This window comes from Pelodiscus sinensis, chromosome 3, assembly GCF_049634645.1.
Source record: "Pelodiscus sinensis isolate JC-2024 chromosome 3, ASM4963464v1, whole genome shotgun sequence".
In the NCBI taxonomy this organism is placed as follows: domain Eukaryota; kingdom Metazoa; phylum Chordata; order Testudines; family Trionychidae; genus Pelodiscus; species Pelodiscus sinensis.
This window is the reverse complement of record NC_134713.1, coordinates 192964959-193081278: the sequence shown is the minus strand read 5'-3', so window position 1 is coordinate 193081278 and position 116320 is coordinate 192964959. Positions and strand designations below refer to the sequence as shown.

General features: G+C 45.4%; 1 protein-coding gene and 1 long non-coding RNA gene across 6 annotated transcripts; one reads left to right on the top strand and one right to left on the bottom strand.

Moving 5' to 3' along the window:
- The first annotated feature begins 226 nt into the window (after positions 1 to 226).
- Positions 227 to 3876, top strand: LOC112543549 (uncharacterized). Its single transcript, XR_012903048.1, has 2 exons — positions 227 to 2535; positions 3446 to 3876. It is a non-coding gene; the product is annotated as an uncharacterized LOC112543549 (long non-coding RNA).
- A 13169-nt stretch (positions 3877 to 17045) lies between these two features.
- On the bottom strand, positions 17046 to 77738 carry GPCPD1 (glycerophosphocholine phosphodiesterase 1). Of its 5 annotated transcripts, XM_075925727.1 has the most exons (21): positions 77479 to 77738; positions 70985 to 71068; positions 67225 to 67321; positions 64709 to 64793; positions 61739 to 61814; positions 59452 to 59493; positions 57568 to 57691; positions 51311 to 51554; positions 47315 to 47477; positions 45686 to 45818; positions 44947 to 45001; positions 36643 to 36735; positions 34463 to 34540; positions 32402 to 32441; positions 30689 to 30750; positions 27689 to 27754; positions 26695 to 26831; positions 24615 to 24750; positions 24066 to 24226; positions 23204 to 23254; positions 18672 to 18745 (listed from the first exon to the last, which is right to left on the bottom strand). In XM_075925727.1, exons 2-20 carry the CDS (start codon positions 71031 to 71033, stop codon positions 23248 to 23250), a joined length of 1848 nt encoding a protein of 615 aa, XP_075781842.1. In that variant the 5' UTR covers positions 71034 to 71068; positions 77479 to 77738; the 3' UTR covers positions 18672 to 18745; positions 23204 to 23247. The 5 variants fall into 5 exon arrangements, with proteins under 5 accessions (XP_075781838.1, XP_075781839.1, XP_006136061.2 ...); XM_075925723.1 differs by lacking the exon at positions 23204 to 23254 and having other exon boundaries at positions 17046 to 18745; positions 77479 to 77737; XM_075925724.1 differs by lacking the exon at positions 23204 to 23254 and having other exon boundaries at positions 17046 to 18745; positions 77490 to 77737.
- Between the last annotated feature and the right edge of the window lie 38582 nt (positions 77739 to 116320).

Below are 116320 nucleotides of genomic sequence, written 5' to 3'. Positions count from 1 at the left end.
AAACCGGCCGGTTGCCAGCGAGCCCCCTGCCTGTAGCCATCAGCCAGCGCGATTTCCGCCAACCACCACTTCACCTCAGCACACGCCTCTGGGCCCTGACAGGGGCTGGACCAGTGAGCTTGGCACAGGGGGAGCCTGTGTGTATCTCTGAGCAACGGGACTCTCGGCGAAGGACTGTTCTCCCAGCTCGCACAGGCAGGGGCGGTTGAGCGCCGCTCTGGTGGGCATGGTTGCCTCAAGGCCAGTTCCGACAGGCAGGGGCCCTCGATACACGCTCCGCTGGGCAGGGGGCCGGCCAGCCTAGCTCCATGTGACCAAAGGCCCCTGACAGATTGCTTCCTTCCCCTTCCAACAGCCACCAGTTTTCCTTGCCGATCAATTCCTTCCACCAATCAGTGAATGCGGCTCCCGCCCCAACACCGATTGTCACCTCACCCAGATTGACTGTCCATTTCTGCCTTTGGTTCTGTCAGGCTACTAATAAGTTCAGCTCCCACAAGCAGGCAACTGACGACTCCCACCCTTGCAGACAAGCCGGCAGGGAACTCAGAGCCCACAGGCGTCTAGACAGGAGGTGCAGGGCTGAACCAGGACGGGGCTACAAGGGCAGCTGCCCAGGGCATGAAGCTGTGGGGGAAGAAAAATGGACAGGTTTGTGGGGGAGTTCTATGGTTCCCATATTCCCCCTCCCCCAGCTTTATGCCTTCCACTTGGTACGGAGGGTTGCAAACCTTTGGAATACCGTCACCTCTTTGCAGGAGCTGACTCACCCATGCGAGCAGCTGGTGCTGCAGTCATATCCCCGGAGCAAACCCCTTCTTGCAGGGCTACTTCACTAACTCCCAGCATTCCTTGCAGCTTCCTTTTTATTACTTGCGTAGGGGCCTGATCCGAGGCCCGGGAGGCGAAAGAAGGAAGTTACAGAGCGGCTGGCAGTGAGTTTGACTCCCACAGGTAGGCGGATGCTGACTTGCAGTGTTACCGACAAGAACACCCCGTACCACAGGGACATGCACCACGGCCGACAGGGTAGGTACAAGCAATTGGTACCTACGGGTACGTGGAGAAGGACTCCCGCTCGCGCAGACAGGTGGCCGGGGAGCACAGCTCCTATGGCCAGGAGATCAGGTCTCCACGCGAATGGACAGGCTGCCAGTGAGCTCAGCTCCCTCGGGCAAGTGGACGATGAGCCCCGCTGTTACGGACAAGATGCCCAGGAACCTGCTAAAACCGGCCGGTTGCCAGCGAGCCCCCTGCCTGTAGCCATCAGCCAGCGCGATTTCCGCCAACCACCACTTCACCTCAGCACACGCCTCTGGGCCCTGACGGGCTGGACCAGTGTGCTTGACACAGGGGGAGCCTGTGTGTATCTCTGAGCAACGGGACTCTCGGCGAAGGACTGTTCTCCCAGCTCGCACAGGCAGGGGCGGTTGAGTGCCGCTCTGGTGGGCACGGTTGCCTCAAGGCCAGTTCCGACAGGCAGGGGCCCTCGATACACGCTCCGCTGGGCAGGGGGCCGGCTAGCCTAGCTCCATGTGAAAAAAGACCCTAGACAAATTGCTTCCTTCCCATTCCCACAACCACCTCTTTTCCTTGCCGATCAATTCCTCCCACCAGTCTGCCCCCTCCCACTCCGCTGCTCCCGCAGACCGTCAGTCCTCAGCTTAGGTTGTTCCCTTCATTTTTCCTATGCGGCTCCCTCCCTGAAATGCTGCTCCTCTCCCCAGAAGTATCTCTAGCCAGGCAGACAACATTCGTGATTCAGGACATGCGTGATCGAGCGATTAACGCAGTGGGCTGGGAGTCACTGCTAGAGGGTGGGTGGGTCACTTTCGGGAGTCTCTTCCCCGCCTCATGCTCCTGCCCCAGCCCAGACCCCACATTCTGCGCCAAAATCTTTCAGGGTTCACCCTCTCCCACACCTGAACTCCCTTCCGGCCCCCATGCTCACGCCCAGAACCTGCATCCCACACCCTCTTCTGCACCCAAACTCTGTTCCAGACGCATAGGCTGAGAGGTAGTTGGCAGCCACGGGGGCCTAAATTGCCATTGGCTCCAGTGACAGTCACCTCAGAAAGGTGTCATCCTTCTTCAGTTCTAATTTTTCAGTGATGTCACCTGGAGCCACAACAAGAGTTGGGCGAGGCCAGGAGGGAGCCACGAGAGTAGGGCTGACATGGATCCATGGGAGCTGATGCCCCTCCTAGGAGGATGAAAGAGGAAGAGATGGACATGGAAAGAGGTCCTCAGGCCTCAGCCACTGTGGAGCCCCCAGGATTGGAGTCAGCTACTTCTACTGTCACCACGGGGAGAATCTTTCCCCCTTGTCCCCAGACGGGTGTGGAACATCGGCTATTTACTCACACGTTTTACCCTGTCGGCACAGATTTCTTCCCCGGACCAGGACCAGGGAGGAGCCGAGCTTTGAGCTGTAGAGTCGCCGGGTCCGGGCGCAGCACGTGGCCTCGGGTGCAGCGAGAGGAGATCCGGTCGTAGGGGTAGCGTGAGAGGATCGCACACTGCAGAGCGTCCTCGGTAAGGAAACCAGCTCTGTCTGGGCCCTGCCGCTGTGAGGAGGAGAACGTCTGCCTGGTGCTTCCCTAGCTCCTGTTTGGGAGGGGGATAGACGCCACGGGTGCCTAGTGTGGCGTGAGAGTTCTTCTTGGTGCGGAGGAGCTTGGTTTTATTGTTTTTAGAGGCAAATAGGTGCTGTGACGTAGCGGGGGAGCTGTCTGCTCTGTAACCCAGCATTCCCCTGGGCCAAGTCACATCACAGCGCAGACACATAGGCCCAGCCTGGGCAGTTAGCAAAACTCTTCCCAGGGGGAGAGAGAAAGTGGGGGAGGGGGAGACGAACACCAGCTGTCAGGGGAAGAGGTCTGTTGCTCGCTGGGAAAAATGAAGGGAACAACCTAAGCTGAGGACTGACGGTCTGAGGGGGCGATAAATCCCCTAACCTCAGGGGTCTGAGGCATCCTGTCAAAAGCGAGGTCTCCCCCCCTTCATCTGCATCTCCTGCGGGATCCTTGAAGCTTGCAACCCAGATGCTCCATGCCTTACTACCGCCGTAGCGGTGGTCTGGGCTCCTGTTTCAGCAATCTCCACCTGCAGGGCTGCCGTCTGGCCCTCTTGAATGATTGATTGTAACCGGAGGTTGTGTGAGACCCCCGTCAAAGGAGTCTCCTCAGAGGGCGGGAGAGATTTCTCCGGCAGGATCACCATTAAGCGGAGCGCTCCATCCCCTCTATCCCCGGCTCTGAGAGCATTCTGTGGAATGCGGGCCTCTCCTAAGCACAAAGAGTGGCCGTCAGAGACCAGCATGGCCCCTCGACAAGTGTCACATTTTGGAGGCCGGGTGAGCCTAGTGTCCGCTGTCGAAATGGGGCAATAACCGGAGGGGTTCGCTTCAGGGAAAAACTCATTTTCACGTCTTTTTGGATTTTAGGATGAAGGAGTCAGCGCTGCCCGAAGGCTCCATCTGCTCTGAGGATGGTGAAGGACCTGAGGGAAGCTGCGTCACGCGAGTGCAAAATCAGGCGCCAACGGCACCACGAGACGGCTACTGCACATGGGCAGGGCGGCCAGGCACCGCGAGCAACATTCTGCGATCGTTGGGACGAGGAGCCACCGGCACGTTCGAGAGGAGCACCCACAGCGTGGAGCACCCACGGGGCACCGCTTGAAGGAGAAGCGAGGCACGTGGCCAGGGGCCTGAGGGAATCCGGCAACTCACACCAGCTTCCACTCCAGCAGCTCCTGGCTGGAGGTGACTGTTTTCAAGCTGCGAGACATTAGTAAAGAGGAGAAATACTGCAGCAGAACAATGAGAGAGCAAAAGAGAGAGAGAGATTTAGAATAAAAGTGTCAAAGGTGGAATCATTTTTGTTTGCTTGTTTTATAAAAAATAACAGCCTTAAAAAAAAAAATCAGCATTTTCAGTTACCCTTGTGGGTGGAATTCCTTAGAATTCTAAAGGAACCGAGAAAAACTCTTTCCAAAGCTATCAGCAGGGGTAATAGGATGGATTCTGGGGTACCACTGGGAGGATCCAATCAGGGTGAAGTGCATAGAAACAGGGCTCCTGACAAGCCAAAACTGGGGCCCCTCCGCTCTAAGGACCCCAAACCAGTCACAAAGGGCACTTCTCTTTGCCACACTGGCCAGCAAGAAGCCACACAAGCGTTCCCTTCAGACACGCCAGCCCTTCCTGGGACAGCCAGCCCCTGACACCGACGAGAGGTTAGGAAAATCCATCTCACCAACTGCACACAGGTTCTTCTGATCCCAAAGGACCAGCCACGTTCTCCAGTCAATGTATACCTCCGCTCTTACCCAAAAGAGCTCTCTGTGCCAGTCCTTTGGAATCTCAACTCTAAAGGCTTGTTAGTAAAAGAAGGGAGAGGCTGAGAGCAAAATGGTTAAAGCAACCACAGTACGTACACCGACCCCCAAGTTCCTGGTGCAGGCTTGGAGCAGAGATGGACTACATGGCAATTCTAGGATTCCTTCTCTGTAGAATCCGAGGGCTGGAAGAGACTCAGGAGGGCATCGAGTCCAACCCCCTGCCCAAACCAGGACCAGTCCCAACTCAATCATCCCAGCCAGGGCTTTGTCAAGCCGGGACTTAGAAAACTCTAGGGATGGAGATTCCACCAGCTCCCTAGGGAACCCATCCCAGTGCTTCACCACCCTCCTAGGGAAATCGTTTGTCCTAATATCCAACCTAGACCTCCCCCACTGTAACTTGAGCCCATTGCTCCTCGTTCTGCCATCTGGCACCACTGAGAACAGCCTCTCTCTAGCCTGTTTGGAACCCACCTTCAGGGGGAGGGGGTAAAGGCTGCGATCAAATCCCCCCCTCACTCTTCTCTTCTGCAGACTAAACAAACCCAGATCCCTCAGCCTCTCCTCATAGGTCATGTGCTATCAGAGCCCCCTCATCATTTTGGTCGCCCTCCGCTGGACCCTCTCCAATGCGTCCCCATCCTTTCTGTAGTGGGGGGCCCGGAACTGGACACAATACTCCAGATGTGGCCTCACCAGTGCTGACTAAAGGGGATTCGTGCCCCCTCCCTAATGTAGACAGCCCCACTCACTGTAGTCTTTTATAAGACAGCATCCCTAGTTCTTCTCATAGGCGGCTCAGAGATGGTCAATGACCTGAAATCGGGGGAGGAACACTGCACACGCTCCCCCACGGGAGGGAGGACAAGTGATTTACGGCATCCCATTATAAATCCTTTATTAACGTCTAACCCATTCCTTAACCGTCCCAATGTCTTGTCTGCCCTCCGCTTTACTGAGCGGCACAGAGATACCCCGACCTTCCCCTGAGTTGGCAGAGCTAGTTTGGGGCCCCGTAAGGTCTATGAACAGATCAAATGATTCCCTCCCATTTGAATTGCTTTGCATTTTGTGCCACCAGCTCTCATCCCTCCTCTTATCTGAGGTTCGCTTTGTACTTCAGATTGCCAGGGCCTCGCTTTCGTTTCTCTGCCCTTTGGCAGTTCTTCCCAAAGTAAAACCCTGGCATAACATTTCGCTCCCCAGGTACATTCAGAACTGAGTGTCGGGCAGCCAGCTGGAAACTGAAGTACCCTCTGTCACCACTTGCTGGCAGCATCACATTGGTTACTCTTAAGGAAGCCACTAGAAGTTTTGAACAGAGGGGAGGGGAAGGTTTAACCACATCCCCAGGCAAACCAGCCATGAACTGCTGTGGGGTTCCCCAGAAGGGCATTCCTGGATGTTTGGAGTCTCTGGGCATGGAAGGAAAGGGGAAGGGCTGGGAAGGGGCAGGGCTGTTCCCGCCGTGGCCCCTGCACTATGGTGAAAGTCACTGCGGAGTGACAGCAGCACCTTATGGAGTTTCCTCTCTGCTCTATGTAACCCCCATCCAAAGGGGCTCTGTCGTGGGGCGGGACTCACTGCTGCGGCGCCTCCTGCTGGTAGCTCCAGGGAATTAGTTTGGTCAGCCACAGGGCACCTCCTTCTGGCTAGCGTCTCCTCCAGCCACGCTCCACATTCGTGTTCCGGACCCACGCCGCTGCCAGACCACGGCGTCCTCTGCGGGACACGGCCCTCCAGCAGTGCTCCCTGCAGTGCTCCCTCGCGTCCCTTCTGGGGTTATCAGCCATCCTGGCTTTCCTCTGCACCCCAAAGCCTAGACCCTCTGCCTCAGGGGCAAGCCATAGTCTGTATGGGCCACAGTGCTTGGTGGCAAAGCGTGGGGTAAGAGGGAAGAGAGGGGGACCCAGGCCACTGGGTCCTGGCCCAACGACCCTCTGGAAGCAACTTTGTGCTGCTCTTTTTCACTCTCCTTTAACTTCCTCCTGCTCTCTGAGCCACTGCCCCTGTGCCCCTTGCACCCTCTTGGCTCTTACATCAAGGCTCACAGCCTGTCAGGTATCTGACTGGAGCACGAGCACGAGCACGAGCACGAGCACGAGCACGAGCACGAGCACGAGCACGAGCACGAGCACGAGCACGAGCACGAGCACGAGCACGAGCACACCCTGATCCTCCACCCTCCCTGGTGAGAACCCCACTGGCTCGTTCTGCTGGGCAGCTCCTTATATGCAGGGCTGCTCCAGCAAGCTGACCTCTGATAGGCTGCTTAAAAGCCTCTTTCTAATTGGCCAACGCTCTGCGCAAGCTCCCTCCAGCCTGCTTTGACCCCCTCCCGGCCAATGTGGGACAGGCTCCTGCCAGGGAGAGACACTGGCAACAGCGCTTCTGCAGGAGCCATGCTGTCGAGGGCCATAGGGAGCCAGGGAAGAGACCGGGGGCAGGGCAGGGGCAAAAGACCTCTCTGTTCAGAAAGGCCCTTTGCCTCCAGCAGACCCCCTTGGGAATCCAGGCATTAGGCAGTGAACATGCAGGTTCTCCCATGGAGCGGGTGGGGGGCTCACATTAAGGGCAGGCTGCTCCAGACCCTCTGAAGTGATGCCTCGTAAGACTCTGAAGGGCTTGTCTACCCCTAAAGTCGTATCCCCTTCAGGTGACACCCGCAGAGTTCAATTGGTACAACCCCCGAGTGTGGCTGCCATCAAACCAGTGCTTTAGAGAGTCATGTCCACACATGGGGAGGTGGGGGGAGGGGGGAGTCTAGTGGCCTAGCTCCAGTGCCGTAGCAACGTGGCATAACCCATAGTGTCAACCCAGCCTACACGGATGGAAAGGGGTCCCCACTAGGGAAGGCGCACTGCCTCCCTGAGGAACGGTAGCTAGGTGGACAGACGCATCCTTCCCGGTGTCCGAACCGGGTCTTGCACCGCAAAGTGCACGGCCCGCTCATGGAGGCGGCTGTAACTCAGGGTAGCCGCCTGGGTTGCTCATGTGGCCCTGGGGAAACCTGAAGACACTTTCCCTCTCCATGCTAACTCTGCTGCGGACACAGAATCTCAGCCCATTTCCCTCCTGGAAACCCAGGCCTGCCTGAGCAGCCATCACCCAGCAACCATAAGCAGGGGATACTCACGCTGTCCCCTCCCCCCCGCCTTTACTTTTCCGACTCAGAGCAGACAGCACTGCAAAGCGTGAAGGCTGCAGTCTGAGCCTTCCCGGCCATTTACATGTCTGCTCTCTGGGCTTCTCTCTCTCATTCACCCCTCTTCTGCCTTCCTACAGGCTGGCTTAGAACGACCTTTAAAACTAATAAAAGAACGTTCTTCTTCACACAGCGTGTAGTCAACCTGTGGAACTCCTTGCCAGAGGAGGCTGTGAAGGCTAGGACTATAACAGAGTTTAAAGAGAAGCTGGATAAATTCATGGAGGTTAGGTCCATAAAAGGCTATTAGCCAGGGGCTAAAATGGTGTCCTTGGCCTCTGTTTGTCAGAGGCTGGAGAGGGATGGCAAGAGACAAATTGCTTGATCATTGTCTTCGGTCCATCCTCTCTGGGGCACCTGGTGCTGGCCACTGTTGGCAGACAGGCTACTGGGCTAGATGGACCTTTGGTCTGACCCAGTACGGCCGTTCTTGTCACCTTCTTTCAACTGGCCAGAGCCGTAATCCCTTAAAGTGGATTTACTAATGGTGGAGGAAAAAAACCAAAAAAACCTTTGCTTAGAAATAGCTGCTGGGTTGTGGTGAAAGCCATCTCCAATCTGATGCTCACTGGAAACATTCTGTTCGGATTCACACACCAATGGGGCTGCTTTCCCACTCATTTGCAAGTACCATGTGAATTAGCAGAGGTTTGCACACACCGAAGGGCCGCATGGGGGAGAGCTGCAGAAAGATCCCCTCCCCCTTTAAGGTGAATTGAACACCATTCAGCCTGCGTGTGGTTGCAGAGGAGCCATGGGGCAGTGGGTGTCCTAGGGCGGAGATGGCAACTGCCTCATCAGAGTTCCCCTCACCCACTGTCCCAATGGATACCAGAGGCTCAGGCAGGCAAGTTGGGGGCTGCACCAGCTGTTTTCCTGGCACCAGGGTTGCTCTGGCTGTCTACTGCTCGGGCTGGTGGCTGGCTGCAGGGAGGGCCTTGCAGGTCAGGGGTGGGAGTGACACGGCACCAGCCCTGTGCCAGGCCTGCTGGCCAGCTCTCTGGAGCCGTGCCGCCCACCAGCTCTCTGGAGCGAGCTGGGGTTGTGCTGTCCATTGGCTCTCTGGAGCTGGGGGAAGACTGGGGGGTGCTATCGTGGGGCAGGGAGGGGGCAAGAGCCAGCAGGTCACAGAGAGTGTGTGTGTGTGTGTGTGTAAACATGGGCTCTGGTGGGCGGAGCTGGGGAGTGGGGCGGGGGGAGCTCGTCTCCCTAAGTCATGGTGTCACCTGCCGTGCATGGGGAAGCCATAATTGCTAAGCTGCAGTGGTTTGTTTTCATCAGCTCTCTTTGGCCAGAGGCAAACCCCCTTGAAGTCAATTGCAGCAAATTCCACCACAAGCTGCAGCAATGGCAGTAGCCCAGGACTTGGGTAAGACCCAACAGCTGAAGTGTGTGTGTTGAGTTTTCCAGGGGAAGGGGTACGTCCAGGAATCATTTGTGCACCCAGAATAACAATGTCAGCTCCTCATCTCCCCCCGGGGAAGTGACAGGTCGTGTGCCAGCCACGCCTGCGGAAGGAGCCCTTCCCCGGTAGAGGGCTACGGGAACAGGATACCGGCAAAGAGCTGCTTTCTATGGTAACCACTCCACCCTCCTACCGGCACTTTACCTGCCTGGCTCCATCTCCGCTAAAGTCCATTGCTGGCCCTGCTAGCGCCGTCGGGGATCGCACAGCTGTGCCGGCAGCAGTCTGAAGGGCAGAGTTTGCATTTTGCAATGCTCCAGGGATTGTGTAAGGCCACTTGCGTGCACACACACAAATACAAATCCACAACTGGCCTGGCCCTCCAACTCCACACGTTTCTGAACACCAGGCAGGGAATCAGGATGGATTCAAATTCCACACCCAACCCTGTGGATAGATGGACGCTGCACCCAAGTGCCTGCTCATTCCATCCTAGGGTTAACTGATCTGACTGTCGGCTGCTCGGGGAAAGTGCACGCTGTTCAGCGCTCCAGGAAAACTGGACTATTCCAACGGAGACAACCAGGGCCATTCTTCCTGAACTGGCACCTTCACATGCCTGGGATTGAAATAGCAACAGTGATTCTGGGGAGCCCCACCCACCTTGCTTAAGAAATGGGATGTGTGCATCTTTGATTCAACCATCAATTCCAGAAAAAGTAGCAGACGCATGGGGGGAGAGGAAACGTGAGAACACAACACTGTGCTATAACCACTTCGTTGCAGAGGGCAACACCCTAAAAAGAGTGACCCTCTGTACCCCATAAAGGACCCTTGTGTTGACCTCAGAATCAGCAAGTACTGAGCTAGGGCAGAAGTAACTTCCACTGACATTACTAGTCCATTCTCAGCCAGCCTTGATCCTACATTGCCTCTGTCATCTCTCCCAGCAGCCTGGAGGTTTATTCCTCTCTGTGACGAGAAGAATATTTTAATAATGCATCCCACACTGCAGGGGCTGTTTATGCCCTTGGGCTAACTTCTCACGGTGGCTGTTGGTAAGGCTCACGCACTAGCTCTTTGAAGAGTGATGAATCAAAACGAAGCTGGGAAATTAATTTGTTAATTTCAAGCCAGATGCTGCAGTCATAAAAAATGGCAGGGAGGCTGTGGAAACTCCATCATTAGAGATATTTAAGAGCAGGTTGCACAGACATCTGTCAGGGATGATCTAAATTCTAGACAGTGCTTGGTCCTGCCGTGAGGGCAGGGGACTGGACTCAATGACCTCTCAAGGTCCCTTCCAGTGGCTAAAAGACAGTACGAGAGGGGGGGATTACTGATTATTGTTGTCATGATCTTCAGCAAGGAGCCTCCACACTGAAGGTTGGCGCCGGTGCCACGTTTGCCTCGTTAGAACTTTCCCTTTTCTGCCCCATGTCAGAAGCTCCATTATTCATGCCGTGTGGACTGCACTTGCTCACATCACATCCTCTCTCCCTTCTCCTTGGCCCACAACCAGACTACTGCAGCTCAGTGCATAGGACATAGATATAGGACCCTCCCTGTACTGTGGGGCTCTGATTCTCCATTACACCAGCAGGCAAAACTTCAGGGTCGCAAGGACTCATATTGGCTCAGGGCCAAAGGCGTTGGGGAAGGAGTGCTGTCTACACTGGGGGAGCAGGGTCATCAATACAACTCAGTACGACCAAGAAATCACTAGCCAGGTTCCCAGAGGCGGCGCCTCATTTTAACCCCTGAATAGATGTAAGGAGACAGATCTACAGCTCCTCCTTTGGGCTCTGTGCTGCTGGAAGGATGAGAAGGGACCTTAACTCAACCTGAGCCATAGCTAGGGTCATGCTGCCTCCTGCCTTACGCTGACGGAGGGGGCATGCTGGGGAGGGAGCCGTCAGGGACAGGAAAGGGGACAGTGTGAGCTGCTGTCTGGATGACCGTTGGGGGCAATATAGACTCTATGGGACTATCCAGCCGGCACGACTTTGTCTAGACAAAGAGTCAGTGCACGGCCAACGGGAGCGTGAATCTCCCTCGTGCTAACGTTCCACGCCCTGTGCGTCGCTGCTTTTGGACCACGCTCACTCAAGCATGCTTGCACCACTCATGAACAGCACCGCTCACGGCCTGATACGCCAGTATCCAAGACTGAGGTCAGCAGTATCCAGCAGTATCCACTGCTGCAGTCAGCCAGTGACGGAGCAGAAGGAATGCCAGGGAATGAGTCAGCCAATCCCAATGAAGCAATGCAACTCCAGTGCCAAATTCTGAGCATGCAAACAATTCCTTGCGTTTTAATCAGCCCTCAGAGTAAGAGATCTGACACATGGGGGCCAGTAGAACACACATGAACACCCAAGGAAAGGCTGGAAAGCAGGCGAGGTGCTTTCACATCACGCAGGGTTGGCATGGTTCTAATTATCGGATACACCTTCTAGAGACTCCATTCGCATGGGGAGGGGCTTTCTACCTCTGACTTCTAGAAGCAGAGCACCATGGGCACAACCCCCTCCAGAGATGATCAGTGCCATGCTGAGAACTGGCCAGATGAGCAGCTAGATCATGGCCTCCGGCTGCAGCAGCATTACCCCTCCATAGCAGCAGGGCTGATCCAGAGCCAGAGATGGGCTCCCACCAGACCAACTCAGTATCAGTCCACTCAACACTCAGTGGAGAGGAAAAATCTCGATTAACCGCATTTGTGGCTTCACCTTGTTTATATACTCTCCCTTCAGAGAGATCCTCTGGATCCTAGATCCTCACATAGCGTAAAGGGTCGTGGCACCTTTGAACTCAGTTGAGTTATACAGATTTACTCCTGCCGCAGGTGCACTGAAAAACCCCCCACAACATTGCAGAACATGCAGCAAGGAAGAAAGTGATAAGAATGCAAAGTAGTCTCCCATTCCCAACGATGGGTTGGTTTGGCCACATCCCAACAGCTGAGCTGGTTTGAAAAACTCCCAGAGCTGCGAGTATGGGTCCTCAGAATAGATTCCTCTACACCACATTGCTACCAACCTGCAACACAAGTCGCAGCAGAAAGCCTTTCCTATGTACGGTTTGCTCAAGACCAGAGGCACGTTAATACAAGTCACTGGTCTCTAAAAGAAGCTGTTAATTTCCCTAGCTAGAATCACAAGAATATTCAACGCTTTTGTACACAGAGCAAGCAATACAATCTGAGCTGGCTTCCTCAAAGAACACCAGAACAAAGCAATGTTACAATAATACCTGGTTGGAAATAACTTTGCATTCTTAGCTAAATCGACAAGGGATGCTTCAATGTGTCAAAACTGTCAGGCTACAACACTGTACTCCACTAGCTACAGACTTTTAATGTAAACTCAATGGGGAAAAAAATGGCAATTAAAGTGAATTGGACAATGCTAGGCTAAACAGGTATCAACAGATGTGTTGTAAGCAAAACTTGTGAAGTCATTCTGCCGCTCTACTCTGCACTAGTTAGGCCTCAGCTGGAGTACTGTGTCCAGTTCTGGGCGCCACATTTCAAGAAAGATGTGGAGAAATTGGAAAGGGTACAGAGAAGAGCGACAAGAATGATTAAAGGTCTAGAGAACATGACCTATGAAGCCAGGCTTCATGAACTGGGCTTGTTTAGTTTGGAAAAAAGAAGATTAAGGGGGGACATGATAGCGGTTTTCAAATATCTAAAAGGGTGTCACAAGGAGGAAGGAGAAAATTTGTTCCTCTTGGTTTCTGAGGACAGGACAAGGAGTAATGGGCTTAAAGTGCAGCAGGGGAGGTTTAGATTGGACATTAGGAAAAAATTCCTAACTGTCAGGGTGGTCAAATATTGGAATAAATTGCCAAGGGAGGTGGTGGAATCTCCCTCTCTGGAGATATTTAAGAACAGGTTGGATAGACATCTGTCAGGGATGGTGTAGACGGCGCTTGGTCCTGCCTTGAGGGCGGGGGGCTGGACTCGATGACCTCTCGAGGTCCCTTCCAGTCCTATGATTCTATGATTATAAATGCCCATGGCCGATTATCTCTCTCTCTCTGATACATACGGTCATAGCCATTGTGCTCAAGAAGTACAAAAGAAAAATGCATTATTACATTTTCCCTTTCCATTGCAACAGCACTTACCTACTGCAACCAAAATGAGAGCCCCACGGTGCTTATGCCCTAATAATTCTGTTAGCCTCGAAGGCGCCTTGCTGTTTTGCAGAATGAAGGACTGTTTGCTTTGAACAAAGAACCCCTGAGAGCGAAGTTGCCAGGCCTCAGATTTAGGATGTGACACCTTCCTGAGTTCTGACGGGCACACCCACTGGACACAGCCCATGACACATGTACCTCTGCTTTGCACCACTGTCAGACCAGTGGGGGCAGTCAGTCCACAGGGAGCGAGGGCTGTTGCTAGACCTTTTCTCTGCAAGGACTGCTGCAGTGCCTACCCAGCCATGAGGCTAGGAGGAAGGGCGAGGGGGGAAGAGAGTCCAGTGGGTGAAGCGCTAGCCTCAGACCCGGGAATTATGTGTTCGTGTCCCTGACTTTACTTTGGGCAAGGCACTTGGTGTGTCCACGCTGCAGTTAGACACCCACGGCTGGCCTGTGCCAGCTGACCAGAGCTCTGGCTAAAAGGTTGCTGTGTGTAGGGTTGCCAGGTGTCTGGTTTTGAACCAGACAGTCCAGTATTTGAGCTTTCTGTTCGGTAAACAAATTAAAAAAATAGAAATGAGAAAATAGAAATGTCTGGAATTTTCTAAATAAGCTGGAATGTAGATTGTGATGTAACGTCAAGTGTGTTCGGTATTTTTGTGAAACCATCTGGCAACCCTAGCTGTGTTGCCCTGTAAATGCAGCCTGAGCGCTGGGACCCTCCTCCTTCACCCAGATGGTAGCCTGAGGCTGAATGCCAACACTGCAGATAAACTGAGCCTGAGCCCTACAAGCCCGCCAGCTGCAGGTGTCTAACGGCTGTACTGCTGGTGCCTGTGGGGTGCAGAGTGGGGCATGGGAGACACATAGGGCACCCCAGTTAGCAATTACAATTTTGGTGTGAGCATCAGGAGCAGTGCATTTCCCAAGTGCTGCCACGAGTCTCTTGAGTGGAGGCAATACCCTTAGTTTCTCTGCACTCTGATCATTTGCAAGTAGAAGCCGAGGCAGAGCGAAAGAGGATGAAGGGTTAGTACAGGAATAGGAGTCAAACAGCAGCAAGCAGGGAGAGAGGAACTGGCTGTGACCATTTACACCAGCCGAGGATCTGGCTCATCTGGGGGAAATGAAATCCTACTGCATGGAAGTTAATTCCTAGCCAGCTGCTAGGCCAAAGGACTCTCGGATTAATCAGGATTAATGAACCTCTTCACTGCTTTGCCAGGAGGGGCAGCATGCCCTAGCTAACTCTGCACAGATTCTCAGCTGGTGGAAATCAGCCCAGCACTAGCATTTTTCAAAAACACTATAATGGAGGCTCATTTTAAATGCATCTCCCCAATTACAAAGCACAGTAAGAGGACCAAGCAGATGCCACCATGGCTACACAATGAAGTAAAAGAAGAGATGTGGCAAAGCTCTGACCTGTCTGTGGGTCCCATGCTTCTGGTAGACAGCATCTGCCTGAGAGGCTCACTGTGACCCTCCACAAGGCTTCTTATTCTTTACTAGAGGCAGGGGTCACAGCTTACTGAGCCACCCTCATCATAGGCTAGTTCACAGAGTGGGGTAAACCCCCCTCTAGGCGTGGTCTGCCCTCTCAGGGAGTGACTCTGGTGGAGCGGGGATGGTTGGAGGGAAACTTGTGTCCACCCACTACTCGAGTTCTGGCCCAGGGATCCAGGTAGCTGCAAGTGATGGTTACTCCCACCCCACTACCCCCAATACAGCAACCTTTTCCCTGGGCCACTTTTCCAAACATTCCCCTAGTACCATCTCCCAGGTACCTGATCGTATCGATCCTGCTTCAGCACAAGTACGATTTCCTTTTTGCAGTTCTCCAGCAACGCACTCTCTCCTCACAAGCCTTCCCCCTTAAACCAGCCTTAATTGGCTGCAGGGGTCTGATTAGCCTTCTGATTCAGGCTTAACTAGCCTCCGGTGCCTGCCTTCTGTGATCATGTGGCCAGGGGGGGATGAGAGTGCTGCAGGGCCCAGGGCAGTGCCACAGGGCCCAGGCAGCACAATTTTGCAGGGCCCCCCCCTTTGACACAGCACAAGTGCTGTGGCACCACGGGGCATGCACAGGACCTTTGGAAGTGCAGGGCCCGGGGCAGCTGCCCTGCTCGCCCTGCTGTAAATCTGCAGCTGCATATGGCAGCAGTCTCTGGGGCTGCGTCTAGACTGGCATGATTTTGCGGAAATGCTTTTAATGGAAAAGTTTTTCCATTAAAAGTATTTCCGCAAAAGAGCATCTAGATTGGCACAGGTGCCTTTGCGTAAAAAGTGCTTTTGCGCAAAAGCATCCGTGGCCAGTCTAGACACGATTGTGCGCAAGAAAGCCCCACTCGCCATTTTCGCCATCGGGGCTTTTTTGCGCAAAACAGTTCTTCCCTGTCTCCACTGGCCCTCTTGCGCAAAAGCATTTGTGCAAGAGGGCTTTTTCCTGAGCGGGAGCATCACTGTATTTGCGCAAGAACACTGACAATCTTACATTAGATCATCAGTGTTCTTGCGCAAATTCAAGCGGCCAGTGTAGACAGCTGGCAAGTTTTTGTGCAAAATCTTGCCAGTCGAGACGCACCCCGGGAGTTTATTCAGGAAAAAGAAAACTATCAAGAGCCCTGGCTTTGCCTCCATCTTTGGGGGAAGATTCCTCATTACCAGGGCTGCACACCATTCTTATAATCTGTGAATGGTGGGCAGAGAGTAGGGTTGGAGCACTGCCTGATATCTTTAACCAGCAACCAGGAAACATTTTTCATTGAATTCCTTGTGAGCACAGATATGCCTCAGCTTCCTCCTGTAGCTCCCACCTACTTCCTGAGAGACTGTACCAGTAGGCTCTTCTCAGAGTAGATTATCATCCCCAGCCCAACTGTTCAGGAGAGGGAAATGCAGGCCGAAGGCCGCAAATCCACATCAGGCCCTAGACAGAGGCATCTGTTGTCAGGCTGTTTTTTGTCTGAACATTGGCTCAGTTCCTGGCTCCTCTGCCTGCACCTCATTGCCAATGCCAACATTGTATTTATGCATTGTCCTAAGTGTTGCTGTGTATTGTGAAGCTATTCCAATTCTAGCTGCAGAGTAATGAAATATCCTACATTCAACTGTATGGCACAGCACAAGCTCTCTAGCGTACCTTGCTGCTGCCTATACGTAAGCAGCAGCTTAATATGCTGCTCTCTTTATTGAGTGCACAGCTCAGCCTACACAAGCAATGAAACGTCCAACCCTCTAAAGCAGTCAGTACATCAGTTTGTAAACTGTGTTGTAATGTTAACACAGTTTTCAATGCAAACTATTTAAATTCTCAGGGGCTCCCTGGTCCTGTCTGCAGGCTGGGAGAATCATGCAATCTCTATCTTCATCAGTCAATGTCAATGTTCCCTCAAATCTTTGCCATCCATGTGCAGATTTTTTTCCATCCATGTGTGGAAAAATTTGTATGTGCACTGAGGCATGTGCAAATATGCACCAATAACAAACACAAAAACTAGGTGTGGGCGCTCTGCTAATCAGCTGGGTGGTATCTGGATTTCTCTTGAGCAACCACACAAGCGCACAGCTTACAGGGAACACTGGTAAGAGTGCAAAAGAGCCAGTCTGAAACAGATGGGTAAGAAGATGCTATGTCTCTCTCTGTATTGCTGTATTAGATTTCCTGAAAAGTTGCAACTTAACACTGCTTCATTTCTTAGAATCCAGAAGAGTATTTAGGTTTTATTTTTAACTGTGTATGCCAGGAACATAAAGTAACTGTCCATCTGTCAAGATAAACAATTGAAATTAAGCTTGATGAAATGTTATCAAATCTGCAGTCTAGCATTTATGAATTTGGGCCTCTAACTGCTGTATCAAGCAAGACAGCTATGATTAACCATTACACAGCTGGCTTCAGACCAGTGTTAAGCACCTCATGAAAAAACAAAAACTTACAGCTGTTCTTAAATTCAGATGTATTTTATTTTATTGAAGACAGACAATTCCCAAGTACTATATTGTGTGTGGAGGAAAAAAGAAATTTAAATACTAGATATGCAAGGCAAGCTGACAGAAACCCTTTGCCTCAAACTATTCAGTGGTCCAGGCCCAAACACATATTGCAATTGCTCTTGTAATCAGTTGAATGCAGCAATGACTGTAAAGCAAATTATACAATTTTCATTGTCAATTTACAACAAGAGGAAAAATAAATATTTGAGAGGTTTTATTATACATTAACACTTCAGTAAAAAGTGATAGCTGTTGTGTTGTCATGACAGGCTCTCTTATGAGGTACAAATTTAAGAACATGCCTACATATATAACAGCTTTTCTAAACTATAACTATGGAATACATTACAGAGGACAGACATCAGCCAATAGAGGATAAGGGTTATCTGAGAAGTCAATTTTGAAGGCAAGTATCACAAATGTACTTACTGTTGCTAAATACAAAAGAGTTAGTGGTCTGTAATATGCAATAAGGTTTTTGCCATCTACAATTCATCTTATTTGAATATAGCCACATATAGGCTCACGGTCTCAGGCAACAAAGATTAAGCATTTTAGTACATCCTTGCTACCTCACACTCAACTAGCACCTCAAGAATGCAAGGACCATTGCAAACACTTATACATTTCATGCTTACTACCTGAAGCATGCATCTTGTAGAATTTGTGCATTATATGCATTTGCTCCTTTAAGATTATTGTGCAATAAAATTCTTAATCAAAAACCTGCAATTTTTGTGTATAAAGTTACTTACAACATCGAGGTTTGGCAGGTTTGAGCACGATTAAATAAAAGCTGTACTTGTGGTTTGCTCTTAACTGCCATATACAGACTTTATGCCATTGATTTGGCTGGTAAAGAAAAAATGGCAACAATGTAAAGGTTCTAACAGTAAGAAAAAAAATCAGTTCATGTGCACTACTGTTTACTTAAAAATATATACTGTATATACACACATTTTAAGATGGCACAAAGGTTTTGTACAATTGGATGCATCAGTGCAAATACATGCATATGAGGTACTAATTTACTCAGGCCAGATGTAATTATGTATACAATCACTCTCCTAATCTGATGGCAGATTAGTACTGAATCAATGACAACATGGCTTATGAGCAGTTTCAGTATCAGAGTAACACTAAAATTTAATCTTTGAAATATCCATACCTCAGACTGCTCATTTTAGAAGACACATTTTGCACTGTTACAGCACTTGGTTTCTATTTTAAGATTTTGAACTTGTTGATTGTGAAGATTTAAAAACTGCATGTAAACTGGAATAATAATTATAACTGGCCTAACATTTTAACAGGATTTGAAACTCTAGCAAGAACGGTCATGGAATAGGAACATAGTTATTGCTCAAAAAAAATGAAGGCATAGATCGCACTGCTCCAATGGTAAAAAAATCAAATACACAAAGCAGCATCCTGCCTGGAGTCAACTTGTGCATACTTAAGTATTCGGTAAGTTATCTATGCCATTTGTTTCCACATGGCTATTACGGCATTTACACAGAGATGCAGTACTGAAGTGGCTAACAGTGGGACATATGCAGAATTTTAGTTCTGGTAACTCTTCCTTTAGGCTTTCCAGCTGCTCTACCTGGAATATATTCGGTTGTTCAGGCATCCAATCATATATCCTGAATAAAAGAGAAACAAGTCTGTAAGAAGTGGTTACAGAAATTATTCTACATAAAACTACTGTTTAATTTCTGGTTTGTCTGCCTAAGAGTGAAATTAGGTTGCTAGCACCTCTATATATTTGTACTTAACATCTGAAACTTGTCTCTCTAAATCAGGGGTCGGCAACCTTTTCAAATCAAAGAGCCAAACTACATCAACATTCGGAGCAAATGGTCAACAAAGCCGTATAAAATGTCCATTTGCAGGACTGAAAATATTCAGCTTAATATCAGTGCTGACATTAAATGATTAATAGCATAAATGAAACATTGTACTCAGACTTTATTTAATGGGACTTCTGCTGCTGCATCTTTTCATGCATATCTTTGAAGTTTACATCATAACTGGCCAAATCTAGCTTTATGCACCCATTCAGGGTGCGTCTACACTGCAACTTTTTCAAGAAAAACATACTTGTATCCACACTGCCATTGAGTTCTTTTGACAGAAAGTGGAAAGAACGGAGGGGTTTTTTGGACAGTGGTAAACCTCATTCTACAAGGAAGACGACTTTTTCCAAAAAAGCCATATGTGGACGCAGAAAAGGAAGTTTTCAAAAGAAGAGGCCTCTAGGAAATAACAGGTTCCCTGGTGGCCACTCTGTCCACACTAATCACAACTTAAATGCAAGATAAAAACCACATCGCTTTTTTGTTGCGCTTTTGCTGTGTGGACGCTCTTTCGAAATAAGCTTTTTGAGAAGATCTCTTCCAGAGATGATTCTTCCAAATGAAGCTTGCAGTCCAGATGTAGCCTCAGGCTGTCTTCTGTCAGTCTTCTGTCAGGGGGCTGGGATGTGGGGATGTAGGAGTATGAGGGGCTCATGGCAGAGGGTTCAGGTGTATGAGCTCAGGTTTGGGGTGTATGGGGGAGTGTTATGATGCTGTGGCCAGATGGGGCTGGGCCCCAATTGGGGACTCACTGGCCAGGCTTCATTTTTAAACAAAGTAAAATATTATGTCCAACAAAAAAATGTTTCAACATAGTCTTTATTTATGGCAGGGGTGGGGAAACTTTTTTGGGTCAGGGGCCATGGAGTTTGGGTGAAGGAGGCAGTTGTGACTCAAGGCATGGGATAGTGGTGCAGGAAATTGGATTGTGACCTAGGGCAGGAGAGGATTGTGTTCTGGGGCAGTGGATTGGGGTGAAGGTACTGGGAGGAGGTATGGAAGCAGAAGAGGGGCAGAGGGTTTGGGTTATGTGGAGTAGGGAGAGGGAGGGGCTGGGGTGCCAGAGGCAGGCTCTGGCCGAGAGATTTCCCAGTGAGACTCCACCCCGGCAGGTTTCTGAGGAGCCTGAGGGGAGGGCAGACTGAAAAACAGGCAGCATGCGAAGCACCAAACAGGCAACTTCCACTGACCAGAAACGGGCCAATGGGATTGTGCTGGGGGGTGGGAGCATCCGTGAAGCACCATTCCCTGCTCCCCTCCTGGCTCACAGTTTGTGGAACACAAACAGTCCAGCAGTTGCTCTTCTGAGCAGCTGACAGGGGTGGGGCAAGCAGGGGAGCCTGCCTGAAGCTCCCTGCTGTATTCATGGGCCAGATTGTTTTGCCCAGGCCTGCTATAGCACCAGCGCAGTTTCCCTGCTGTGGGGGGAGCAAGGTGGGGGCTGGAGCTTCAAGAGAGCCATATCTGGCTCCCTAGTGGGTCATCCTTGGCTCATGAGCCATAGGTTGCTGATCCCGGCCTTTAATCATATGCTGCAATATAAAGTAGTAGTCCTTTATCAGCATGGTTAAGTTTTTGCCGGCAAAGACACTCCAATCCAGTGGTGGCTGGGGGGCGGGAGTTGCGCCTCTAACTGGGCTAGAGTGGCCCTTTCCTCCTTCCCCCACTCCCTTTAATCGGTTAGCTGGTTAAACAATATGTTTAACTGGTTAACCAGTTAACAGGATTGTACATCCCTACCACTAACATTCACTTTTTCTGAGGAAAGGACTTTACAGGTGTACAGGCAGTCCCCGGGTTACGTACAAGATAGGGACTGTAGGTTTGTTCTTAAGTTGAATTTGTATGTAAGTCGGAACTGGTACATATTGTAGGGGAAACTCTAGCCAAACATTTCTCCAGAGCTCAGTTTTATTCTCCCACACCTCACTTCCCTCAGTCCTTTATTCTCAAGCTGAGGTGTCTGCTGAGAAAAGCCGCTCCGCGTCTCCCTGGTCTGCTGGAGGGGGGAGGGGGGGGTGCTAGCTTCGCGTCTCCCTGGTCTGCTGGAGGGAAGCAGCTAGTGTGGGGTTGCCTCACCCTGTTTTTAAGTAGGGATCCGATGTAAGTCAGATCCATGTAACCCAGGGACTGCCTGTATTAATTTAGATGGAACACATGAGCCAAAGCTATCAACATAATCCAGTCATTTCCAAAATTAAACAGTGTTAACAAGAAGCAATTGGCTTAAATTGCAGCAAGGGAGGTTTAGGTGGGACATTAGGAAAAACTTCCCAACTATCAAGGTGGTGAAACACTAGAATAAATTGCCTATGGAGGTTGTGGAATCTCCATCACTGGAGATATTTAAGAACAGGTTAGACAGACATCTATCAGGGATTATATAGCCTGTGCTAGGTCCTGCCATGAGGGCAGGGGACTGGACTTGATGATCTCTTGTGGTCCCTTCTAGTTCTAGTATTCGATGAATAAATTGTTTTAGATCATCATCATCATCATCATCTGCAGGTTCTTTTCTAGATTACAGACCTTGATGATTACACAGAACTTGAAAACTATACTTTGGAATATACAGACAAGGTGTGTGATGCTGAATAGAATATGAATGACCATTTATATCATTAATACCAATATTACAAAGTTGCAATGAATATTATATCAGCTCTGCCACGCAAGGTCTCAGTGGAAAGGACATGATTTCCTAAATATGATATGGTTGTTTATATGCCTATTTCATCTTTGTGTCATGTTATCAATGCGTGGTAAATTGATCTCAATCTTGTGCTGTGTATCTAGGTGACATTTCTCGACAGACTGGCAGCAGCACTACCCAGCCTGCTTGATGGCTATCAAAGGCAATCGGTTGTACAACGAACCCATTAAATACAAGGCGTAGCCCTGGCCTAAGTCAACAGAACATGCATAGGGACATGCCTATGGACAGAGGACTCCAAATACTTTTCCATGCCCATGTGCTGTGAGCTTGCATTTGGGACAAAGAATGTGTAAGCCACATGGATGAGAATATTTTAAAAACATCTCGCTTCTCACCTCTGGAGTAACTTCTCTACAAACTGCAGATTTGAACCAAGAACTGATAGATCCGCCCAAAGCTTTAGTACAATCTAAAAGGGATTTTACAAGCCAACAAACTCAAAAATTCTTCTAAGAACCTGATATATGACTCTGAAGTCATATGTATCTGATTGCTTTGACCATTTAACAACTCTTCTCATTCTTTTATTTTAAATCTGATTTAGATACTAAAGGATTAACCAGCAGAGTGGAATTTTGGGCAAGATCCAAACTAGTGTTAATATGGTAATGTGGCTGGCCCATTGAATCAGAAGAGCGTTTTGTATAGCAAATAGCATTTTAAGAAATGTCTCATCTTACTGGACCTATCTGCTGATTGGAAGCTAGAATTTAGAATACAATAAATGGAGCTGTGTAATTCCCTTACTCCCACCCTGCTTCTTGATAAATCGGTGTGGAGGATTAGGAACACAGTTTGTGACTGGTTGGAGACCAACTGCAGTGTCAGCCACCAGTTTTGGGAGAATCTGTTTTTTGCAGACTACCCTTCCCTTGGCATTTTCAGGGTGGGCTACCCTAGGCGCCTCAGGTCACAATATGGACCTGAGTATTGTTCTAGGGCAGATGGGGGCCACATCTGGCCTGCCAAACCCTTCTGTCTGGCCTCCTGCCTGGGGAAGGCTAGCTCCTGGCCCATCTCCTGCTGTCATCTCTCCCCCATAGCCTCAGTTCCCCCAGCACTCAAGTGGCATGCTTGCTGCAACGCCAGCCCCGGTGCTCCAGGTGGTATGACTATAACTCAGGCTAGGCATTACAGCTGTAGCACTGCCAGCCACTATAGCATGGTCAGGGGGCAGAAGTCAGTCAGAGGAAGAGAAGCGGGTGTGCGTGTTGAATAGGGGGTGGGAGGTCTTGGGGGGACAGGAAGCAGAGGGATTTGATGGGAGAGGCGGGGGTATTTGGTGGATAATGGAGGGCAGGGAGTTACATAGGGCACAGGAGTCAGGCTACACCTGGCTGTTTGGGGAGGCACACAGACTTCCCTAGCCTTCCGTATATGGCCTTCCATATAAATTTCTGAACCCCGATGTGGGCCCTGAGGCCAAAATGTTTGCCTACCCCTGTCTAAGATCTAGTTTAGTAATTCACTATCAGGCTGATTACATTGCCTTTGCAGTGCAATCAGTCTCTGAAGACTAGAAAGAGTACCTTATATTACTCCAGAGTCTTCTAAAATTCAGAAGTAGCCTTGTCTAGCTCCTTGATGGCAAGAACAGTAGTGAGTACACAAGAATCTACAGTTCTGAAAGTCGATTTTGTTAAATAGAACAATCTGAATGTATTACACTTACTGTCTTCAACAAATACAGAAAACAGAAGGTAAGCAAACTTTACCACATCTTGTATACAAAGTTTAAAAACCAATAATAAAAAAATGCCAGTTAAATGTTAAGATTTATAAACTAGTTATCTTTTAGGAATCAAATGCATGACTACTCAAACTGGCCATCCATGTACTTGGCACCATCCTTTTGCAGAAGGAAAAGTTACCTATGTTTCACATTCAAATGAGTTTTAGGATGGTCTTCTCTTGAATTTGAGTTTACAAATAGACAGTCTAGATCTACACTGCAATGTAAAATCGGAAAGAGAAACAATTTGCAGTAAGCAAATTGCATATCTTTTTCCATTTTACTTTCAAAAGAGGCTCTTGAAATTGATGCCATGTAGACGTGCTAATGTCAAAAGAAAGTGCTCTTTTGACACATCCCTTATTCCTCATAGAACGACGTTTACAGGAATGGCGAAAGAGCACGTCTGCTTTTTTGAATTTTTTTTTTTTTTTAAAGCGGATGCTTTCCTTCAACGCGGTGTTGCTTTTCTGCAATACCTCCGGTATCCCAAAAAAGCAATACAATCTAGACATAAACACACAAACCAAGGTGTTGTAATATCCATTCAATCAGGCCAAAAATCAAAGTACAATCTATTCAGGATCAAGAACAAAACACATTTCATATGGTCACTTTAGGTACTATAATTCTAAAGAAATATTTGAAGAAATAAATACCTGTCATATATTAGCCCATTAACACCATATTCTCTCAACTTCTTCCTGTTCTCTGGGTCATTTGTATCATCACCCCAGCAGAAAATAACTAAACCTTTAGATTTGGCTTCTTGAATATACGATGGGTTCCTAAGTATGTCTTCAGTGTGTACATTAATTCCCTGTAAAATTAAACATTTAAGAAAATGCAAATATAATTTAGACTAAATACTCTTACAGTTCAGCTTTTCAAGCTTTAGATCACTGAAGTGTTTTGCAATTTTTAAACTAAAAGAAAAAAAATCTTACAAACTCTGGGAATTAAATGCATTTTTAAAGACTTGCTTCTTTAACAACAGTTCAATATTCAAGAGGGCTGAAACACATTCTTAGTACTTGGAAAATTACATTACTTTAACATGTTTACTACTAAATGTTCATGTATTCTTTTAACAGTTTGCTTGTCACCATATCTTACTTTTGTATTTTAAAAGTCAGTTTATCAGCAATTATGGAGTGCAGCAGTAAGTTAATTTCATTTCAGAGAACAACAAGAATGCAACAACTTACCAACAAATTTTCAAACTGTGCAAAGCTCATGGCAATAGGTGTTGTACGAGACCTGAGATCCATAAGTTCTGGATACACATCAGATTTTCCTTGTGTCAGAAACAACACAGGATACTTATTTTGCTTTTGCCGAACCCTACAGAAGAGTATGAAAATACAATATATAATTGCATAGCAAAACTATTTGTTACATGGATGAGAATATAAAAGCACAGTCACCATTCCCAAACTGTACTGACATGTAATATGTCAAGTATTAATAGATGATTAGGCAGTTTTGTGGACAGACAAGTCTGTCTAGTCAGGTGGCTATGACTAAAGAAATAGCATGATTTTTCTCTCCCCTTTCTTCCTAAGCAAGGGGGATACGACTGCCCTGGATCTTAATTCCAGAAAGATAGTTTAGCATAGTGATATCTCCCTTTCCTGCATAGTACCATGCACAGTCTCATGTATGAACACATTCACTACTAATGACAAGAAGGGAATATTTTTACTTAATGGGCATTCAGTTAATCCTTTGTAGATGCAACATATAAATATTGCCATTCTTCCTCAATTTGTACAGCATACCATTATCCTTTTCACCACTTTAGAGATTTACATACTCTCACATTTCAACTGTTTAAGGTAAGTATATGTTTCCCTCCCCCAAGTTTTCTATATATAAATTCTACTAGTGGGTAGTCTTCCATTGTTTTTTCCTTTTCAACACACACAATAGCAATCATCAAACCTCATCAAACCACCTTGACCACTCTGCAGCTGGTTCACTAGCTTAACTATAAAATAGCAATAGGAGGAAGTAGTATTCTGAGTATGGTGACTTTTCAACTTTGACCCCACCTGTACTTTTCACTCTTCATAGCCCGCTCCTAACCAGCCCCTTTGTACCTTTCTTCCACTCTTTTTCCAAGGCTGTCCCTTATGTTTGGAAATTCATGGTCAAGTGACTGTCTTCTCTTTCAAGTATCTGCTTAAAACATTTCTTCTACACGGTATTTCATTAAGGAATTCTGCTATATCTACATATAAAGACTGATGTAGTGTGTTGATTGCTCTGTCCTAGACTAAGTTCCCTGCTCCAGTGTCTGTCTTGCTCAGCACCCAGCAAACCAACACACGATGTGCCACACAGAAAGCCAAATATCCAAGAACCGTATTCATGTAGTTTAAGCATTTTCATTTTTAAATCAGGTTTGTTGAAAATTTTCAATAGTTCTTTAATTATATGCATATTTAATTTGCATACACTAAGTAACTGCCAAATACAGATGTTGTCCCGTTCCAAGAAACCTAATGTGAAAAGGATTGGCTGTTACCGGACAAGTGTACGGTCTTGTAGCTGTCTGCATAGCAGCATATGGGCAGTGACATTACCCACAACTGTCCAGTAACTGAAGAGACGTTAGAGCTATTATCTGTCCCTAACTTTTCTTAGGTAGTAATGTGAACCACGGCATTTCAAACAAGTATTTTCTTGTTTTTATGTAAGCATGAGCACCAGGCAGCAATCCCTTAAATAATATTTTGCAAGTCTACCGCCCTGCTTTATATAGCAATTAAGAAACTGCAGTCAGTTTGGGTTTGCACAGGGCTAATGACCAACCCTCCTATCTACCTAACGGGTAAGAGCTATGTAATCAAGAGACACTAAATATTCTGTTCTCCAAATAAGAGGAAAGAACAATTCAACACATTGATGAAATGGCCAGGAAGCTGGTCCCAGGGGAAAGTGAAACCCCAGTATTTAAAAAAAAAAAAAAAAAAAAAAAAAAAAAAGGTCCTTTCCCTATTGTTTTAAGAAAATAAATATTTACTCAGATAACCACTGAGCCACTTAAACAATTAAGTCTCCCCCCAATGTCTTTTTTCTTAATATGTTGCTGGATTTGTTTTTTATTTTGGGTACGGGTCAGATGGATGAAAGATCTAATTGCCTGTTTATTAACTGAATGCCAACATGCTTAAGTATAAACTCTAGTTACAGGAATAGCTTTAGTGAGTTTTCATTTGTGTATTAATACCTAAAGTGAAATCTATTGTGTCAAAAACTGTTTAAAGTTGAGTAGTAACTTACATTGTGCAAATGTCTGCATCAAATGAAGAATATATAATTCTCCTTCTTCCAGCATTTACTAGAGTAGTTTTTAGAATGACATCTAAGAAGAGATTCATATCAAAATAGGTTGCCAGGTTGCCATCCCATTTCCCATCCTATAAAAACAAAGATAAGTAATTGAACTACATCAGTGACTACTATAATTATTTCAAATGACAGGAGTCTTCATTACTTGAGTGAAAAAAGAATCAAGCTCATCAATATGAATTAAAATACAGTACTCTTTTCCAATCTACCAAACCTTGTTTGCAACATTATAAGAGCCAGCTTTAAACAAAATTGTTCAGAAACATGCAGCTTTTAAATGAGTGTTATAAGTTATGTAACTTTAGAGACTTTTCAATATCACGTAACTCACGTGCTTACAGATAAGTAGTTGCCTATTCATTTGCAGATTCAGTGCCTTTGATTTTCTAGTTCTACAGCTAGTAAGGCACATGGTCAGTGAAACAAAAATTGCCCTTTAAGGTACGTCTAACACAGCAGTGTTATTCTGAAATTACAGACATTCTGAAATAACATAGTCCACATCTACACTACAAGCAGTGATTTCTACAATGTCAAAATAATGTCAAGCTGGAAGACTTCTTACTCCAACTCCTGTAACCCTCATTTTATGAGAAGTGAGGGAAGTCAGAGGAAGAGTGCTCTTCCTCAGACTTCCTGCTGCATAGACAGCGCCAAAAACCAAAATAAGCTATTTCGAATTAAGCTACGCAACTGACGTAGCTGAAGTTGCATAGCTTATTTCAGCTTTAGCCCTGCTGTGTAAACATACCCTTACTATTCAAAAGGGAAAAAAATGACTAGGTAAGTCTATTACATTTGATTAAATAAAAACAGTAAAATAGTAGTTTAGGTCTGTGTCGTATGCAAGCTGACATCAAGGTATGCATTGTAGTCTGCAAAGTAACACAATGTATCAAAATAAGGAACATTATAAATTGCTTACTCGTTGCTGGCAGATCCATTTTATTTCTATGTTATATCCAACATCTTCAGGGAGGGATTCCAGAACCTGGATGAATATTATAAAAAGGCATCAAATCACATGATGCCTATATATGCTAGTGGTAAGGACAATCACAGGACAAAAAATGCTGAACCCAGCAAGGGCCAACAACAAACATACAGCCAATTCTTTAACACTTAAAAGTACATTATCCTTTTTCTAGTGGGTCAATAGAATAATTAGCAAAACAGCATTATCTGCAACTAAATTCTTATGTACTAGCACAGGGGTGGGCAAGATGTGGCCAGCGGGCCAGATCTGGCCTGCCATGCCATTTCATGTGGCTTGCCCTGCCACACCCCCAGACCAATTGAAACCCAGGGGCAGGAGAGCATGCGAAGTCACCTTCCCCTGCAGGAGGGCACATGGCACCAGAGGAAACCACCAGTTGTTCAAAATGCCTGGCAGCTCCCTCTATACATCACATGCCCTAGGAGGGCCAACTGGGGCCGGGAGGTGGAGGAGCATGTGAAGTCTTCTCCCCCCGCTAGGGACATGCAGCATCAGAGGAAACAGCCAGCTGTTCAAAATGGCTGGCAGTTCCCTCTGTGTGCCGCGTGTCCCTGGCAAGGTTGTGGTGGTGGTGGGGGGAAACGGACTCGCATGCTCCCTTGCCCAATGCGGGAGCATGCAAAGCTTCCTCCCTCACCCGCCAACATGGTGCATAGAGGGAACAGCCCCTTTCAGCTGAGGCCCCACCCCTTCTAGGACTGGCTCACAACCACTATTAACATTGGTGAAGTAGCTCTCCTACAAAAATTATTGCCCACCCCTGTACTAGCACTTTGAGAAGTACAGTTACTTATAGTTTACTAATACTTAGAATTCATACGTTTTCTTTTTGGCTACTTATCACATATGTTTTTGTTATAAAACAAAAGAAATTGCCCTGATACGTGAAAAACAACAATTTCCCTGGTTAACAGGCAAAAGCTACCTGGCTCAGATAAGATTCCTTTGGGTAAGCCAGTTTATTATTCTCATGTGTTCATGTCTGTGTCTCAGACAAGATAAAGATCTAGTTACTTTCATTTGTATTTGCTGTAAAGGGCAAATAAAGCAATTTTTTTTCTTAAACTGCAGTTTAAGAATTATTACAGACAGAGTCAGAAACTATTTACCAGAAGAAAAAGCTAACAAACATAACTTTGACACAGGTAAGTTATTAATGGACTATATTGGAACTCTACTCGCTCAGTGCTATGCATGGCTATGCTAAGTAGCAGAAGGTAAGTGATAAATAAATTCAATTCTAAGGCTAAAGTTTGAGAAGTGGCCACCAGCTGTGAACGTCTCAAATTTTGGTGCTCAATTTGACACCCCAAGAGGTCTGATTTTCAGGAATGTTAAGCACCTGCAGGTACCAAAAACCTCTAGAATTGTGGGTGAACAGGATTTCTGAAAAGCAGGCCCTAGGTACCAAGTTGAGCACCTAACAGAGTCATCCACAATTAGTGGCCACTTTTGAAAGTTCTGGCCTATAGCCCTCTTTTACTGTGACTATACCCATTTCCTTGGCTCTGATGAGTGTAATGGCAGTGTTACAAGGAGAAGATAGAAAATTATTCTCCTTAACCTCTGACAATAGGACAAGAAGCAATTGGCTTAAATCATAGCAAGGGAAGTTTAGGTTGGACATTAGGAAAAACTTTGTCAGGGTGGTTAAGCACTGGCATAAGTTGCCTAGGGAGGTTGCGGAAACTCCATCACTGGAGATATTTAAAAGGCTAGACAGACATGTCAGGGATGATCTAGATGGGGGTGGGCAAGAGGCGGATAAGCACGCCAGATCCAGCCTAAGCCAAGCCACCAGATCTGGCTCTCAGCTGCCTTCCAGCACCCTTATTATACAGCAGCTGTAGCCGCTTTCAACAGCAGGCTGCTAAATGCTATGCAGTATAGGCATGGAGGAGAAAGCTCTGCAAGCTGACCCCACCTCCTAGCAAAAACCTCCATCCCCCATTGGCCAGTTTCTGGCCAATAGGAGCAGAGAAATTTTGTTAACAGCAGGGGCAGCGCGAGAAGCCTCTTCACTCCTTCCCTCCCTATGCTGGAGCAGAGCCACATGGAGTAGCCTGCCCAGCACACTGTCAGGGAGCCAGTCTCCAGTTCATGCAGAGTTGCTGGCTGGGAGCTGCCTAGGTAAGCACCTTCCAGCCAGAGCCTGCCTCTGGCACCCCACCTCTTCTATTCCCACCCCCACAACTGCCTACGACTCCCTCCTTCACAAACTCCCTCTCATACCCTGTACTCCAGTCTTCTATCCCAAGGTCCCTTCTACATCCCTCCTGCTGTCCCAGGCCCCACACCCCCTCCTCAGAAGTGAAGCCCTTGACCACTTACCAAAATCTTGGAGTGGCCCCCCATTAAAAATTATTGTCCATCCCAATCTAGATAATACTTGGTCCTGCTATGAGGACAGGGAACTGGATCTGAAGACCTCTTGAGGTCCCTTATATTCCTAATGGTCTATGATGCACTATTGTTGGTAAACAGCTTCTTGGCAACTGCTGGGAAGAATTAATTAATTAGCTACCAGTGAGTTCCTATTGCAGAAAAACTCAGGATGATTTAGAAAGTGACTAGAAATGGGAAAAAAAAAATCTTCTGGATTTTTTTGGGGGGGAGGGAGTGTTCTCAAAATTGAAGCAGTAGATCTAACTATTTTGTGTTGGAAAGAGAAGAGTATTTGAATGCGGCTAATATTGTTATAGTAGCTATAGCATTTCAGTGCCCCAAACACATGTGCACATGATAGTAAAAAATAAGCTCCATTTTGAACCCTCTCCTAGTCCTGTGACTGTCTTTGAAAGTTCATTTTCAAGACTCCATTTCTCTATTAAGAATGCAAGGACCCAAAACTAAAAATATTTTTAAATGTCAATTTGCTTAGCATTACATGGCACTATGTTGTCTAGTTCTATATTGACTGCTGCTTACCGTCTGGAGAGATGGAAATGGTTGGTTCTCATAAACAGCATTTTCCTCCCCTTTAAAATATGCTGAAATTAAATAGAAAGGGCAAATAGCAGTATTGCCAATCCCCAAATTAGGAGACGGTCTTCAAAATCATGAGATTTTAAGACATTAACTCTCTTTAAAGATGGTTTCTGACTGGACTCCTCCCCACACTTCCAATAGATTTGTGACAAACACAGTCCTGCCAACTCAAATGTACAGCGAGTAATGGGATTTTGGCCCATGGTGCACTAGCTCTTCCTAGAGTACTCACCAGAGATGGGTCCTCCTTGTGCAAAGGCAGGATGGGCAATAATTTTTGATTGAGGGCGCACTCCAAGATTTTGAAAAGTGGTCTAGGGCCGCACTCTTCCATGATATTAATGGAGGTGCAGGGTCTGGGATGGAGGTTGGATGCAAGAGAGCTTGGGGGTAAGGAATTGAGGTGCAGGAGCAAGAGTGGAATCTGGGAGGGAGTTTGGGTGAAAGAGGCAATTGTAACCTAGGGCAGGGGACTGGGCTGCGGGATTTTGGAATGTGACATAGGGCAGGGAACTGTTGTGCAGGGGTTTGGGTTGTAACCTAGGGTAGAAGGGAACTGTGATCTGGGGCAGGGAATTGGGGTGCAGGCACTGGCAGGAGGTATGGGCTCAGGAGGGGGGGCAGAGGGTTTGGGTTATGTGGGGTAGGAAGACAGATGTCTGGAGGAGAGGGAAGGGCTGGGGTGCCCGAGGCAGACTCTGGCCAGGAGATTTACCAGCCAGCAGCCCAACCAGCCTACCTATGTGCTTGTGTGCATGGTGCTTCATGTGATGCCTGTTATTCAAACAGGCAGTTCCCACTGACAAGTTTCTGGCCAGAAGCTGTTCAATGTGATTGTGCTGGGGATGGGAGTTATGCCGGACGTCTTCCCCCCCGGACCCCCTTCCCTCGAGGCTCGAGTTTTTAAGAGAGAAACGGCCTTGCAGCCGATTTTCTGAGCAGTGTGGGGGACAAGTAGGGGAGCCTGCCTGTGGCTCCATACTGCATCTGCGGACCCAGATTGTGTGGCTTGGCGGGCGAGATCCGGCCCATGGGCTGTATTTTGCCCAGGCCTGTGCTAAGGTTTGTAATCAACATACAGTAAGAGATTCATACCCTGAAGAGTTTACAATTTAGGGCAAAGGGTGACAAGGGAGTTGCAAGCTGAATTCAGAACAACCAGATTTCCATTAAATAGGAACACCTTTTAATCCCTGCTGAGCTGGACTTCAAAGTGATGACCTACAGTTTAAAGGCACCACTGCTTATTACCAATGTTCTTAGAGCATGTCCACAGTGCAATAAAAACATCCACAGCTAGCCCATGTCAACTGACTAGGGTTGCAGGGCTATAAAACTGATGTGGAAATCCTGGTTCAGGAACCTCATGAAGGGGAAGATCCCCAGGCCCCGTCCAAGCATGGATATCTACATTGCAATTTTATAGGCCTGCAGCCCTAGTCCCCAGATCAGCGGACACGGGCCAGCCAGGGGTGTTTTATGGCAGTTTCTCTGCAGGTATGCTGACACTGCCATATAGGGAACTCTTTATCTTCAAGAATTTGAAAATCTCAATTTTCAATTAACAGGAACAAAACTGATTGAAAAATAAACATTTCAATGACAATATAAGTTCTTATGACAGAAGATAAAAACTTTTGTATTAGTACATACCATCGTGATCTTTTAATTTCAAAGCAGTCACATGAGACACCTAAAAAAAAAATCACAAAACAATTATATTAAATTAACAAGCATGCTTTATCTGTAGAGAACTTATTATTTCGGTAAAGATTTTTTTTCCATCTGAATTCCCTTATATTTTAAAAAAAGTCTTCAAATCTGTCAAATATGCAGTTCTGGTAGGAAGGCAGACAAAACATTCTAACACACAGATCCTTTACAATTTGCCTATTTTAAGATTTAAAGGAAAAAGCTTTTAACAAAAATGAAACCAAAAAACTTGCATGTGAACAGAGAGAAGAGGGTATAACATAAAATTAAGGCTTGTAATGCACATTATGAACATTGCACCTTCACCTTATGTACTCAGTTTACAAATGGCTGTAATGTGCATTCCTGAAAACATATCTAGTCTGTCTTTACACTTCCTGTACTTTGGGCCTACTACAAGCAGAGGGATGACAGCAGTTAATGGGATGGGGCCATGCAGTGCTTTTTTGGGGGGCAAAATTGATGAGCAAAAAAAAGCCGTGCTGGGGGGCCGAAATGCAGTCACAGCCCCTTTAAGAGCCAAAACACTGTGCTGGGAGCGCAAAACACCCAACCAAACAAACAAAAAACCCCACACCACACCCCGCCGTGCATTCTGAGCAGGCTTCTGGCAGGAGTTGAGCCAGCCCAGGAAAGCAGGTGCCAGTATGCACGGGGGAAAATGCCATTCCTTTTCTGTGTGCCGGGAAAATAGGTGACCGTACACCATTCCAGGCCATACTGTCTCAAAAAAAGCACTGGGGCTCATGTATCTGATTTAGAATATGGTGAGGCTTAGGCTGAAACCCTACATCCATTCAATTTTTTTCTTTAAAGCTGAAGGGAAAAATTGGTAATTTAAGAAAGAAAGAAAAACTAAAATTCTCTTCTGCCATATCTTTCCTTGAGTCTGAAATAAGTAGTACAATCCTCATTTTTAACTCACGCTTCCCAGACTCATCTGCTGGTCTCTATTTTTCCAGCAAATAGATGCCCCTCGGTATCCATTGTGGCATCTTGCTCTCCAGTTTTGCCTGACCAGGTTAGAGTGGGCTATGTATCATTCCAAACCTTTGCCCTCAGACACAAGAGTCTAAATTAAGCCAGGATTATCTGATCTACCCTTGACAATTTTTCATAATGCAGACAACTCCCCCCCCCCCCCCAAAATCTAATCTCAGTTTTTATTTCCCTCTTTCCCTCTCAGCAAAGTTTCTGAACTAGCAGTTTTAAATGAGTTCTAACACCATCTTTAGGCTATTTTTTTAAAACCTTATATTGTCATAATACTCAGTGTCCCTGAGTCATCATCTGGGACTGTTAAGTATGCTGTTCCATCTTTCCACCCAGTGTATATGAGTTGTAAGGTCAAAACAAGCAGTACACAAAGTAGCATTTGATCAGAAAATAAGCTATTTTTCTAAAAAAAAATTACACATTTAACGGAACAGTAAAAATACCTTTAAAAATCCTGTTAACTTGAGAAAAAAAATCTTAGTGCCAAATTTTAACGTACCCTCAGGCTTCATTAACTGTTATGCAAGCTTAGCATGTCTGAAAAATTAAGCTCTTAATCTCATCGTAAGAGTATCATAGTAGTGATATGGCCATTCAGATATTCATACAGATTTGGCCATTCCATTTTATCCTCCCTATTTCCAATCCCTTATATCTTTCTCTGAGAATATCCTTTCCTATTACATTTTTGGGGAAGTAAGCGATCCACTTAATCTACAGGAAAGAGGCAATTTGTGCGCTCAGTAATTCAAACAGTTTACTATTTAAACTCACATCTTGATATATAGCTGACCTTCCATAAAGAATGCCCTCTGCTAAATTAAAAGTAAAAAAATACAGTAATATGCTGTTAAATTACTTACTGTATACGTGCAGCACATTCAGAGCAGCAGCAAGGGCTCTTTTTAATGGCAACCTTCGTTTCAAAATGAAGGCCCATTATCCAGTTTTAATACAAACATCTACTGTGCAGCAGCATATCAAACTATCCTATCATGACATTACCTTCAATAACTGCAGCTGGTCATATGAAAGTTCTTTTACTGGAATCTCAAACAATTCCAATGGCTCAGCATCAAATTTCTTGGAAAAAATATATAGTAGACATTAAATGTTGAAAATTCAAAATTAAGACAGACAAACACGGAAGCATTTAGTGAAGCACACTGACAAATATTATGTTTACTACTGCTATCGTTAAAATGGCATTTCATTAGTTTGTGGGTGAGGCTAGTTTTCCCAGGTGACAGCATAGGCACTTTGATGTACAAAACGGTAACTGTCTTAGTGCACTTATGGCAACTGTAAGATTTGCATGTACAATTTAGGACTTACTTTTCAAGTACTCACATATGCACTATGCTGTCCTGTGCATTATTAAAAATTATTATAACTGCTAGCATTTATTCATTAAAAAAAGATTAATAAATTAATGGTACTCTGCATTCAACCTGAAGTTCACAAGCTGGAAAGTGTACAATAAAAATTCTAAAAACCCAAAACCTCATTAAAATGAAAATTTGGAAGGGTTGTCAAACTTCTCAAAAACCATAGAGAACACATGTCTTAGTGTCCAAAGAAATTCTTTCAAGACACCTGCAAGTCTCCATTTTAATTTCAATTATTTCCCCAATAAAAATTTTGTTCAAGTATTGCTATACTGATTTAGGACATTTTCTACACCCACTTCATTAATCATAAACTGAGTGTATATTTCATGCCAACCACAGTTCAAGTCCAAAGCTTGTCATATGTCAGGTGACCACATTTCAATCTAAGCATGAGGAGTTGATAACATTTTACTCAGTACAAAATGCTTGCTCAAGCTTTTCAAAGGAAAGGGGGCACAGATCTGACAAGCTCTCCACCTTCACCTCCTTTTTCTCTATGGCTGTCAAACTGTAGAGAGAAGAAAAGCAAGGGGACAGAGTTCAGCTTCTCTGAACTCTCCTGCTGACCATGTTGACAGATCCAGTGAGACAACGTGGTACATCAGCATTTCGTGACTAAAGTTGTGCCACAAAAGTGCCCCATTACTGAAGTTAGAGTTCAATAGAGCACTGTTGAACTCACCTTATACAGAAACAATATTTAATGGGCTACATACTATGAAACTTGGGAGGTTTAAAGAGAAATTCTACAAGTCTGCTGTAAGACTGTTCTCCTCGGTGAATTTCTATCAGAATCAGAATGCACTACAACTGTGTTGCTCACCCAGTGAGTCATGTAAAAGGGTCTTGAGAATCTCACCCTTAGGGTACGTCTAGACTACATGCCTCTGTCGCCAGAGGCATGTAGATTAGGCTACCCGACATAGTAAAATGAAGCGGTGATTTAAATAATCGCTGCTTCATTTAAATTTACATGGCTGCCACGCTGAGCCGACAAACAGCTGACCAGATATAGCCGACAAACAGCTGACCAGCTGTTTGTTGGCTCAGCGCGGCAGCCATGTAAATTTAAATGAAGCGGCGATTATTTAAATCGCCGCTTCATTTTACTATGTCGGGTAGCCTAATCTACATGCCTTTGGCGACAGAGGCATGTAGTCTAGACGTACCCTTACTGTGAGAAAGCAATAGAAAGAATTATTTTGATCGTAAGACTTTGGGAATCCAGGCAGTGACTGAAGCAGCAGCTGCTTCCAGGACCACGCTTCCTGCTGCTATCACTTCTGGCCTGGCTCCATCCTTTTTGGCCTACCACCGAGTTCAAAAGCAGTTCTTTAGCCCCATATTTGCCTCCCCACATAATGGTAAGTACTAATACAGGTAAGCAGTGCTTCAAGGAGCTGAGAAGGCAAAAAAAAATCCAACTTGTGATAATCTATTACAGCCACAAAGGGTTGCAAGATATAGCACACTACAGGAATTTTCTCATTTTGTGGGTCATGATCTAAGAGGTTAAGTACCACTGCATTATAGCATGGAAGAAACTATTTCAGATCATATCTTTAAAGTGTCCCTACTTTAAAGATAAAGAATTGCTATTAAATTAGCTCATATTTTAGCATATTTTCATACAAAACAGTCAGTTCCAATATATTAAAATTTCATTGTTTCCATTTTATACTTTTTCTGAGTTACCAAATTATTTTTACAAGACACCTTGGAATTTCAGTAAAATAATTTGAGTTCCAGTAATGGTCACACTAACAGAAATATGGCCAGTACATTCATATATACCTTTTTCATAGCCATACAACAAGTGAGATCATGATATACAACAGGCACGTGATCCTTGGAAAGATGTACATCAAATTCCACAAATGCTGCCCCCTACAGAGAATACAGAAGGTAAGAGCTGCATTTACTATCACTCTACAACTAGAGAGCATAATACAATAATTACAGTAGCTAACAAAGTTAGAGTTCAATAGAGAACTACTGGCTATAAGTGGACCAAATTCTTCACTTAAACAATTCATAAACCATGTACAGGAAGAAATATTTAAATAGCAAGTATGTAAGTCTGATATCTATTCATTCAATCTCTTAAGGGTACAAGTGTATGTCAGAGTATTATGCACTCTTCATTGCAGAAAAGCCATGAGATGATACACTTTATATACTGAAATTTACACAGCTTTCCTGCTATTACATATATGCTAAAGTCCGCTTAAAGGCATGATTCCAGATTTTGAAACTGCTGATGAGCCATCTGAGGATCAGTTAAATACATATGCAATAGCATCAAATAAATGTAAACCATTTGGATTGACCGAGCCGGTTACATTTTTTGTTACAGCTGCATAAAAACATTTAGAAAATTTGTTCCTTTTAAACAAGAAAGCATAGTCAATTATTGCTGGAATACCACTGAGTCTAGGAACTGTTCATGATTGTGTGGGGATTTGATGTTGAGTTTATTCAACATCATGTTGTGTTCTCCCAATAAGTAGGCCCCGATAGTGTAATATTGTGGGAAAAGCACCAGTTCCATAGTTTTAGTTTTAGTGCTTCCATATAGGAAGGGTGATCTGGCATCTCCTTTATGGTTTATATAATACATGCACCCAATATTGTCCATCATGACCTGTGTATGTATATGACTCAGCTGTGGAAGAAAGAAAGAGTACATGTGCCCGACCACTGAGTTCAACTAGGCTGATGTGGCATGTTTCAAAATGAGAGCATCTGGGATGCATCAGTAGTGAGGAGTACGAATGTAAAGAATTAACCTGTTACCTGGTAAGCATGCGGGATCATGGTTAACTGGGATTTTAGATCTCTGGTGTGGAGTAGAGATGGGGAGGCTGGGCAAACGCGATTCCCAGGTAGGCATTTGCTACGCTGATCCACTAATTCAAGGAGTGGTTGATCTTGGCATCTGCTGTAGTTTGTCTAGGCTGTCTACTTGATCTGTAAACTGAAGTGAACCATGACTGGAGACCCTCCTATGAAGTCTGGCAGAAGCTATCACTGATGTGCTTGTGGCCAAGTGCTACAGAAGATGAAGATGGTCTACCTGATAATGGCAGGGTGGACTGTCTCTAAAATATGAGAGAGGTTTTCCAGCATCAGATGGTATTGATGAGAGTAGTCTGATGAAACTCAACCAACCTGTCAAAGCTGTCATTTTGAGAGGAGAGGTGTGAAAAAGCAGGTTGTGATCCTGAAGGTTTCTGACAGGGGAACCTGAGCTTCTTTCGGGCTCATATGATCGCTGAGGTTAGTATTGTGAGGAATAGGGTCTGAATAAAGGTTGAGGACTATAATTTCTCTTCTGCCCAAACATGTAGCTTCTGAGCATTTGAAAAAATAGCACTGCAACCTTTTAAAGTGTGGAGGGAAGTGTCTGTCTTCTTAGCAAACAGTTTTGAAACTTCAAAAGAAAGGTCCTCCACAGTTGTTTGTACTTCTTTGGTAAAACAGGAGAAGTACAGCCAAGAGGCTTATTTCTCAGTTGAAGGAGGAGTTGGATAAGGCATCTCCATAATCTGCCCACCACCTTCCTTTCAGTGCCTGAATCCATTACCACTTCTTTCACCTATCTTCTGATCTGGATCTTTGCTTTCAGAATTCTTTTCTGCCCAATCTCAAACTAAATGGCAGAATACCCGTATTGGGAATTCTAAATGAATACCCCCCAAATTAAATGATCTAATCTTTAAAAAAAGGTCAGAGGTACTAGCTCTCATTGAAAGTAAGACTAGATTTTAATATCAAACACTTTTTGAAAAAAAAAAAAATCAGATTTAATTTTTCAAAATCATTTCCAAAAGCCAATTAACCTCTGAGGCCACAATCCAGCAAAGACATATGCAAATCAACTTCATATACCTGACCAGTTCCCAATGGATGAAACCCTAGCCTTAGGGAAGTGAGTGCAAATCTATCCACCGACAGAGCTAGAATCTTAGTCATTGCCTTCAGTGGGCTATTCACATGCATAAAGTTAATCACATATGAGACTTTGTAGGGTTTGGGGCAAGTTCTCCATGTATTAGAAGCAATATCTGCAAAATTTAAGGTGGAAAGGTAAGCGAGGATGATCGTCTAAAGCAGTGCTTGTTAAACTTTAAGACCGAGGAACACCAAACAATGTTTTTTTTAAAATGAGGTACACCAAGGATTTTTTGCTGAGGAAAAAAAAAAAGGGGGCAGGGAGTTATTGAGCCAAAAAAAAAAGTCGCCTGCCCCTTTAAGGGTGGCCATTTTGAACTCTGTTCTCTGTGGCACACCTCCGACTGCCTCATGGTTTAAGAAACACTGGTCTAAAGTGAACTTATTTTCTTTTATAAGAGGAGGTTACTCATCTTGACTGTGACCGATGTTTGAGATGAGAGTCCCTGGGGGTGCTCCACAGTAGGTGCAGGTGTGTCCCAGCACCAATTCTTCACAGCAGTGCTCCCCCCGGCACCATCGTGCATCTGCGGCCACCCTTCCTTCAGTTCCTTCTCTATCTAGAACCTGGCATGATAGAAAAGCTTTTTGTTTTGGTCCAAAGTAGAAGGGAGGAAGAGAGGGTAGTGGAGCAACCCCAGGAACACTTATCTCGAAGACCGACAGTTACACTGAGGGTGAGTAACCCCCTCTTCGAGAGAGAGACACGTCCCTGGGCTGCTCCACAGTAGCTGACTGTAAAGCAATTTGTGGTATGGAGGTAGGGACTTCGGATCAGGCAGGAACACTATCTTTAGTACAGACCTCACTTTGTCCCTCCATATTTTGACGAGTATCCTGTTGAGAAGGGGAAAGGGAGGGAATGCATAGAGCAAGGGGCTGTTCCACTTGAGGTTGAGAGCAATCTCTGAGAGCGTGCTTCCCCACGCCCGCTCTGGAGCAGTATAGTGGGCATTTTTTGTTCACTTTGGTGGCAAGTAGATCCATGTGAGGGTATCCCCACCATGCGAATATGTCCATCAGAACTGAGCGGTCGATTTGCCACTCAGTATTTTGAGGTAGGACCCTGCTTAGGGTGTCTGCTGTTGTGTTTAGGACACTGGGGAGGTGGCACACACTTTTGGAGATGCCATGAGTGAGGCACCAGTTCCAGAGTGCTATGGTTTCCTTGCATAAAGCATGGGATCACGCCCAGCTCTGTCTGTTTATATCAAACATACAGGCCATATTGTCCTTACATATTCTGACATGGGTTCCAGTGACGTGGAGAATAAAATGCTTGCATGCGAGCCAGACAGCCCTCAGCTCGAGGATACTGATGTGTAGCATCCTTTCTGCTGGAGTCCATAGGCCCTGGGTTGTAAGATCTCTCGTGTGCTCCACTGGCCGGTGACAGCATCTGTGGTGATGACCACTGTGGGTTCTGGAGTTTGAAAGGGTATGCCCCTGCATAAATTGTACGATTTTGTCCACCATCGTAATGATCTTTATACTATGTTGGGGACTGTCAACGTTTTGGTTATTAAGTTCAGGTTGGGCTTGTAGGTTGATCTGAGCCATCCCTGAATACACCTCATGAACAGACAGGTGCTGGGGCAAGAAGCCGTATGTCCCAGGAGTTGTGGATCGTCGTGGGCTGTGACATGTGGCATTATGCAGAGTGAATGAACTAGTTCGCAGATCCTCAAGAATCTGGGGGGGGGGGGGCGGGGCGATGGCTGAGTCGAGGTGAGACCCTATGAATTGTAAGGATTGAGTGGGCATAAGGAATGACCTGTTCTTGTTTATCAGAAGTCCTAGTGATTGGAAGCACTGTTGTACCCAGATGGGTGCAGCAACAGGAATCGTGCCTGGTTCTTGCCTTGATGAGGCAATTGTCAAGGTATGGGTAAATGGTAACACCTCGTTCTCTGAGGTGGACTGTGACTACTGCTAGCACCTTGGAGAAAACCCTCGGCACCATGGAAAGTCTGAAGGGTAGCACTGTATATTGATAATGTTACAAACCTAGGGTGAAATGAAGAAAACGTCTGTGAGTAGGTCACATGGACACATGAAAGTATGCATCTTGTACGTTGAGAGAAGAAAACCAGTCACTGAACTCCAGAGCGGGGATAATGTAACCTTTTTGAACTTACCTCTTTATAAATTTGTTCAGGGCCCTCAAATCAAGGATTGGGTGCCTGCCCCCAGTTTTTTCCCCTGGGTGAGGATGTAATAGGAATAAAATCCAGTTCTCAAACTCTGGGGGAATGGGTTCTATAGCACCCAATTGTAGAAGGTGATCTACGTCGTGTTGTAATATAGTCTCGTGAGAGGGGTTCCTAAAGAGGGAGGGGTGCATGGGTGGGGTGAGGAGATGGAGAGGAATGGGATGGTATATCCAAAAGAAATGGTCTGTAGCATCCATCTGTCAGATGTGATGTTGTGTCATTCGTCACAAAATGGTAGAAGACGGTAAGTGAAAGGATTCCCAGTATTTGGAAACTGGAGGAGGTAAAATGGTTTTCAGTTTCTTTCAAAAGATGCCTCAAATTTGCTTATTTGGCTGAGGTGGGTGGGTGGAAGTATTGGTCTGCGAATGTTGACACTTGTCTACCGTGGCGACGTTGTTGGTATGGCAGCTGGTCTTGCCTTTGGCAAGGATATGTGGGTATCTTGGCCTCTGGTATGGTAAGTATCTGTATTGCCTTCTCCTTGTTACAGGTATCTGTATGCTGAGAGAGTGTAATGGTGCCCTGGAATCCTTCATTGAATGGAGGATATCGTTGGTTTTCAATGAAGAGCTTTTCGCCCTCAAAAGGCAGATTTTCCACAGATGGTTGGATTTCATGAGGGAAGGCAGAGGGATTAAGCCATGAGGCCTGTTTCATGACAACTGCCGCAGCTGTTGTTCTTATAGCTGTGTCAGCTGCGTCTAGAGCAGCTTGAAGGGCTATCCTAGATATTGCTTGACCCTGTGACAACTGCTCTAAACTGCATCTTTTTTGTGTCTGGTATATCAATAAAGGTGTTATGATTTCAATAATTATGCAAATCTTATTTACTGAGGAACACTGCATAGTTGGCCACTCTTATTTGCAACATGGATGAGGTGTACACTTTTTTGCCAAGTGTGTCAAGTCTTATTACCCTTATCAGATGGCATGGAACAGTTTTGTTGTTCCTTATTTTTTTGCTAAGCCATGTCGACTACTAGCAAGTTTAGTGGTTGATGAGTAAATAAAAACTCTGACCCCTTAGATGGGACATAATACTTGCAGTCTGCCTTTTTACAGGTGGGAGGGACTGAGGCAGGGATTTGCCAAAGGGTTTTGGCAGGTTCCATTATGGCTGAGTTAATGAACAAGGTGATTTTTTGAAGAAGGTGCCGCCTGCAGGTTATTTGTGAACTCAGAGGAAGTGCAGGACACACAACACGTCAATATTTAAATCAGCCGCAACTCTCTTAAAAAGCTCCTGAAAGGAGGTGAAGTCCACAGCGGTTGCCATGGGCAGTGGCATAATAGCTTCACCCATCTCGGACGGTGAGCTTGTGTCAAGCAATGCCTTCAGAGCCAAAGTTGTGATGTGTGTCAAATTTGTTCTGTTCCCTCTCAATTTGAGAGGATTGGGTTAGGGGAGAAAGTGCTTTCACAGTGTGCTTCGTCTTATATGTTCTCTTTTTGTGATGAGGCCATAGGCTCCAGTATTGCCACTGTGGTGGATAAGCCATGGGTGGTAGTATCCATGGATAGGGCCCAGGGGGCCATGCCTATGCTGGTAGGGTTGGGAAAGTTAGAATGAAATGAATGTCCCGATGCCTCCGTGTGTGGGGATAGCTGGGGTGAGAAAACCCCTGGCTCCTCTTCATCAGCTGATAACACAGTAGGTAATGACGTGTATTTGGATTGTGGTGAATAAGATAGTTTCAGTGCTTAAAAATGAAGAGTTAAAAGTTAAGGAGACCACCAGGGGTCTCTGATGACGGTTGGCAATGGTAGGAGTGAAAGGAACCAAGGCTACTGTTGTTACAAGTGGCGATGGTGCCTCTGATATTCTAGAAGCAGAGCACACCGTGTGAGAAGTTGCTGTGGTCAGCAAAGGCAGAGTGGTGCTGATTGGCTGCTCTGTCAGCTGTTGCAGTGCCGTGGTAACCGCTTTCGGCACCATGACCTCAAGGGTAGTGCTGCTCGGCGCCGTACTCAGTGCCGAGTTCTGAGACGCAGGCTGTACTGTGACCTGTAGCCTCCGGATGGGCGCCATGTGAGGCGTGTCTGTGGTGAGCTCAATCAGCACTAGAGTTGCCCGTCTTATCTTATGTGCTAAGGCGTGACCTGTCAGCTTTTGTTGTCTGCCTCTCCATGGAGCACCGTTTAGGCAAACGTGTATCTTGTAGAAGTGAGGTGGCCCATTTCTTTGGGGCTTTGAGTGGTTTGTCCCCTTTGTCCTTAGCAATCTGCTGGCAGCCCGAGGCTGAAGAAGGGTGTTTGCCCTTCGCTACCAATCATTTTTTAAGCAGAGGTCTCTGTCTCTCCGTGTCCGTGCCTTAAGTTTAGCACAGTATGGACAATCCCAATGAGCATGGGAGTCCCCAAGGCATTTTACACATTTATTGTGGCTGTCTGAGGCCAGCATTGAGTCATCGCACACTGTACAGCGTTTAAACTGGGGTAGGCAAAAGGGCCTTCATGAGCCGGATCCGGCCCACCAAGCAGGTGGATCCCACCCACGGAGGCCCCGCTGCTCCCCCGTCCCCAGGCAGATTAGGGCCTGGGGATGGCCTGAAGCCTTCTCTACTCTGTCCCCATCCTGCGAGCAGCGCGCGGCACTTCAAAGCATCATGCCCTGCGCGCAGGGCAGGGTAGAGCGGAGGAAGGCTTCGAGCTCCCCTCCGCCCTCAGGCCAATTAAGGCCTGGGAGTGGGGACGCGAGCAAAGCCTCCTCCCACCCTATCAGCAGCACATGGCACTTAGAAGTGCCATGTGCTGCTTGCAGGGGAGGAGGGGGGGGGAGAGAAGAGAGCGGAGGAGGCTTTGCGACACTCCCCCACGGCCAGGCCAATCAGGACCTGGGGCAGGGGAGCTGCATGAAGCTTCCTTCACCCTGCCCCAGCCCTGCGAGGAGCCCGCGGCACATCCCAGGGCGGGAGGAGGCTTTGCGTGCTCCCCCACCCCCAGGCCCTGATTGGCCTATTGGTGGGGGAGCTTGCCAAGCCTCTTCCAGGTCATGGGTGCCTAGTGGGAAGGGAGGCAAAGGGGCTCCCCACCCTCAGACCAATCATGGTCTGGGGGTGGGGTAGCCCCGCCCCTTCTGGGGTTGCATGGGGCTACTTACACAATTTTTGAAGTGGCCCCGGCGCAAAAATTATTGCCCACCCCTGATTTAAACCCAAGTGAGCTCATTGTTCCAGGTCATGGTAAAACGGCAGGAGAAGTCAAATGAGGAAAAGATTTTTTTTTTTTTTTAAAGGAACCTAAGAACAACTAGGGAGAACTTGGAGATAGACAGATTAGTTATGTCTAAGAACTAATGAGGATCAAAGAGCACTGCAGAGGTCTGTCTGGAGCCGAGGACAGTATAAAGGAACTGAAGGGAGGGTGGCCACGCCTGTGCGATGATGCCGGGGGAGGAACCACATGCCGCATATGCGCGACCCCAATGTGCTGCTATAAAGAATCCACTCTGCGGCACTGGGATGCACCTACACCTACTGTGGAGCACCACCAGGGACGTCTCTCTCAAAGAAACAAACAGGACTATGTAGCACTTTAAAGACTAACAAGATGGTTTATTAAGTGATGAGCTTTCGTGGGTCAGACCCATGACCATATATACACCAAATTGGTCATGCCAATTTTCTTCCACAATTTGATCTGAGGAAGTGGGTCTGACCCACGACAACTCATCACTTAATAAACCATCTTGTTCGTCTTTAAAGTGCTACATAGTCCTGTTTTTTGTTTCAGCTAGACTAGACTAACACGGCTAATCTCTATCTCTCGAAGAACTAAGCTTGTAGGTTGTTACCAATGCTCCATATTTTGTGTATTTGACCATTCTTTTCTTTTCACTTAAGATTTATCCAACTGAGCTGCAGAATCACTAGATCTTCAAAACAAACCAGAAAAGGTTATCGGTGAAAATAAATCTATATACACATACATGGCTAGCAGCATTCCGGAGAGAAGCAATGGTGTTTTCCTGAACTTTAGCAAGTCTGAAATAAAAAAGGAAAAAAGTGGTTAGAAACAAAGCAGTGTCGATGCCCCCCCCCCCCACACACACAGGCTGTGTCTACATCGGTGCGATTTTGCGCAAAAGCACTTGCTTTTGCGCGAAGACTTGCTGCCTGTCTACACTGGCCGCGAGTTCTTGCGCAAGTACACTGACATTCTACTGTATGAAATCAGGGCTTCTTGCACAAGAACTCTGATGCTCCCACTCAGGAATAAGCCCTTTCGTGCAACTGTTCTTGAGCAAGAGGCCAGTGTAGACAGGCAACATGAATTTCTTGTGCAAGAAAGCCCTATGGTTAAAATGGCCATCAGAGCTTTCTTGAGCAAGAGAGCGTCTACACTGGCATGTATGCTCTTGTGCAAAAGCACATGCCAGTGTAGACGCTCTCTTCTGGAAGAGTTTTTGCACAAGAACTCTTCCGCAAAAGAGTTCTTGCGCACGATCATGCCAGTGTAGAGGTAGAGAGAGAGGGAGGAGAGAGGAGAGAGAGAAAGTACGATCAGCAATGCTTATTTTAAACAAAAACTCAAATTTAGCAGATTAAGTGATTTTATTCTATGAGGTTTTTTCCTATAAAAACTGAGGTGGCAAACCTATTTACACAACTGAATACCTACAAAAATGGGTACTGGTCAAATCACAATTCAGGTCCACATGAACTTACTTGGTAGTTGTTGTAGAGTTTCCTGCGCCCCTATGTCCAACATCTAGAGTTGTTCTCGGTTTCCAGTATTTAGCATATGAAGCTTTCATATCACAATTGTATCCTGATATTGGCTTAATAATTATGTAGTCCACTATAAAAAAAGAAAGCACATTGTTTTGAACATCATTGAATGTGAAAGTTTAAGTAAAGCAGTTTTGCTGCATCTCCAAAGCAACTTCAGAGCCACTGCATTTTAGAATTTACTGCAAGTCTACAAATTTTCCTGATGTATAGTAACTATACACACACACATCCTAGGAAATTATGTTTAAATACCACCACATAGTCATCATACAGTGAAAGAAGACTGTTTGACATGCTTTGCTCATGGCCATTCCAGATTAGGTGTGTGCGCACATCATTCACTGGTGCCAGAAGTTTTTCCCCTTGGCAGTATCTGTAGGGGAGCAGCTCTGGTGCCCTTCTGTAGTGGTGCCCTCATGGTATAAAGGGGTGCCACTTTTCTCCCAGCCTCAGTTCCTTCTTGCCAGAAACTCGAACAGTGGGGAAGGAGGGAAGGTCGTGGAATAGACTTGAACACCACAACTTGAAGAATACATTATGGAAGAGGTAACTGTCTTCAAGTGATGGTTCATTCCCATTCAACATTAGGTGACTCCAAGCAGTACCCTCGGAGGTGGGTAGTGGTTCACAACCATGATGATTGTAATATGGCTCTGCCAAATCCAGCGTCTTCTCTGGTCTGCTAAGGGATGGCATAATTAGATGTGAACAGAAGACCTGTAGAGTGGCAGCCTGATGTCCTGAATTGGGGTGTGCACCAGGACAATCACCGAAGATGCCTGCTCCCTTGTCAGTGCCTAGTCAACTATCAGTGGCAGTGGGATCTTTGCCCGTCCATAAAACAAGTCTTTATGCAAAAAGTGGTCCAGATGGAAATCCTCTGCAAAGAAGAGGCCCTTCATCCATGAGAAAAAGATGCTGTGTGCTCCAATGCCTAGCAGGAAAATCTTGTTCACTTAGCCAGGTAAATTAACCTCATGGAAGGATCATTGATGGGCATCAGAGGTTTACAGCAATTGCATGGTTTGAAGCCTGGGGATCTGGAATACCCTATTCTTAGGCAGAGTCCCATCCAGGACCAACTAACTAGTTCTGACTAATAGTAACTTTATTAAGGCGTAACTATTTTACAGAGAAAGTTTGCCAAGCTGAACAATGAGAACGTTAGCATGAGACAGCAGAACGTTCCAGCATAGTCACAAGTGGCAAGAAGGAACTGAGGGTGCGGGAAGTGGTCGGAACTCCTTATGCTATGCCCTAAGAGCACCACTCCAGAGAGCGCCAGAGCCACTTCCCTACAGATACTGCTAAGGGAAAAATACAGCACCAGTGCATGTCGCAAGCACACAGACTTAATGTGGAATGTACATGATCAATCACTTGAAGAATTTCATTAACTTAACTTCACTCTGAAATGGTTGTATTAAATGGCCACACAGCACCTTAAACAAAACTGTGTGTGTGTGTGTATGTGTGTATACACACACACACACACACACACACACACACACACACACACTTGTAAAGGTAGTTTATACTGAAGTTGTTTTGTAGCAACTATACCTCTTACTTTTCCAATGGTTTTTCTTGAAATTCTACTCATAATAGGTAGTGTGAGAATTCCAGCACTCTTTCCCAGTTCTGCAATTGTGGAGGATAAAAGGCATGCAGAACCCACATGGCCTGGAAGTTCATCTCCTTGTACTACTGTTTCGCTTAGATCTTCCTAAAAACGATAAATTAAAAAAACAGAACAAGACACTAAATTACAGCTAGATGTATGAACGACAACATAAACACTCAGGTCATAGCAACTTCACTTGTCAGGCAGATGCAGACAAGCACTGATATAATACGAAACATCTCTTTAGAATGCTTCATTATAAGATCACTCCTTTTAACTTCAAATGTACCTGTGTTGCATACAAACCTGATCTCAATGTTACTGTAACTGATCAGAAATATGAAATCTGACTTGGATACAATTCTAGAAACAAGTAATCTACATTATTTAAGAGACCCTTAAATTGCAGTCACTTTCTTCTGGTTTGCATAGTTTTTTTTTGGCTTCATGACATACAAAGCCCAGTGTATCATTCAGGATTTTACAGTTTAAATAAATATTTCATATATTAGGTTGAGTATATATAATATTTTTCTAGAGGAAAGAAAAGGCTGAAGGTATGCAGACAGAATTATGCATTTGAATAATCATTTAATCTATTTACAAACTTAGTATAAACTCTAATCATGAAAATATATCTATCTATATAAATGATATAAGTGGGTTCTAGAACACCAACACTTAACTTAATACATTTCATAGAATCATAGAATAATAGGACTGGAAGGGACCTCAAGAGGTCATCGAGTCCAGCCCCCCGCCCTCAAGGCAGGACCAAGCTCCACCTACACCATCCCTGACAGATGTCTATCTAACCTGTTCTTAAATATCTCCAGAGAGGGAGATTCCACCACCTCCCTTGGCAATTTATTCCAATATTTGACCACCCTGACAGTTAGGAATTTTTTCCTAATGTCCAATCTAAACCTCCCCTGCTGCACTTTAAGCCCATTACTCCTTGTCCTGTCCTCAGAAACCAAGAGGAACAAATTTTCTCCTTCCTCCTTGTGACACCCTTTTAGATATTTGAAAACCGCTATCATGTCCCCCCTTAATCTTCTTTTTTCCAAACTAAACAAGCCCAGTTCATGAAGCCTGGCTTCATAGGTCATGTTCTCTAGACCTTTAATCATTCTTGTCGCTCCTCTCTGTACCCTTTCCAATTTCTCCACAACTTTCTTGAAATGTGGCGCCCAGAACTGAACACAGTACTCCAGCTGAGGCCTAACTAGTGCAGAGTAGAGCGGCAGAATGACTTCACGAGTTTTGCTTACAACACACCTGTTGATACAACCTAGAATCATATTTGCTTTTTTTGCAACAGCATCACACTGTTGACTCATATTCAACTTGTGGTCCACTATGACCCCTAGATCCCTTTCTGCCATGCTCCTTCCTAGACAGTCGCTTCCCATCTTGTATGTATGGAACTGATTGTTCCTTCCTAAGTGGAGCACTTTGCATTTCTCTTTATTAAACCTCATCCTGTTTACCTCTGACCATTTCTCTAACTTGCTAAGGTCATTTTGAATTATGTCCCTATCCTCCAAAGAAGTCGCAACCCCACCCAGTTTGGTATCATCTGCAAACTTAATAAGCGTACTCTCTATCCCAATATCTACATCATTGATGAAGATATTGAACAGTACGGGTCCCAAAACAGACCCTTGAGGAACTCCACTTGTTATCCTTTTCCAGCAGGATTTAGAACCGTTAACAACAACTCTCTGACTACGGTTATCCAGCCAATTATGCACCCACCTTATCGTGGCCCTATCTAAGTTATATTTGCCTAGTTTATCAATAAGAATATCATGCGAGACCGTATCAAATGCCTTACTAAAGTCTAGGTATATGACATCCACCGCTTCTCCCTTATCCACAAGGCTCGTTATCTTATCAAAGAAAGCTATCAGATTAGTTTGGCATGACTTGTTCTTCACAAACCCATGCTGGCTATTCCCTATCACCTTATTACCTTCCAAGTGTTAGTCTTTATGTTGCCACAGAGCTCCTTGTTGTTTTAACCATTTGTGGAATTGTTTGTTCCATTTAAGAGAATCCTGGATCCAGAGTGTCAGGGAATCTTTGACTCACTATTTTTTTTAAAATATAAAACCAGCATTTCAATAATTATAAAATGTACACTTTGCAGAGCTACTCTACCACTAAGTCCACTTATCGGGATAGCTCAGTGGTTTGAGCATTGGCCTGCTAAACCCAGGGTTGTGAGTTAAATTCACGAGGGGGCCATTTAGGGACCTGGGGCAAATCTGTCAGGGATGGTACTGGGTCCTGCCATGAGGGCAGGGGACTGGACTTGATGACCTCTCAAGGTCCCTTCTAGTAGTCTGTGGATATATGAAGATATACCTACTTTCTAGCCTGAGAAAATGTACAGGTCAAAACACGTCAATTAACACTACTGTGCTTTTAATAAAACCTTCACTGATGCTGAACCCTTTTGTTATTGAAGCAGACAATGGGAGAGGGGCGGGGGAGGGGGGAAGGGACATCTGAATATGGAGGCAAAAATAAGTTAAAAAAAGCTTGCCTGTGCCTTTACTGAAGTTTAAATATATTTATCATTTTTGTGCAGATGATGCTTATAGATAAGTGAATATATTTATATTTCATTATATATTCAAGCTAACAACATTCTCTCTCTCTAGGACAAGATATTGTTAGAAAAAAATAAACATTACTTTATTGCTAAGAGTTTATTAGCACCAAGAGTTTAGCACCAAGAGGTTTTTACACAAACTCTGGAATACAGCTTTATAACTTCCATTTCACTTTAATATTCTATGCTGTTTTCTTTTGTGCTATATTTGAAAGATGTCTACAAGTGTTACTGTGGTTAATGCTCTGTATAGCATGTGATAAAAGTTTAATTAGAAATTGTGGAATAATAGGTTGTAAATAAAAACGGTCAGCTAAGAGTTAACACATGCAAGTAACTCAAAACAATTAATGTGTTTTTCTAACAGTTGTTAATCACACACCATGGCACAGTGGTCAGGTTGGTGCTGCTACATGACTCCAGGATAGAAGTGCCCTCCTGTTGCGGACCTACTCCACCCCTGCTCATCTCTCTTCTCCCCACCGAGGGAGATGCCCTGGCCAAGCTGCTCCAGATCAGGAGCCTGCCTACTGTCTGCTGCACAAATCTGGGGGGCTATCAGGGTGTCCCCATCCTTCCTACCCGTGTATCCAATTTCCATTGAACTGAAGTGGGAGGACAGGGAGCTTGTTTATACTCAAGCCTCTGAGATGCCAGGTAGTGCTGCTATCTGAACAAGCATTCGGGCTGGTGAGTGCTATGCTTTAAAAAGTGCTGATCACACAACTTTGCCCTCCAGCATTGCTAGATCCCAATAGCTCGAGGCAGGCTAAGGAGGAAGGAGGCACGTGAAGAGGACGGAAGCTGGCAGTGCCTCTCAACCTTTTTGTACTACTGTACCCCTTTTCAGAAGTCCAAGTTTTCTTGAATACCCCCACTTTTCAACTCACTTTAAATCTATTTGCTTACAAAGTCATACATACAAATCACAGCATACTATTATTGAAAAATTGCTTGCTCTCATTTTTACTATAAAAATCAATTGAATACAAACACTGTATTTCCATTTAAGTGTATAATGTATAGAGCAGAATAAAAAAGTCATTGTATGACATTTTAGTTTGTACTCTGACTTTGCTAGTCCTTTTTCAGTTGTAAAACTAGGCAAGTATCTAGATGACAGAATGTACCCTCTGGAAGACTTCTGTGTTTCCCCATAAGTACATGTACCCCTGGTTGAGAACCACTTGTCTGAACTACATATTTTAGCAACTGTATTTTTAAAATTACTAGGTGTTGAGCAATTTAAAATGATCCCTTTCTGCACTTAGGACTCATCACTTCCTAACATACATGGCAGACAAGTACTCACTTCAAAAAAGTCAAAGATTAATTCCAAATTATCTGGTTCCATAGTCTGTATACTGTATTCTGTCCATCGATCAGGCTGCAAACCATAACCACACTCTGGCTGAGAGTGCCTGGATTTGTATTCATTATCACTTATTAAGGAGATCTCCAGGGTGTTTGCTGTTTTATGAAGAGTAAGACATGTTTTATCTTGGTTGTCCTCCTCCTCCTCTTCTTCCTCCAAGCCTTCTAGTGTCAGCTTTACCCTATGCACCAAAAAGAAAAACAGATCAGATGCTAAAAAATTAGTGAAGCATCTTCAGTGACAGGAGATGTAGTGGGATTCTGCCCAACAAAAGCTGCCATTGTACTACCTACACTTCCCTCAACATCATGACAACCCAGATCTCAATGCAATATATTAGTAGAATAATACAGGTTGAACCGCTATAGTCTGGCACCTTTGGGACCAGACCAGTGCCAAACCAGAAAATGTGTTGGATCATGGGGAGGTCAATATTGTCTAGCAACATTAGCAACACTTCCACTGCTTCCTGGGTTCTTAGAAGACATTTAGGGGTAAATTAGAGCTAAGTAACAGCACAGAACACAGAGCTAGGACTGGTGGCTGTAAACAAACTTTATAAGGCTGCAGTAAATTTGGCCATATCCATAAGTGGACATCTGGCTAACTAAAATCATCATGCCAGACTACAAGTGTTGTCAGACAAGAGTGTTGGACTAGAAAGGCTCAACCTGTACTTCTCTACATCTCGCATCCTTGACCCATTACTATTTATACTTTCCAAATCAGCTCTACAGATTTAGATTTTAACTTTATAGCCTACGTTCTTGTGCATCACACCTCAAGAAACTGGGTAAGTTTCAAAAATGCCTGGGACTTAGGAGAACTTGGGTTGTCTAGATCAGTGGTTCCCAAGCTTTTCAGCATCACACCCCCTTTTTTGAGAAACCTTCACGCCCCCCATCCCAAAAAATAGCAGCAAAACTTCCGGGGGGGGGGGGAGAAGGGAACTGACCCGTGGCCAAAAGACAGTCACAGCCCCTTTAATTCCCAGGATCAGTGTTTTTTTTTTTTTTTTTTTAAGTGGCCAATGGAAGCCGGGGGATTTTGTTAGGGGAGCAGGGACAGCATGCAAAGCTTTCTCCTCCTTGCCCAGCTGGCTACTACTGCTCTACTGTAAGGGTGTTGGTGAGATAGCCGTTGGCCAGATCTGGCAGCCTGGTGGGCTGGATCCAGCCTGTTAGCTCCCAGCAGCTACCCCTTGGAATCATGCGGATGCGTGCTTCAAAGGGATAGCCACTGAACAGCTAATCTGCAGATCAGCTGTTTGGCGGCGGTCCCTTTGAACCACGCATCTGCGTGATTGAAATGGGCAGCTGCGGGGAGCCCAGGGGCAGCTGGAGCCTCTGCAGTTGATCCTGGGTTCCCCAGGTAATGTCGCAGGGAGCCCGGGATCAACTGAGGAGTACCCCGCTGATCCTGGGCTCCATGGCTTTGAAATGCACAAGAATCCTCGCTGGGAACTCTTGGGCATTTCAAAAAAGGCACCCGCGTGCAGCCCGGAGTCAGTGGGACTTCCCGGAGTTCCAGCGGGGGCTCTTGTACATTTCAAAGGAGGAATGCGGAAGTGCCTATAGACTAGTCAAAAAGCTATCCTATGAGCAAATGCTTATTGGATAGTTGACTAGTCTTTAACATCCTTAGTACACATATCTATGCTAGCTCTTTCATCTGAGCTAGCATGCTAGAAGCAGTAGCATAGCCACTGAATCATAGGCAAACTACTGAGTACATATGGTTAGGGCCTAGCCTGAATATAAAACTAGGTATCCACATCTGCGGAAATGATCTATGGGTATCTGGATCCACATCCAGATATGCACAAATTTGCAGGGTTCTAGACACAAAATTTGTATCTGCATTTGCAAAAAAATTAGAGTAGTGAATATCTATATTCACACCTGCGTATGTGATACCCTGAACATGAAGTGGAGTGCAATGGATTTGCAGGGCTCTACATATTGTGAAACTCCGTACCTCAAAACAGCACCCTGGAACTCTCATATTCACCACTGTACAAAACATATACTCATGTCACAAAGTATGCCTATTTGGACACAGAATGGCTAACCTAGTGAGGAGGGTTTTAAATTAGGTTCGACGGGGACAGGTGAGCAAAGCCCACAGATAAATGGAGAACATGGAGACATGGCAGATGGTTTAGAAATGGGAAGGAGTGTGGGCTATAATGGCAGAGAGAAAGGAGGGCCAGGGTAAAACTGGGAGGCAAGATCAAATCAGTATTTTAGATGCCTATATACAAATGTGAGAAGTATAGGTAATAAGCAGGAAGAACTGGAAGTGCTAATAAATAAGTACAATTATGATATTGTTGGCATCACAGAAACTTGGTGGGATAATACACATGATTGGAATGTTTGTATGCAAGGGTACAGCTTGCTCAGGAAGGATAGATAGGGAAAAAAGGGAAGAGGTGTTGCCTTATATATTAAAAATGAACACACTTGGAGTGAGGTGGAGGTGGACATAGGAGACGAAGTGTTGAGAGTCTCTGGGTTAGGCTAAAAGGGATTAAAACAAGGGTGATGTCATGCTAGGAGTCTACTACAGGCCACCTACCCAGGTGGAAGAAGCGGATGAGGCTTTTTTTAAAAAAAAAAAAAAAAACAAATAATAAAATCATCCAAAGCCCAAGATTTGGTGGTGATGGGGAACTTGAACTATCCAGATATATGTTGGGAAAATAACACAGAGGGGCACAGACTATCCAATAAGTTCTTGGACTGCATTGGAGACAATTTTTTATTTCAGAAGGTTGAAAAAGCTACCGGGGGGAAGCTGTTCTAGATCTGATCCTAACAAATAGGGAGGAACTGGTTGAGAATTTGAAAGTGGAAGGTAGCTTGGGTGAAAGTGATCATGAAATCAGAGTTTACAATTCTAAGGAAGGGTAGAAGGGAGAACAGTAAAAACAGAAACCATGGATTTCAGGAAGGCGGATTTTGCTAAGCTCAGAGAGCTGATAGGTAAGGTCCCATGGGAATCAAGATTGAGGGGGAAAAACAACTGAGGGGTTGTTGACAGTTTTTCAAAGGGACATTGTTAAGGGCCCAAAAGCAAGCTATTCTGCTGCGTAGGAAAGATAGAAAATATGGCAAAAGACCGCCTTGGCTTAACCACGAGATCTTACATGATCTAAAAATAAAAAAGGAGTCATATAAAAAATGGAAACTAGGACAAATAACAAAGGATGAATATAGGCAATCAACACAGGAATGTAGGGGTAAGATTAGAAAGGCAAAGGCACAAAATGAGCTCAAACTAGCTATGGGAATACAGGGAAACAAGATGACCTTTTATAAACACATTAGAAGCACGAGGAAGACCAAGGACAGGGTAGGCCCACTGGTCAGTGAGGAAGGAGAAACAGTAACAGGAAACTTGGAAATGGCAGAAATGCTTAATGACTTCTTTGTTTCGGTCTTCACCAAGAAGTCTGAAGGAATGCCTAACACAGTGAATGCTAGTGGGAAGGGGGTAGGTTTAGAAGATAAAATAAAAAAGAACAAGTTAAAAAATCATCTAGAAAAGTTAGATGCCTGCAACTCACTAGGGCCTGATGAAATGCATCCTAGAATACCTCCTCTATCAGCTCCTTGACTATCTGAGCCTCTAGCTATTATCTTTGGAAAATCATGGGAGACAGGAAAGATTCCAGGAGACTGGAAAAGGGCAAATATAGTGCCCATTTATAAAAAGGGAAATAAGAACAACCCAGGAAACTAAAGACCAGTTAGTTTAACTTCTGTGCCAGGGAAGATAATGGAGCAAGTAATTAAGGAAATCATCTGTAAACACTTGGAAGGTGGCAAGGTGATAGGGAACAGCCAGCATGGATTTGTAAAGAACTAATCATGTCAAACCAATCTGATTGCTTTCTTTGATAGGATAGCGAGTGTTGTGGATAAGGGAGAAGTGGTGGAAGTGGTAGACTTTAGTAAGGCATTTGATACGGTGTTGCATGATATTCTTATCAATAAACTAGACAAGTACAACTTAGATGGGGCTACTATAAAGGTGGGTGCCTAACTGGCTAGAAAACCGTACTCAGAGTAGTTATTAATGGTTCACAATCCTGCTGGAAAGGTCTAACAAGCGGGGTTCCGTAGGGGTGTGTTTTGGGACTGGCTTTGTTCAATATGTTCATCAACAATTTAGATATTGGCATAGAAAGTACGCTTATTAAATTTGCAGGTGATACCAAGCTGGGAGGGGTTGCAAGGGTCATAATCCAAAATGATCTGGACAGATTGGAGAAATGGTCCGAGGTAAACAGGATGAAGTTTAATAATGATAAATGCAAAGTGCTCCACTTAGGAAGGAACAATCTGTTTTGCACATACAGAATGGGAAGCGACCGTCCAGGAAGGAGTACGGCAGAAAGGGATCTAGGGGTTACAGTGGACCACAAGCTGAATGAGTCAGCAGTGTGATGCGGTTGCAAAAAAAAAAAAAAAAAAAAGCAAACATGATTCTTGGATGTATTAACAGGTGTGTTGTGAGCACGACACGAGAAGTCATTCTTCCGCTCTACCCTGCGCTGGTTAGGCCTCAGTTGGAGTATTGTGTCCAGTTCTGGGCACCACATTTCAAGAAAGATGTGGAGAAATTGGAGAGGGTCCAGAGAAGAGCAACAAGAATGACTGAAGGTCTAGAGAACATGACCTATGAAGGAAGGCTGAAACATAAGAACAGCCGTACTGGGTCAGACCAAAGGTCCATCTAGCCCAGTAGCCTGTCTACCGACAGTGGCCAGCACCAGGTGCCCCAGAGAAGGTGGAACGAAGACAATGATCAAGCAATTTGTCTCCTGCCATCTCTCTCCAGCCTCTGACAAACAGAGGCCAAGGACACCATTTTATCCCCTGGCTAATAGCCTTTTATGGACCTAACCTCCATGAATTTATTTAGCTTCTCTTTAAACTCTGTTATAGTCCTAGCCTTCACAGCCTCCTCTGGCAAGGAGTTCCATAGGTTGACTACACACTGTGTGAAGAAGAACTTTCTTTTATTCGTTTTAAACCTGCTACCCATTAATTTCATTTGGTGTCCTCTAGTTCTTCTATTTAGGGAACTAATAAATAACTTTTCTTTATCGGCCCTCTCCACATCACTCATGATTTTATAGACCTCTATCATATCCCCCCTGTCTCCTCATTTCTAAACTGAAAAGTCCCAGTCGCTTTAACCTCTCCTCATATGGGACCCGTTCCAAACCCCTAATCATTTTAGTTGTCCTTTGAAAGAATTGGGTTTGTTTAGTTTAGAAAAGAGAAGATTGAGGGGGGACATGATAGCAGTTTTCAGGTATCTAAAAGAGGGAGAAAACTTATTCATCTTGGCCTCTGGGGATAGAACAAGAAGCAAGGGGCTTAAACTGCAGCAAGGGAGGTTTAGGTTGGACATTAGGAAAAAGTTCCTGTCAGGGTAGTCAAACACTGGAATAAATTGCCCAGGGAGATTGTGGAATCCCCATCTGTGGAGATATTTAAGAGTAGGTTAGATAAATGTCTATCAGGGATGGTCTAGACAGTATTTGGTCCTGCCATGAGGGCAGGGGACTGGACTGGACGACCTCTCGAGGTCCCTTCCAATCCTAGTATTCTATGAAATCCAATCTGCTGCTACAAGACAATGGACATGGCAGCCACAGGCAGCTTAATTGTGGTCTGAATGTCCAATGGACTTCAGACAATCAATCCTATCACGTACCAGAACCTGGCAGGTCGCTGGTTCGTATACACCTGCTCTTAGGTCACATAGCACATGCAATTTCAGGTTTTAAATAGAAAGATTTTGGGTGTGGAACCTTTCTGAGAGAGATGTCTGTTTAGTGACATGAGTACATTTATACAGAATTCAGCCATGTAGATCTAACTGATGATTACCACCAAACCTACAGGGCCCAGAAAAAGCTGAGGACATCTGCTATGACTGTATGCAAAAATCCTGTGAAGGTTGATTTCCCCTGGCACTTTATAACATTAAATCAGTGGTGCTATCAACGAGATGTTCAGCAAAGCTTCTGATATCTAGGAAGGGCATAGTAATGCATATTTGCAAACGTTATTTATAGCTTTAGCTATAAAACTATGTTAAGGCATGTCAGCATACTACAGTATTTAACTGGTAATGGAAGTTATTACAAAAATGGCAACTTATGCTGATCTTACCTAAACCTAGATTTTTTAAATTTGTTCTTGGATATGGAGACAGGTGGTTTTTCAGAATAATGTAGACGTAATCTTATTTCAGTCTGACACGTCAGCCATCCAGAATCCAGAGTTTGAACACCATCTGGCAAAGTAAACAGGACAAAATCGTTAGATAATTTCAAAATAGAAACATCAATATACTTAAAAATATTTCAAAAGTGATGCTGGTATTCTAATGTGACTCAATATAGCTAGTTACTTTGGTGCAGTCTAGCATACTTGGAACCACGTATCAGCATCTAACCAAAGGGATTATTTAGTGGTGTTACTAGCAAATGTTTCTGGATCCATCCACATCTTTGCCCCACCCCAACTCAGACATCTTAGGGCAGCAACGTGTCGTTACACAAAGCCATCTCCAAAAGGAAACAAGTATGAACACAATCCCTGCCCTGAGAGAATCAGGAACCTTGTGAATAACCTAGTGGTAGAAAAAAAAAAAAAAAGAATCCTCAGCTTCTCAAAATCATGGTGTTGGAAGAGACCTGAGGAGATCATCAAGTCTAAACCCCAGCTGGAAACAGGGCCAATCCCAACTAAATCATCCTAATAAGGGCTTTGTCAAGCTGGGACTTAAAAACCTCTAGGGATGAAGATTCCACCACCTCTCTACATAGCCCATTCCAGTGCTCCACCACCCTCTTAATGAAATAGTTTTTCCTAACATCCAAAGTAGACTTCCCCCACTACAACTTAAGACCATTTCTCCTCATTCTGTCACCACTGAGAACAGACTCTCGCCATCCTCTCTGGAACCCCCCCGTCAGGTAGTTGAAGGCTGCTTTCAAATCCCCAATCAATCTTCTGTAGACTAAATAAGCCCAAATTCCTCAGCCTCTCCTCGCAGGTCATGTGCTCCAGCGCCCTAATCATTTTGGTTGCCCTCTGCTTGGACTTTCTCCTATGCATCCACATCCTTTCCTGTAGTGGGGGGCCCAGAACTGGACACAATACTCCAGATGTGGCCTCACCAGTGCCGAATAAAAGGGAATAATCACTTCCCTAGATCTGCTGGCAGTGCTCCTACTAATGCACCCCAATGCGCCATTAGCCTTCTTGGCTATAAGGAAACACTGTTTACTCATATCCAGCTTCTCATCCATTGTAATCTCCAAGCCCTTTTCTGCTGAACTGCTACTTTCCCAGCTCATAACAGTGCTTGGGATTCTTCAATCCCAAATGCAGGACTCTGCACTGGCCCTTGTTGAACCTCATCAGATATCTTTTGGCCTAGTTCTCCAATTTGTCTAGGTCACTCTGGACTGTATCCCTGGCTTCCAATATATCTACTTCTCCCCCAGCTTAGTGTCATCTGTGAACTTACTCGGGGTGCAATCCATCCCCTCAACCAGATCATTAATAAAAATGTTGAATAAAACCAACCCCAGAATCGACCTTTGGAGAACACTACCAGATGAGCTCGACAATCCCCTCTGCCAATCCACAAGTGCTAGCAGCAGAAGGTGGTGAGGAAGATTGTGTGATGGCTACCTACAGTGCATTGCTCTTACTTTTAATTCTTGAGCTGCACGCTGTGTTGACAGGAGTCTAATGTTATTATAGGGCTTTCTGATCATTGACCAATTTCTGTAGTGTAGACAAGTCCTAAAAGATATTACCAAATCTAAGAATTAATATACATCAGTGAGAGGCAGAATTCGGGGAGTATGAAAGAGCATGCCCATAACATGATGCCACAGCATCCTGCATTCAGTGAAATAGCTCCTTGGCACATGGCTGGTGCTCTTCCTCAGGAACGGGGTATCACCAGGAAGCAGATGACCCTCAGACATTCACAAATGTTTTGTTTAAGCCATATGTAAAATAATACATCTTACTTACTATGGATTCCAAACTGCCCATCGTCAACAGCGATGTCATTTTCTAGAATTGAAGGGGTGGAAACGGAAGAAAACTAGTTAGCATTCTTAACCTTATGCAGAGTCAAGTGTCAAAATTACATGTCTACTTAAAATTAAGAAGAAAAAACACAAAGAATAAGCATATTTATTGCAAAAGTCTAGTAAATACAGAAACTAAAAAAAGTGCCATCTCCACAGAAGTTTCATGAGATGCCACGTGTCTTCCAAATGAAAAGTGAAGGAAAGGAGGTTACATTATATATTGCTAGTATTAGACATTGCTAGATTCACTGTATTTTTACTATTTTTTACAGCTCCAATATTCAGTCTTTAAAAAGACAGTTTAATATAGTCATTCTGTTTATAAATAAATCAGTCACTGGGAAGTTCATTTAAGATATTAAGACATAAGCTCTTATTTTTCATTAGATTTATCAGTACAGGCAGTCCCCGGGTTACGTACAAGATAGGGACTGTAGGTTTGTTCTTAAGTTGAATTTGTATGTAAGTCGGAACTGGCTCCAGATTCAGCCGCTGCTGCTGAAACTGACCAGGGGCTGACTACAGGAAGCTGGAGGCAGAATTGCTCTGCCCCCAGCTTCCTGGAATCAGCCACTGATCAGTTTCAACAGTGGCTGAATCTTGAGCCTGGGACAGAACAGCTGGGCTGCCAGGTTGGTCCCTGCAGGACCAAACCGGCAGCACCCCAGCTGCTCTACCCCAGGGTCCACAACAAAAGCCTGGTCTGCTGGGGGGGGGGGGGGGGGGGGGGGGCACTAGCTTTGCTCCCAGTGCCTCTGGTCTGCTGGGGACCATCTCCAGCAGACCAGGGACACCGGGAGCAAAGCTGCAGCGACGGCGGAGTCCCGCGCCTCCCCGGCTTTGCCAGAGCAAAGCCTCAGAGGCGCGGGACCCCTCTGCCTCCCCGGCTTTGCTCCAGGTGTCCCTGGTCTGCTGGAGACGGTCCCCAGCAGACCAGGGGCACCCGAAGCAGCTTTTCTCACCCCGGAGGTCGAGGTGGTGGGACCGCTACGCTCTGGGCGGTCCCGCTGCCTGCGAGCTCCGGGGCGAGAAAGCCCCGTTCGTAAGTGCGGATCCGACATAAGTCGGATCCACGTAACTCGGGGACTGCCTGTACTTTAGTTTTCCTAGGAAACATATTTTACATTTAAAAAAACCACCACAGAACTCACAAGACCAGTGTATTTTTTTCCAACGACTAAGAGATTAAAAAGAAAAAAGCTGACTATCACTTAAATTCATTTAAACTGTTCAGAGCAAGGTAAACCAAATGCAATAGACACAGAGTGTAGTAAAAGGATGAAATATAAAAACCAGGATACAAATTGCTAACATACAAAAAAAAAAAAACCACCCCAATTTGCTGCAGACACAGAAATCTTTAACTGCTCTAATTCACAATCTAGTAAGCAACAATAATCCCTTCCGGTACATAGGATTAGTTCTAACAAATATTTAAATAGAGGATTGCAAGTAAAGGTTACACACTCTCCAGTAAGCAGAAGGTATTTAATATATGTAGAATGAACTAATACAGGGATAGGAAACACTGGCCTTCTTATATACTAGACAAAAGTATATATAAAGTGCCAATTTATGGCTGATAAAGCGATCCAAACTACACTTAAAGACCTCAGTTTTTAAAAAGAAATTTTGGATTTTTTGAAAACTCCTAGGAAGCTACTATAATCAAGTTAGTATCATATATCCCCATAGCAAAGGGAGATTTTTGGTATTTACCAGTTAGGAAAAGCTCCATCACTTGGATTTATATTGCTATTGTTAGTAATAGCTACTTACTATACCCAGTTACTGGGAGTAAAGTCCTCTTTAAAGTTTATATTGGAACTTTATCTGAATAAGAACATGGATAAGTTAATATCCTCCCCTTCTCCACATTTATTTTAAAAGTGGAACTATGGAGCCTCAGTCTCAAAGTGTGACAAATATCAAAAAGCTTTGCTAAACTCCAATTTAAATAGAAACAGGAAGACTAAGACAAAAATTTAGAAAACAGTTTCAAATCCATTGCATTTTAAAAGCAGTTACTCCCAGAGCTTAAAAGTTTGACAATTTTAAGGTGGAGAATGAGGTCCATGATGCTTAAAAATTGTTTCTCTTAAACAAACATTACTAAATTTAAATATTTTAAAGCTATAAATTATTGGTCAATCCTACTAAACCTATGTGCAGAATATTAGTAATCTTATGCATATGCCTCAAACCAATGCAATTGATGCCCATACCTAAAGGGGTTATTGATCGTGGTTGTAGATGAGTCTCCCACTTGTGAACTATGACTTGGCAGGGACCATCGATAGTCTGTAATTTAAAAGTTAAATGTCTGCAATGATCTCTTATATCGGATATTCTACCCACAATGCCACTTGGGATGCTTGTGATCTTAACTTATATGCTAAAGAATAAGAAAAGATAAGGCTTGCTTCTTACCACTGAGACTGCTGATGATGCAACTTGATGAGACATATCACTATGACAAATTTGGACTGGGAATGGAGAAGTTGGATGCCGTTATTAAAATCAAAGTTTATAACTACTTTATTTGAAAATTACTCTGTCCAACAACAAAGTTTTTTACTGAACTCAGGTTTTGTTTTAAATCTGTGGTACTGCAAGAGTTAGCATTAATTATCTGAATCTCTCTTCAATTTATTGCTTCTGATAGGCTTCTAGCATTCTACACAACTCTTTTTGGTTGTTGTGTTTTTTCAGTTAAAGTTTGAAAAAAAAATAATGTCTGTTTTATTTAGGGAGAAACTTAAACTGAGGTAAACTGTTTTGACTGTGGAAGAGGTCCTTTTCTTCAGTATTACCTCATCTATTTGTATTTTGAAGATCTGAATTTGGTTCGCTGCCACAAAAAGGAATATAAAAATTTATACCACTTAAAAGGCATAGCAAAAGCATGATGAAAGTGTTCAAAGTGCTAAAGAGAAGAAGAAAGGTCATCATTTTAGGTGAACCATATATCCAAATTAAAATATTTTACACAGACTATTCTAGGGCAAAGGAGAATGTATTCATAGAAGAATCCACAAAATGGGGACGAAGATGCCATGCAGAAGACTAGGAGTTGTCACTACAAAAAAATTTGCTTTTAACAATTTTAAACACAACAAGCTATCAGTGAAGTCCTTTATGGTTAGTTTTGGTTAGAGATAGATTAAATGTGCAGTTCTCCTCCAAACTTTGCCTATTGTATGCACTATTTGGTTTTAGTAGAAAGCAAATTAGATATTGAGAACAATGATTGTTTCTCTTACCAAGATCAAAAGAGCTTTAAAATTGCTTTCTAAGTTAGAACTTGTAATAACAAGTTGGTTGGCTGCAGAAGCAAGAACTGAGCCTTTACTGGGTCCAAGTCTCTAGATAATCTGTATTGAACTGGACTCCAACATTTTTAAATTACCTACTTCTCTTATCAGAACACAGTTCCATTTGCTACAGAAAGTGCTGATAGCTATCTTCAGGGTTCACCATCCTAGTATTTTTGGCTAAACCACTCGATTTCATCAAGCCTACATCGTCCCTTCCCTTACAAAGCATATGGTTCAGCATCACAAGCACCAACACCAGTTTGGTCTCAGATGAATTTTAAAAAAAATAGGCAAACATTAAATCTGTTTCAAATTAACAGCAACAACTTAATTTGCTAACAAAAAGGGATTCAGTTTGTCCAAATTGTCCAATATGAATGAGTGAAGTATGTGAACACTGTAAATGTTTATGGCTCAGTGTCAATTTTTTAATATAAGACGGGACTTCCTGATATTATGTTAAATATATGCAATCTATTAAGGTTTTTACATCAGCTGACCCCAAAAGCCAAAGATTTAAAAGCATTAAGTAAATTTAGGTTTGATCTCTGCATTTACTTTTTGCAGTAATACAAAGTTCCCATTTAGCTCAAAGCTGCATATATCCCACCCAAAGCCACTTCATGCAAAATACATATCCCAAAGTTATGAAGCACTTGCTGCTTGAAAAGGAAGACTACATCTAGTTATAACAAGATTTTACACAATTAGTCTTTCTTTTGGTAATGTTATGCTAATTAACAGAGAGCAAGAAAGATCAGAATTGCAAGGATAGAAGAGGGAAAGGGAAAACACGTATTTTAGACAATTCTGTAAGTTGAAAGGGACATGAAGTCAAGTTTCTTCCCTCTTTTCTTGTAACAGACCCATATACTTTTTGGCTGACACACACACACACACTCTGGATTCTTATAGCAAAATCTTTGGCTGCCAGCAGAGAGGCAGGTGCCCACAGCTGCTCCCATTAAGTAAGCGAGTGACCTCTCCAAAAAGCTAAACAACAAAAGCAGGGTACAATCAAAGGAGGTCAGTCTATCCTGAAGAATTTATCAATGTAATCTGTGTAAGTGTCATGCCAGGTACCTAAACATGCATTGTACTATGATTAGATTAACTACTGAGATAGCAGACATACCTCCAAATCCAAGATTCTCAAAATGGAATCTCATATGCCATATAAAAAGCTGGGCAGTAATTTACAAGCAGACAGCTGAATGCCAGAACAATTTAAATGCAAATTTTAAACTTCAGTAATTTCTACTGGGACTGTTCCTAAAAAGTTAAAAACCAAGTAAAAACTGAAGATGCAAATGTCTACATAGGAACTATGAAAAAATATTGGAATGTTTCAACTTTTTGCTTTTTTAAATGAAAGCAGTTAAAATCTGGTCAATGCACAAGAAGAGAGGTAGTTAACATTTAAGATATTTTATCAAAAATAATTTAATATTAAAGCACAGGCAGCAGAATTTCAGCAAGTTTACTTAAATTAACAATTTTCTTCACCTATTATATGTTTATGTTACTATGATTCAATACTCTTACCCTGTTTAATAAAGTTGCTGGCTTTTAACGATTACTTCTAGTGAGAACAGATAAAGATGACCTGCAGTTAGGAGGGATTTTTTATGTACTGAAGATCTGCGTGATCATCATGCATTTTACAGAAGGAACAAAAAGCCAGCAATTGATAGGCAGGGAAATAGGAACAGCTAAAGTAACCAACTCCATACAGTAATAGTAGTTGTCAGAGACTAAGACTGTGTCTTTTAATGCTTTATTATTTTGCTGGAGTCATAAGACACTCTTTATTAAATTAAATTAAAATAAAGTATTACAGTAAAAATTAAAAAAGACAGCTTAAAAACTTATACATACCTTGGGTTCTAGGAAGCACCCTTTAAAATATCGATATTGAACAGCAACTCCTCTAGTGAGTTCAACAGTAGTTTTCCATAACATGCTATGGAAAAAAATAGTTTTTAAAAGCATCTGAATACATCAAATTTTTCAAAAGATTTTAGTGCAAGCCCAAAACTGAAAGTTTTATAGAAATGTGTAAGTATATAAACATGGCTTGGGGAAAATGACTTAACCATCCAAGTACATTCTTTTGATTGCTTTTTATTTTTTAAAGGTATTGAAAGAGGCAATTATTTTAAAAAGTTAATCAAAGAAACTGCCAGTGTATTTGCACATCTTTCTTACAACCTGAATAGCAACACTGAATTTATTAAATGAACCTCTAAAATGTCTCGAGAGGCTGAAAGCATTTTACAATATTTATGGTGATGTTTCAGTAAGATTTTATTGCTACAATATAATGATTCAACCATTCAGAATGTTACAGTCAAAAGTGCACTACTGTCAGAACGTGCATCATTGTCAGTACAGTAATATATCCCATACATCTTATAAAATAAACCAAGCGTAATAGCACAAAAAGTTATCTTCTAGCTGATGTAAGCATGCATCAAGTGAAATAAGAAGATACATAGCACTTCCATTTTATCTTTTGTCTATAGGTCTGACATGGTTTACAAAGTAAGGTAAAAATTCTTATCCTCATTTTACCAGGGATGTTAGATAGTATGTAACTGAAGAGTCATGTAGCCACTAGGGATGTTAGATATCGATTAACTGAATAGTTAAGAATTCATGTAGTTAATCATCGTTACTCAACTATTGTATAGTCCCTGAGGGCAAGGCCGGCAGTCAGGGCACTCCGGCTCCACTCCTGGGGAGCTCCCTGTAACCCTACGCTGCTGACTCCCCATCAGAGGTAGTAACATAGGGTGGCAGGGGGAATGAGTCCATGAGGGAAGCCTATTTAAAAGCTAGCTCCTCTCACTGACTAGCTGCCTGCCACTCTGTACTGCTGCCTCAGATACAGAGGCAGCAGCTCAGGATAGCAGCAGCCCCTGCCCGGGGGGTGGGAGGGGTCTGAACTCTTGGTGGACTGAGGTTGCTTCATTGAATGTGGAGCAGCCACTGTCCACAGTGCACTCAGACCCCTGCTGTGGACAGGTGCTGCTGCCACAAACAGCCTCTGCCCACGGAGGGTCCAGGCTTGCCACAGAGCGAGGCTGCTCCAAGAGACGCAGTGCAGCCTCTGTCCATGGGCAGCTCAGAACAGAGGCTGCCTCTGAAGGATGCAGCGAGGGAGGGGGAAGGCAGGCCCACATGAGCCAATATGCACATCACACATATCCACTCCTGCCTGCCCCCCCTCATATTCCACACTGCTGCCTCTCTATCAGAGGCAGCAGCGCAGGAGTGGGAGGTGGGGCACTTGCTCCCACCACCCTCCCACCGACAGGATTAACTGATAAAACCAGGCTTATTGCTTAATTGTGTAGTTGTCTACATGTTAACATCCCTACATTTTACAGATGGAGGAAAATGATAAACAGGTTAAATGATTAAGGTCACAAACAGTCATTGGCAAAGTTAGAAACAAATTTCCTGCATGTTATTCCCTAAACCAGAAAAAAAAACACCAAACAGGTAACTTATTTTAAGGAAACGGCTGACTTTTTTTTTTTTGCAGTAAAAACTTAAACAATGAATGGTTGTTTACATTTTTCAGTTACAAACTAACATGGCTACTCAGTGAGTCTTTTGGCAGTATTTATTCGCATACTAAACTACAGGCAGTCCCCGGGTTACATGGATCCGACTTACATCAGATCCCTACTTACAAACGGGGTGAGGCAACCCCGCACTAGCTGCTTCCCCCCAGCAGACCAGGGAGACACGAAGCTAGCGCCGCCCCCCAGCAGACCAGGGAGACGTGGAGCGGCTTTTCTCAACAGACACCTCAGCTTGAGAATAAAGGACTGAGGGAAGTGAGGTGTGGGAGAATAAAACTGAGCTCTGGAGAAATGTTTGGCTAGAGTTTCCCCTACAATATGTACCAGTTCCGACTTACATACAAATTCAACTTAAGAACAAACCTACAGTCCCTATCTTGTACGTAACCCGGGGACTGCCTGTATTTTAAAATTCATGCAACACGAGTTAGTGTTTGATGTTTCCCTATTCACAACTATACAAAAATGTTATTCTTACTACAGATTTATAGTAAATGTTTTTAAGGTGCTGTTAAGGATGATCTGCACTAAAAACATTTTTTGAGCAGTGCTACAACTCCATTCCAAAAGGGACACCACTCATAACTGGAAAAGCTCATTGCAAGTATTAATGTAATGGAATTTATAAAATGCCTTTGTTCCTAAAAATGCTTTCCAAATGATCAAGCTATGGAAATACCCAATAAGATAAATACTCTAGGGAATTTTATGAATTGTGTGCAAAATTTTCAGAATTTTGTTTTCAATATCAAAATCTAAGAATTAGATCAGTTCTCCCCCACCCCCCCACTAAATGCTTACCCATCATCATCGGCATCATCAGCCTGAAGGACCACTGCATTTTGAGGATTCCAGTTCCCTAAAGAGTTGCAGCTCCCACATATTGCAAAAACCTCTCCTACGAAGAGAATAATCAAAATTACTTGGAGTGGTCTTCAATTACAAAGAGCAATTGAAAGAATTGAAAAACTTTATTTGGTCTATTTTTATAATATATGAAAGACCCCAATCCAGTCCTCATCAGTAAATTGTCCTCTCCACACACATGCAAAAGTTATGTTATTACAGGACTGACTCTGCTTCCAATTTCGTCTCCCATCTTGAAGGGTTTACTCACCAGTTTATAGAAAGGCAGGGTTACTGACAGTTACTGCTTAATAATTGGGACAACCACATATTCTTCTGCAGCATAGCTGCTCAGTCACCTCAGGCAATAGTACAGGCAGATTCTGAAGTACAGATACTTGATGCCAAGTCAGTTTCCTTGAAATTCATTTCAAATATTTAGTGGGTAGCACAAGCAGAATTAATGTACCCAATAAGTAGCAACTAATTTGTTGTTTATATTTAAGTTTCTCAACAAAAAGGAAAGCACAGAGAGTAGGCTGCTAATTTAAGCCTCAAATTCACAAATATTTATGCACATGCTTCACTTTTCCCAGGTGACTAGTTCCATTGCAAGACAAGCCTTCAGAAGGCACATGCTCTTTACCATGAACAAATATTTACCTTTTTCTCTTTTATACTTTTTAAAATGGAAAAAAATAGTATGTGGCCATATAAACAAACACTGTCACAATGCATGCACAGAAGGCAGCAGAATTAAATTTCTGTAGGCATGTATTTTGGCATTTTCAAGCTTCAGTACTTGTCTCTTCAGTCTCTTGTAACTATTTAGTCTTTACTAAACTACTTGTTTTTCCTGTTACCAACTAAGTTGGCTACCACTCTGAAGCTTTCAACCTTGTTCATCTTAGTTTCTTATGTGTATATGACTATAAGCACCACAATATTAGTGGTTGTGCATATGCGTACACACACACACACACACACACACACACACACGAGACATACAGTATGGACAAATTAAGGCGTTTGTGTTTCTGGTGAGGCCTTCACATTGAGAATCTCAAGAATTTCCTCTCCCTCCCCCCTTGATTAACTTGAACTGCACAACTTCAACATTGTTTTCTTGATGTTAAAACAGTACTTTTGGAACAATTTGAGTTATTTGTAGTTTTACAGAGAGCCTTGCCCCCTGCCCCTCATGCAAACTGTTCCACTTTGGAGCAGTCTACGCACCCAAGAACACACCAAATTTTTAACACCCTTATGGGATTTCATTTGGTCCTGCTACAAGTCTTCACAGATGCTCACTGAACATTTTAGTAAGCTTGACCTCTTTCCCCCTCTACTCACCAGGTCCCTCCCCAAAATGCCTAGAATAGCATTACCCATTAATTAAAAATAATCTTTATATGCACAATTTTAAACTTCAGTAATTTCCACTGGAAGTGTTCCTAAAAAGTTAAACACAGGATTGGAATTTGTTTCATCCTCACTAAAAAAATTGAATTGTTTTAACTTCATGTTTCAAAAATAATTTCACCTTTGGGCTGAGACCAAAGATGCAGCATTTTAGCTCAAAGGAAAATATCACTTCAGTTTCAGAAACATGAGCATCAGTAAACTGGAATTAATGAAGACTAAGCTACCTGTCATGTCAATGGACTAGGTATTTTCACCTATTAAACTTGAACCACTCCTACAGAGACACAGGAAACCTTAATAAAAGCTGTGAGTCTGTGCCAAAGTCACTACCTCGGACAACTATTTCAAATTCTCATACTAGGGAAGAGTATATGCAAAATTTAAAAAAATTTTAAAATGATGTTACTGAGGTTGTTCAGTCCCAATAATAGTAATTATCATATTTTGCATAAATAGTTTCTTTAAAATCTGAAAACACAGAATTCAGACCTACTTTATACTCTCCATGGTTAACATATAAAGATAGATGGGTAATATGCCAATGTACTTACTACAGGGGTGGGCAATTAGGGCCTGGGCTGGGGGAAGCACATGAAGTTTCCTCCGCCCTGCCAGGAGCACACAGCACTTTTCCATAATTGGCCTGGGAGTGGGAGAGCGACAGGGCCTCCTCGGGCTGGATCAAACCACTTGACGGACCGGATCCGGTCCGCGGAGGCCCTTTTGCCCACCCCTGCTACAGGAACTAGTGACTTCAAAGCAGTCAAATCATTATAGCACTGTATAAACAACACCAGTTGTGTGTATATACAGTTAAGTATTGCTATGCTGTTACACAGGGAGTGCATATAGTTAGGTTAGCCAGGATAGTTGAGAAGATGAATACCTTACATACACTTGTGGCAAGTCATATAGGGTATGTCTAGACTACATACCTCTGGCAACAGAGGCATGTAGATTTAGCTACCCGACATAGGCAAAGAAGCGGGGATTTAAATAATCCCCACTTCATTAAAATAAACATGGCCGCAGCGCTGTGCCGACAATCAGCTGATCCGGCATAGCGCAGTAGTCTAGACACAGATCAGTCGGCTGGGGAAGCCTTTGCCGACCGATCCTGAAAGCTTCGTCATGAGGGATCGGTCAGCAAAGGCTTCCCCAGCCGACTAATCCACGTCTAGACTACTGCCCTGTGCCGGATCAGCTGATTGTCGACAAAGCGCATCGGCCATGTTTATTTTAATGAAGCGGGGATTATTTAAATCCCCGCTTCTTTGCCTATGTCGGGTAGCAAAATCTACACGCCTCTGTCGCCAGAGGCATGTAGACTAGACATATCCATAATGATTCACAGAGGAAGCCCTCAGGTTGTTTTAGATCACGGTTTCCCAACCTATGGGTCGGGACCCAAATATAGGTCACCATTATATTTCAAAAGGGTCGCCAGGTGTCTCCCCAGGTGGCTCTTAAGGAGCCATTCACACATTCTTTTTAATTGCCCTGGGTCACCAAGTCTTCCTGAATTGTCAAAATGGGTCCCCATCTGGAAAAGGTTGGGAACCGCTGTTTTAGATGCAATCAACCACTGAGTGTGTGCATTTGTTTCTGAATTAGAGGAGGTGGTACAAGATCAGAAGCTCAAAAAGAATGGCTACTAGTACCTGTGTTTTTGGCTTGTAATAATTTTTAAAAAAATGTTGAAAACAAAGATTGGATAATATTCCACTGGTCAAAACCAGGTAGACACAGAAAAGAAATGTAACTGAGATATGAGGTTTTAGGACACTGGATTAGATAGCACATTGTTCTGACCCAATAGGTCAACTCATATTCCAAGCCCATTCAAGTTGAACCAAATATAACGGGAACCATCAGAATATCTAAGCATGAACTAAGGATTTTCCAAGAAATAGAGCAATGTATGCCTCCATATCTGGTATCAGGATTAATGCTAAATATTTCTACTAGGTAAAGTAAGGTTATCACAAATACAACTCTAACATTACAAATATTCACCCTTTCAGAGAGTATATCAAAATCTCAAGTATGCTATATTTTTCAAACAAAAGTGAATTTTTACCTGATTTATTAATTCTCCAATCCTCTGCTAAAAACAATTATTTTGCCTAGCTCCTTTTTACTGTTCCACTCTGTGCCTTGTCATCCCAGTTATCAAAATTATATAATTCTTTGCCCTTTAACAAAAATAATTTTTTTTAAACTCTAGGGCTGAAATTTTTTCTTCTAGTTTTATGACACAAAAAAGTATACGATAAATGTAATTTTGTACCTGGTATTGATGTTCCTCTTATTTCAAAAGAGACTTGAGATGGGGTCATACTTGCAGATAAAGACAAAGGAAGTCTGGTGTCTCCTATTAGGAGGGAAAAGTAATATTTCAGTAACAATACACTGATTCTGTAACTCACTAAAAGCTACAATATGAGCTTCATCTATCTATAGAGAGGTGACCAACTATTGGTCTTTAATGTTCTGAGTCAGCAGCAATACTTGTGAGCTCTATGCCACTTCACAGCAACCCAAAGTAAAGAACTGAACACATCAAGAAATTACTGTCCAGCCAATGGGCAGTGTCAGCGTGATACAAGGCCTACATGCAAAGTAAACACGTATTAAACAATAACAGTGAGATTGGTAAGTGCAACTACAAATAGCATTCAATATTTTTAGAGGAAGATTTCCCTAAAGCACTCAGAATTTGCCTAACTGTGCTCCCAGTGAAGTCAGAGTTTTATCGCTAGAGTCAAAGTGAAATTATACTCTTCAATGGCCAATGGCTGTTCTATAGGTAAACAGCAGCCGCTTCAAACTATTCTTTACTCTTAATTAGGGTTTGCTCCAGCTGGGACAGGCCTGCCAGTTAACCCATTACCAGAATGCTTACCAGGTAAGGCTAATGCTTACTGGTTAACTTTGTACATCTCTTTGTTCATGTGTTTACACCACATGAACATCTGGTCCTGTTGGTGAACTGATTAGCCTCGGTAGGGAAGATATTTGGTAAGCTGTGTTGACGAGTTGTGTTTCATGAGGCGCATTTAAAAAGACAAACTGTTCAGCTTAGAATAAGAGACAACAAAAGGATGACAGAGGTCTATACAATCATGAATGTTATAGGGGAAACACGTTCTTGAGTTATGTGAAATGGTAAATAATAAGGGGTCACTTGAATAAAACAAACAAACAAACAAAACATCAGGTTCCAAACAAACAAAAGGAAGTACTTCTTCACACAACAGAGTCAACTTGGGGAACACATTCCAAACTAGGGATGTAAAAAGTTAATGGGTCAACCAGTTACCTGGTAAGCATTAGCCTTACCAGAATGCTTACTTGGTAACTAGAGTTCAGGGCAGCAGGTGGGGCTCCAGAGCAGGCAGGCAGCATCGCCACAGTGGCTCCAGATCCCAGCCCAGCAGCCCTACCCGCAGGGACACTCCCAGCCAGATTCCTAAACACAGCATACCAGGATTCCAACATTCCTACCCATAGCAACAATAACACCCTCCACCCTGGCTGCCCTGCCCCTACCAACAGTTAACGGGTTAAACAATATCATTTAATCGGTTAACTGTTTTGATCAATATTCACATCCCTACTCCAAGACAGCGTTGTGATGGTTAAAACATAACTGGGTTAAAAAACAAAGAGTTAGATAAGTTAAGAGGCCAGGTCCATCAGTAGGGATGTTAAAATTTGTTTATTTTGGTAAATGTGTACCTGCTGAAATTTTCAGTCTGTACACACTTACACAAAAAGAAGGAAGAGGAGGGGGGCAGGAGACAACTCCATGAGAGTTGGTGCAGTGGGGAAGCAGATCTGCAAAAGCAGATACAGAGGCAGCAGTGCAGGGGGAGAGGGAAGCACGGGGCTGCGTGTAATGATAAGGGTTAACTAGGGTTGCCAGATGGTTTCTGAAAAAATACAAAGATCCCAAGAGTTGTTAAGCCAAAACACCAGCGTGGTCCCTTTAAGAAACACTTTGCTTTTGAGGCTTTTTGGCCCTAACAGGCTGCAGGCAGCCGCCTGCCAATTTACCTCCCTGCCCCAGGATGGACAGCTCCCCTGCAGAACCCGTATGCACCCGGGGTTTTTGCCTGGGGGGGGGGGGGGGGAGGGGGGCAGAGAAATCAGAAAATACCGGACATTTTAGATATCCGGTATTTTCTGAAATTTTTTTTTTAACTAGACAGAAGGCGAAAATACCAGACTGTCCAGTTCAATATCAGACACCTGGCAACTCTAGGGTTAACTGATGAGCCCAGGCTCATTGGTTAACTATGTACAGGAGTACACATTCACCTCCCTATGTGATTAGCAGCCAGGATGGTCTGGAACACAAGCCAGGTGCTGTTAAGTCTCCAAAAGATAGACGTTGAGACTGGACTAAAGGGGGATACACATCACATGATAAGAAAACTGCCCTGTTCTCTTCAATCTCTCAGAAACATATTGGCTACCATCATGAGAGGGGATACAGAGCAGGAGTTACCTGGAAATAAGTTTTGTTTATAATCATTTTACATTCTGTTTAAAATTGCACGTTTCAATTTTAAGCAGTCCTTCTCCCTATAATACCCATAGAACACATGGATGCTATCAACGCCAACCCTATCTGATAGGAAAATAAAGTCAGAGCACTTGCTGACCCCCGTTTGCCTTACATCAGTGTTTCTTAAACTGTGTTCCCTGGCACATCGGTGTGTCGTGAGGCAGTCGGAGGTGTGCCGGGGAGAACAGAGCTCAAAATGGTCGCCCTTAAAAGGTCAGGCAACCTCCCCCCCCCTTTTTTTTTGCTCAACAAAAAAATCCTTGGTGTTTCTCATTAAAAAAAATGTTGTTTGGTATTCCTCAGTCTTAAAAAGTTTAAGAAACACTGCCTTACATAATATACCATCACAAGTTATGTAATTAGTATATGAGGAACAAAGTCCAGCACAGTAGGGAACAAACAAAAACAAACAAACAAAGACACACAATAAGCATCTTAAATGGAATTTAAATTTCAAATGAAAACTCGTTACACTAATACAGTAATTCCTCATTTAACACTATAGATGCGTTTCTGAAAATGTCCGTGCCAAGCGAAAACATGCTATGGGGGGGGGGGGTTCAATTTTCCCATTAAAAATAATGGAAAAGGAGAGGGTTGCATTTCAGGTAGTGGTGGCAAAGTCAATTTTTTGTTGGTGCTGGGTTGTCAGTGTCAACATTAGATATCTAGCAACACAAGTCACCGCGGTTTGTTAAAACACATGAGTGAGCAGAGGAGCACTGTGACCATGTGTATTCATTCACTCATGCGTATTACCACTCTTTTCACCAACTTATGGCGCTGCACGAAGTAGTCCACCACTGGATTATTTTCGTGTTATTTCAGGGACGGTTATGTTATTCAAAATCGGTTCCCTAAAAAAAATCGTGCTATTGCAAAAACGTGTTAAGCAGGTACGTGTTAAATGAGTAATTATTGTAGTACAAAGAATAGAACCCTCTCTCTCATACACAAGGTATCACAAAGTAACAAACTGCAAACATTCAATACAGCAACAGAAGGCAATAATCATGTAGTATCAGATAGGGATGTGACTAGCTGACTACCCAATAAGCATAAGCTTATCAGGTAGTTGAGTAGTGACTCAACTAGTTGTTTCCCCCAATGCTTGCTGCCTCTATCAGAGAGTGGCAGCAATGGGGGGGGGGGGGGAGTGATAAGGGGGGAAAGGGTTGGGGGGGCTCTTGCTGCATTTCAAAGGCTGAAGCATCACAGTCGGAACACACTTGCCCCATATTCCCCACTGCTTGTCTGCATTTTAAATATAGTAAGAGCCTTGGTTGCACATTTAAAAGGCTGAGGCGCAGTCAGCATAGTGAACACCCTACCTCCCCCTTATCAAATTATTAGCCAATTAATCAAAAGTTAACATCCCTAGCATCAGACATAAGAACCAGTGCCAAGGTTGAACAGCATATCAGGACATAATAGCTTCTTACAAAGAACTTCTGAAACCCTTTGTTTCCATCTGAATAGTCACAGACTGCCAAAAAGAACCTTATTTTGTCATCTTTCCTACATAACCAAGCATCTTTACAAATCCTGCAGCTCTCCTTGACACTGCATTGCAGCATTAAGACTTAGACATGATCTCAAAGTTAGATGCAAAATCTGAACACATGCACTTCTGATCAAAAAGCAGAAATTTTGCTGACAAAACAAAATCCTGATATATATTATAATTATCATTTAGGAAGTAGTAAAACAGAAATACTATTTTAAGAAACTGTATTACAGTATGCCTGGGGATTAAAATAGAAATATTAACATTTTAGAGAGATATTTAATTTATCTTGTAATTATCTGGCAATGTCTCCAAAGGTAAGTATTTATAACTGTTACTGAGAAGGCCAAAGTGTGCTATTGTATTTTAATTAGTACAATATATAATGTATTTTAATTGTATCTGTAATTATAAAAACAAATTTGTAGTTGACATTAGCTTACATTGTCATCTCTTTCAGAATAGGTAAACACAAGAAATAATTGAAATTATCAATATGCAGACTGTTCTTCCAGTTCAGTCATTTAACAGCAATTCTGGAGATTGCGTTTCTCAGAGAAGGCAGTGGAATGAATCTGGGTATGTTTGCAATGGCACCAAGTTGTGTAGTTGGGTTTTTTTTTTTTTTTTTTTTTTTTAAAAAGCATTTACTTAATTATCTAGGCCAGGATGAAATATTTCAGTGCTGAAACTTGATAAAAAAAATGGTTTCAGTCTAGGAGCAAGTATAACCCACAAACCTCCTGGGTGTGGTTTACTGTCCCATGATTAGACCACTGACAGAGACAGAATGAGTTTGCTCTACACTGTTTGCTTGACTCAAGCTGTAAAGGCTCCTACACTAAGCTCCCAAGGTCCCATTTTTGGTCCTGCCTGTTGGCATTACACAAGCCTCACTCTATCCCCCCTTATACCAATTAGTGATAAAAATGGAATGGACAACTAACTAGAAGTTTTGAATGCTCCCCACAGTTCTAGGACTAAAAAAAATAGCATTTTAAAAAAGTCATTATGTGGAATACTGCATTCTGTTTTGAGACAGAAAGCCAACTGACAGTTTTGAAAGTGGCCACTATTCAAGACAAAAAAATCTTCCTGGGAAAATATTTACAACATACTCTACACTTATTACAGACGTGACAGTGACACTTGTGGAATAAGTTTTGCTTTTCAGGTGTTATGTATTTCTACTACGAAAATATTTTAAGTTAGGTCCTCCACTATATTAAACCAACATTAAGAGTCCAATGAACTGACAAGTGCAATGATATACAATTTAAGCTTCCTAATGAACTTCCATACCCAGTAGTTGAGGCACATAGGGAATAGTTCACAAACCCTGCAGAAGTCATGAAGGAAACAAGGTGAGAATGGAATGAAAACGTTTATCTGGATTTTCTTGTTCATTTACATCAAATCTGTATGACTAACACAAAACATATTTAAAAGTCTCAGGGGATTAGCCTTGTTAGTCTGTAACTAAAAAAAAAAGCAAGTAGTCCTGTAGCACCTTAGAGACTGACAAAAATATATAGTATCATGAGCTTTTGTGGGCAAAACCCACCTCCTCAGATGAGCAGAAGTGGGCAGGATACAATGTATTTTTGTTAGAACAAAATATATTTAATAATTACACTGTATAGTTTAATGTATTGGAATGAAAAGCATTTGAATTACATATGGCCAAGTAATTCCCCCAGGAACCGAAAAGGCTACTTACTCTCTATCAAAGAGCCCTAATTTGATATTCTAACCCCCATCACAGCCATGTCATTTTGCTCCTGAATCCCCGATGACTCTGATCCCAGGAAAGGCTAGGCTCACACAGAGCAAACCTGTATCATTCCTTGGGTCCTAGCTCAGAATCCACCCCACGGATGGTGACCCCACAGCACCTCCCAACGCCCCCGAGGGGGCACTGAGCGCTGGCGCTGCCCGGGACTCACCGTGCTCCTAGCCAGGGAGCTGTCCCGACACTAGCTGGCTGCGGCAGCCCAGTCTGCTCAGTCCGAGAGCGGGTCGCACAACGCCCAGCGACAGGCGGTTGAAACAGCCTCCCTCTGCGGGCTCGTCACCGGCTCCGCGCCCAATCAGGGCCCCACACAAACCTCCCCGCGCTGGACAGCGGCCGGGCGAGACCGCCCCCTGCGCCCGGCTGCCGGACAGCACCTGCCCCGACCGGCAGAACAGCACAGCACAGCGCACCGCCCCCCCCCCCCCGGAGCGCCGCCTCGCTCCTCCCCGCCGGAAGTCCAACCACACTCCTCCCCGCTCCCCCTGCACCTCCGAGGGGAGTCCCGCCACTCCCCCAAATCCCTCGGGGAGCCCCGCCCCCCGAACCCCCCTCGGGGAGCCCCGCCTCGCGCCCCCCGCCTCCCCCGAACCCACTCGCGGAACCGCGCCCCCCGCCCGCCCCCTCGGGGAGCCCCGCCCCCCGAACCCCCCTCGGGGAGCCCCGCCTCGCGCCCCCCGCCTCCCCCGAACCCACTCGCGGAACCGCGCCCCCCGCCCGCCCCCTCGGGGAGCCCCGCCCCCCGAAGCCCCCTCGGGGAGCCCGCCTCGCGCCCCCCGCCCACCCCCTCGGGGAGCCCCGCCCCCCGAGCCCCCCTCAGGGAGCCCCGCCTCGCTCCTCCCCGCCCCGGGGAGCCCCGTCCCACACACCCGCCCCCCCCCCCCAGCTACAGCTCCTCCCCCGCGCTCCCACCTGTCAGAGACCTGGCCCCTCCCCGCGGCCACCGGCTCTGGCCTAGGCGCTGGACGCGGCTCCCGCCGCCTTTTGTGTGAGGAAGCGGCGCCGGCGGCCCCGGCTGCCGAGCTCCCCGCAGGGCTCGGCGTCGCCAACGGCCCGGCCAAACCGGTTCCAACCGCCCGGCCGGAACCCGGCGCGAGGCGGGGACTGGCAGGCGGCGGCCACGTGACAGGCGCAGCCAATGGGCGCGGAAACGATTCCTAGAAAGCGCCGCGCTGGGGGGAGAACCAGCGGCCAGCTGAGCTGGGGACCAAGGAAAAGCAGGAAGGCCCGGGGGCGGGGCTGAGTTAAGTCAGCCAATCAGCGTGCAGAGTGCCTGCCCGGAGGGGGCGTGGCCAGGGCTGGGGGCTGGCCGGCTTGAGGTGCCCCGGGCCAGGCTGGCATTGAGCCTCGGGCAGGGATGCGGCCAGGGCCTGCAGGGGAGACAGGGAGGCACCCAAAGGGCCAGGAGGGAGCGGAGTGGGCAGGTTGTGACTGTCATGATTATGAGGGTTAGCCAGCAGCCTGGGGATTAAGGGGTTAACTACACCTAGCCAGGTGGAGTGACCAGTAGGAATGTAGGTGGGACTTTCAAACTGGGACAAAGGAATTGGGGTTTTTTCCTTTCTCCTTTTTGTCTCTCTGGGTGAGGTCTCTGCAGCTACAGAGAGGGACAAGCATGTGTGTCTCTCTCTCTCTCTGTCTCTCTCTCTGTCTCTCTCCCCAAGACACCATTCTTCATTTTCTGCCAGAGTGGGGAAGGAGCCATGACATGGTGGCAGTGGTGGAATAGTCTGTGTCTGGCTTAAGCTTAACCTTTTGTCTGCCCCTCTGAGGCAGCCCAGAAAACAAAAGAAGAAACAAGAGAAAAAACTGCAAAGCTTGCACTCAAAGAAAAACCTGTGTCCTTTTAAAAATCCTGGGTTCTCAAAATAATCCTACCGCTATGCCACCATGTCATGGCTCCTTCCCCACTCTGGCATGATAAATGCAGAAGTGGGGGCCAGCAAGCGTACCCCAAAGCCTTATCTACCAGGCTTTGGTATAAAACTTCCCCCAAAATCTTAAAAACCTAGATCTTGGGAATAAAACTTCCGCTGCCACCACCCAAATATTGATAAAGAAACCAGGGGAAAGATCATTTGGGAAATCTCGTCCCCTCCCTGGCTAATAGCTATTGGTGGGCCCATCCTCCATAAATGTATCTAGTTCTTTTTTGAACCCTATTATAGGCTTGGCCTTCACAACATCCTCTGGCAAAGAGTTCCATTTCATACCCTTAATAATTTTTGTACTCATCTCCATGGTATAGTAACAGTTTTATTTCAAAGTGCGCTGAATGTAGCTACCATTATTATACATTCTTCCCCCATACACAAATACTCAATAGTTACAATGTCTCCTTAAAAAGTCTCATAAATTTTTAATCTGGCTGAAATTAGACTGCAGCTTTGAAAATACTCCATCTTGCAGGGAAATTGATATGCAATATGAGTGGGATTATAGGTAAGTAAAAAGACTTCCTTGCAACTAAACATTCCTACATTTGTTTGCTGAAAACAGAAGATCCAGCTTAAAGCCTGGCCAAAATTAAACAACAAAGAGATGCAAGGACTGATCTAAGGGTCAGTGAAAGAAGTGGAAAGACTACATTAGCTGCTGTAGGTTTTGGAGCAGCTCACTATTGTTTCCATATGCACACAACCCATTTACATTTTGGGGACAGATTTTTAAGCACCTAACTGCCTTTATAAATCTAGAGCCAAAGCTCTGTGCTTGGATTAGGGGCGTAGCCACTTAGCATCCAGGGCCACCCCACAGCACCACTCTACTCCCGTCCAAGTGCTAGCGCCACCCAGAACTGGTGGACGTACATAGCTCAACCGGACAGGAAGGGACAGCAGTAGCATGCTGCATGACCATGCCAGGCATGCTGCAGCAGGACAGCAAGCAGGCAGCCTGGCAGCAATGGCAGAGAGATCCTCAAAAAAGAGGCCTGTCACCTCAGGGAGACCAGCCTGGCATGGATGGGTGCAGTACCACAAGGAACTGGAGAGCAGTGTCTCCCCAGAGCTGGGTGTGCATAATGGACCCATGGGGGGCTTCTGACCAGAGCATCCCTCCCCCCTCAAAGCTGGCTGGAGGAGGTGGAGTGATTCCCCCTACACCCGTCGTTACCTGCCAACCCGAAGGCTCCCATCCAAATGTCCTATGTTGGCTACGCATTGAAGTGACAGAGCCGGTGATCTGAAACACAACATATAGGAATGCAGCATGAGTGGCTAATTCTATGCAGAGTTCAGCCCCTGACGCCAGTTAGAGCAGTCTTGGCTACTCTAACTTGTGCCAACTAATAACAGCCCCCTAAATGGGCTTTTACACAAACTGAGTATCAGCAGAGCGCACCACAGCGTCTTACTCCTGTGTCTATTCTCAGCTGTGCCCCCAGCGCGCTGCCTGTGCTGGAAAGTGTAGAGGGAATTGGGGGCAAGCAGGCTGGCTGTGTGCCACTAGGATTGGATTATCGGATATGTTGAGTTTTGAGCCCCCACGTGCCCCAGAGCAGTGCACAGGTTTCTGAACAGGGCTAGGATGTGGCCCAGTGAAATCACCCATGTAACAATAGTCCAAGTGAATCACAACAAAGTGCTTAATTTTCAAACCCAGTCCCTTATCTATGGATTGCAAGCATCCTGCCTCCCGAACATTCCTGCTGTGACACTGAGCTTCAAGTATGTTTCCTGTTTTGTAAAATCTTTGTACTAGAGGGGAATGTTCCAATGAAAACACAAACGGAAAATCTAAGAAAGTATTAAAGTGCCAGGTCCCCCATTAAAACTAGAAAATGGAACCGATTACAGTTGAAGGCCAAGATTGGGAGATTTCTGACTACATCCCATTGGTATTGCTGCTGATCTGCCAAAGTGTGTCAACGTTTCTCCAGTGTGGTTTGTAGCATATCCCAAACTGGGACTTTAAATCTATAAATACATGAAGTGTCAATAAGATTTTTGTTAACTTTGTCATAAAGCAGATTTTTTCTTATGCTTTTGGACAGAACATGTTTTTTAAATTGCCTTTTGAACAATCAAAGGAACTATTTTATAACATGGTCTTCTAAGTCTTGAAATTGCAAACTCAAACCCTCACTGCAGTCCTAGCTGCTAGACAAAGCAGTTGCACAGTTTTTTATATTTATTCAGTGTTGAAACAAAGCTCTAAATAAAGCTCAACTTTAAAACAAGGGCCCAGGCACTCTGCTGTTGTACACTGGTGACGTCATTGGTGCTGAACCAGTTTACGTCAGCAGAGAGGTTAGCACAAGAAAATCTCAATAGTCAAAAATGCCAGTAAGACAGAGTCTATATTGAGAAATTAAATGCAAAGAAGTCAGGATCCTCTTGGGTAATGTTCCAATACCAATTTTAACTCTGCTTCTAATCTCTAAACTGGAATTGGGACTGGAGTCAGGATTGGGGTTGGATTTTCTGTCCATGTGCAGACAGAAGATATTCTCCAATCCAACCTCTTCTACCCTCTGAATGTTGGCCCCTTACTCAATGGGGTGAGGTTGGCTGGCTAGCCCCAGAACCAAAAGGAAGGGGAAGAGTCGATGAGAAATCAGGATCCTGACACTGACAGTCCATAGGAACAATGGGGAGAGACCAATGCCCAAGTCAGCCTCATTGATAGGGTGGGCACGCTACTGAGAGAGTCAGAAGGTTGGGTGAGGGGAGGCCCTTGTCCTCCATGTGAGTTGGGTTTGCCTGTGTCAGGCAAAGTGGGGCTGAGCTAAGGAGAGCACATGGGGCTGAGCTGGGCCAACCAGAGAGAACCAGAGACACTGTTCAGAGTGCAGATCCTGTGCAGAGATACAGCTGGGAGCAGGGCTGTAGCCACAGATCCTGAGACACAGTCCAGAAGCAGCACCATGTGGGGAGCAGGGCTGCAGCCAGAGGGGACAGAAAAGCTGCCTGAGAGCTGGAGACAGAGCAGCAGAGAGTGGAGTAGGGGCTGAAGCAGCCTGGAGCTGGATGTGGTGAGCAGCTAGGGTTGCCAGGTGTCTGGTATTGACCTGGACAGTCCGGGTAAAAAAAATCAGAAGCACTAGACCACTTGTCCAGTAAAAAAAAAAAAATCAGAAAATACCGGACATCTAAAATGTCAGGTATTTTCGGATTTTTTTTCCCTGCCAGGAGGCAAAAATACCAGACACCTGGCAACCCTACAACACTGAGCAACTGGGCCAGCCCGGTTCACTTTCTTCATTGTATTCCTTTGTTATATATGGTCATGCCAATTCTCTTTCTGAATATGATCTGAGGAAGTGGGTCTGGCCCACGAAAGCTCATCACCTAATAAACCATCTTGTTAGTCTTTAAAGTGCTACATAGCTTTTCCTTTTGTTTTACCAAGATCAGACTAACACGGCAACCTCTCTATTACTATTCTTGTCATAAGTTACTCATTAAGGGTGTTAGCTATCAGCCCTGTGCCCTTGGGGAACCAGGGAGTGACACTCTTGGAAAACCATTCCCTTCCCCCAGGCCTTTGCTAGAATCAAAGATAAAGCAATGAAAAGGCTGGAGAAGACACACCTAAACTGCTTCAGACAAGGGTGATAGAATTAAGGAAACACCCCAGCCTCATTTGCATGGGAGATAAAACAGAGGGACATCTCATTAGCATACAGAATGGAGAGCAGCTCTTCCAAAGCAGGAACCGCCCTGAACTGTGGGATACCTAAAGCAGAGAAGCACTGCCTGATGGGAAATCTCTGCTCCAGTTGCTAATGAACCCAGGCCTGCTCACACCCCAATTAGTCGTTATCAGACCAATTCTAGTAATGGATCCTATTGACATCCAAAATACTGAAACTGCCTAGTTGTATTGTGAGCTGGTTCAAGGAACATCACCCATAACCAGCTGTGACCAGTCTCTATTGTCTCTCCTCGAACTATTGTCCTATCCCTATAAAAACTCCTACTCTTGCCCAAGAAAAACTGTTCTGATGCCTGGATTTAAAACAGCATCAGTTCCATTTGGACTTCTTCATCTCCTGTCTGATCATGCTGGGGGCTCTGCTTGTCTCCTGCCTTCTGGACCCCTGGCTATCATCATCATCTGGGAACCCCGATCAGTGCAAGCTCCACAGAGTGGTGAGGTGTCTCTCTCTCTTCCTTCCCCCTGCCTCCAAGCATAGCCTCCTGACTCTGCCCTATGTAAATTGTTATATGGTTAGCTAGCCCTAGCATCTGTAATCAGTTTGGCTACGTCTACACTGGCCCCTTTTTCGAAAGGGGCATGCTAATTTTACACTTCGGAATAGGGAAATCCACGGGGGATTTAAATATCCCCCGTGGGATTTAAAGAAAGATGTCCGCCGCTTTTTTCCGGCTTGGGGAAAAGCCGGAAAAAAAGCGTCTAGAGTGGCGCGATCTTCCGGAATAAAGCCCTTTTCTGGAGGATCTCTTATTCCTACTTCAAAGAGATCCTCCAGAAAAGGGTTTTATTCCGGAGGATCGCGCCACTCTAGACGCTTTTTTTCCAGCTTTTCCCCAAGCCGGAAAAAAGCGGCGGACATCTTTATTTAAATCCTGCGGGGGATATTTAAATCCCCCGCAGATTTCCCTATTCCGAAGTGTAAAATTAGCATGCCCCTTTCGAAAAAGGGACCAGTGTAGACGTAGCCGTTCAATTTAGATTTAATATTGTAACTGTTATGTGTGGTTGGCTTCCTATCACTACTCAGAAATAAATCACTTTCACTGTTAAGCTGGTTGCTTCTCTCTCTTTCTTTCTCTTTCGCTCACTCTTCCTCAAGGGGTGTTGTTTTGGCTTCCCCATTCGCTCTGCAACAACACTTCTTGTACACAAGCTAAAGATCCTTATAGTGTCCAAAATCCTGTGGGGTTTGCTCATCGTGTGGTTTACCTGTAAATGACTGTGGTGTGAAAGTGAGGATAGGGGGTGCTGAACCTGCAGGCATATGAGGATGGCAGCTTAAAGTGCTGTTTAATCCAGCCCACTGAGTCCAAAGGCTCAGGAGGGTGCAGTGTGGCATTACTGTTAAACCCAGCCTGCTGAGTCTAGGGACATATGAGAGGTCAGCTTGTGAGTGCTGATTACCCAGTCTTCTCAAGCATGCTCTGTTAGTGGGTGTGAGTTGCTAAGGTGGGAAGAACCCCTTCCTGAGGAACCTAGTTCCTGCAGGAGAGCTCTAGTGGGAGGGGGAACTGGCAGCAGGGAGAATTCAGCTCCATATGAGAGCACAAGTAAGCACAAGCAGCACACTGAGAGAATTGTTAACCTCCACCCCCAGTCCTGTAAGAGTAAATCTAATAAATGAGCATACCCCCAGAGTATTGGGCAAATAACAAGGGCTTGATTCAGCATCATCTGTTTAAGTCAGTGGAAAGACCTAGTGGGGTCAATGGGCATATGTAACAGTGACGAGGGCAGCGATAATATTATCTAGAATTACTTTGTCTTTCATGCACTTCAACCTACTTTTCTGCTGATGCCGAGGTCAGAGATCAGTCCTTTCAGGATCAAGATTTGGCTTTGTACACGCACACCTTTGAAAGAAAGAGACTGACTATTTCTTTTGTTCTAAAAACCTCAGCATTTAGTAAGTATAATCAATCTACATGCACTGTCTGAGTTGGCTGTCAATATTTCTCATTAACAATTATTGTGACAATTCCTTTGGTGTTTTGCTTGCAAGCTTCCATATTACAAGATACTGAGGCAACGTCTACCTTGAACTACACGTGCGTATACATTTCCCCCAACTTTCTCATGAGGTGAGTCCTTTTTGCAGTGTGTGCAATCTAAAGCATATATACTTCTCTTGAGCCTCTCTCAGCTAGAGCCTTTCCACAGCCTCCTTCCAACTCCCCTGAACCTCTACAGCAACACCAGTGTTAACTCTGATAACCAGCAGTAACGTTTATTAGGGCTTGTCTCCGTTACATTGGGGATCAATGCTACAGCGATCAATCCACCGGCCGTTGATTTATCATGTCTGCTCAGATATGATAAACGGATCTGCGAGTGCTCTCCCGTCAACGCCGGTACTCCACCTGGATGAGAAGAGTAGCCGGAGTCGATGGGAGAGCAGCCTCCGCCGACCTTACTTCATGGAAGACACCACAGTAAGAACGTCAACTTCAGCTATGCTATTTGTGTAGCTTAAGCCATGTAGATTAGATTGACTGGGAGGGTTTAGTGTAGACCTGCCCAGACAGCCTCGTGTAGCTCCCAGTGAGATAGGGAGCAGGCCATTTGGATCCGAATGGATAGGCACAGCCCTTGCCATCAACACCTCGTAACCCAGCGGGGTTCAGCTGCTGTGTTCTTGCAGGTGGCCTCCGACTTCCCTTATTTATAGCCTCACTGAGTTCCAGGTACTCAGCCTTCAGATGGGGACTATAGGTATGTATAACTGCTAGGCAGTTTTTCCTGGCAATTAAAAGTTGCCTGTGTAGCTTCAAAACAGCTACTGAGCATGTGTAGTGACTGCTACATCCCCGGATGAAAGTTTCTGGCTCTTCTAGTAGTCATCCTGCCCAGCTCTGGCACAAGTTTATCCCTCAATGAACCGTGGATCCTCCCCATTGTTTCTTCCCTTATTTATACCAGTAAATGCTGCAATGCAAGCACCTGGGTTACACATCAGTGGGGCTGTAGTTCTGGAGAGATGATGAATTTCCTGGACACACGTGGCTAATATGAAGACTTTGTTCTCCATTCTGACCTTCTGCATTTGATAACCACAGCAGGGGAATCACAACAACCCAACCAACAATATCATTGAGGCTTCACACTGACATTGTTTTGTAAAGAACGAATGTCCCGGTGGAGCAGGGGCTGACCTTATCCTTTCGTTATGCAATAACACATCACACACCTGCTGTGCGTGGAGCTTTTTGGACACATGGATCCTACACTCCTCCAATCAGCAACATCTGTCTTTGGAGCTGTTGGAAGAAGGGCTCGGCTAAGTCCCTCTGTTTGGTTTACACTTGCTCCGCAGAGGAAAAGTCTTTTGTTTTGAGGAACAATCTTTAATTTGAACATTCCCTTTGACTGAATTTCTTACCTCCGGGGAAACAATATTTTCCCTTTAACTCCATTCTGTTTTCCCTGCACAGCACACCCTGCAAGGTGTGTCCTCAACATGCTCTACAGGACAATGCTGCATGTCAGGTTTGGAGATGACTCCTAAGCAGAGCACCTCCAACTCCTGGGGTGGCAAAGGCTGGAAATGTTGTAGAGGCAGCTCACCCAGCCATTGGGCAGGTGGCAGAACCTCAGCCCAGCAAAACACATGAGACCCTGAGTCTACTTGTGTAAGTGCTTTGCTGGGCCAGGACTTTAATTCTTAAGCAACTTCTCCCAGCTTTGCCAGGAGCAATGTGCTCAATCCCAGAGGGAGTCCCATTCACCCACCCAATTGGCTCCATTAGGATATATACATGCCTTCTTTATTTGCAATCGTTTCTTCTTCATAATATTTCAGGCTGGGTGGATACAAGGCATGTGAGGACAGAGGACAAACGGAGCATCCGCGTTTTGAGCCCTTCTTCTCAAGGGAACTGACATCTATCTGCCAGGGGGATGGGCACTAAATTGACAACATTCCTCACTAGCCCGGGGAATTGTTGACTACACCCAGTCAGTCGTTAGCCTTTGCCTGGGGGTTCCATTTACTGGTCAAACAACCAGCCAATTTACAAAAGGAAACAAACTTCCAGTTGAGGCTTTCTACCTAGCCAGGGCTTGAATCCTACCTGCAGCCGTCCTTCTGCAGGAACGTCTACAGGAACAGCCTGTCTTTTTCTGCTAGGAACACTGGTCCTCATTTCAGCTGCACCCAGTTAGTGAACAAAGCTGGCTGGCCCATGGCCTCTGGCTCATGGAGAGAGAGGCCATCTTGTTACAGACCATTGTTAATAACAATTACAACAATTGGTTATTAGAGCTGGGCAAAGTATTTGCAACAAATGATTCAGGGGATGAATTCATCTCTCTTTTCTGTCAACAAATCAGCTGCAATTTAGAATCACTTATTTGATGTGCAAAAAATGTGGCCAGCTAGCTGGAGCAGGCATATGTTAACCTATGGATTGAATGTCACACATTGATGGTGATAGAGATGTAGCCGTGTTAGTCTGGTGTAGCTGAAACAAAAAACAGGACTATGTAGCACTTTAAAGACTAACAAGATGGTTTAATAGGTGATGTTCTGAAATTTGATTTGTCCTTTTCATATGTGTTCATTTTTTTAACTGTATCCGTTGGTATATATGGTTGTGACAATTTTCTTCCACTATTTGATCTGAGGAAGTGGGTCTGGCCCACGAAAGCTCATCACCTATTAAACCATCTTGTTAGTCTTTAAAGTGCTACACATTGATGGTGACTTGTGATTTGAGCATTAGCTAATCAGGTGTGTGAAGACAAGGCACCTAAACGTCAAGATTGTTCCTATGCCTTTGATACTCATTTTTTGTAAAGTTGCCAGATGCTAGGGAATAACATCCCTTCACTTTATTAATTTCAGCCAAAGCAACAGTCTCCAGTAAACCACTTAATCATCACAAGTGATCATGGCAACCAGAGGTGAAAGTAAAGGGGTGTGCCCTGGGGCACAGCTCTGGCAAGAACTGGCTGAGCTGCGGCAGAAGGCAGCAGGGAGCTATTGAAAGAGCTGGCAGGGACCCAGGTTGCAATAGGACTGTACCTGTAAGAAATGTAAGTTGCTTTTACTCCGTATGGCAACACTAGCTTGATCAACAAACTCCAGAGCTGTGAAATAGGAATCCTTTTATTTTAATGGAGACCAGAACTGCAGAGTCCTACCTGCATTGTATTACTCAATGGCACATACTCTGACATGTCTTTTCTTCTGCTACCTTCAGCTAGTTCTTCAAGCTTTTTCTTTCACCTTCATCGCAGAACTGAAATCCCATTGTTCACCACACTGCATCTGCCACCTCAAGCTGATACGGTCAGGGAGGGTTTCACACATGCGAGCGCATGATCCTATATATCTGGGTTAGTCTCTAAGGTGCTACAGGACCACTTGTTGGTTTTAAAGTCCCAGACTAACACGGCTGCCCCTCGGAGACTGTCAGGAAGGACAAGGGTCTAAAGACGGAGGTATGGAAGAAAGAGATAAAGATGTCGACAAATTAAAGCAACGCGGGGTAGAATGGAGCAGATTCTCCACTCCAATATAGACATGGCACTTGGTTCAGATGATGAAATGGGACTGCATTCTCTCCCTGCATTCTCCCCTGGAGAAATGGGCCCATAGTGAATTCTGCTTGCACAGGGGGCCTCTGAACTGGAGTGTAAAGCCGCTGAAGGCACCATCCTATAAACTCTCCCGTCTCTAGTATAAGGGGCATGTCAGACTGGAGCTTCACCACATTTACCCTCCACTGGCATAAGGATGCCTTGGGACTTTACGCTCGTAAATTAGAGTACAGCCAAAGACCATAGGAATTAACCTATGAATGCTCAGTGATGGGCAAGGTATAAATACCTAAATAAAGCCACTTCTGTCACCTAGGGTGTGTCTAGACTACATGCCTCCTTCGACGGAGGCATGTAGATTAGCCAGATCGGAAGAGGGAAATGAAGCCGCGATTAAAATAATCGCGGCTTCATTTAAATTTAAATGGCTGCCCCGATCTGCCGATCAGCTGTTTGTCGGCAGATCGGGAGAGTCTGGACGCGATGCCCCGACAAAGAAGCCTTTCTTCATCGACACAGGTAAGCCTCGTGAAACCAGGTTTACCTGTGTCGATGAAGAAAGGCTTCTTTGTCGGGGCATCGCGTCCAGACTCTCCCGATCTGCCGACAAACAGCTGATCGGCAGATCGGGGCAGCCATTTAAATTTAAATGAAGCCGCGATTATTTTAATCGCGGCTTCATTTCCCTCTTCCGATCTGGCTAATCTACATGCCTCCGTCGAAGGAGGCATGTAGTCTAGACACACCCCTATTTCCTGTTCCACTAAAGAAAGAGAAGTGAAAAATAGCTGAGTTAAACATAAGCAAGGGAGTAAACAGAACTATCACTAATACCGAAAAGAGACTCAATACATTTCTCCTCCCCAACTTTAACTTTGCATTTTATGACTTTTGAGGGTTCCGTTTTTCAACCTTTTATGGCATGAATTAAAACATATGTTCATATACATAAACAGATGCTTTGATCGTTACTTGAGTTTTTGATAGCTATTTGATCATTCAAACACCGTTCATGTTTATGGTGAGAAAGTAATAGGATCACACAAGCTAAAAATGGAAGCAACCCAATAGTTTATGAATTCCAAAGCTCTACTAGTACACAGTCCTCTGAGAGAGAGTTCATGAGAACTCACACTAATACTATTGTGAGTTGCATCTGACGAAGTGGGTCTTTGCCCACGAAAGCTTATGCTCCTACACTTCAGTTAGTCTATAAGGTGCCACAGGACTCCTCGTCGCTTTTGCAGATTCAGACTAACACGGCTACCCCTCTGATACTTCACACTAATACTATCATTGATCTCATTCAAAAGATAAATAGCATCAAGTACTGTTAAAATATATCCTTAAATTATACGCTGCATTATGAGCATAGTGTCATGAAGACATTTTTTAGCATCATCAGTATTTTACAATCATCTCTGTTTTGCTCACAAAGGTATCTCATCTCCATGTCTAACGTCACTAACAGTGTAGACAAGTCTCTCGCAAAGCCAGATAAGGAATTTTAGAGATGTTGCTGAGTCCTGGGTCACGTACCATCGTCACCTGAGTCTCCTCAAGCGTTTCCATCAGCGCTGCCTCCGCACAATTCTCAATATTCATTGGAGTGACTTCGTCGCCAACACTGAAGTCCTCGAGTTAGCGGAGGTCACCAGCATCGAGGCCATGGTCCTCAAGATACAACTTCGCTGGGCAGGGCACATCGCCAGGATGGAGAACCACCGCCTACCCAAGATCGTGCTGTATGGGGAACTGTCCTCTGGCTACCGCGACATAGGGGCACCACGAAAGCGGTACAAAGACTCCCTGAAGAAGTCCCTCACTGCTTGCTGTATCGATCACCGTCATTGGGCAACACAAGCAGCTGATCGCAACTCCTGGCGGCACACAGTCCACCAGGCCACCTCCTTCTTCGAAGATACCCGCAGGGCCTGTATGGAGGACAAAAGGAGAAGGAAGAAGAACCGTGACCCCTCAGCACCTATCCCGGATCAGACCTATGTTTGCAGCCATTGTGGCAGGACCTGCCTGTCCCGCATAGGCCTCGTCAGCCACCAGCGTGCCTGCAGAAGACGTGGATTTCCTTCCTAGATCTTCATTCGCGAAGTCAAGCCATGATGATGACTGAAGGACCAATGTCTGAGGAAAATCAGGAAGCAATCTCCACAGGCAAATGAAAGGTACTACAAGTCTCTCATTTCTGTCAGACACACTTTGACACTGGTGTATTAGGCTGACTCTGTGATATTTCTCCATGCAGGACAAGTAAGGTGTTTCTTTCCCATTGGTCCAAATTACCCTTCAAGCAATGGTTTGTTTTGGCTTTATATTGTAAAAAAATGCAATGAAAAAGATTAGAAAAAAATGAGCTCAGTTGCCTTGGAGTAAAAAAATAGATACAGTTATTTATTTACATAAATCAAATGTAAATAATCGAATATATGGTGAATGTTTTATCCATGTTGAAAACAGAGCTGTTAAAATTCCAAAGCTCTACGGAGCAGACACTATATACCACTCATCTGGTAAACAGGCAGAAAGGAGCTTGCTTCTTATTGATCTATTACAGCATTCATCAGTTATGTTGACTGAAAAGCAAAAGAATATCTTACTGTAACTCAGGCTTGCAGAGTTTGAAGAGTTATTCTAACCTGCCTGCAAAGGTGCTTAATGGGGTTTGTTCTGAACTGAGTTAGAGCATTAGGGATGTTTAATTCATTTAAAAACAGTGTTGCAATTTGGTAAAATATAGCTTAGGAGGGCCTGATCCTCCAGGCTTTAAACTCCCAGGCTACGTCTACACTGCCCCATTTTATGCAAAAAATATGCAAATGAGGTGAAGCATGGAACATCGCCACACCTCATTTGCATAATTAATGAGGTTCCATTTTTGTGCAAGAGGTTTTTGTGCAAATACCCCCTCTTGCGCAGGAGCCGTTCTTCTGCATTTTTTTTCAGGAAGAACGGCTCTTGCGCAAGAGGGGGTTTTTGCACAAAAAGGAGCCATGTAGACGGCTCTGTTTTTGTGCAAAAGCCTCTTGCGCAAAAACGGAGCCTCATGGATTATGCAAATGAGGCACAGCAATATTCCACGCGTCACCTCCTTTGCATATTTTTTGCACAAAATGGGGACCGTGTAGAAATAGACTCATTGATGTTGGATAAGTACTGCAGGATTGGGCCCAGAAGTCTTGGCTCTGTGTGCAGTATCTTGAGTAACTCCATATGACCTATTAATTTCTCTCGAACTCCCTGCCCTCATTTAGCTTCCCTGACCCATTCTCCTTCCCAGATGCACCATCTTACCTCTCTCCTGCGTGTCCCTACTTTTGGGTATCCTCTAGGCCCGTGGTCACCAACCAGTAGATCGCGATCTACCAGTAGATCTCGGAGGCTCTAAGAGTAGCTCTTGAGCCCTCTCTGAACTGTGCGCCTGCGCAGTACATTTACATTAGATTTCCTCATTTGAGGAGCAGCTACTCACCGAGCAACAGCACAGGTGAGTAGCTGCGAGAAATGGTGGGAATTTTTTTTTAAAGTAGCAGTATAAGGATTGGGGATAGCAAGTGATGGAGAAGAGGAGAATAGAGAGGGCGGGGCTTCAAGGAAGGGGCGGGGCGATAGATCTTGGCTTGGTCTGTCATTTAAAAAGCGATCTTGGGTGTAAAAAGGTTGGAGACCACTGCTCTAGGCCTCCCTGCATCTGGATCTCACTTTTTCATTGTGCCTGTGTAACCCACATACCTTGGGTGTGTCTACACTGCAGGGCTTAACTCGAAATAAGCTATGCACATTGAGCTACATCAATTGCATATCTTATTTCAAAATAGCTTATTTCGAAATATGGAGAGTTTACACAGTACTTATTTTGAAATAGAGCACTCTTCCTCCAACTTCCCTTATTCCTCGTACAATGAGGGTTACAGGAGTTGGAGTAAGAAGTCCTTCAGCTTGACAGCATTTGGACATTATGTCAAAATAACTGCCTGCTGTGTAGATACGGACTAAGTTATTTTGGAGCAGTGTTAGTTATTTTGACATAATGTTGCAGTGTAGTTACTTCTAGTGTGGTTCACTGTCCTATGGCACTTAGAACACTTACAGTGAGAGATAAGAACGAGGGAGCTCTACAGCCTAAGCTGAGAGCCAGCTGGCTTTATAACTCAAGCTGCAGAGGATCCTACACTAAGCTCCAAAGATTTCAGGTTCAAATCTACCAGGTGGCTGTTACACCTGCTGAGTCCCTCTCCCTTGTCATTCTTTGTGACCTAAGGGCCTCTTTGTGCCAAATGGTGGAAGGAATAGTGATGCACAAGAGTTTCAGGAATCCCTGGGCTCTGGCATTTACATATTAGTTCACCAGCATATCGTGCAAGAGCTCCTCTGGAAGTTTGAATCCCACTGGTTGTCATAATCTTTGTGAAATGGATGCGCAGATACTATGTATGGAGATGTGTATATATTGGAAATTGTGTTCCGAAAGCCTGGGCATTAACAGTACAGATTGAACCTCTCTAGTCTGGCACCCTCAGGAGCTGACTGGTGCCCAACCAGAGAATTTGCTGAATACCAGGAGGTCAATATCGTCTAGCATCATTACCAACACGTCTGCCACTTACTGGGCTCTTAGAAAACATTTAGGGGTAGGTTAGAGCTAAGTAACAGCACAGAACTCTGAAAGCCAGGACTGGTGGCTGTAAACGAACTTTCTGGGACTGCAGGAAACTTGGTCACATCCATGAGAAATGGACATCTTGTAAGTTGCTTTAATCTTACTTGCAGTGACTGTAACCCATGATGTCAGGTAATATGCTTTATAATTGTAAAAATGCCTACACTGACCTTGTAAACCCAGGCAGGAGGAGTGGTTCCCCGGCCCATCAAAACTAAGTGGGCCATTGTGAAACCTTATGACACAGAGACGGGGTTGATGGCCCATGAAGGTGTTACGTGTAAGAAAGCTCATCCCGACAGCTTGAATTCTGGAAGAAGGGAAAGAGGGCAGCTGGCAAGAGCATTTTTCATCTCTTGGCTGTTTGGACTGTCTGAGGTCTGGATCTAGGAAACAAAAGCAGAGTTCCCCAGGGCAGAGATGCCCTAGCTTAGTCCTAAAATCATTCAGTGCTGACAGATTGCTACAACTCAGTCTCCTTTTGGACCCTCAGAACATACCTCATTTGTGTGTATACATTGCCTGCTTTAACCTGTAAACAACTCATTTATTTTTCCTGGTTAATAAATCCTTTGTTAGTTTAATCTAGGATTGGCTCCAAGCATTGTCTTTAGTGTGAGATCAGAGGTGCACACTGACCAGGGAGAAGGGACTAGTCTCTTGGGACTGGAAAGAACCTGAATCGTTTGTCTTCTTTGGTGTCTGTCCCTAAGTCCAGCTTTCCTGGGTGGCCAGATGGACTGGAGTGCCCCAGGGGCCTGTCAGGGACTCCAACATAAGACTGTGACAGTGCAGGAATTCACACATGTTCCTGTCTCGGTGAGATCCAGTTCTAGAACATCCCACCCGTTTAGCCCAGACATTGTCAATCAGCCACCAATCGCTCGGGCCAGCATGGCTACCATCAGCAGCATGGAAGGGGGCACCCCTGAGATCCAGCTCCTCAGCCAGGGAGCCACAATTTAGTTCCCCTGGCTGCAATGGGGTGATGCCAGGTTAGTCCAGCTGAGGAGTTTGCCCACTGATCTCAACGGATCGGCGCTGACTTACAGGCCTGGCACTACCCGAGAAGCTCAGGAGAAACTCTGAATACCTTTGGCACGGTAACACATCTCAGTGTCCTGGCTTTCAAAAGGCTGGGAGCCTGCCTTCATGTGGCTGGAGGGATTGTCTTAATTGGCTCTTCTCACACACACGGCACTTGCAGTCACATCCTCATTCCCGCGATGAGGAAATAATGGACCGGCCTAGGCGGACGTGTTTTGTCGTTAAGAAGCCAAGCCAATTATCTAGAGCAGCGGTTCCCAACCTTTTCCAGATGGGGGCCCATTCTGACAATTCAGGAAGACTTGGTGACCCAAGGCAATTCAAAAACGGGAGGAGGTGGAGGGGCAGAGCTACCTGGGGAGACACCTGGCGACCCTTTTGAAATATAATGGCGACCCATATTTGGGTCCCGACCCATAGGTTGGGAAACCCTGCTCTAGAGTCACTTGGGGGAGGGGCACCGGCAGAGTAGCACAGGACTGACTCAGTCCAGGAGGAGGATATTGGCCAACTATTTCTGAAAAGCCATGGGCACGGGAAGCAAAGGCTGCCAAGACACCTGGGTGTTAACGCCATCTGATAATACTTCACGGGCGGGTGTGGGAGGTATTAGCTATTAACAAAGCAGGGTGAGCGGACATTAGCCAGACATTGCCAGGAGGAAACACTCTGTCGTGAATTTCCTGAAACTCATCCCAGGAAAGCAGAGATGTTTCTAGAGTTGGTTAGAAGCAGAGGTCAGTGGTGCTAGAACCGGGGTCATAGCCCGCGCCAGCCCCACTTTTCACTGGGGTGGACCTTGCTCTCTTCCGCCTGTGGCTCCACCCTCTGGCCAAGCTAGTATAGAAACTGACTGGGGAGCCCAGGCAGTTGTGGGTGCCACGCAGACCCTCTAGCTGCCCACGGCGCGGGGAGGCGTAAGAGCAGCTTCCTGCTCATGTCCCTGCTCCCTGGGCTCCCTGCCTGGCCCAGAATGAGGTAGGATCCACAACTCCATATTGGTTCACCACAGATGCCCATGCAGCTCCCCCTGACCCAGGTCTGGGCTGGGGGGTACGGACCCTTGAAGCCTTAGGCTAGCCATAGGAAGAACTGCACGGGATCCATGGTGGACCCCCCTCCTGCTCCCTGTGAAGGGGGACCCACTCAGAGCAGCTCCTAACCTCTGGGCCCACCCCCTGCTCTTCCATACAGAGCAGGTGGAGGGTCCATAGCTCCCCACAGCTGCCCACCTGGCTCTTACTATGGCCTGGCTGCAGCTCTGAGGCCCTGCTCCCTAGCTGGAGCCAGGTTAGGAGGAGCCACACAGGTAGCTGAGATGAGTCCTCCAAGTGCCCGGACAGGGAGGTCTGGGGTGTAGGGACAAAAGGGCTGCTTTCAGCCCATTCCCACCCTAGGCAGGGAGGTTGGGCTCTCTGGCTCCCAGCTTGGCTGGGGTAGAGCTTGAGGGGGGAAGAGTCAGGACAGGGCCTCAGGAGACCCCCGTCCCCCACCTTTGGTAAGGCTCCAGCACCCTTAGAAGAGATGCACTTAAACTAAGGGTTGTCTATGCTGGCACGCTAAATCGGCTCTGCTGCAATCGATGCGGCTGCATCAGTTTAGCGGGTCTGGCGAAGACATGATAAGTCGATGGCAGAGCACTCGCCCACAGGCACCTCCCCAACAGGCGGAAGGTATGTTAGTGGGAGAGCTTCTCCTGCTGACACAGTGTGATGTGGAGACGGCTGTAAGACAATCTAAGCTACATCACTCAGGGGGATGATGGTTTTTTCACACCCCTGTAACTTACATCAACATAAGCAGCACTAAGGCTTAGAAACGTCAGTCAAACCCGCTAGAACTTCAGCGATTTAAATAACATAGAATGTAGTTCCTAACCCTTCTCAGGGTTTGGAAAACCTAACCTCAGCACGTTTTTGTCAATGTGTCACCTCATTCACCTAGCCATAGTTAGTGGGTAAAAATCCTGGGCTCAGGAAAGAGGCCATATTTTTGGAAGACAGAATCAGGTTTTCTGGGATGAATGGGATTATGAATTAAGGACTGTGTCTGCCTAACATCCGAGGCCTGTTTCTGCTCCCCCTGAAGTTAATGGCAAAATGCCCATTGACATCAATAGGAAAAAGAGTCATTCTCTAAATTCCTGCTCTGCCACCAAATCTTTCTACATGTTTATATTGCTTTGATTACAAATTATTGATCTACTTGTAAGGGACATTTTGGAATAGTGGCTTATTTCAAAATAAGTGCTGTGTAGACAGCACCAAAATTTTGAAATAAACTATTTCAAAATTACATCGAAATAAGATACGCAATTTGCGTAGCTCAAATTGTGTATCTTATTTTGACATGTGTGTAGATGCATCCACACAGACCTACCTGGGAGTGACTTGCATGCTGAAAGCTGTGCATGAGCATCCAGACTGGAGGCTTCAGAAGAAAAGCAGTGTAAAGAGCACCCTGGGTCAGTGGGTAGGTCACACAACTACTTCTTAGGCTAGATTGTCTCAAGTAGCCCATTATACAATTTCTGGTAATAAAAAGCTATTTTTATACATTGACTTGACTGTCTCACCTGGCAATATTGAGAAACACTCTGGCTGTGTCTAGACTGGCATGATTTTGCGGAAATACTTTTAATGGAAAAGTTTTTCCATTAAAAATATTTCCGCAAAAGAGCATCAAGATTGGTATGGATGCTTTTGCGCAGAAAGTGCTTTTGCGCAAAAGCATCCGTGGCCAGTCTAGATGCGATTTTGCGCAAGAAAGCCCCGATCGCAATTTTAGCCATTGGGGCTTTTTTGCACAAAACAGTTCTTCCCTGTCTACACTGGCCCTCTTGAGCAAATATTCTTGCACAAGAGGGCTTTTTCCTGAGCGGGAGCGTGAAAGTATTTGCGCAAGAAGCACTGATTTTGTACATTACAAAGTCAGTGTTCTTGTGCAAATTCAAGCGGCCAGTGTAGACAGCTGGCAAGTTTTTGCGCAAAATCTTGCCAGTCTAGACGCACCCTCTCTGTCTCCTAGAAAGGCTCAAAAGAAATCACATGGCAGTCTGTCGAAGTGAAGAAAGCATGACTGTCCGGTTTGCTGATCTTAACAAAGGAATGGGGACTGCCAGTTTCACTTCAATGGCGATCAAGCTGGGATTTGTCAAAACGGACGGGGCACAGAGATTATGGGAAAAGGTTGTGTCTAAACACTATTTTTTGCCTTGTATTTACCAGAGAAGATCTAAACTTTAGTCCCCTGGCCAAGAATATCAGCCACAGTCTCCTAAGGACATATCATGTGCAAGAGACACTCACTTTACAGAAACAAAGAAGAGTAATGCTAAAGCATTGACATTCACATGGTCATGTGTCATACTGACTTGGAAGGGCAGTATTTTGCTGACACTGTACAGAGGTGTAAGTGACTACACACATTCCCACAGACAGTCTGATGTACGTTGTATCAAACAGCTAATGTCCATTTCGTTGACCTCTGAAAGAAGAGTTTGTTTTTTTCCGAGCTTTACTGGTATACTTGGCAGTAAACCAATTTGGCTCAAATAGGATCCCCTACTACAGTCTAAACTTTGAGCTAAAGCCACACCCTGAACATTGTGAGGCTTTACCAGTCCACGTGGTGCCTTCACTGAAACACATTGCAAGAGCTTAGCTGGCAAAATCATTTGACTTGACTGGAAGGCGGATGGGGAGAACTGCAGGATGGTTTTCAAAGGAGTAGTTGCAGTGGGGAGTTGGAATGATTTGTTTCCAGACTTGGATATTTTTCACCCCCTTTAAGCAACTTGTTTTGCAGAAGGAACCTCAGGGATAATGGTTAGTGAGCTTCTGGCTTCCCGCATGTCTCCTTGACGGCAAATCAAATTCAGTGAAGAGATGAAGCTCAGCGGAAAATTGAGAAGCAGCAGCCTGTTTGGCTGATTCACACTAACCCAGATAATTGCTATCAGATCTTCACTGTGAGGAAGCTGTCTAATATTGCCACAATGTTCACCAGCTGTCTTAGCAGCTATTTCAATTATATAACCAACGGGATACAGGATAAAATGGGAAGAATTCATATGAAGACATTAATTAAAGCTCTGTCCTTCCTTAAAAGTGCTGTGAGATAGAGGAATGCTACCATAAGCCAGTTATAGATCCATCAGTACCAAGAATTGCCTGTAATATAATGAGGATAGCCATGAGTGTAAAGACCTTCCATGTGACCAGCTGTACTTAAATTAACAGCCCAGCTGAAACGAATAAACACTCAAAATAAGAAAGGCAGCTGAAGCAGTTTCAAAAGGGAATCAAAAACGTTCCTCAAGCATGACAGGAATAGTAGATTCGAGTTAAATTTAAGGCAAATAACACCCCCATTGGACCCAAATCCTGCTGAGGTTTATGCATGTGCTTAACCTTAGCTTTATGATGAATCACATTAGGTCGTCTCATTCTGAGTGCTCAGGCAATGTAAAGAACCCATCAAATGGGTCCCACTAATTCCACATACTACACCCTCTAAGGCTGCAACAGATTGGTGTAGGTAGGCCTTGATGTTGAGTTTAAATAATGCACAAGCACAAACCTTTGTGCAATCAGTACTTGAAACCTAACCTATTGTTCATCGATGTCGGTGGTTCCCAAACTTTTTGGCATCACGCCCCCCCTTTTTGATTTTTGAGAAACCCTCACACACACCCCAAAATGGCAGCAAAACATGTTGAGCAAAACAAAAAAAAGGAAAAAAGGAACTGAACAGGGCAGCAAAACTTGATGGGGGGGGAGGAAGGCTGGGTCGCCTTACCCCCCCTCCCGCGGAATTTCTTCACGCAGAAGAGAAGAGCACCAACCATGATTAAAAGTCTAGAAAACATGATGTTAGAGGGAAGACTGAAAGAAATGGGTTTGTTTAGTGTGGAAAAAAGAAGACTAAAGGGTACGTCTAGACTACAGGCTTCTGTCGACAAAACTTCTGTCGACAAAGAGCGTCTAGACTACATTGAGTTCTGTCGACAAAGCAAACTGCTTTGTTGACATGGTAGTGTAGACGCAAAGGACAGTTTACATGCAATAACGCCTTCTGTCGACAGAAACTCTGTCGACAGAAGGCGTTATGCCTCGTAAAATGAGGTTTACCAGCGTCGACAAAACTGCTGAGTTCTGTCGACGTTATGTCGACAGAACTCAGCGGTAGTGTGGACGCAGGTATAGTTTTGTCGACAAAACCCTGTAGTCTAGACACACCCTTAAAGAGAACATAACAGCTTTCAAGTATCTAAAAGGTTGTTACTAGGAGAAGGGAGAATAATTATTCTCTTTCATATCTGATGATAGGACAAGAAGCTGCAGCAAGGAAAGTTTAGGTTGGACATTAGGAAAAACTCCCTACCTGTCAGGGTGGTGAAGCACTGGAATAAACTGCCTAAGGAGGTTGGGGAGTCTCTATTATGGGAGATATTTAAAAGCAAGTTAGACACACACCTGTCAGGGGTGGTCTATAGACTGTAGATGGTGCTTTGTTCTACTATGAGTGCAAGGGACTGGACTAGATGACTTCCCAGGGTCCCTTCCAGCCCTACCATTCTATGACAATTAATCCTCATAGTATTTTAACACTATCTGGAACATTCCTGAAAATCGATTTTCTACTACACATGTGGCAAATACAAAATATACAATAGGGTGGCACAATGATTTTACTGACACCTCTTTGGGATTCCCTGCAAAATCAGCCCTGGCCAATTTCCCACGGGTGACTCTGCAGCCAGTCCAACTCATGCCTCCCTCACATATGTAGTGATGGCTCACATAATACATTTCAGAGATGTCTGAGAAATTGCCTTTGCCTGGCATCTTTGCCTTGCCCTCTAATCCATACTCCCCTGGACTCCTTCTAACCTTCTAAACATCTGAGCAGTGGTGAGCAGTGGTGAGCAGTCGGGCCAGAGGCTTGGGGGAAAGAGAAGAGCCACTGTCTGGTGGATGATTCACACGGGCCACGCTGAGCTGGATCAGTGCCAGAGTGTTATACCACCTTTGGCACAGCCGCTGCAAAGAGCATTTTCAGAAGCCATGCCAGCAGTTCCCTGTCGTAGAAGCTAATTGGGTTTCTGCAGCTTTTAACAGTAGAAAACAAGCTGTGGTGCAGCAGACATGGGTTGGGCTCTGGGACCAAGATGGACCTTGATTCCATCCGGTGTGTGTTTGTCTCCTGGCGGGAAGGGGGTTTTCATGAGTAGCTGGGAGACACTGGATTCTGGTAGTGCTTGCCTTTGCATTTCTTGCTTGCTTTTCATTCTCAAAGGCATTTCTGTCAGTGAGTGTGTGTCCTTTTTTGCAAGGAAGTTTCTGTTTCTGATTTTGAACTGCTCTGTGCGATGCTGTTGTCACCTCAATCCAGCCTTTCAATAAACACAAACACAGCGCATCTCCCCTCAGGAGAATCCCCCGGAAAGACAACAAAGCCTGGGCTGAAAGGTCTTTTCCACAGGGCCCTATTCATAGCAGTGGTGCTGTGCTGCCAGAGGGGTCAACAATGCGGCAGCCACCAGCAGACCTGTACTGCTGGCAAATGATGATTCTTTACTTCCTCTACAAGGCCCTATAGTGCAGGGTCACTTCACGAGCTCTCTGCTTATGGGGGAGGGATAGCTCAGCGGTTTGAGCATTGGCCTGCTAAACCCAGGGTTGTGAGTTCAATCATTTAGGGATTTGGGGCCAAAAATTTGTCAGGGATGTTACTTGATCCTGCTGTGAAGGCGGAGCACTGGACTCAATGACCTTGCCAGGTCCCTTCCAGTTCTAGGAGATAGGCAATCTCCTTTAATTAAAAGTGCTAACCTCCTTAGAAAGTAACAATTATCATGTTTTAGACAGCCCCTTCAAGAGACCTTACCCCACTCTCACATCAGACCTGCCAATGCTGTGATTCCCTCATTTTCCTCCCCCCCAACCCGCCACAGACTAGGTTGTATTTATGAAAAGAATCCCTGTCTGAAAAACAACCTTCCCTATTCCCCTGCCTCCTGGGGAAAGTCAGCCAATCAGAGCAAACAATCAGAGAACCATCTATAAGGAGGAACAGCCTAGGCAGGACAAAAAACACTCAGCCCTGAGAGCTCACAGCTGGCTGGAGAAAGCAGCTCTGGTTGCTCCCTGTGAGATGGAAACGCTCAGGTTTAGGGTGCGTCTACACAGCACGCTAAACTTGAAGTCAGATACGCAATTTGCGCTATGCAAATTACGTATCGTATTTCGAATCTGTTTCGAAACAGCTTCTCTTGAAATGTGGCCCATTTACACAGCGCCACAATTCAAAATAACGTGCTATTTTGAGCCATTCCTTATCCCTCATGCAACAAGGTTTACTGGGATGGCAAAATAGTGCCCCCGTTATTTTGAAAACTATTTTGAAATAATGGGCGGGCTGTGTAGACGTGGGGTATCTATTTTGGGATACCTCCGGTATCCCGAAATAGCCATGCAGTGTAGATGTACCCATCGTATTATGCTCTCCTGACCTGCCTAGAAAGTTATAGAATGGATCTGTGACTATTGCTGATCTATTTCGAGACAGTCAGTGCAGCTAGAGGCAGAGATGAATGTGACCTTGCTTCTCTCCACTCTTTAATATTCCGATTCAAACCAACCTGGCTGCCTCTTGGTTCGATCAAAGAAATAGGATTTTTTTTTATGTTAGAAAGTTTAAATGGTCAGTAGAATTAGCAATGACCCCTCTGCTCCATCAGAGAGGGGGAGGAATTGAGTGGACGGCGGTTGAAAGAGTGTTGCTGGCACGGAATCTGACCTTTAGCCATCCCATCCAATGTCCATCTGTTCTTCTGGCATCCTCCCTATTTACATATTAGTTACAATCTACAGGTGCCAAGTGATCCTGCATTCAGACAGGCAGCCCGGACACGACCTCATGTGTCCTCTCTTTTGCTGAATGCTCCATCCTCCATGCCAGCACTAAAGCCTTGGCACTGCATGTTGTTTTCAATGTGATCCCCCTGTTGGCACTCGCCAAGAGAGAGTGCTTGGAGGGAATGAATCCTGGTGGACTTAGGGTGAGTTTTTGTGGATTCCATTACAACTCAGGCTTTTTTTCCTGCTGGAATCATGTGTGACAGCAGGTCCATGGCCAATAATGGCTCTCGATCCCACCTGTTTGCCCCCTGCAGTGTTTCTGTAGCTAGGAAATCCCCCACCTCTCTGGTGCAGCTCCACCAGAAGAAGAACTTGTACCTCCTTAAACTACTCAACATAAGCCTAGATGCCGATGTGGTAAACTCTCCAGCTAATGCCAAGGCCCTGTTTGCACTAGTTTCCATGGCTGCCACCCCTGATCTTCCCTGAGGCAGGTGGTGAAAGGATGAAGGATTTTTCTAAAAATGTCTAGAAAAGTCCACAGCGCCACAAAAGAGTGACTCCAGCAAAGCCTGAGATGCACGCTGTGCATGGCCCCCAAATTAGATAATTTGTTGAAGGGGCCACAGTGCTGTTTCATGACAACTCTCTAACATAGACTGGAAAAAAGCAAAAGAAGTTGTCACGATATATGAGGCTTTGCAGGGAAAACGGTACAGAAAAAAATGGCTTATTTCTCTACTTGCTGACACGGCTACATAACCAAACTTTAAAATGCCTGTTGCCAGCATGGCTATGGAATCTGATCTTTTCTGCTACACTGGAGTAAGGCCAAACCCCAGTCTGATGGCCCATTAAAAAAATCAGACTCTCTTTATTGTGTACCCCTGTCTGCATCTTATATATCTAATAGCAAATTTACCCAGCATTACTCAGGTCATGAAAGAAGAGCTCAGGGCAGGGGGCTGCAGGTGTGAGGGTGCAGGAGTCAGGGTAGGGGGCTGGGAGTGTGAGGAGTGTAGGAATCAAGATTGAGGGGTGAGGAGGGGTTCAGGACTAAGTGTGAGAATTCAGGAGTCAGGGCAGGGTCTGGGAGTGTAGGAATCAGGGTTGTGGGTGAGGAGGGGCTCAGTGAGGGGGGTGGAAGGTGCAGGATTCAGGTGCAGAGCAGGGGGTGGGGGGCTCAGGAGTCAGGGCAGGGGGTTAGGAGGGAGGGATGGATGGAGGCTCAGAGAGGGGGATAGAGGACTCGGGACAGGGAGTAGAGGGCTCAGGGCGGGGCGTGGGAGTGGCTCACGGCTGCTCCCTGGGACAGGTAGGGGCCATGTTGTCAGCCAGCAGCTGCTCCCCTGCTCCACTTGATGCCTCCCTGTGGCCATTCTATGGTACAAGCTTCCCTGTTATCACATCCCTCCCTTTCAGTTTGATGAGAAACAATCCCATTCCACCCACATCCCATTGTCCTGGCACAACCAACCCCTGATCTTGCTTCAGGTTACGATAAGAGGAAGCTGCCTACCAAATGTGGTGGCCCAAGCCTTTACAGTTTAAGAGGAGCTCTTGATCAAACGGACTTACAAATGGCTGGACGGACACAGACAGACAGATGCACAAACTCTCTAAAATATATAGATGTCTGAGTTTGTCCCAGTGCCTTGTAGGCTGTCCTGGATCTGTGCATTTGTGTCTGGATATGCCAAATTATGGGTTACTGTTAATGTCTTTATTTTTCTGGGATGCCTGGTGTGATGGCATGTTGGGGATTCCCTGTCTCCTGCACCCCCGTAGTGGCACGAACAGACTCCACCGGCCAGTAGAATAGAGGGAGTTTATTGCTTCTTCAGGATACAGCACAGCACAGATGTAATCTGGTTACAGGGCAGGCCTAGGATGCCTCAGCCCCTCTTGAGATGGGGGAGACTGGGCCCCTAAATTCCAGCCCCTTCCTTAGGCTGTCTCCTCCATGATCCCAGACAGCAACTACACATCCCTTCCAGCCCTGCCTCCCAGCCAGGGCTGACCTGGCCCTCCTTCCTTTATTCCGCTCCCTGGGAGGTAACTGGTCGGTCAGGTTCGGAGCCCCTTGCATAATGGCTCATCCCCTGTCCTGCTGGGCCATGCTACAGACAGCAGCCAGTGGGGGTCACCCACAGCCCAACGCCCAGCATAGCAACCAGCAAGATACCTACACTACATCACACAGGGCTCGTCTACATTGGCCCCTTTTCCGAAAGGGGCATGTTAATTTCAGAGATCGTAATAGGGAAATCCGCGGGGGATTTAAATATCCCCCGCGGCATTTAAATAAAAATGTCCGCCGCTTTTTTCCGGCTTTTAGAAAAGCCGGAAAAGAGCATCTACACTGGCCCCGATCCTCCAGAAAAAGCGCCCTTTTCCGGAGGATCTTATTCCTACTTTCAAGTAGGTACAAGTATTCCTACTTTCAAGTAGGTACTTTCAAGCCGCGCTACACGGGGTTCGAACCAGCGGGGATTTAAAAATGGCGGCTCCCCGCTTATGCAAATGAAGCCCGGGAAATTCAAATCCCGGGCTTCATTTGCAAGTGCGGTATGCCTACATTACCCCGCTAGTTCGAACTAGCGGGGTAGTGTAGACATACCCTTAGATATTTTGTGTATAACACAAGCCTCTGTAGCTCTCTGAAATACATGCATCTGAATCCACAGAATACTGGTTGGTTCTTGGCTTTGCCCTTTTGTCTTTGAAGCATTTTCAAAGTGCTTCCTCAGCAGAGGAATTCTGATCCCTAACATTGCGATGAGATTAGCAACAGTAGGAGACAAACTTTGGTTTGGAACCTTTTCAGACAAGATGTAACACTGGCGTGATCAATTGTGGTCAGTTACTGTCCTGTGACAGAATGCAGTGTGTATCCTAATTATAAGGAACATTGTTTACTTGGGTTATAAAATGGCTCTTTTCTCTCTCCCATTGTTGTACTCTGTTCCAGTTGGGTAATCCTGTAATTTCAGTGACAAAGGTCACCCGCTTTTGAAACATTTGGCTCTTATAGTTTCTGATGCTCAGATGAGGTTTCACAAGTAATTTTGCCCCAACAATACTCAAGTTGTTTTTTTAGAATTTGTGGGAAAAGTTTAGTGAGTTTTCCACTACAATTTTCATTGCAATTTCATTGGTTTTTAAAAATTCCAACTAAACTCCAAATGGGTGAAAAAACATCAAAACAATCCCAAGTTTCTGCGCTGAAAGTAGCAAACAGAGGAGTGAAGAAATGATTTGTATGTTAGTCAGTACTGTAGAGCTGGCCCTTTGCCCTGAATTGTTAGCCACTAATTGAGACCTTGCTGGCACTTCCTTAAGAGCTGGAAGTAAGGATATGAATCAACAAAATTCTTGGGGTGCTTGAACAAACATACAGACACAAAGTCCTGTTTCCGTCAACACAGAAGAAATAAAAGGCAGTTTCCTTGCTCAGAAATCCCCAAATCTACTGCTCCAGCAAGCTCTGTGCCCAAAAAGTTTTGGCTTTCTGTTTCCTCGAAGGGCTGGTCTACACCGCATACTATATTGGTAGAACTGCTTTGCTCAGAGTTTTGTATGAAAACTCCACTAGAAGCTACAGCGATAAGTGTAGACAAGCCTTAAGAGGATGGTGATGTTAGGTCAGTTTCACCACGGTCAGTTTCACTTCTCTTTTTGGCTACAGGGTGAAGGATGTCTGTCTGTTGTCTAGTGGCAGCTGGCCTGCGTGAGAGAACTGGGTAACAGTCAAAGAAGGAAAGGGACAAGGAGAGCTAATTGAAGAGAAGAGTAGACTGAAGCAGGTCGACTGCACCTCCCGTTATCAGGCTGTGCTGTGTTTTAAGGAGGCAAGGAAAAATCTGGCCCCAGTTCGGAGCTGTGCTTGGCAGGGCTCAGGCGCGTGGGAAAATAAGTGACACCAAATTCTGGGAACTGGTCTCCTCCCTGGAGAATTCGAGCTGTCCCCAGGCAGCTGAGAACAGCCAGAGTGGAAAGACGCTCTGGCCACACTGCCTCATCTTTGGCAAGACCCCCTTTGCTGGGGCCGGGGAGACTGGATCAGAACCCCTGTGCCAGTGTAGGGGAGGCAGGGAGTCCCCTTACAGAAAGGGTTGAGCAGATTTAGTGCTGGAAAGGGAAGACAGTCAACCCTGAGGGACCAGATCCAGTCAAGTGTGCAACAGCTTGGAGGCCTGGCTGCTAAGACAGTGTGTACTGAACAATGTTCAGATCACAATCTGCATTCCGGAGAACAGAGAGCACGGCCTGCAGGGAAGGGAACACCGTCCTGTTCCCTGGGCAAGTGACTTTTCAGGCCTCACACGTTAGGGAAAAAAATTAAACAATTTGTTTTATTCAAAGAAATAGACCAGGACATGAAGACTGGCAACTGCAGAGACTAATTCACTCCTCCCCAAAGCACCAGGGGAGATCTCAATGGAGAAAAGAGGGTTGATATTGCAGGAGCAGAGGACACTGAAGCATAGACTTTGCACTGTGGGAGTAGAGAGAGAATGATACTCACACACGTTGCTTCCTCAGTTTTTCTAGGGCCTGGTCCACACTACAGCAGAAGGTCGATTTAAGATACACAACTCCGGGTACGTTCATTATGTAGCTGAGTCGATGTATCTTAGATTGAGTTTCCACCCCATCCACACAGCAGGAGACCCCGGGGAGCAAATGCTCCCATGAGCTTCCCTTACTCCTCGTGAGGAGCAGGGGTACCGGCACTGACAGGGGCACCGTCTGAGTTCAATTTAGTGGGTCTTCACTAGACCTGCTAAATCGAACACCGGAAGATCGACCATGGCAGTGACAACGTTCCGCGTAGTGTAGGCGGGGCCTAGCAGCTGGAGGAGCAATACCTTAATGGTTTTCACCTTAACGCCACAGACTGCAGATCAGTCTTCCAAATGAAAGGTGAGGCAAAGATCCCAAACAGCTTGTATGGAAGCGGAGACCAGAAATATCCATGAAAAATTCCCTAACAAGGTGGGTGGGGGGGAGTAGACGACAAGTCTCAGAAGCTATGTGGGTCCAGAGGTGCTGGAAGAGTTTGTGTAGTGGGGGGTGGGGGACTGAAAGCCATGGAACCAAACTGTAAACCCCATCTATGAAGGAATCTATTTCAAGCCAGGGTGTGGAGCAGCACCCCTCGTTCCAGCCCCTATGGGGTGGTCTGTCTAGCTCCTGGAAAGGCTCAGAACTTGCCAGCTATGGCAGACACACACTCAGCAAAGGGAAAATGCAACTAAATGACAGTTGCGACCCCTGCCAATTAGCTGACAGAATGACACCTGCCAAAGAGAAGAACAGGCATTGCCACCTCTGCCTCAGAAGGACGGGAGTGGGAATTATATGGAGCTAGGAAACAAAAGGGCTCAGTTCTGGACCATCACGTAAGCTGCACGCAGGCAGGCTGGATTTGTTGATACGGTACATGATCCAAACAGTCTGAATTCTGCCATCCACTACCCTCAGTTGAATTATTGTGGTGTATATCCCGAAGCCAAACTCATTTTTTTTTTATTTCAGCACCAACCCTCCTCCCCCACACTCCCTCCAGCCTGATGACTTTGTCCTGTTGGCCGCCCGGCCACCTTTCAAATGCCTCTGCTTTTTCCCCATCTGCTTCCTTTTTCACACCCACACATTGCGACAGGGCAGGGTGGTTAGCTGGTCCTGCTGCTGCTGTCAGCAGAACCTCTGAGAGCAGTCTTCTGTTTGTCCTCAGGGAGTGACCCCTTGTGAACTTTGCCTTTTATTATCTGCTGAGATAAGATCATTAGAGACTCCAAAAGAGACAAGCAGCAGGCCCTCCGAACTCGTAAAGAATACTTAAATAGATGAGGTACTGAGCTCCTAACCTTTCCACTGACTACCTGCTGTCTGAGGGGTCCCAGTCATGGGCCAGGACTCCACTCTGCTAGGGGCTGTGTAAACACAAGACAAGAGCCAGATACAGATTGAGCAACTGGGGAGAACATGGAGCCAGTGTTCCCTGTAATCTTTTCCATCCATGTGTGGAATAACTTTTATGCGCATCAAGATGTGTGTGAATGTGCACCACCAATAGAAATGAAAAACCTAGCCCTGGGCGCTCTGCTAAGTGGTTGAACAGCACTTGAATCTCTCCTGTGCAGTCGTACAGCTTACAGAGAACATGGCAAGGAAGCAACACCAAGTCCATAGGGCAGGCAGTAGATTCAGCACACTAGTGGCCTCATTCAATGTCAAATTGAGTAGGCAACACATCAAAGGAGAATTTTAAGGACATTTTAAATCTTTCCTAACTCTGAAGGATAATGGAGGTAACTCCTGTAGATTTTTATGAAGAGTGTCTGCTAAGCAGGAGGAGCAGCCGGGGGGGAAAAGCACAAATAGGGTTGCCAGGTGTCTGGTTTTGGCCTGGACAGTCCGGTATTAGCGGCCTTGTTCAGTAAAAAATACAGAAAATACCGGACATGTAAAATGTCCAGTATTTTCAGTTTTTCCCAGACGGAAGGCCGCTTGGGATATTCTTCCCCTGCTGCGTCTGGCAGGGGCGGGGGAAGCCGGGAGCGTGGGGATTTAAAGGCACAGTGACTCTTTTTGTGTTTTTTTTTCTCAACAGCTACGTCTAGACTGGCCACAAATTCCGGAAAAGGGATGCAAATCAGGTAAGTCAGCATAGGGAACTCCGCGGGGGATTTAAATATCCCCCGCAGATTTAAATAAACATGTCCACTGCTTTTTTTCCGGCTTGGGGAAAAGCCGGAAAAAAAGCGTCTAGACTGGCGCGATCCTCCAGAATAAAGCCCTTTTCCGGAGGATCGCGCCAGTCTAGATGCTTTTTTTCCGGCTTTTCCCCAAGCCGGAAAAAAAGTGGCGGACATGTTTATTTAAATCCGCCGGGGATATTTAAATCCCCTGCGGATTTCCCTATGCTGACTTACCTGATTTGCATCCCTTTTCCGGAATTTGTGGCCAGTCTAGACGTAGCCAACAAGTTTGGTCCCCCGTTTTGGGGTTCATTTTTTTTTGCCATGTTCTGTATTTTTTCTGAAAGTATCTGGCAACCCTAAGCACAAAAGAAGCTTTTCTGAAAGTTTAATGAGTGGTAAAGAAGGCTGGCCCCTGGGCCTGTTGGAGGCAGGAGTCAACATCAGTAGCAATTGAGAGAAACTTTGGCGAGGCTGGGTGATGAGGAGCCTTGAAAGTGAAGCCTAGCAGCTTATGCTTGATGTGATAGAGTAGGAGGAAGAAGCTTGCCAAGGGGAGACAAGGTCAAAGCGACAGGCTAGGAAAAGAATCTTTGCAGCAGCCCTCTGAATGGGTAGGAGCAAGAGGACAAGACTGCATTTGTCAAGGCCAGAGACAAGGATGTTGTAATTGTGATGCAAGATGATGAGAGTCTGCACAAGAGATTTAGCCCAAGCACTTGGGTAGGAAAGGCCGTTTCTTACAGTGTTAAGCAGCAAGAACCCACAAGGCTTGGATATTGGCTAGCCCCCCACGTCAAGGGTGAGGTCTGAGTTAGAGAGGAGGCCCATAACCTGAGCAAAGATGGCAAGCGAGGTGGTGGAGTTGTGTCCACTGATAAAGGAGATAGGGGAAGGCTTGGCTTGGGCTAAGGGGAGGAAGATTAAGAACTCTGCTTTAGTCATGTTGAGCTTGTTAGGAGGGTCAGATGTAGACAAGGAGATGTCAGAGAAAGATGAAAATTTAAGTATGGACGGGAAGAGGCAGGCCTATAGTAAAAAGGCAGAACTGAGAGTCAGCATAGAGAGATAGTAGCTGAATTTGTGTTTGCAGATGAAGTTACCCAGGAAAAGATGCAGAAGGAGAAGAGAAGGGGCCCAAGGACACAGAGTCCTGTGGGCCCCTCTCCATGAAAGCTGGAGGGGAGGAGGATGAAGAGCAAGCTGAAGGAGCAATTAGAGAGGTAGTGGGGAGACCCAGAAGAGGACAGAGCCATAGAAGCCAAGGGAGGACAAGAAGGATGTAGCGGACTATGTTGAAGACTGCTGACAGGTCAAGGGTGGAGGACAACATCTGAGCTTGGCTAGGAAGAGATCCCTGGAGACTTTTTTTTGAGAGCTGTTTCAGTGAAGTGCATGGCAGACTGGAGAGGCTCTGAGGTGGAACATGTCCCACAAAAGTGAGGTGGGCCGTAGCTGGAGGCGTGAGTCAAAGGTGGCTAGGACTGAGGCCGTGGCATTCAGTTAAGTTGGAGAAGCAGAGCTGTCTGTCTTTTCTGTTTAGATAGTGAGCTCTCCAGGGCACGGATTCAGAAAACACGTCAGGACCCTTCCCATTATGAGATTTAAAAATAATAAGTGACGGGTTATTTTTGTCTTCTGGTGCTAGGACATTTAGTGCTCACATTTTCAAGCTGTTCCTCAAAACCACGAGGACGAGAAACACCATTCCAGGACCTGGGAGTATTGAGAAAACACACGAGCTATCAGACACTCTGGGACAGTCGAGAGACCTGGAAACACTGTCAGGCTACGTGTCCATGCAGCACTTCACACATTTGGGACCCTGCTGATCTCATGTAGGGCCTCTAGCCACTCTGGTAATAGAAACGTGCCGTTTCTCCCTCCATTCCTGCTACTGCTACCCGGATGGCTCCGTGACACCTGAGGTTGGATTTTATTTTTGCCATCTTTGAAAACCACTTTAATAAACTGGCATCACCAAAAGACCCAATGGAAATTAAATATTGTTTTGGTTTGTTCAAATGAAAGAAGACACTTCCATATGAAAAGGACTCCACGCTTCAACATCCAGACATTTAAAGCAGAAAGAACAGAAGTAATAAGTATTTTACAACTGAGGGAAATCAATCCAGCTCAGGGCAGCTTTCAGTGGCTCTGAGTTTTCCCAGCAGCGGATTATCGCACTTTGCAATGTATAATTATGCTTACAAAGTTTAACAAGGAGTACTCTTATACTCTGAACAAAGGTACAATTAGTGGCAGCATTGATGTGTTAGCTAGCCTGATAAAAACTTCTTCCAGCAGAGCTGAGCATTATTAAACATTGACCTCACAAATATTAGCCAAGAGCCTGAGTCATCGGCAACTGCTCCAAGCAAACTCCAGTCAGGTTTCATTTCAGAAAGAACTAGGCTGAACTCCACTACTCACTTATTCAATATTCTGGGGGAAAACAGTGTTTGACAACCAAGGGTATTATATTTCTACAAAGAGAATAAACACTTTAGAAAATAGCTGTTTCAAATACTCACACTTGGTAAAGGCTTTGTCACACGGGTCACATTTTTATATGACAAGTATCAGAGAGGTAGTCATGTTAGTCTGAATCTGCATAAACAACAAGAAGTCCTGTGGCACTTTATAGACTAACAGATGTATTGGAGCATAAGCTTTCGTGGGCAAAGGCTCAGTTGGTCAGCATCTGACGAAGTGGGTCTTTGCCCACGAAATCTTAGGCTCCAATAAATCTGTTAGTCTATAAGGTGCCACAGGACTTCTCGTTGTTTATTTTTATATGAAATTCTAGAGATCTGTGTTTTCGGCTAAACACATTTTCTCAAAAAGAGTCTGCTTATAGCTAAAAATGTTGACTTTTTCAGCCCAAATGTGGGAGAATGTGTGATAGATGACAGAACGAGAAGCAATGGTTGCAAGTTGTAGTTATGGAGGTCTAAGTTGGATATAAGGAAAAACTATTTCCCTAGGAGGGTGGTGAAGCACTGGGATGGGTTACCTAGGGAGGTGATGGAATCTCTATCCCTAGAGGTTTTTAAGTCCCTGCTTGACAAAGTCCTGGCTGGAATGATTTAATTGGGATTGGTCCTGTGTTGGGTAGGGGGTTGGACTCGATGACTCTATGAGACTCGATGACTCTATGGACTCAATGATTCTGTGATTCTATGAGAACTGAAAAATTTTGATTTGGATAGCCTACCATGGTGCTTCATGGAAGTTGTAGTTCCACAGCCTCATATCCCTGTTCTCCTCTATGGGAAGTATCTCCAGCTGGACTATACCACTCATGATTGAACATGGTCAGGGCTGAAATGATGCAACTGCCTCTCCTCACCCAGGAGGGAGACCTACTATGATGCATCATGGAAGACATAGTTCAGCTGGGGAGCCCAGCTCACATGGGAAAAGGGGACCATGAAGCACTGAACTACAATGCCCATAAAGCATTGCTGCATTATTTCTGAATTGGGAAAAAAGGGGGTTTTGGCTGAAGAATTTTGGTTTTTCATCCAGAAGTCTTAACTCTTCAACAAAATTATATTTTCCTCCTTGTTTTTGTGCACATTAGCTGAATGAAAACCAGCTTGTTTTCCAGTCATCTCCACTGACCTTTAGTGCTGCTTGGAATCTTAGTGACTAATCTTATTCTCCTTCCCTTTGAGCTAGTAAGAGTAACCAGAAAGAGTAGCCAGAAACAGAACAGCTGCAAGCTGCTTGTCTCCAAAATGGAGCTGTCATGATGAGAAAGTGTCTAATAAGTGGGTGAATTTACACAGCAGAAATGCAGACGTTACCAGGCATGTTTTTGAAACACCTCTTTTTGTTTTTCCTTTATACTATGTCATCTGTAAGGAAATGATGAGAGAAGGCAATTGCTGATCATAACATCTCCCATTTCTGTATTGATTTTTACAGTTGCAAGCCTCTTAGAGGGTCCTTGAATAGAACTTATTTTTGCTCTGTTCCAATGCAGTGTTCCCTCTAAGATGTGTGCTTGGGTGGCCACCCAGGAGAGATTCAAATGCTGCCCAAGTGATTAGCAGTTTACCAGCCTGGCTGGATTACTAGTTTAGGGGTTGATGTGCTCTAGTTAAACTCGAGTCAGGTTAGCTCTATTACCCCAGCTGTGGTTCCGGCACTGTAATTTCAACATTCTGAAGAGCAGTAATATTAATTGTGACACAATCCAGCAATAACCAGAAAACAAAGTTATTTCATAATCCCCATTCTTGCTTCATCAGCTCACGCCTTCTCCTTAGTGGCCTTCATTCACAGTCAAATGTGAGTCTTAATTTTGCATTTCCTGTCTGAAGCCTGTATCAGCCTCCAGCCCAGTCTGAATATGACCCGCGGGGCTGTTTGTTTTCTGCACATTGTTAAGCAAAGCAGGGGGGGGGGGGGGCGCAAAAAGAACCTACCACTTGCAGCACTTGACTATTATTTTATGTAACTTTTTTCCTCTTGTGCTGATGACTCTTAGGAAGTTCTTGAGAAGCGAAGGTAGCAGGTCATAATTCAGAAGGCAGGTGTCAGAAAAGTGCCATGTCACTAAAAGCACAAGAGGAATGTGTTTCACTTTCAGCAGAAAAGAAAGAGAAATAGGAGACCGCCATTTGCCTTGTGAGACTGCAATGACTGGCAGTAACTGAGACCGGAGAAGACCTTATTTAACAAGCAATAGCCCCCCTCTCGCCAGTGTGCCCTATAGGATTGCATGGGCTCCTTCCCCATGTTTTTCAGTTCCCTTTTCACCAGCCCCTCTGTGTCTGGCCCAGGAGGCTTGTGGCAGAGATCCAGGGCCAGATCCAGGTGTAATCAGAGCAGCCAATCAGCTAAGAATTGCAGACAGCTTGGTACAGCCCAGCCTCCTCCCATCAGTCTTAGCCATGTGACCTTTAGCTTTTATGGTCTTTGGGGGCAGGCCTGTTGCTTGTTGTATTTGTCCAGGGCTTAGCACAATGGGCCCTGGACCTTGACATCTAAACAAAGCTTAAAAACAATCCACAGCAGGTGAGGAGCTGGTCTTGATTCCTTAATTAAGCCCCAAACCCCTTTCTCATAAGGAACTCAAGGATCTGGCTCCAAGCAGGGTCCTTATGAATTATGGTGCCCTACGCAGCTGGAGCACCCGCACCTCTCAACCCGCACTGGGGAAGGGGATGCAGCTCTGCAGTGGGCAGAGTTGTGAGGGCAGAGAGGCTGATGTGGGATCAGGTGGAAGCAGGAGCAGTGCAACCCGCCAGAGCTAGGGGCTGGAGGATTGAGAAAGGGAGCCATACAGTATAGCCATAAAGTCACGCAAACCAGAGCACCCGATAGCTCTTTAATGTAGTGTTTATGAGCCATCCAAATCCGGAACTCAGCAGTTACAATCCCCACGAACCAGCCCATGTTGTAATCCCCATGTGACATGTGGGGAAACTGAGGCACAAGCATGGTGGGGGCTGGCCCAAGGTCCCACAGTGACGGAACTGGGAACAGGAGCCCAGGCTCACTACCCACTAAGGAAGTTAAGGACTAGTCGACTACCTGATAAGCAAATGCTTATGGGATAGTTGAGTCAACTAGTCACTTCCCCCCTTCCCTCCTCCACCGCCCCCCCCCCCCCCGCTGCCGGTTTTTTTTGGGACTGTAGGGGGGTGTTTGGTATTTTTTGTTAAATCACCTGGCAACCCTAAGGGAACGTGCCCTGTGTCTCAGCGCTTTGTGCCCTCTGTGCTCCCAAAGGATGATGAATTCACCCTTCTGGGGCTGTCTGAGAGGAACATGCGAAGGGAGAAGCTGGTGTGGGCCCTAGAGCACTGGTGGCCGCTTACCCATGTGCACTGGACCTGGCTGATTGGCCCCAGCGTGGAACAAACCAGTGTGTGCACCACTACCCCACTTCGAGGGGTCGCCCAGGCCCTGCCAGGGCATTGGGCACCTAATGCCCATTGACCTCAATGGGGTTAGGCCACTATGAGTTAGGATCTGAGCCTAGATTCAGGGGTCTCTGCATGACTTGAGTAGTTCAAGGCTCTTCCAGCCCCACCCAATGTCCCCCAAGGCATGCAGGGCTAACAACTCACTTGGTCATCGGGGTGGAAAGCTTCTTTTATACATCCTTGGAGATGCCAAATCAGTCTCATTGGCTAGAGCAGTCATGTGACCAAGAACACTGCTCCGCCCATGCCCCTGTTCCTGGCTGGCTGGGATACAGGCTGGGGTGGCTAGAACTGGGATTTGTAACTGAGGCAGCTGGACACAGACAGGCCCCCTGGCTCTCTGCTGCCAGCCTCCCAGCATAGTGGCTCCCTCATGTCCTAGCCTGGGCCCTCTGGGCCTGCAAGGGATTGCTGGCTGCCCCAAGGCCTGCCTGTCTCACAGCCCCCTGCCTGCATGCCCATGTCAGTCCCTGGCACTGGCAGCCGCCTTCCCCAGCCCAGCTCCTGCATGGGTCTGGCTGGGGCAGGAAGAAAAGAGGGTGCAGGCAATGTCTCCCCTCCCGCTAGCACACATGCCAAGCAGGGCCGGGAACAGCCGCAGCTTGGCCCTGCCTGGCCAGCAGTCCCAGAGCAGTCTGGGTGTGGGGGCCTGCACAGCAGCTTACATGAGGAGAGCCCCATCCTGGACATGCTGTTGGAGATGGCACTCGTAGCTGAAGATCTTGTAGCTGAGCTGGAGGAGCTGGAAGAAGCAGCGATTGACCCAGCAGGCTGGGCAGGAACGTACTGCAGGGGAGACAGAGAGAGATTGGGGCGGGAGACAGACACCTGGAGAGCACATGTGAGGAGGGGCCAGGATTGAAAACACTGTGCCAAATACCATTGGTGGATACAGGTTTATTGCAATGCTGCGTCAAGTACCTGTGAATTTTCTAGCCCACAGCAACATGGCACTCAATATCAGAGTTCCCACCCATAAATAATAATCCACACTTCCAATCTGCAGACCTGCTTTTGCATTTAACACGTGTCACCGTCTGTGAACTGAACTGTACATATCTACAGGCAAAACTCGCTTCAATTTAAAAACATCAGCGGAGAGTAAAGTGGCAGAAACAGAAAAGCATCTTGAAGAGACAGGAGAGAGACAAGAAATGTGGGGTTAGGAAGAAGTACATTGTGTAAAAAATTGGAGGGGAGTGTTTAGGCCCCAATCCTGTATGTTGACCTTTATAGGTGTGCTCCTCTGTTAACGTTCAGTCTTACTGAGATCAGAATATAAAACAATAGGGCTACGTCTACACTGGCCCCTTTTCCGAAAGGGGCATGCTAATCTTACAGGTCGTAATAGGGAAATCAGCGGGGGATTTAAATATCCCCCGCGGCATTTAAATAAAAATGTCCGCCGCTTTTTTCCGGCTTTTAGAAAAGCCGGAAAAGAGCGTCTACACTGGCCCCGATCCTCCGGAAAAAAGCCCTTTTCCGGAGGATCTCTTATTCCTACTTTGAAGGAGGATCGGGGCCAGTGTAGACGCTCTTTTCCGGCTTTTCTAAAAGCCAGAAAAAAGCGGCGGACATTTTTATTTAAATGCTGCGGGGGATATTTAAATCCCCCGCGGATTTCCCTATTACGACCTGTAAGATTAGCATGCCCCTTTCGGAAAAGGGGCCAATGTAGACGTAGCCTAGGTGCATGGGTTTCCCTCCCCAATATTCTGAAGAACCTGCTGCATTTTTCTGCACTGAGAAGATTTTAAAACATCTCAAAGCTAAAGTTTTAGACACAGGAAACATAAATACATTTCCTTGGAATGCTGGGGATTTATTTTGGGGGCAACATCAGGGTCTATGAAGGCACAAGGTTCCCTCGTGGTTGTCCATGCCGGTTTGGGCCTTAGAAAACTGAAAGGAAGATCATAAGAAGGAAGAGCACAACAGGCAGCATAGTGAGTAGAGATGTGAAAGGTTAACCAGTTAACTGGTAATCAAGGTGAAGCTTACTGGTTCCAGTTAACCGTTAACTGGTAGGTGCTGGAGTAGCTCTCCACCGGCTACAGAGAGGGCCTGCCATGGACCGGGGCTACTCTGATCAGCCCCTATCCGTGGTGGACCTGTGCATGCTGCAGGCAGGAGGAGTGGGAGACTCCACCCCGGCCTCCCTGCTCGCGCCCCCCTTTAACCGGTTAACCAGTTAAACACAATGTTTAATTGCTTAACCAATTGCAATGGGATTTTACATCCCTAAGAATGAGTTTAAAATGTGTTTTCTAGAAGCTTTGCAGCAAACGATTCTAGAGCATTAGACTTGTAGCCTGG

Coding starts and splice junctions, on each gene's coding strand:
- GPCPD1 (XM_075925723.1), bottom strand. CDS start 71,033: ATGACCCCATCTCAAGTCTCTTTTGAAATAAGAGGAACATCAATACCA. Junction 64,794..67,224: donor GATGATGCCGATGATGATGG/GTAAGCATTTAG, acceptor TTTTTTCCATAG/CATGTTATGGAAAACTACTG. Junction 45,819..47,314: donor AACCATTGGAAAAGTAAGAG/GTATAGTTGCTA, acceptor CTTTTTTTATAG/TGGACTACATAATTATTAAG.